We start from the raw sequence: 144179 nt of genomic DNA, 5'->3' as shown, positions 1-144179 counted from the left end.
TCGCCCCCCTCCTTCCCAGCGAGCGGAGAGGAACGATCGAGACCACACAATGCCATTGAGCCCAGGAGCAGATCAGGCGAGGAAGGCACGGCACGGGGAGAACAAAAAAAAATTAAATAAAAAAAACACACATTGCTTCACATAACATTTTTCATTTTTTCCAAACCAAACTAAAGACCACGCAAGTGCTAAACCCTCCGGTAGCACTGGTGAGAAACCTATCAAAAATATATGCAACATTAGAATTCAAGCTGAGTAGCATGTGAAGAGACCCAATGTCTCTCTCGAATGGAACTTAAACCGACTCTGACACAAAGTATTTAACAACATAATATTTAGTCTTGTGGTGGATTCACCGGGTTCAACATGTGTGTAACATGGGAGTGTGCAGTGGCGGGATCAACAAAATTCAATGTGCGACCATTGTCATGGATGCGTAATTTAGCGGGATACATCAGTGCGAATCTGGTATTACTCTCATGTAGTATTTTACAAACATCCGAGAACTCCCTTCTCTTCTGTGCAACAGAGGCCGAGAAATCTTGAAAAATTAAAATACGTTTTCCCTGCACTACCATTTGCGGGAGTTTGCGATAAGAGCGCAGCACATGTTCCTTCATACAAAAGTCCATGAATTTTGCAATGACGGGCCTAGGCTTGTGTTCAACATCTGGTCGGACAGGACCAATTCTATGCACCCTTTCTATGTGCAATAGAAATGGGGCATCTGTGATTCCCAAGGTCTGAAATATATCAGTCGTTACAAAATCTGACAATTGCCTGTCCTTAACTGATTCGGGGATGCCCACAAATCAAATCGTAGATTCGATCTTCTGTCCCTGTTCTCAAGCTCATCTATTTTTGCCTGTAAAGTTTTAAGAGAGGAATCCTGAGTGTCAGTGGAGCGCTGGAGTGTATGTATCTGATCCTCCCCATCGCTAACCCGCTGTTCTAGTGAGGTGATCCGTGAGGTGTTATGGTCAATTTTTGCCAGTGTCGAATCAAGTAGTGTCTGTATCTGTTCAAGCCTTTTGTCAATTAAAGGGATATTCTCAAGTTTCTTGTCAATTTAAGGCATAAGGAGCCGAGAGAGCTCCTGGGCCATATGCATCAACGAGGGTTGATCAGGAAGCGTCTCCACTTCCAGAGTTTGGTCACGGGAGTTCCCCGTCTCTAGGGGCGAGGGGGGGTTAGGCTTCACCGCCGTGTTTTTGGACTTACTCATTCTTGTAGTAACTGAGGACTGGGAAGATCTAACCGCTGGAGTTTTATGGACGAATTTGTCCATCCCCCGGTCCGTAGACCGTTAACTGTAATAAGCTAGGGACTCCTATACCAACACACTACAGTATATGATAATAAGACACCTCACGTAAAGGTTCGAGTCAGATGCTATGTCAGAGCTACTCAGCAAAAAAAATAACAGCAAAATTTAAGTAAACATTACTTTACACATAGTACAGATGTAGGTAATAGACATCAACTCGATATGCTATACAAGTAAAAGTCTTACCGAGGCGGTGCACCCTGAAACCTCCAGATTAAAGCAGATGACAGGGCAAAACAATAATAAAACAAATATTATGAGAAATATTTAAAATTTCCCCAAGTAAGGGGCTTTGTAAAAGGTAACAGTAGATTAATATAACCAGTTAGGCGCCCTAACATTAGGTAGCAACCAGGTGGCGATATAACCTCAAAAGTTCCTGCACAGGGATAGCAGAGGCTTCAATAATCTGATTTACCAGTGTCGCTTAAGGCAGTTACATACCTTCCTAGTACGTACAGTGATGATGGGGGTAATTCTGAGTTGATCGCAGCAGGAAATTTTTTAGCAGTTGGGCAAAACCATGTGCACTGCATGGGAGGCAGATATAACATGTGCAGAGAGAGTTAGATTTGGGTGTGGTGTGTTCAATCTGCAATCTAAATTGCAGTGTAAAAATAAAGCAGCCAGCATTTACCCTGCACAGAAAAAAAATAGCCCACCCAAATCTAACTCTCTCTGCAAATGTTATATCTGCCCCCCCTGCAGTGCACATGGTTTTTCCCAACTGCTAAAAAATTTCCTGCTGCGATCAACTTGGAATTACCCCCGATGGTAGGTAGATTGGGAAAGAAAAAAGGAGAGAAATAAAGGGGAGAATTCAGCAAGAAACAGAAGAAAGAATAAAAGAGAGGCCTGGATTCCCGCACCCCCAGACAGACGAGCCTAAGCGGGAGGGAGAGACTGTGCAATCTGTTGGAGATAGGTATAGGGAAGTACAGGAGAGGTTAGGAAGAGGTGTATATTGGGCTGATATCACCCTTTGTAAAGGGGGGCTGTATAAGCCTCTCCTGTAAAAATGCAGTCAGGTAGTACGACCCCGCAGCCAGTGTTCAGCGACCAGCAAGACCCCAAGCAGCCACTCTCAGGATAGCGTTCCCCACTTCAGTGTGTGTCCAAGGGCAGTTCCCAACCTCTTGTTCCAGCCACTATCGAAGGGCCAGTCGAACAGGCACAGGGCCTATCTCAGCACTCACCACCGTCGCACTGCACCCCGATTCAGAAGTCCGGATGGCTAACCAGGACCAGAGGGCAGGATAGGGAACTCAACACCCCGGGCTTCAAGGATAACAGCGGTCACCCCTCAGATATTCGGCCACCGTGCAGCAGGCCCTCTCTCTGCCCTCTCAGATAGATGCCTCCTGGGATCCTTCGGCAGCGCCCGACATCGACTTCGCTCTCTGCCGCGTCGCCCAGCTCCGTCCTCGGACACCTCAGCGTAGACCTCAAAGCAGGGGGGGAGCCAGGTCAGTGTCCTCCACTTCAGGGGCCGCCCTCGGTTCAGCGCCTCATCGCCGCCAGTCGAGTCTTGACCCGCCGCTCGTTCCGGTCTCCCTACACCGCCGCACAGCCTCGGAAGCAGAAGCGGGGGGGGGGGAGCCGGGTCAGTGTCCTCTGCTCCAGGGGCCTCTTCCAGGTCAGCGCTTCACCGCCGCCAGCCGAAGCCTGTCTTGTCGTTCAGTCCCGTCTCCAATCACCGCCGCACAGCCTCGGGAGCAGAAGCGGGGGGGAGTTGGGTCAGGTCCACCGCATCAGAGACTACCGCCGGGGCAGCGTCACACAACGGCTTGCAGTGGGGGCCTCTACTCGCGTCTAGGGGCAGCAGGGGCCAGCGAGCATCAGGGAGCAGAGGCCACAGCCCCGCCAGCAGAACACAGAGCCTCCGCACTGTCTCCCAACGGATGGGACATCCCCAGAGGGCTGTAGGCAAGGTGTAAACCCCGCGTGAGCGGGTGGGGATGAGTGTTACCAGGCCTCCAGTTTTCGCGCCAGGCGTCACACCGGCGGTCATATAGGCTGTCTCTTTGAAGGCCAAACTTCGGGGGCACGCAATCACGCTCTTACCCCTGCAGGGTCTTTCCAGGCTCCCTCTGTTGTAGGGGTTCTTGTAGAGGGTTTATCAGGAGAATAGGTGCCGGATAGCAGGGGATGTTGGTGGATTTTCCACCTGCAGGCTGGAGCTCAGCTAAAAAGCAGCCATGCTGGATGGCCCGCCCACCGGAAGTCCTCTTTTACCTGCTTCTGCATTGTACCAGTTAACAAAACTAAGCTCACAGTGCCTGTAGGCAGGATTATAGAGGAGGCCCTGCAATGCATTCTGGGACAGTCTAAAGCTTTAGCTTGTTCGTGCCTCTGGATCATGATCCATCTCTACACCCCGATGTATTACATGTGGAACCCAGTGTACCTCGCAGAAAGATATTTAACCATGGTAAGTCTACCATAAATCTCCTTTTTCTGTTTTAATTTTTTTTTTTAAATGCCTAGTATTATCACGGAAGCTTTCAATTAAGGCTATAAGAGGCCTACTTGGTTGGTGCTCAAGCAAGCCCCTATATAGATGTTTCCCTCTGTATATGGGAGGTGAGGCATATATGGTAGTGCAGGGACTTGCAGAAAATTGGGGTCCCTTGATAATAAACTGCAAGCTTAAATGTTTTGCTCAAAATATGGCAAAATCCCCTCTGTTTTATTTGCTACATGCACAAATGTTTGCACTATATTATTGTTAGTGCCAATTGCAAAAGTCTTTGTTTTGTACACATATATGGCATTAATACTGCCACGCAGCTGGTATCCTGTATAACATGGGTAAAACCAAGTGCATGCATATTTATTTTCTGTATTATATCAAAATATTATGTAGATTTTTAATAAACTGTGTTATCATCTTTAACCACTTGCCTGGCATGGTCGCATCAGTTGCGACCATGCCTGCAAGTGCTCTATCTGACCTGGTCGCACAGGATGTGACCAGTCAGATAGAGAGTGTTAGCAGCGGCAGGGAAGGGAAACATCCCTCTGCTGCTGCTGTCAGAGGGACCGGAAGGTCCCTCTGCCTCCCTGCACTCTCCCCCTGTGTCTGCCGTGCTGCCGATCACTGCTGATCGGTCAGCACGGCAGGATCCCCCACTCCAGCGGCTGCAGACAATGGCAGCCGCTGTGGAGTATAAATAAACCCTTCCTAGCTGCCCCCTAGCTGCATACCTCAAGGCTGTCCTGGCTTTCAAAATAAAAGCTGCGACAGCCGGGATGTTCCAACGGTCGTGATGTTCCCGATCAATGTTTGGGGGGGAATATTTTTTTTAAAAAAAATTCAAAAAACATTTTTTTTTTTTTAACTAAAATTATTTGGGATAGGGTTAAATTCATGTTCTTCACCTAATTCACTCATAAAAAAAAACGACAATTTCGGAGCGGTTTTTGGCGAAATAAATCATCAGTTAAGTGGTTAAGAATAGTTTGGTCACCGTGACACCAGTATAATCTGCTCACCACCATTGCTACCAGTGTGAAGTTGATTGATATTGTTACTGCACTTGATCTGGCTCAGTCTTAATAGCCAATGTTGTAAAAGACTGCACAATTTTTTTTATTAAATATTTAAATTGAAATAAAAGACAGCGTACAGTGCCTTGCTAAAGTGTTCACCCCTCTTTGCATTTTTCATGTTTTGTTACCTCACAACCTGGAATTAAAATGGATTGTTTGAAGGTTTACATCAGTTCATTCACAGAACATGCCTACAACTTTGAAGATTTTTTTATTGTGAAAAAAACAACAAATAGGACAAAATAACAGAAAACTTCAGCATGCATAACTATTCACCGCCCTAAACTCAGTACTTTGTAGAGCCACTTTTTGCGGCAATTACAGCTGCAAGTCGCTTTGGATAAGTCTGAGCTTGCCACATCTTGCCACTGGGATTTTTGCCCATTCCTCAAAGTAAAACTGCTCCAGCTCCTTCATGTTGGATGGTCTAATCCAGAGGTTCTCAAACTCGGTCCTCGGGGGCATACGCAGTGCATGTTTTGCAGGTAACCCAGCAGGTGCACAGGCGTATTAATTACTCACTGACATATTTTAAAAGGTCCACAGGTGGAGCTAATTATTTCACTTGCGATTCTGTGAGGAGACCTGCAAAATATGCACTGTGTGTGCCCCCGAGGACCGAGTTTGAGAACCTCTGGTCTAATCTATTAAAGTCAAATCTATTAAAGATCATGTGGTAAGAAGTAGTCTGCATGAAAATAATGGTAGAAAATCATGTAATAAAGGGTTCCATAGATGCAGCTTGTATCTAATGTGTCGTACAACTACTAAAAAATACATACAAGTAAAACCACAGAGTTCGAAGCCAATGGGAAAAAATATAAAATTAATGATTTTGTCACATGCCACTCTAGAAATATCATCTACTTATTAGAATGCAGATGTGGCAAGGTCTATGTGAGAAAGACATCTAGACCCCGAAAAACCAGAGCGTCTGATCATATCTACAACATACACAAGGGTTTAGAAACGCACCCCTTGTCAGACCATTTTAAGGCGAAACACAATAAGTGTGAAGGACAAATTGTTCGCTTTTCAGGTCTACAACAGATTAAGCCACACTGGAAAAATAAGGATATAGAGACACGTCTGGCACAATGTGAGATGCGATGGATTTTTAATTTGAATTCTCTGAAACCTAATGGTCATAACGTAGACTTTGAGTTGAAATGGTTTTTAAAGTAATTTATTTGTTTTTGTCCTGTATTAATTCTCCTTCTTATGCGTTTATCTTTCATGTTTTTTACCAAATGTATTTATACAATTGTGATCAAGAATAATGGCAACCTTCCCTGGTAATAGGGATTGACTGGCTGGGAATACATAGTACCACTAAGTTTGGTATTGAGTGGGTTGCCATATTTTGCATGAAATGGTAAAGAAATCCCAGTTCCCATAAGCAAGATGGTGACGGCAGCTTCAACAATCCTACCACTGTCAAAGAGGAAAAGCTTGATAACTTTCTTGCTGTATGTAAGGAAGATTGGAATATTGATTGATACACCCCGCCCGTGATGTGTAACTAGTGGGATGTAGTTATGTGATTCATGTCCGTAAATGCCAGGACGGATCTGTGGAACGCAAGAGGAAGCCGCCCGAGTACAGGAAGTTAAGGATGGAACGCAAACACGTGACTTCCGGTAAATGAATCCAGAAGTCACGGCGCTATCAATTCCCTGGATTAATTGAATTAATTACAGTATTAAGAATAGGGTATATAAGGACAAGTCATTTGGGACACTTTATTCAGCTTGAAAAAGGTCATTTTGTGGCCGAAATGCGTTGCTGCTACAAGGAGGAAGACGGAGGTGTATGCCAGGAGTTTACAGACTGCATGCTGAATTCACCCAGTGCGTGGTGCCGGGCTATTCAGCCTAGGACCATTTCTGCTGCTTTTTGTTAAAAAGCTAGCCCACCGCACCCACTAACTTTGGTGAGATATTTTATACATCACAGAGAAGTCACCAGTGGTCAGCTGCTGTTGATCATTTACTCCTGAGCACATCATTGCACCTTATATTGTTTTATTTTGTCTGTGTATTCACAGTTATGCATACATTTGGATGTTTTGTGTGTTTTTAGTGGATGCCAATAAAGACATCTTATATGTTTAAAACCCTTTTGTAAGCAAATGTTTGCTGCATTTACCCAAATATGGGAAATATACATCTGTAAGGAGAGAGCGCAAGGAATCATTTATTATTTCTTGTTTTCGTTATTGGGAATTGGTGTTTATTCCCTCCCCTTCGATATTGGATTCAGGCTGCACTGTTTTTTAACTGCGCTTTGTTGTCAACAGCACTGTTTTTATTTAGCTTCTTCAGGGTTACTTTTGGTCTCTGTACTGCCTCTCTGATTAATGCCCTCCTTGCCCAGTCTGTGAGTTTTGGTGGCTGTCCCTCTCTTGGCAGGTTTGTGGTGGTACCATGTTCTTTCCATTTGAAGATGATGGATTTGATGGTGCTCCGGGGGATCATCAAAGATTTGGATATTTTTTTTATAACCCAACCCTGACTTGTACTTCTCAACAACTTCGTCCCTGACTTGTTTGGAGAGCTTCTTGGTCTTCATGGTGTAATGCCTCTTGCTTAGTGGTGTTGCAGCCTCTGGGGCCTTTCAGAAAAGGTGTGTTAATACTGACAGATCATATGACACTTAGATTGCATACAGGTGGACTTCATTTCACTATTATGTGACTTCTGAAGGTAATTGGTTGCACCAGAACTTTTGAGGGGCTTCATAGCAAAGGGGGTGAACACATATGAACATGCCAATTTTCAAATTTTTATTTATAAAAAAATCTTTTTTATAGAAATTTTTCTCATTTCACTTCACCAACTTAGACTATTTTGTGCAGATCCATCACATAAAATTCAGGTAAAAAAAAAATTACAGGTTGTAATGTAACAGAATATGTAAAAAGCCAAGGGGGTGAATACTTTAGCAAGGCACTGTATGAGATACAAAGAACATGTACATACGAAAAGTCTTGAACATCAATGCCAAACTGAGTCAAACAAGTACAAGTGGTAGATGTTGATGCAATCCCAAAAATAAATTAGAAGACTATTAATCAACAATCAAACAAGTCAACCCACTCCAGAGAAACAACAAAATTACAGTATTTATGGCAAAGTTAATGGGGATAATGTAATAGGATGTGAGAATCAAGAAGTGAGAGATTTTGTGAGAGTTTTCCCTTTTCGTTTAAAGTGGCAATCATTTACAAGGCAAAATCAATCTGTTTTTGCAATGAAAATGATTGCCACTTTAAAAAAACAGGAAAAAAGAAATTGGATGGAGGGATTTTAAATCAGTATTACACTGGTCACTCGAGATGGGGAGCCTACCAGTCCGTCTGCCTCTCTGCACCCTCACCAAGTGTCTTCCACACTGACAACTAGTGTCGGACTGGGGTGTGAAGGGCCCACCAAGGGCATGCAGTGGTAGGGGCTCATGTTTAGGGGTGTTGCGGATCTCCAGAAGGGGTGTGGCCATCCACCACATTGGTTTGCCTAACTATTAGAGCGTGCATGTTCTGGGCCCCTTGATAAATATATATAGTAAATACTAATCTGGTACAGTATCATGCATGCACTAGCAGTAACAGCAATGTACTGTAGAAAATACACCATAGTCCTGTGCAGTATAATGTAAAACATGTATATGTATACAAGTGCACAGTCCAGAACCTGATCTCTAGAGGAAGAGGTGGGGGGGCAGGCAGTGGGGCCCACCGGTGGTTTCCCCTGTACCCCTGTGGGCCAGTCCAACCCTGCTGATAACCACTGCTGAATGGTCAGCATGGCAGGATTCCCCACCCGGCAGCTGCAGACAACAGCAGCCACTGGGGAAGTGTAAACTAACCCCACCAGTGTGTACCGGCTGGATGCGTGGCTGTGAAAGTCAAGATGTTCTGATGATCCCGGTCAATGTTTTTTATAAATAAAAAATCATGTTGGATAAGTTTAAATACATGTCTGGAATACTGTGTCCAGTTCTGGAGACCATATCTCCAGAAAGATATAAATACATTAGAGAGTGTACAAAGAAGGGCAACTAAAATGGTGCATGGCCTACATCACAAAACTTACCCGGAAAGGCTAAAAGATCTTAACATGTTTAGTTTGGTAAAGAGAAGGGAAAGGGGGGACATGATAGAAACTTTCAAATATATCAAGGGTCTTAACAAAGTTCAGGAGGGAAACATTCTTCAAAGGAAGAGAAGTATTAGAACTCGAGGACATACACTGAGACTGGAGGGGGGGAGGTTCAGGGGAAATTTAAGGAAAAATTACTTCACAGAAAGGGTAGTGGATAAGTGGAATAGCCTCCCATCAGAAGTGGTAGAGGCTAAGACTGTAGACCAATTTAAACATGCTTGGGATAGGCATATGAATATCCTTACAAATAATTAAGGTTCAAAAAGGGTTGCGATTACCTAAAGGATAAAAAAAAAAGGGGCAGACTAGATGGGCCAAGTGGTTCTTATCTGCCGTCAAATTCTGTGTTTCTATGTTCTTCACCTTATACACTAATAAGAAAAACCCTGACAATTTCTGAGTGGTTTTTGGAAAAACAATTTGTCACTTACAGTGGTACTTGAAAGTTTGTGAACCCTTCAGAATTTTCTATATTTCTGCTGAAATTTGGCCTAAAACTACCTCAGATTTTTACACAAGTCCTAAAAGTAGATGAAGAGAACCAGATCAAACAAATGAGGCAAAAAAAAGTAGAGGTGCTAAAAAAAAATTTTATCGAGGAAAATTATACAATATCACATATCTGTGAGTGGCAAAAGTATGTGAACCTTTGCTTTAAGTATCTGGTATGACACCTTTGTGCAGCAATAACTGCATTTAAACATTTCTGGTAATTGTTGATTAGTCCTGAACATCGGCTTGGAGGAATTTTAACCCATTGTTCTGTACAAAACAGCTTCAACTCTGTTATGTTGGTGGGTTTCCTCCCATAGACTGCTCGCTTCAGGTTCTTCCACATCATTTTCATTGGATTAAGGTCAGGACTTTGACTTGGCCATTCCAAAATGTTAAATTTTTTCTTCTTTAACCATTCTTTGGTCGAATGACTTATGTGCTTCGGGTCTTTGTCTTGCTGCATGACCCAAGTTATTTTGAAATGCAGCTCATGGACAAATATCCTGACATTTTCCTTTAGAATATGCTGCTATAATTCAGTATTCATTGTCCCATCAATGATGGCAAGTCTTCCTGGGCCAGATGCAGCAAACAAGACCAAATCATGATACCCCCACCACTGTGTTTCACAGATGGTATGAGGTTTTTATGCTGGAATGCAGTGTTCTCCTTTCTCCAAACATAACGCTTCTCATTTAAACCAAAAACCTCTTATGTTGGACTCATGTGTCCACAAAACATTGTTCCAGTAGCCTTGTCCAGGTGATCTTTAGCAAACTGCAGACGGGCAGCAATGTTCTTTTTGGAGAGCAACAGCTTTCTCCTTGCAATCCAGACATGTACACCATTGTTGTTCAGTGTCCTCCTGATGGTGGACTCATGAACATTAACATTAGCTAATATGAGAAAGGCCTTCAGTTGCTTAGAGGTTACCTTGGGTTACTTTGTGAACTTACAACTATTAGATTCCTTGCTCCTGGCGTGATGTTTGTTGGTCAACCACTCGTACCACAAGTACAATGGGGGTGGAAAGGGGGGAGGGGAAAAATAGTCAGCAATGGTAAATCAAGAGAAAGCAATTAACTAAAAAAAAACAATATCAACAAAAAAACATACAGACCAGGGAATTACTAAACTAAAGTGTATGCTTGCAAATACAAGATGCCTAACAAGCAAAATGAGGTAATTAGAAACGATTGCACTAAGTGAGCAATATGATATCATAGGCATTACGAAGACATGGCGGGACGATTCCCATGACTGGGCAGCAAATTTGGAGGTATATATACTCTCTTCAGGAGAGATAAGACTAATAAAAAGGGAGGGGGTATATGTCTTTATGTTAAACCTTTCTTAAAACCGCATTTAAAGGAAGTTATTTATGAGGGGACTGGAGATTACGTGGAGTCATTATGGGTTGAGATTTTGAGTGTGTGGAAAGATACAAAAAAGCTGTTAATGGGGACATGCTACAAACCACCAGATATTAGTGTGATGGAAGAATTACAACTCTTGCAGCAAATTGGAAAAGCTGCAGGACTTTGGGAGGTCAAAATCATTGGGGATTTTAATTATCCGGACATAAATTGGAACACCAAATCAGATAATACAGCTAGGGGAAACAGATTCTTAAATGTGCTAAAAGATTGCTACCTGTCTCAAATAATCAAGGAACCAACAAGATTTAGGACTATTCTGGATCTAGTACTAACCTCTAATGGGGAGATTATAACAAATACAAAAGCAGGAGAGACCTTGGGAAATAGCGATCATAATATGGTCACATTCGACATTAGTTTACAAAAACAACACTATAAGGGTCCAACTAAGACTTTTAACTTTAGAAATGGTAATTTCAACATACTGAAACAAGCAATTAGGGACATTGATTGGGTTCTTCACATTAAGGGCAGTATGGATTTTGAATTTTCTGCCAGAAAAGGTAGTAATGGTGGACTCAGTTAATAAGTTTAAAAATGGATTAGATAAATTCCTAACTGAAAGAAATATCCAAGGGTACAGCATTTAATGAAAGTATATATTAGAAAAAGCATGAACTATAGTTGTTATTAGACTAAATAAACATAACTTCATCTGGGTCATTATAGTAAACTATAGTTACATTCAGATTAGTGTAAGGATTACAATACAGGATGAACTTGATAGACATTTTGTCTTTTTTCAACCTCATCAACTATGTCACTCCTGGGGATGGTAATAATGGTCTGGCCATTTGTACACAATTTGTCTGACTGTTGATTGGTGGAGTCCAAAATCTTAAGAGATGGTTTTGTAACCTTTTCCAGACTGGTGAGGTCCTCAGAAATCTACTTTATCCATGGCATGATACACTTCCACAAACATGTGAATATCAGACTTTGATAGCTCCCTGTTCTTTGAAAAAGACAGGTTGTCCACTCACACCTGATTGTCATCCCATAAAATAAATTGAAAATACCCGACTCTAATTTCACCTTCAAAATATCTGCTTAGCCTAAAGGTTCACATACTTTTGACACTCAAAGATATGTGAAATTATATAATTTTCCTCAATAAAAAATCAGCATGTCTAAAAAAAAATTGTCTCATTTGTTTGATTTGGTTCTATTTTATCTACTTTTTTTAATCTGCAGTAGTTTTAGGCCAGTTTTTAGCAAAAATATAGAAAATTCTGAAGGGTTCACAAACTTATGTTTCTATGTTTCAAATTCTAAACCAAGATAAGGAGTTTTAATTTGAGGATGTTTAAATAAAAACTTTGGAATTGGTGATCCAATCTCTCAAGTGCTGTAATTGCACAATTTTATTCTAAAAAATTACTTTCTAAACATTGATCAATCGCAAGGTTGATTTAATATAATAAGGCTAAACCATGGTTGTTTCTTCAAATAAATTAGCAACATATACCTGTAGAATATATTGTTGCAGAATCCTTATGGATAATTGAAAGAGGGGAGGTCTGGAGGGGGTAAAGTAACTTCAGAAATGTTACTATTTTGAGCAAATTGTTTCTGGTCCTATAGGACTTCCCAATCCTACACCTCCATTTTAGCCTTGCTTTAGTGGAGTAGCATTAGATGGATTGAAGGGGTTTGTTTCCATAAACTGCATGCCTCTGCTATGATGCTGGTCGTTGGAAAAATGACCCTCAGAATAGTGAGGAGGATACACTGGATAAGGGTGTGAAGGGTGCGGATTGTGTAATCTAGACACCAGACCATTAAGAAAGTACATCTGTACTTCTCTGTTTTCCCTAGAAATGTGCTCATGCATACCCACAAGTTGCGTGAGAAATTAATTTTGTAACTCTTTCTCATTGTCAAAAAAGCGTTGGAGTCGGGCATCCTCCTGTGCCTGCATTTCAGCATCGGAATGTCGCAGCTAATTGACCAGTATTCTTGTCATTATGCGTGTAGCTCGCTCCATCTTTGAAGTGTTTTTCTTCCGTTCAGGTACATCAAAGACTAGAAATGGGTGAAAAGAAAACAAGTTAAAAATCAAATAGCAGTGATGTCAGCATATATGTGCTTGAGGCCTCCTACCTCCTGCACACTAGCTACACACTGCAACATATACATTCTGAGTATCGGTCAAGACAGTTTATTTTATTTATTACCAGTTATTTATATAGCACACATATTCCGCTGCACTTTACAGACAATGATATCATGTGTGACTTTTGGAAGTGCGCAATTGTACAAACACTTCATGCTATGCACGATTTATCCTTTCTAAAGGATAATTTTTGCTATTCATGCAGGTGTGTATAGGCCTGTGACAGGCATGTCCAAACTGCGGCCCTCCAGCTGTTGAGAAACTACACATCCCAGCATTCTCTGTCAGCAAAACTGTGTCAGGGCATGCTGGGATATGTAGTTTCACGACAGCTGGAGGGCCGCAGTTTGGACATGCCTGGCCTATGATGTTGTTAGCAGTTGTTATTACTCATAAATGGTGCAACAGCTAATGTGGAGTTCTGATATTGTTGAAATACATGACAGTCAGGAACTGAATGTGTAACGCAGCATTTAAAAATAATAAAAAAAATGCAAACATCATTGTGGAATATGGCCCATACTATATACTGGATTTTAAATAAAACAAAAATCTTAAGTGTGTGTAAAGTAAAACAAAAATAACTTACTGTTCCTATGCAACTTTGGGGTCTCAGTCTGCCATAAGTCGGTGTCCCAGTCGGAGTCCCTGTGCTGCTTTCACTGGCATCAACCTCAATAGTATTGGTGACTGGGTCCCCCACAGCAGCCATCGGACCGGAGTCACTGATCTTAGTGATGTCATCACAGAACCTTGGTGGCGTCAGTGGAATGGATTGGCTGTTCTCCGGGTAGCGCTTTGTGAGGACGCACAACTGGGCAATGAAATGGCAATGGTATTAACCAGTGCAGAATTACCAAAAACCTCTTTACACTGATCGTAGTAAACCCACTCCATTCCAGCAGCACCACTTTTCCTCCTGTTGTGGTCATAAACTTTGTTGTAAAATTTTCTGAGAGCTTTCAATTTATTCACTACCTACTGCTGTGTCCACTCAATGCCCCCTGAGGTAAATATCTTAGCAATGTTGGTGTACACTGTGGCATCCTTCACTGTCCCAGTAATCTGCTTCCGGATCTCCTCCACCCCTCTCTTCCTCCTTCCAGTGCGCCATGCTATCTATCTCTGTCTCCCCTGCAGTACAATTGTGACCTCAGACGCCAGTGCCAATCCCGCTCAGCCAAGCAGAGAGACCCTACTGCTCAGCCAATCGCCAGTGCCCTGCCAGCTCATCCATTAAGCGCTGTTAACCATGACCCATTTCTAAAATACAGAGTCGGACCCTTTCAGACAGCCGGCAATTCATGTAAGATCCAGTAAAAACCCAGGTAGAAACCTGGGTCGAAGTCCCGGGGATGACCCTTTCAGACAAAAAAATCCCGGGTCAAGCCTTGCTGTGCTTGTAAATTACCAGGTTATTTTTTCTCTGTCTGAAAAGGGTATTACAATTAAGTTATATTAAAGGTTTATATTTTTGGTAACAGCATTCCCTAGTAGGGTTTAGCTTTCAAAGACTAATTTTCAAACATTTCTTACCCAACGTGAACATTTCCTCAAGGCTGACAATTTGTCAAAATTAACTGCAAACCCTGACACAACTCGAAATACCAAGCTAAATAATTACAGAAGAGACTCTGCATGATTAAACATGTAAATATCATTAGTAAAGGCAGATAGCGTCACCTCTTTGCCACACTCATAAATCCCCTTCAAAACCTGCCAATGCTATATAAGGTATATTGGACAACCCATACCCTCTATACATCTCCCCCTTTAAGTAGATAGATACTGTAAGTAAATACTGTAGATACAGTATTATGACTTTACATTGGAAACATGCATCTCAAAAATGCATACCTTTTGATGTTTGTTGGATAACACTGGGGAACACAACTTTTAGTTATGAAGATGTGAGATTCTTTATGGGGTTGTAGATTTTGAAAATAACATTAGTTTTTGTCCGTCAGGTCTGCTTATCAAGATATGACATACTGTATACAGTGTTCCTTCTAGGCTGTTTCAGCAGGGTGCCACACCCTGCCCATTTTTGAAATGTGAAAAAGCACCCTGCCCTTTTTCAGTGCACCCTGAAGGATCATAAAATCCCCCACAGAATGCAACAGTCAGAGTGCATGTTACAATGTAGTAGTCTACTCATTGCCCACCTCTGAAATTGGAACAATATCTATCCTCAGCGAAGGAGGGACTGTAAATGGCATCACTGCTGTGGCTGCCTGCATAACACAGCACTCTGCTAAAGCATGCCTTAATAGCAAAACTGTCGCAGGGCATGCTGGGACGTGTAGTTGAAGACCCATGGCTTACAGTATTTGCCTAGTAGAACAGACTTAATTTTTACCTATATATTTGAACCCTCTGCTTAACTTTTCTATTTTATACCACAAGGATTATAACTACTTCAGCACTGGAGGAGACCGTTATTATTATCTACTTATTATGAATATGCTACAGCCGTTCTTTCAAGAAGACTGGGCATATAAAGTATTTTTCTCAGTACAGATGTTGGGTGTTACATGGGTGTCCTATATGTATGTAGGGGTATATGATACATTAAGGGAAAAATATATGTATAAAAACTAAACACATATAGTGCATATAGTGCTAAATGCATCACAACAAAAATGTGCCCTCCTCACTGATCAGCACCCTGCCCTAAAATAATCCTAGAGTGAACACTAGTATATCCATACAAATGTATTTTATATGTAATGAATGCCCATCAAATGAAGGTACGAAGATCAATTCCAAGAAGCCTAGAATATGAACAACAAAAATAGGATTCTAATTACCTAACGGTAAATCCTTTTTTCGTGGTCCATAGCGGATGCTGGGGTCCACATTAGTACCATGGGGTATACATGGGTCCATTTTAAGAGTTTAATAGTGTGGGCTGGCTACTCCCTCTATGCCCCTCCTACCAGACTCAGTATAGAAACTGCACGAGGAGACGGACAACTTTGAGAGAAGGATTTTACAAAGATGGTGGCGAGATTCACACCAGCTCACACATACAAGGCAAACAAAGCTAACCAGCTTGCAAACTCAGCAACAGCTGAACAATATTACTTAACCAAGTGACAAACAGTACTTTAACCAAGAACCAAGCAGTACTGAACTAAGTAACCCCTGCAGGAGCACAAAGTGCTGGGCGGGTGCCCAGCATCCTCTATGGACTACGAGAAAAGGATTTACCGGTAGGTAATCAGAATCCTTTTTTTTCTCTTACGTCCTAGAGGATGCTGGGGTCCACATTAGTACCCTGGGGATGTACCAAAGCTCCCAAAACGGGAGGGATAGCGTGGAGGTTCCTGCAGAACTGATTGACCAAACTTTAGGTCCTCAGAGGCCAAAGTATTGAACCTGTAAAACTTAGCAAATGTGTTCGACCCAGACCAAGTAGCCACCCGGCAAAGCTGTAAAGCCGAGACACCCGTCCAGCCGCCCATGAAGAATCTACCTTGCGAGTAGAGTGGGCGTTAACAGATTTTGAACACGGCAGTCCTGCCGTGGAATACCATGATGGATAGTGAACCTGATCCAGCGAGAAATCGTCTGCTTAGAAGCAGAACACCCATGTTTCTTGGGATCATACAGGACAAACAGAGAGTCCGATTTCCTGTGACGAGCAGTCCTCTTCACATAGATTTTCAGAGCCCTTACAACATCCAAGGACTTTCACGGAATTGAGGAGTCAGGAGCAACTGGCACCACAATAGGTTGGTTGATATGAAAAGCCGACACAACCTTTGGAAGGAACTGCCGAAGTGTCTGGAGCTCAGCTCTATCTTCATGGAAGATCAAGTAGGGACTTTTGCAAGACAGAGCCCCCAACTCTGCCACACGTCTAGAAGAATCTACGGCCAACAAAGTGACAGCCTTCTACATGAGAAACTTGACCTCAACCTCCTGTAGAGGCTCAAACCAATCCGAATGGAGGAACTGTAACACCATGTTAAGATCCCAGGGCACCATAGGCAGCACAAAGGGAGGCTGGATGTGCAGAACCCATTTCAAAAAAGCCTGAACCTCAGGGAGGGAAGACAGCTGTTTCTGGAAGAAAATGGATAATGCCGAAATCTGGACCTTTACGGATCCCAACCTCAGGCCCATATCTAAACCTGCTTGCAGGAAGAGGAGAAACCATCCCAGTTGAAACTCCACCGTAGGAAACTTCTTGGATTCACACCAAGGTACATGCTTTTTCCAAAGCGATGGCAATGTTTAGACGTTACTCCCTTTCTAGCCTGTATCAGGGTAGGAATTACTTTGTTCGGAATGCCCTTCTGAGCTAATATCTGGCATTCAACCTTCATGCTGTCAAACGTAGCTGCGGTAAGTCTTGATAAGTGAACGGACCCTGTTGTAACAGGTCCTCCCGAAAAGGAAGAGGCCTCAGATCTTCCAGCAGTAGATCCAGAAGATCCACATACCAAGCCCTTATTGACCAGTCTTGAGAAAGGAGGATTGGATTGCCTGAACTCTTGTTCTTCTTATGAGCTTTAGAATCCTTGGGATGAGTGGAAGTGGAGGAAACATGTACAGCGACTGGAACACCCACGGAGTCACCAGGGCATCCACCGCCACTGCTTGTGGGTCTCGTGACCTGGAACAACACCTCCGAAGCTTCTTGTTGAGGCGGGAGGCCATCATGTCTATTTGAGGAACCCCCCCAAAGATTTGTCACCTCTGTGAACACCTCTGGATGGAGGCCCCACTACCCTGGATGGAGATCGTGTCTGCTGAGGAAGTCCACTTCCTAGTTGTCCCCTCCCGGAAGGAAGATTGCTGACAGTGCCAACGCGTGTTTTTCTGCCCAGAGGATGATTCTTGTTACCTCGGACATTGCAGTTCTGCTCTTCATTCCGCCCTGTCGGTTTATGTAGGCAACCGTCGTTACACTGTCCAACTGCACTTGAATGGCTTGATCTCGCAGAAGATGTGCCACTTGGAGAAGACCATTGTACACGGCTCTCAGTTCCAGAATGTTTATTGTAAGACCGGATTCCAGACTGGACCACCTTCCTAGGAAGGTTTCCCCATTAGTGACTGCACCCCATCCCCGGAGGCTTGCATCCATGGTTAGAAGGATCCAGTCCTGAATCACGAATCTGTGGCCCTCCAGAAAGTGAGACATTTGCAACCACCAGAGGAGTGAAATCCTTGCTTTCGGCGACAGATGATTCCTCAGGTGCAAATGTAGGTGAGACCCCAACCACTTGTCCAGGAGATCCAGTTGGAAGGAACGAGCATGAAATCTTCCATACTGTAGAGCCTCGTAGGAGGCAACCATTTTCCCCAGAAGGCGAATGCACTGATGAACCGATACCCGGGCTTGCTTCAGGACATCCCGGACCATTGTTTGAATCACCAACGCTTCACCTCTGGTAGAAACACCCTCTGTACTTCCGTGTTGAGGATCATCCCCAGGAAAGACAATCTCCTTGTCGGCGCCAAATGTGACCGCAACAACTTTTCCATAGTCGATGCCTTTATCAGCAGATTGTCCAGATATGGGATTATGTTCACTCCCTGTTTGCGGAGGAGAACCATCATCTCTGCCATCACCTTGGTGAACACCCTCGGTGCCGTGGGGAGGCCGAATGGCAATGCCTGGAACTGATAGTGACAGTCCAACAGTGCAAATCTGAGATAAGCCTGGTGCGGCTGCCAAATCGGAATGTGGACATACGCATCCTTGATATCCAGGGATACCAGAAACTCTCCCTCCTCCAGACCTGAGATCACCGCTCTCAGAGACTCCATTTTGAATTTGAACTCCGTCAGATAAGGGTTCAACGATTTCAAGTTCGGTACCACGAAAAGGTTTGAATAATAACCCCTGTCTTGCATATGAGCCGGATCTGGGACAATGACCAGTGACTTTTCCAATTTTTGGATGGCTTCCTGTAAAATAGCCCTGTCTGCCAGCTAAGCTGGCAAGCCTGATTTGAAGAATCGGTGAGGTGGGAGTTCTTGAAACTCCAGTCTGTATCCCTGGGACACAATGGGGAAAATTACGAGTTGATCGCAGCAGCAAATTTGTTAGCAGTTGGACAAAACCATTTGCACTGCAGGTGTGGCAGATATAACATTTGCAGAGAGAGATAGATTTTGGTGGGTGTGTTCAAACTGAAATCTAAATTGCAGTGTAAAAATAAAGCAGCCAGTATTAACCCTGCACAGAAACAAAATAACCCACCCAAATCTAACTCTCTGCAAATGTTACATCTGCCCCCCCTTGTAGTGCACATGGTTTTGCCCAACTGCTAGCAAATTTGATGCTGCGATCAACTTGGAATTACCCCCCATATACTGTACCCAGGGATCCAGGCCGGATGACACCCAGACGTGGCTGAAACGTCTGAGCCTTGCACCCACCAGCCCGTCCTCCAGGCTTTGCGGTCCACCGTCATGCTGAGGATTTTGTGGAATCAGAAGCAGTTTTCTGTTCCTGGGAGCCTGCAGGTGCAGGCTTTTTGGATTTTGCACGACTACCTCTATAGAAGGTGGTAAGAGGCTCGGACTTTTTTGTCTTAGCGGTCCGAAAGGACTGCGATGCAGAGGAAGAAAAGGGTTTCTTCGTAAAAGGCGTAGCTGATGGAAGAAAAGGTGACTTACCCGCGGTTGCCGTAGAAATCCACGCATCCAATGCTTCCCCAAATAGAGCCTGACCTGTGTAGGGTTAGTTCTCCACACTTTTTCTGGATTCCGTGTCTGCAGACCATTGGCATAGCCAGAGACCCCTGCTGAGACAGACATGGAAGATATCCATCCAGTCAGTGTACCCAGGTCCTTCATGGATTCCACCATGAACCCCACAGAATCCTGTATGTTACGTAAAAATAATTCAATGTCACTTCTATCCATAGTATCCAAATCCTCTAGTAACGTGCCTGACCACTTTACTATAGCTTTAGAAATCCATGCACAGGCAATAGTGGGCCTCAACGCCACTCCTGAAGCAGTGTATATGGATTTGAGGGTAGTGTCAATCTTACGATCAGCTGGTTCTTTTAACGCGGTAGATCCAGGGACAGGTAACACCACCTTTTTTTACAGTCTGGACACAGATGCGTCAACTATAGGTGGATTTCACCATTTTTTTAAATCTTCCTCAGGGAAAAGAAAAGCAACAAGAACCCTTTTTGGGATCTGGAATATTTTCTCTGGGTGTTCCCAGGATGTTTAAATAGACCATTTAATTCATTAGACGCAGGGAAGGTTAGAGAGGCTTTCTTATTGTCTGTAAAGTAAGCCTCCTCAACCTGCTCAGGTGGTGTGTCAGTAATGGTTAACACATCTCTAATGGCCTCAATCATGAGCTGCACCCACTTTGCAAGAGATTCTGCCCCCCTCAGCACATCCCCATAACTGTCTGCTGTGTCAGAGTCAGTATCCATGTCGGCTTGCATAATCTGGGCAAGCACACGTTTCTGTGGGTATATGCTAGGGGATTTTGAAGGAATAGGAACAGAACCTTACCAAACTGCCATAGATGTCTTTAAAACCTGAGTTTCAGTCTCAGTATGAGCTACCCTAGTAGAGATTTGAGAGATCATTCCTTTAATAGAGGTCAACCACTCAGGCTCAATAGGGATCTGAGACAAGACATTACATTCCTGTGTACATGGAATGAATTCCTCTAGAGCTTCCCTGCTTCATGGGACTTAGGCGGGGAAGTAGGTACCAACTTCTCCATTAGTCAATGGCTCTGCTTCCGCTGACAGGACACCATTAGCTGACAGGACACCATTGGCTGCTGCTCACTCCCACAGCACTGCCGCCACCCCCTAACAGCCATAAGTCAGAAGGCTGGCGAGTATTTACCGGAGACCTGCAGAGAGGGGTTCTCCGGCCATCATGGTGGCATATAAGTACCAGTGCAGCGCAGGATGCTGTGCACAGACATGTCTCTCAGCACAAGGTGCAGAGCATGCGGGGGGGGGGGGGGACTCTGAGGGACATATAAAAATCCTTACTCTCACTGGCAAAATGTACATACATGTGAGCTGCTGATGTACACTACCCCCGCCAGTATAAATATTGTGTTTGCTGAGGCAGAACCATGCCATTACAGGGGGCGGGGCTTCTCAGACTTGTTGGTTTCACTCACTTGGCGCCATTTTCTCCTCACAGAAACGCTGGAGCGCTGATCCTGAATGCTTCTCCTCACATTGCTGATACAAGTACCAGGGTGTTATAGAGGGAGGGGAGCACATAATTTATTGAGGTCTGCGGACTTCATATTGGATAAAAGCACTGTGTTGTATATATTATATTATATATCTTTATTGTATGCAATACATAAGGGCGCGTGGTGTGGATTGGAAATTCCCTCTGGGTCCCTCTGACAGACATTAGGGTAGATCTGTCCCCAATAGTTCCCTGTGTGTGAGTGGTGTGACTGTACACGCGTGTACCATGTCTAGAGAAAGTTCTTCCCCAGAGGAACCCATTTTGGAGGCACAAGAGTGTTCTGAGCCTGTGTGGGTGAGAAAGTTGCAGAGTAATATGTCTAAGCTGGCAAAGAAATTCTCTGAGTCTGAACAACAGACAAAGTACTGGAGACAGTCTGTGGAAAATGCACTGTTTGCTGATCCCTCCACGTCATCCACTTGGGACCCCTCCAGTTCCCAGAAAAGGTCTCTGGCTCAAATTATGCTAAGAGACACTGACACAGATTCCGACACTGAGGTCGACACTGGGGATTTGAGGGGGGTAGACCCCAAACTGGCTAAGAGCATTCGTGGTATGATAGGCGCTATAAAAGAGGTGTTAGAATTTACTGACACAACACCTCCACCTGAGGAAAAAGATTATTTTAAATTAAATAAAAAACAGGTGGTGACCTTTCCTCCATCTAAGGACTTAAATGCATTCTTTGAGGAATCCTGGGCTAACCCAGGAAAAGAAGTTTGCTATTCCTAGAAGGTTGAGGGTAGCGAACCCTTTCCCTGAAGAGGACAGGCATAAGTGGGAGTCGCCCCCAATGGTAGACACCTCAGTCTCTAGGTTGTCGAAGAAAATTATTTTACCTGCCTGAGGGTCAGCTTCATTAAAAGAACCTGCTGACTGCAAATTAGAGACAACTTTAAAGTCCATCTATATTGCTATGGGTACATTACTCAGGCCCACAATTGCTTCTGCATGGGTAGGTAACGCAGTGGAAAAGTGGGCAGACAACTTGATTGTTTATATTGACATGGTCGATAAAGATGATATGCTTCTAATTCTAGGTCATAACAAAGATTCTGCAGGTTACTTGGTAGAGGCTATGAAGGACATTGGCTTACTGGGCTCAAGGGCCTCTGCTATGGCGATCTCAGCCCGCAGGGCACTCTGGATCCGCCAATGGAATGCTGACGCAGAATCCAAAAGAAATATTAAGGCGCTCCCTTACAATGGGGAGGCCCTCTTTGGGGAAAAGCTAGATGCCATGATATTAACAACTACATCGGGCAGGTCAGCTTTTCTGCCGTCGGCAGCTGCGCTGCCTAAAAAGATATATCATTCTCATACTATGCAGTCCTTTCGGCCCAACAAGTCCAAAAAGGCAAAGGGTACCCCCTTCTTCGCAGGAAGAGGGAGAGGAACAGGTAGGAAACCTACAACACCATCTGGCTCCCAGGAACAGAAGTCCGCAACTACTTCTGCAAAAGCCACAGCATGACGCTGCGGCTCGCCTGCGAGAGTGCGATTGGGTGGGGGCATGTCTACTATTTTTCAGCCAGGTCTGGGTCTTACTCAGATCTGGATCGGTGGATATTACAGATAGTATCCCAAGGTTACAGGTTGGAATTTCAAGACCTTCCCCATGCCGATTTTTCAAAATCAGCCTTACCAGTTTCTGCGCAGGACAACCCAAATGTCCTGAACGCAATACACAAATTATGCCAAGACAAGGTAATTTGTTTGGTTCCGGCCGAACAAAAGAACCAAGGTTTTTATTCAAGCCTGTTTGTGGTGCCAAAGCCGGATGGCTCGGTCAGACCAATTTTAAACCTAAAATCTCGGAATCTTTATTTGAAAAGGTTCAAGTTCAAGATGGAGTCCCTGAGAGCGGTGATCTCCAGCTTGGAAGAAAAGGAATTTCTGGTGTCAGATGTCATCAAGGATGCTTACTTTCATGTATCCATTTACCCGCCACATCAAGCATACCTGAGGTTTGCGGTTCAGGATTGCCATTACCAATTCCAAACATTACCGTTCGGGCTCTCCACGGCTCCGAGAATATTCACCAAGGTGATGGCGGAGATGATGGTTCTCCTTCGCAAGCAAGGAGTCAACATAATTCCATACTTGGACGATCTCCTAATAAAAGCGAGATCCAGGGACAAGTTACTCAGGAACATAACATAATCCCTGACGGTGCTTCAACAGCACGGTTGGATCATCAACTTTCCAAAATCACAATTGGAACCGACAATGAGGTTATCGTTTCTGGGAATGATACTGGACACCGAGGTACAGAGAGTATTTCTACCGGTGGAAAAGGCTCAGGAAATCCAGAGCATGGTCAAACAAATTTTGGGACCACGAAAAGTATCGATTCATCAGTGCATTCGCCTGCTGGGGAAAATGGTAGCAGCTTACAAAGCGCTACAATATGGCCGATTCCATGCCAGGGTTTTCCAGTGGGACCTACTGCACAAGTGGTCAGGGTCACATCTCCACATGCATCAAAGGATAATTTTGTCGGCGAAAGCCAGAGTTTCGCTCCTGTGGTGGATACAAATTTTCACCTCCTGGAGGGACGCAGGTTCGGATCTGGATCCTGGTGACCATGGATGCAAGTCTCTGAGGTTGGGGAGCAGTCACGCAAGGGGAAAGCTTCCAAGGAAGATGGTCAAGTCAGGAAACTCTTCTTCACATAAACATTCTGGAATTGAGAGCTGTGTACAACAGCCTTTTATCAAGCGGCACACCTTCTGCAAGGTCGTCCCATTCAGATCCAGTCAGATAATATAACAGCTGTAGCTTACATAAATCGTCAAGGCGGAACAAAAAGCAGAGCGGCAACGGCAGAGGTGACAAAAATTCTCCTCTGGGCAGAAAGACATGCAAAAGCTCTGTCGGCAATTTTCATTCCAGGAGTGGACAACTGGGAAGCAGACTTCCTCAGCAGACACGATCTCCATCCAGGAGAATGGGGCCTCCACCCAGAAGTCTTTGCAGCAGTAGCAAGTCGTTGAGGCATTCCTCAAGTAGATATGATGGCTTCACGTCTCAAGAAGAAGCTTCAGAAATATTGTTCCAGGTCAAGAGACCCACAATCAATAGCAGTGGACGCACTGGTGACCCAGTGGGTTTTTCAGTCAGTGTATCTGTTCTCTCCAATTCCACTAATTCAAAAAGTTCTCAAGATTGTCAGAAGAAAGGTTCGAGCAATCCTCATTGCCCCAGACTGGCCAAGGAGGGCTTGGTATCCAGATCTTCGGGCATTACTACTGGAAGATCCTCGGCCACTTCCTCTTCGCGAGGACCTGCTTCAGCAGGAGCCGTTAGTTTATCAAGACTTACCGCGGCTGCGTTTGACATCATGGCTGTTGAGTGCCAGATCCTAGCCCGTAAGGGTATTCCCAATGAGGTCATTCCCACACTTATTCTGGCCAGAAAGGGGGTAATGTCCAAACATTACCATCGTATTTGGAGGAAATATGTATCTTGGTGTGAATCCAAGAAGATGGAAGAAAAGGTGACTTACCTGCGGTTGCCGTGGAAATCCACGCATCCAATGCTTCCCCAAATAGAGCCTGACCTGTGTAGGGTTAGTTCTCCACACTTTTTCTGGATTCCGTGTCTGCAGACCATTGGCATAGCCAGAGACCCCTGCTGAGACAGACATGGAAGATATCCATCCAGTCAGTGTACCCAGGTCCTTCATGGATTCCACCATGAACCCCACAGAATCCTGTATGTTACGTAAAAATAATTCAATGTCACTTCTATCCATAGTATCCAAATCCTCTAGTAACGTGCCTGACCACTTTACTATAGCTTTAGAAATCCATGCACAGGCAATAGTGGGCCTCAACGCCACTCCTGAAGCAGTGTATATGGATTTGAGGGTAGTGTCAATCTTACGATCAGCTGGTTCTTTTAACGCGGTAGATCCAGGGACAGGTAACACCACCTTTTTTTACAGTCTGGACACAGATGCGTCAACTATAGGTGGATTTCCCCATTTTTTAAATCTTCCTCAGGGAAAAGAAAAGCAACAAGAACCCTTTTTGGGATCTGGAATATTTTCTCTGGGTGTTCCCAGGATGTTTAAATAGACCATTTAATTCATTAGACGCAGGGAAGGTTAGAGAGGCTTTCTTATTGTCTGTAAAGTAAGCCTCCTCAACCTGCTCAGGTGGTGTGTCAGTAATGGTTAACACATCTCTAATGGCCTCAATCATGAGCTGCACCCACTTTGCAAGAGATTCTGCCCCCCTCAGCACATCCCCATAACCGTCTGCTGTGTCAGAGTCAGTATCCATGTCGGCTTGCATAATCTGGGCAAGCACACGTTTCTGTGGGTATATGCTAGGGGATTTTGAAGGAATAGGAACAGAACCTTACCAAACTGCCATAGATGTCTTTAAAACCTGAGTTTCAGTCTCAATATGAGCTACCCTAGTAGAGATTTGAGAGATCATTCCTTTAATAGAGGTCAACCACTCAGGCTCAATAGGGATCTGGGACAAGACATTACATTCCTGTGTACATGGAATGAATTCCTCTAGAGCTTCCCTGCTTCATGGGACTTAGGCGGGGAAGTAGGTACCAACTTCTCCATTAGTCAATGGCTCTGCTTCCGCTGACAGGACACCATTAGCTGACAGGACACCATTGGCTGCTGCTCACTCCCACAGCACTGCCGCCACCCCCTAACAGCCATAAGTCAGAAGGCTGGCGAGTATTTACCGGAGACCTGCAGAGAGGGGTTCTCCGGCCATCATGGTGGCATATAAGTACCAGTGCAGCGCAGGATGCTGTGCACAGACATGTCTCTCAGCACAAGGTGCAGAGCATGCGGGGGGGGGGGGGGGGGGGGGGACTCTGAGGGACATATAAAAATCCTTACTCTCACTGGCAAAATGTACATACATGTGAGCTGCTGATGTACACTACCCCCGCCAGTATAAATATTGTGTTTGCTGAGGCAGAACCGTGCCATTACAGGGGGCGGGGCTTCTCAGACTTGTTGGTTTCACTCACTTGGCGCCATTTTCTCCTCACAGAAACGCTGGAGCGCTGATCCTGAATGCTTCTCCTCACATTGCTGATACAAGTACCAGGGTGTTATAGAGGGAGGGGAGCACATAATTTATTGAGGTCTGCGGACTTCATATTGGATAAAAGCACTGTGTTGTATATATTATATTATATATCTTTATTGTATGCAATACATAAGGACGCGTGGTGTGGATTGGAAATTCCCTCTGGGTCCCTCTGACAGACATTAGGGTAGATCTGTCCCCAATAGTTCCCTGTGTGTGAGTGGTGTGACTGTACACGCGTGTACCATGTCTAGAGAAAGTTCTTCCCCAGAGGAACCCATTTTGGAGGCACAAGAGTGTTCTGAGCCTGTGTGGGTGAGAAAGTTGCAGAGTAATATGTCTAAGCTGGCAAAGAAATTCTCTGAGTCTGAACAACAGACAAAGTACTGGAGACAGTCTGTGGAAAATGCACTGTTTGCTGATCCCTCCACGTCATCCACTTGGGACTCCTCCAGTTCCCAGAAAAGGTCTCTGGCTCAAATTATGCTAAGAGACACTGACACAGATTCCGACACTGAGGTCGACACTGGGGATTTGAGGGGGGTAGACCCCAAACTGGCTAAGAGCATTCGTGGTATGATAGGCGCTATAAAAGAGGTGTTAGAATTTACTGACACAACACCTCCACCTGAGGAAAAAGATTATTTTAAATTAAATAAAAAACAGGTGGTGATCTTTCCTCCATCTAAGGACTTAAATGCATTCTTTGAGGAATCCTGGGCTAACCCAGAAAAGAAGTTTGCTATTCCTAGAAGGTTGAGGGTAGCGAACCCTTTCCCTGAAGAGGACAGGCATAAGTGGGAGTCGCCCCCAATGGTAGACACCTCAGTCTCTAGGTTGTCGAAGAAAATTATTTTACCTGCCTGAGGGTCAGCTTCATTAAAAGAACCTGCTGACTGCAAATTAGAGACGACTTTAAAGTCCATCTATATTGCTATGGGTACATTACTCAGGCCCACAATTGCTTCTGCATGGGTAGGTAACGCAGTGGAAAAGTGGGCAGACAACTTGATTGTTTATATTGACATGGTCGATAAAGATGATATGCTTCTAATTCTAGGTCATAACAAAGATTCTGCAGGTTACTTGGTAGAGGCTATGAAGGACATTGGCTTACTGGGCTCAAGGGCCTCTGCTATGGCGATCTCAGCCCGCAGGGCACTCTGGATCCGCCAATGGAATGCTGACGCAGAATCCAAAAGAAATATTAAGGCGCTCCCTTACAATGGGGAGGCCCTCTTTGGGGAAAAGCTAGATGCCATGATATTAACAACTACATCGGGCAGGTCAGCTTTTCTGCCGTCGGCAGCTGCGCTGCCTAAAAAGATATATCATTCTCATACTATGCAGTCCTTTCGGCCCAACAAGTCCAAAAAGGCAAAGGGTACCCCCTTCTTCGCAGGAAGAGGGAGAGGAACAGGTAGGAAACCTACAAAACCATCTGGCTCCCAGGAACAGAAGTCCGCAACTACTTCTGCAAAAGCCACAGCATGACGCTGCGGCTCGCCTGCGAGAGTGCGATTGGGTGGGGGCATGTCTACTATTTTTCAGCCAGGTCTGGGTCTTACTCAGATCTGGATCGGTGGATATTACAGATAGTATCCCAAGGTTACAGGTTGGAATTTCAAGACCTTCCCCATGCCGATTTTTCAAAATCAGCCTTACCAGTTTCTGCGCAGGACAACCCAAATGTCCTGAACGCAATACACAAATTATGCGAAGACAAGGTAATTTGTTTGGTTCCGGCCGAACAAAAGAACCAAGGTTTTTATTCAAGCCTGTTTGTGGTGCCAAAGCCGGATGGCTCGGTCAGACCAATTTTAAACCTAAAATCTCGGAATCTTTATTTGAAAAGGTTCAAGTTCAAGATGGAGTCCCTGAGAGCGGTGATCTCCAGCTTGGAAGAAAAGGAATTTCTGGTGTCAGATGTCATCAAGGATGCTTACTTTCATGTATCCATTTACCCGCCACATCAAGCATACCTGAGGTTTGCGGTTCAGGATTGCCATTACCAATTCCAAACATTACCGTTCGGGCTCTCCACGGCTCCGAGAATATTCACCAAGGTGATGGCGGAGATGATGGTTCTCCTTCGCAAGCAAGGAGTCAACATAATTCCATACTTGGACGATCTCCTAATAAAAGCGAGATCCAGGGACAAGTTACTCAGGAACATAACATAATCCCTGACGGTGCTTCAACAGCACGGTTGGATCATCAACTTTCCAAAATCACAATTGGAACCGACAATGAGGTTATTGTTTCTGGGAATGATACTGGACACCGAGGTACAGAGAGTATTTCTACTGGTGGAAAAGGCTCAGGAAATCCAGAGCATGGTCAAACAAATTTTGGGACCACGAAAAGTATCGATTCATCAGTGCATTCGCCTGCTGGGGAAAATGGTAGCAGCTTACAAAGCGCTACAATATGGCCGATTCCATGCCAGGGTTTTCCAGTGGGACCTACTGCACAAGTGGTCAGGGTCACATCTCCACATGCATCAAAGGATAATTTTGTCGGCGAAAGCCAGAGTTTCGCTCCTGTGGTGGATACAAATTTTCACCTCCTGGAGGGACGCAGGTTCGGATCTGGATCCTGGTGACCATGGATGCAAGTCTCTGAGGTTGGGGAGCAGTCACGCAAGGGGAAAGCTTCCAAGGAAGATGGTCAAGTCAGGAAACTCTTCTTCACATAAACATTCTGGAATTGAGAGCTGTGTACAACAGCCTTTTATCAAGCGGCACACCTTCTGCAAGGTCGTCCCATTCAGATCCAGTCAGATAATATAACAGCTGTAGCTTACATAAATCGTCAAGGCGGAACAAAAAGCAGAGCGGCAACGGCAGAGGTGACAAAAATTCTCCTCTGGGCAGAAAGACATGCAAAAGCTCTGTTGGCAATTTTCATTCCAGGAGTGGACAACTGGGAAGCAGACTTCCTCAGCAGACACGATCTCCATCCAGGAGAATGGGGCCTCCACCCAGAAGTCTTTGCAGCAGTAGCAAGTCGTTGAGGCATTCCTCAAGTAGATATGATGGCTTCACGTCTCAAGAAGAAGCTTCAGAAATATTGTTCCAGGTCAAGAGACCCACAATCAATAGCAGTGGACGCACTGGTGACCCAGTGGGTTTTTCAGTCAGTGTATCTGTTCTCTCCAATTCCACTAATTCAAAAAGTTCTCAAGATTGTCAGAAGAAAGGTTCGAGCAATCCTCATTGCCCCAGACTGGCCAAGGAGGGCTTGGTATCCAGATCTTCGGGCATTACTACTGGAAGATCCTCGGCCACTTCCTCTTCGCGAGGACCTGCTTCAGCAGGAGCCGTTAGTTTATCAAGACTTACCGCGGCTGCGTTTGACATCATGGCTGTTGAGTGCCAGATCCTAGCCCGTAAGGGTATTCCCAATGAGGTCATTCCCACACTTATTCTGGCCAGAAAGGGGGTAATGTCCAAACATTACCATCGTATTTGGAGGAAATATGTATCTTGGTGTGAATCCAAGAAGTCTCCTGTGGTGAAGTTTCAATTGGGATGGCTTCTACTTTTTCAGGTGTAGATGCTGGATTGAGATTAGGATCTATCAAGGTCCAACTTTCGGCCTTGTCCATTTTCTTTCAGAAACAACTGGCTTCCCTTCCTGAGGTCCAGACCTTTGTGAAGGGGGTTCTGCGCATCCAACCTCCCTTTGTGCCTCCTGCGGCGCCATGGGATCTCAATGTAGTTCCTTAAATCAGACTGGTTTGAGCCTCTACATGAGGTGGAATTGAAGTTTTTAACTTGGAAAGTGGTCATGTTGTTGGCCTTGGCTTCAGGCAGGCGTGTGTCTTAGTTAGGGGCTCTGTCTCACAAGAGTCCTTATTTGATATTTCATGAAGATAGGGCTGAACTGAGAATGTGTCAGCACTTTCTTCGTAAGGTTGTGTCTTCTTTCCATATCAACCAACCAGTGGTGGTGCCAGTGGCTTCTGACACCTCAGCCGTTTCCAAGTCCCTGGATGTCGTCAGGGAGTTGAGGACTTATGTTACAAGAACGGCTCGAATACGGAAAACAGAATCTTTGTCCTCTATGACCCCAACAAAATTGGGTGTCCTGCTTCTAAGCAGACTATTGCGTGCTGGATCAGAGGTACTATTCAGCACGCTTATTCCATGGCAGGATTGCCGTTACCAACTTCGGTAAAAGCACACTTTACTAGGAAAGTGGGTTCGTCCTGGGCGGCTGCCCGGAGTGTCTCAGCATTGCAAATCTGCCGAGCTGCTACTTGGTCAGGGGCAAACGCGTTTGCTAAATTCTACAAGTTTGATACCTTGGCTGCTGACGACTTTAAGTTTGGTCAGTCAGCATTGCAGGAACAGTAGCACTTTCCCGCCCGTACTGGGAACTTTGGTACATCCCCATGGTACTAAAATGGACCCCAGCATCCTCTAGGACGTAAGGGAAAATAGGATTTTAATTACCTGCAGGTAAATCCTTTTCTCGTAGTCCGTAGAGGATGCTGGGCGCCCGCCCAGTGCTCCTTTTTTCCTGCAGTTTTACATTTTATCTTTTTACACAGGTTCTCATGTATTAATATGTTTTACAGCGATTGCTGTTACGTTAGGCATGCACGTTAGCATGGGTTATGTTTAAGGCCATGTTTGGCAGCATGTTTGTTGTATGGTGTGAGCTGGTGTGAATCTCACCGCTACTTTAATATGAATTCTTCTTTCAAAGTTGTCCGTCTCCTCGGGCACAGTTCCTATACTGAGGTCTGGAGGAGGAGAATAGAGGGAGGAGCCAGTTCACACTGTTGAAAAGTCTGAAAGTGCCAGAGGCTCCTGCGGAACCATCTATACCCCATGGTACTAAAATGGATCCCAGCATCCTACGGACTACGAGAAAAGGATTTACCGCCAGCTAATTAAAATCCCATTTTTACACATTACGGCAGACAGCGTGCCCTTTTTTAAACATTACAGCAGATAGCGTCCCCCTTTTTACACATTACGGCAGACAGCATCCCCTTTTTACACATTACAGCAGACAGCATCCCCTTTTTACACATTACGGTAGATAGTCCCCCTTTTTACACATTACGGCAGATAGCGTTTCCCTTTTTACACATTACGGCAGCCAGTCCCCCTTTTCACACATTGTGGCAGACAGAAGAGATAGAGAGAGAGAGATACTTACCATCTCTCCCCGCTGGCAGTCAGGCTCCTCGTGCAGGCAGATCCATTCCCGGGCAGCGGAGAAGGAGGAGGAGGGAGGGGGACTGGAGCTGCAGTGGCGCTATGTCATTGGTGGAGGCGCTGCTGCAGCAGCCCCCTCTCCTTCCGCATTGGCTGCCCGCCGCTGTGAATGCTGGGATGAGGGAACCACATCCCAGCATTCAAAGCAGTGCAGGGCAGCCAATATGGAAGGAGAGGGGGCTGCTGCAGCGGTGCTACTACCAATGACTTAGAGCTGCTGCGGCTCCAGTACCCCTCCCTCCTCCTTCCCTGCCTCCGGTGCTGCAGCTCTCCTCCAGCGCGGCACACGGCACAGAACAGGCGGCTTGTAATGAGTCAATTTTACTCATTACAAGCCACTGGCTGTGCGCCCTTAGGGCAACTGCGCTGTGTGCCAGGCACACCTGGCACACAGGTAGTTACGGCGCTGCATGAAACCATGGGGGTAATTCAGAATTGATCGCAGCAGCAAATTTGTTAGCAGTTGGGCAAAACCATGTGCACTGCAGGTGTGGCAGATTAGATTTGGGTGGGATATACTGTTTCTGTGCAGGGTAAATACTGGCTGCTTTATTTTTGCACTGCAATTTAGATTTCAGTCTGAACACACTCCACCCAAATCTAACTCTCTCTGCACATGTTATATCTGCCCTCCTGCAGTGCACATGGTTTTGCCCAACTGCCAACAAATTTGCTGCAGCGATCAACTCTGAATTAGGGCCCTCTTCCGAGTTGATCGCTCGCTAGCTGCTTTTAGCAGCAGTGCAAACACTAAGTCGCCGCCCCCTGGGAGTTTATGTTAGCTTAGCAGAAGTGTGAACAAAAGATTAGCAGAACTGCTTGAAAAAATTTTTACGCCGTTTCTGAGTAGCTCCAAACCTACTCCTACCATGCGATCACTGCAGACAGTTTAGTTTCTGTTTTGACGTCACATACACGCCCTGCGTTCGGCCAGCCACTCCTCCGTTTCCTCAGGCACGCCTGCGTTATCTTCTGACACGCCTGCGTTTATTAGCACATTCCCGGAAAACGGTCAGTTACCTCCCAGAAACGCCCCTTTCCTGTGAATCACTGCGACTGAAATTAGTTGCTCGGCCTTGTGTAAAACTGCATAGTTTTGTGGGAAAGTACGTCGTGCGTGTGCACGGCGGCCCATACCCATGCGCAGAAAAGCTGATTTTTTTCCTGATCGTTGTTCTGCGAAGAATGGCAGCTAGCGATCAACTCGGAATGACCCCCTAGGCCCCATGGCAGGTGCATTTACCACAGCTTCTGAGTCTGTGAGAAGAAATCCTTGTTACAGATTGGGAAGCAGGACTTAATTGAATAGGTCCAAGCTGACAATTAGCACATTGGCTAATTTTAGGTTTGTGTATCATGCCTTGCATTTATATAGCAGAGCATGTACTGTTTTTGTGTATTATGTTGATATATCATAATTTTTTAATAAGCACAATGTTCTAACATAGCAGCTATGTAATGGATAAGTTCCTTGTGAGTTCATGTTTCTGAATCAAAGAGAGTGTATTTGCATATCGATTACATTGCATTATGTATTTCTAAAAAGGTGTAACTTTACAGTGATAAAGTTACATGTGCAAATAGATTAAGATTAAGACAAGCACTACGGTGGTGTGCCTAGTGATGTGATATGTGTGGTGTGATCTAAATAGTCGGTGTGTCCTTTGCCTTGAGTGTGGCTCCATGAGGATCATAGCTAGTGTCTACCTTCAACCACTTAATTATTATTATTATTATTATTATCCTGTATTTATATGGTGCCACAAAGGATTCGCAGCACCCAATTACAGAGTACATAAACATATTTTTTTTTTAAACAGTGACTTACAGTTGAAGACAATATAGGACAAGTACAGGGTATATAGACATAGCTGCATCACCAGACGGCACTGACATAAGTATCAGGGTGTCAGAAAACCGCAGGATTTGGTGCTGTCGAAGATGGTTTAAGTAAGGAAGGAAAAGCACGAGGGAAGAGGGCCTCGCTCGTGAGAGCTTACATTCTAAAGCTACTCACATATTATAGAACTAATTACATTATGTAGACAAATTATTTATACTGTATACTTAATAGTTAACTATAACAAGAAAAAGTTTGTGACATAATACATAATACAGGGAGCATCGCTGTGACTGCCATATAATGCAGAGAGCTGTATCAACATGCAAAGAAGGTAGCAATGGGAGAACTGATGGGACAAAACAGAGCAGATGTGGAAAGATTAGAAAAGATGGGGGCAATACAGAGCAGACAGGGAACTGAGGGCTCCTGGGACACACTGACAAAGACACCACTTACTGACAGACACACTTACTGACACACTTATTGACAGGCACCACTTACCGACGCATACACCCCCTACTGATACAGATTCCACTTACTGACACATACACACTGATACAGACACACACACCACTGACAGACCTACTGACATACTGACACACGTTACTGACAATCACTTACTGATACACACATTTATTGACACAGACACCACTTTCTGACAGATACTCATTACGGACACAGATATTATTTATTGGCCCATACATACTCAATAACACACACCCCTTACTGACACAGATACAACTTAATGACACAAACACACAGACATGAACACATCTTACTGACAGATACCATTTACTGACAGAGACACCACTTACTAAAACAGATTCCACTTGCTGACACAAATGCACAGACACACTTACTGGCACATACACACTGACACCCCTTACTGACAAATACACTTACTGACACAAACAGCCCTTACTGACAGATACCACTTACTGACAGACACTCCTTACTGACAGACACCCCTACTGGCACAAACACCCCTTACAGATACCACTTACTAACACAGACAACCCTTTACTGACTCCACTTACTGTCAAACTTACTGACACACTGACACACACACTTATTAACACAGACACCCCCTACTGGCACACACGAAGGATACCACTTCCTGACACAGATACTATATACTGAGACAGACACCACTTAATGATCGATATACCTTACTGACACACACACACTTACTGACTTAGACACCACTTAATGATCGATACCCCTTGCTGACACACACACTTACTGACTCAGACACCACGCAGATACATTAACTGACACAAACACCATTTATTGACAGACACACAAAACACAGATAAACTTACTGACACAGACACTACTTAAATATGGGAGGAGACCCCGAGGCCTGGCATGTGCTGCTGTTTTGCACACAAGCTCTGCTCTGACATCCATGGATGCAGGGACGATTTAACGCGCAGTGGTCGGGAAACTGTGCATGTGCAGAACAGGTCTCGCGATCACATCGCAGGGATGCGAATGCCTCTGCCTGATTGACAGGCAGAGGCATTCGATGGGAGGGATGGCTGGCGTTCATGGAAACCGGAGTGGCAAGGCAAAGGACTGCATTTGAGATGCAGCTTCCTTGGCCCCTGAAGCCACTCTGTGACTACTAGCCTGAGTAAGCTCAGCCTGCAGTCACAGATGATCAAATGCAATCTTTAATGAATTAGGCCCTATGTTCTCTTCCACATGTATATGCACAAATGCATACTAGAGTTAATTTATGTCGGGAGCCAATAAACCTGTGGGAGGAAACTGGAGCACCTGAAGCAAACCCACATAAGTACGAGGAAAATATATAAACTCCACACAGAGCCATGGTGGAAATTAAACCCACAACCTCAGTGCTGTGATTGGTCATTTATGTGTCATAAATAACTCTATGTCACATAAATAACCTTTAAAAGGAGAGAACTTCACCCCTCTATAATACACTTTCAGATTATTGACACGAGTTTCATTTGGGTTGGATAGAATATGCCAGCGGTTGGGATTCCAGCAGTCCGAATACGGTCCGTGGCATCCTGAGAGTCAGAATCCCGACAGGGGAAGGTAAGTATACTTACCTTTCCCCAATGGCCTCCTAACTCTCCCACCTCACAGCCTAAACCTAACCATCCCTCCCCTGCAGCCTATCCCTTGCTGATTGCACCTGAACCTAACCCCCTTCCCACAGCTTAAACAACTCTCCCTCCCCTGCAGCCTAACCCCCGCCCACAGCCTAAACCTAACCACCCAGGGCTGCAGCCTAACCCTAATCCTTCCCCTGCAGCCCAAACACACAACTCCCCCCATGGCTTACCTCTCCATGAGGCCTGTGCATGATCTGTCGGGATTCTGGTGCCTGCCTTGCAGCCCTATTCAGGATGCCAGTGTGGCAGTTCCGAGTAGTGTCGGGATCCCAGCGTCAATTTGACTGACAAGATCCGATCATCGGGATCTTGACCGGATCCTGTTCCATTCTATGACATGAGAGCAATACCAAGTACATTGTACATTAACAGCAATGACATCTTATTCACAGCACATCGTACATCAATCACATGAACAGGGGATGTGGTGAATATGCCGGCTGTTGGGATACCAGCAGTCGAAATACCGACGCCGGAATCCCAACTGATTCCATCAACAGCAACAACAATTTTAAAGAAAATCACCATAAAACTTGTGGAAAAAACACATAATGTGAGACTATGCAGTTAATCCCAAAGACTGCCAGAGCATACCAAAACTGTGCCAATACCTAGGGTTAAACAACATGAACCAATTTCCTTTTTGTGTAATTTTACTATAAAGAAATATTTTATACAGTATTTCATTCTTATATGCCACCGGCCTGTACTTTATTTATGTTACATGCCCTCCCCTTACATATTTATATATATTTAAGTTGTATCCCCGATCTACTCTAATATATTTAACTTGTGTCCCCTGACCAACCTTATATATTTATTTTGTGCTCCCAGTACTCCATTATATAGGTAACTTATGCCCCTCTCCCAGCCTTGGATAATATTGTTCTGCCACCTGCACCACCCTGATAAAGCTAAATATTTATCTTATATAAAACCCTTTATGAGGTCTAAGAACACTGTACGTTATTCACGTATGGAGTACCGTAAGGGTACGCTCGTTGCGTAGCAATCGCTTAGCCGTAGTCGAGACGCTCAAGCGTCACGTTCGCTCACGGCCAAGAGATCACAGGCAGGCACGCTATTGGCTGCCGTCTAACGTAATGATTCGCTATAGCGTAGCGGACGCTCGGGACCACGAGGAGATCACCAGCGGCGCTGACGCTCACAATGTTAAACATTTATATCTAAACCATAAACAATGTAATATGCTGTAAAGCCTTAGTGTAGAGATAGGGTGTAGATGCAACTTAGTGTAACCTTATTAACTCAAAAGCTGTTTGAGCGTCACCGACGCTCTGTGAATACTTAACACTACAAGAAATACACAGATACCTGGGCTTAGGGTCCAACGCCTAATATATATATATATTATGAATGATATACTTGCAAAAGAATTAAACACAATACAAGTCATACACTACAATATAACATAGACTACCTAACCAGATAACTACACAGGAAATACAATACAATACAATTACGTTTTAAGGGAAAATAAGAGAGAAAGAGGAGAAAAGAGAGAGAGAGAGAAATGGCTCACAATAACAGTAAGAACAATATGATTGCGGAGAAACACTTACGCACAAGGGGAAACGATCGCATGCGCCTCTGGACATCCAGCTCCCGATTTTCAGCAATGATAACCGTTGAAGAGTGAGCTGGATGTGATCGGCTTGTCTATTTATGCCCCACACACAATACAATTCAATGGTCCCTACAATCTCATTGTTCATTGGACACAGGAATTCGGCTTCGCACTATAACAAAAGGTCATAGGTTGATTCATACAGGTGGGCTGTGACGATTTCCAACAGCTCAGGTGGGAGGGAAACTGGGTTTCCCGCCGCATGGCTAAGTAAGAGTAAATAATAGTAAATGGACATAAACTTCTTATGTCCATAACTATTCGCACGAGCGATTAATCCGCTCCAAACCAACACCGGAATATTGCTCTTTAAATGTTCTTCCGATGGATACTAAACACCACTTTATGACTCCTGTTAGACCCTTCGTACAATACAAAGAGGGATCCCTCTGTCCAGGAACATGCTATATTAACTAAACTTTCAGAATCTATCAAAGGGACCATGCTCTACAAAATACATTATATAGTGAAAATATGTAACGATTGAGTCGCACGCTACGATCACATAAACTCTACCGTAAATACGCATACCGCGCGCCTGCGGGTGCCCGCGACTGTGAGTATGCGCACGCACGGGAGAGCGTACGCATGCGCAGCGCGGACGTGTATGAGGTGCAAATATGGCAGTGTGTATAGAGATATTTTTCTGACTTTGACAGTCCACCCTTTGGCAGTCAACAATAACTGCCACTTCCTAAAACATTTCAAAAAGAGAAAAATATATGTCAGGGGTTAATACATTTCCATGGTTGGGTAAGGGAGGAGAGAGGAGAAGGTGTGAAGAGGGTATGACCTAGTGAGATAGCAGAAGCATGTGTGTATGAATCCATGTTTGGGGGTCATGTATCATCGTGCCGTACATGTTTTAAATCAAGCTTCGAGGTATTGCGAAGTATACATTTGAATTCCTTCTTATCCCGTGGTACGGGTCTGTGGATGGGCTGTCAAACTTTACCGAGCTCTTTTCGGATTTTGGTTGTAACAAAATGGGGAGCACATTTTAGTTGATGATACATGAATGGGGGAGATATGTGATTGCTGATATCTGTGCCTGTATTCCCTATCGACTATGTGTGTCATTACCTGAGGGTTGTAGAAATTAAGATAAAGAACACTTATGGTAAATGCAGTGGTATTCTAGGTCAGGTAAATGAACATTTGTCGGTTGAAGTCTTGTTCGGTGTCTGTTGAATGCAGTCTTCTTTGTGCTTTTGCCCATAAGGTGCGAGCAAAAGCTTTGTCAATGTCCATAGATTTACAAAAGTGTTGGGCTAGCGTAATTTTAAAATTTCTAGGGAAACTGGGGATCTATGGCAAAGTTCATCAAAAATCTGTGTATCGGGTTGTCAAAACTTCTTCTTTAATCCATCTGTTGTCTGTATATCGGCTCATCAAATTCCTCGTCCAAGTGGGTCTTTTTACCTTGGAGGAAACGGAAAAACAGGTGAAAGAAACGGACCGTATAATCGCATTTTCATTACATCATTGTTTCTACAGTTGGGTCATAAATCAAATCCATTGGAATTACAGTTTCCTCACTCCTTAAACTCATCACCCTGGCACGACGATTGCACTTCATTAAAGCCTGACCGCATCTAAATATCAAACCAATTGATATGACAACACCTAAGATACATAGGAGAAACTTCCCAACATCCATTATGACTCCTTGAGCCCACTCTCCTAAACCAGAGAACCAATTTCGCAGGTTCAACCATGACACCCAACCAGTCAGCTCATTACCTACAGCAGCAAGAGTGAGATTGTGTCTCCTGCGAAATTCCCACTTCAGTTGGAGAATATCGTCCATCTTTTGGTCTATGACCTCGACCGGGTCCTCGGTGCTATTCATAATATATGTGCAACATTTCACGCCGTATTGTGTTGCCAGTGTGACACAATATCCGCCTGTCACTGCTGTGAGGTAATTAAGAACCATTCTATGCTGTACCAGTTCTGTTTTATAAGCTTGAAGTTCTCTTCCAGTATACCTAAACGTGTCATCATACATTTCAGTGATATTATCTAACAAATTTGCAAGCGCAGATATGTATTTATAATTCAACACTCCTCTGGTGGTGCGAGTGATGTCTAACGCGATTAGAAACTGAATCCCGGTGGATTCATGGATCATGTCAGAGGCCGGATGCTCTGTTCTTTCTATCAGGTGCCGTTTAACTACGTGCTCGTAATGGGTGTGAGTATAAGGAGTTTGGGCAACACGGTGTATGTCTTTCATTTTGTCATGTGATACAGTCATTACTTCAGGCAGTACTTTTCCAATATAACACAATCCTTCAGAGTTTGGGGCAAGCCACTTATACGCCTTTCTCCCGCATATGAAATATGCATCATTGGGGAGAACATATGGGACGGAGTAGGACATAACCATATTACACACCTTCCATGTGAAATCTCCTAACCCTAATTCTTCCATCTGCTTAGTACACGTATCAGGTTGTACGATATGTGCACAGTATCCTGGTGATACCTCTCCAACTCTCGTAATCCTATTTCCTAAGGTATACCTATATCGGAAAGATTTTCCTCTACTGGCTATGTGGCGTATGAGCTCTGTATCTGTAGGCATTCTATCTGCTCTATGCGAAAAGGTCATGGTTTGGTTACTCCATGACACTTCCCAATTTCCCGGCTTTCGGGGATTGGAGATGTTAAAACATAATAGGGACCTATCCACATGGTATTGGTGGAGCTTCAAACTAGGAGGGCTGGAGATATTAAACCTCCTGTCCACCGGTCTCCCACCACTTAACTCAAGTACCTCCCCTAACGTTAAAGGAAATGGTACTAGCCCTGATTTGCTATGACCTTGAGGTACTTGAGAGCATACCCAACAATCTGTTTTATTTAACACACTACCCACTAAGGAGTGATAGTCACTCAATGGATGCCGGTCCATGTGGATATTAAAACAGGATTGGCATTTCTTAATGCACCCATCCTCCACTACGTTGTTACAGAGCCTACAGATACAGTTTTCTTCAGCTAACAATCCTTCACAATTCCTTCTATTGTCAATGCTATCGGATCGTTTTCTGATACTCGCCTTTACTTGTTGGTTAAGTTGTTCTTGGAAAACTACGCCTCCATCTTTATCATCAGAACCCATTCCAGAACCTCTCTCGACCTCCATGGTACTCTCGCCGGAACAGACTGCTCTGGTCAACATCATGGTCAACAGGAAAATCCGGATCACAGTCTCTTGGGGCAAGTCCATCTTGTAGGAGGAAACGGAGAAGAATGAGAAGGGGAAAAAAAAATAATTTGAGGGAGAGGGGATGGGAAGTTGGAGAAAAACAATAAAAGGGAACAGGGGATCGACAACTGCTTTTGGTCTTGTGATTTTCAATGCTCAGGTGCCGCCTCAATCCTCCTGGAACAGACACTCCAGTGATACAACCTCTACCGTCTGTTCCTTATCACGGGACCTCTCTGGATCAGCAACCTTCCTACAGTGGGACGAATGAACCCAAGTCTCTCTCTCAGCAACCTTCAATGCTGTAGTGCTAGTCAATAAGACCTGGTATGGTCCTTCCCATCTGTCAATAAGGCAACCTGAGCGTAGAAAATTCCGTATCATTACATAATCCCCAGGTTCAATGTCATGACAATTACTATCTGGTAAATCAGGAATCACCAACTTCAGATTATCATTTTGATTCCTTAACTGTTTACTCATGTTAATCAAGTATTTTACAGTCACTTCATTGTTACACTTCAAATCATCCTGAGGGTTAATCATAACATGCGGTTGTCGACCAAACAAGATTTCAAAGGGAGACAGATTAAGAGGGGACCTGGGAGTGGTTCTGATGCTGTACAGTACAATGGGTAAAGCTTCTGGCCATGTCAATCCTGTCTCTGCCATCACTTTACTCAGTTTATTTTTAATAGTGCTGTTCACTCTTTCCACTTTCGCACTCGCCTGTGGACGGTATGGAGTGTGCAGCTTGCTATCAATTCCCATCAATTTACACATTCCTTGAAAGACATCACCTGTAAAATGGGTACCCCTATCACTTTCGATAATTCTAGGGATACCATATCTACATACAAATTCCTGCACAATTTTCTTAGCAGTAAACATAGCGGTATTTGTGGCCGCCGGAAATGCTTCGACCCAATTTGAGAAAACATCTTTACAAACAAGTACATATTTCAAATTTCGACAAGGGGGTAATTGTATAAAGTCAATCTGTATTACCTGGAAAGGGCCGCCGGCAGGTGGGATATGAGATGGTTCTGTAGGTATTGCCTTTCCGATGTTCTTTCTCAAACAGGTAAGGCATGACATTGCTCTTTTACTCGCATGAGATGAAAATCCTGGGGCACACCAATATGCTCTTACCAACTTGCACATCCCTTCCTTGCCCAGATGAGTCAGCCCGTGAGCTGCCTCAGCTAAACATGGAAGGTATGCTCTGGGGGCCACTGGTTTACCGTGTCCATCCGTCCAGAGTCCTGAGGACTCCTGGTCATATCCTTTTGCCTTCCAGACTGCCTTTTCCTGTGTGGAACACAAATTTTGCATCTCACACAACTTCTGTGTGTTGATGGTAAATACCATCAGTTGTGTGGTGTCTGTCTGTCTGGGGGTACCAGCTGCTAACTTAGCAGCTTCGTCTGCTCGGCTGTTACCAAGTGATACTGGGTCTTGGCTATATGTGTGTGCTTTACATTTGATAACAGCCACTCTGTCGGGTTCCTGTATCGCTGTTAGAAGCCTTTTTATGTGAGCTGCATGCGCTACCGGTGTACCAGCTGCTGTCATGAAGTTTCTGAGGCGCCATAGGGCTCCGAAATCATGGACTACCCCGAATGCGTATCTAGAATCGGTGTAGATATTGGCTGCTTTGCCCTTAGCCAATTCACATGCTCTGGTTAGGGCGACCAGTTCAGCAACCTGGGCTGAGTGAGGTGGGCCTAGCGGTTCCGCTTCTATGGTGCCTTGGTCATCTACGACTGCGTATCCAGTACACAAGTCTCCCGAGTCTGACTGTCTATGACAACTACCGTCCGTGTAGAAAGTTAGATCTACATCTTCCAGTGGGTTGTCACTGATGTCAGGCCTTGCGGTAAAATTTTGGGTCAAATATTCCATACAATCATGTGTGTCCTCCTTTGTGTTAAATTCTCCTTCCCCACCACTCTCATCCTCCACCCTTTGTGCCTGTCCAGGCACACCTGGGAGATACGTTGCAGGATTTAATGCACTGCATCTCTTTATGGTGATGTTTACGGGGGCCATTAGTGCCAATTCCCATCTTGTAAACCGCGCTGATGAGACGTGCCTGGTTTGGGCAGAATTTAGCAAGGCTGACACTGCATGTGGTGTATGAATTGTGAGGTTGTGACCTAGCACTACATCTTCGCTTTTCGTTACTAGCAATGCTATCGCAGCAACGCTTCGCAAGCATGTGGGGAGGGATCGCGCTACCGTGTCTAGCTGAGCGCTGTAGTATGCTACTGGCCTGCTGGCATCACCGTGCTTTTGGGTTAAGACGCCTGCCGCGCAACCAGCACTTTCTGTTCCGTACAGCTCAAAGGGTTTCCCATAGTCTGGCATACCTAATGCTGGTGCCTGCGTTAGGCACTGTTTAAGTCTCTCAAATGCCGTCTCAGACTCGTCTGTATGCGAAATCCGATCAGGTTTGTTTGAGGAGACCATCTCCTGCAAGGGTAACGCTAGAATGGAAAACCCTGGGATCCAATTACGGCAATACCCACACATTCCTAAAAATGTTCTGATCTGTTGCTGGGTTTGTGGCAGAGTCATGTCTCTAATTGCTTGAATTCTATCAGCGGTCAGGTGTCTCAGTCCTTGTGTTAGACAGTGTCCCAAATATTTTACCTTAGTTTGGCATAACTGCAACTTGTCTTTGGAAACCTTGTGTCCTGTGTCTGAAAGATGAAACAGGAGCTGTTTCGTATCCTTCAGGGATGCTTCCAATGAATCAGAACACAGTAGTAGATCATCCACGTACTGTATTAATACTGATCCACTCTCTGGTTGGAAAGACTGTAAACAATCATGCAAAGCCTGAGAAAATATACTTGGACTATCTATGAATCCTTGTGGTAATCGAGTCCATGTGTATTGGACTCCTCTGTATGTAAATGCGAACAAATATTGGCTGTCAGGGTGCAGAGGTACCGAAAAGAAAGCGGAGCAGAGGTCAATAACAGTGAAAAATTTCGCAGTGGGAGGGATTTGCATTAGGATGACAGCTGGATTTGGCACTGCGGGGAACTGACTCAACTATTTTGTTAATCCCCCTCAGATCCTGCACTAGCCGGTAACCCCTCCCCCCACTCTTTTTCACAGGGAAGATGGGACTATTGGCAGTGCTGGACGTTCTTACCAGAATGCCCTGTTGTAGCAAGCGCTCTATTACTGGGTACACTCCTAACTCCACCTCTGGCTTCAGAGGGTACTGTGGGATTTTTGGAGCTATCCTACCATCTTTTACTTGTACAACTACCGGAGCTACGTTTGCCATTAATCCAGTGTCCTGTCCATCTTTAGTCCAAAGTGACTCTGGTATCTGAGATGTCATTTCTTCTACTTGGGAGGGAGTCCTATTTGTCATAATGGTATGTGACATTAATTTTGATGGGGAGTCTAACATGTCTCGCACTTCCTGAGCGTGATTATCAGGTATGTCCAAGAATACACCTTCAGGAGTACAATAAATGACGCACCCCATTTTACACAGTAAGTCTCTTCCCAGGAGATTGGTCGGTGCCGATGCAGCCAGCAAAAAGGAATGCTTGGTATGTAAAGGCCCTATTGTAATCTCGGCTGGCTTGCTAACAGGGTAATGCTGGACTACTCCTGTTACTCCCATGGCTGGAATTGTCCTACCAGTGGTTCTCATGCCCACTGTCGAATTTATCACTGATTTGGCCGCCCCCGTATCTACAAGAAAGTTTAATGATTTACCAGCTACATTAATTGCAACTTCAGGTTCACTTCCAAGGCTTGCAATCAATTTTACTGGCTTCAGATTACAGGTATGGCCACACCCCTATTGGGTATGGTGACCTCCCTGAATCCCGCTGGCAGCAACTACTTGTGAGGGAGTTAGCTGGGAACTACCAGAGGCGTGCCAGTCTCTGTTCGGGGGGTATCTTTTTGTTTCCCCTGTATGTGGCTCATAACTCCGTCTCTGTGGACCCTGATCCCAATGTCGTGTGTCGTGTCGTTGTCTAGGGGGTTGATAAGATTTTGGTACATTTCTCGATCTACAGTCTCGTGCAAAGTGTCCCTGTTTGTGACAAAAATAACATGTTACCACATTTGACTTACCCACAGGGTTTGGTGATATTAACACAGGCTGTTTTGTGGTCAGGGCCTGTATACTTACTGACATTAACTTATCACCTTGTGACTCCCTGTGTCTGGTGATATTCCGGTCGTGATCAATAGCAGCCTCTCTCAAAGTAGCCACAGACAGACCTCGCCAACATGGTTGTGTGGTCTGTACCCTAGTCTTTAATGACTCTTTTAAACCATCCATCAGTACCGATACTGCTACTTCTCGATGGTTTATGTTTGTTTTAATGTCCTCTATGCCTGTGTATTTTGCCATCTCTGATAATGCTCTGTGAAAATACTCTGCAGCTGTTTCTGACTCCTTTTGTTTAATGGAGAATATCTTGTTCCATTTAACTACCGCTGGGAAATACTCCTTTAACTGTAAACGTATTCTTTTTACATTATCTTTGTTGTACACATCTGTAAGAGGTACATCCTGATCTAATCCACAGTCAACTAAAAATTGAGCTGCGTCGACATTGGAGGGTAAACAAGCTCTTAGCAGTACTTGCCAATCTTTATTATTGGGCTCTAAAGTGTTTCCTAGGTCTCTGATGTATTTTTGGCTAGCAACTAAATCTTTTCTAGGGTCAGGGAATTCAGACACTATGGTCCTTAATTCCATTCGGGTAAACGGGCTATACATGGCGATGTTCCTAACAGGAGTGACTCCTGAAGTGTCCGTTTTCCCATTTGGCACTACTATTACCTTAACAGGATTAATTCTAACAACATCATTCTGTGTAGATTCTACAGCCTGTGGTGAAATAGTTTCAGCATAGTGTATGGTGCCGTACTTACCCGTTGATACGACCTCACCTGTCCCTCCGCTAGGGGGCTTTGTTACTAATCTTATAGGTTGGGCCGTGCCTACTGTTGTCTCAGATATGGTGGCTGCTAGAGAGAGCGCTGATATTGTTGCCGATTCGTCCTCTTGATCACACTCCTGGGGAAAGTTCAAAACAGGGTACAACTTGCACGGGTTAATACTTGCATTGGTTAATTGGTTAACATTATCTTTACCATTTACACAGTTGCTAAGTGTTTGTTTGTTACACCTTAGTGCGTCATTCTCAGCAACCAATTTCTCTCCTGATATGTATGGTGGCGGTGGGGCCGTGGCTATCAGTTTCCTGATCGAGCCAGATCCCGCCGCCTGAGCCAATCCTCTCTGTATGTCACCCTCCTGTTGCCACAACTGCAAATAATCATAATGCTTGATTCGTCTCTTTGCTGATTTAATGAGACATATCCTTCTCCTTAAATTCGTTAACACTTCTGTGCTGAAGCTACCTACTCTTGGGAATTTCTCCCCGTCATGTACTGTCATTCTCTCCCATTCATCACATAAAGCTTCTGTGTGACTTCCGCATTTTTCACACATTACGTACCTTGCCGACCCGACTGGTCGGTTTATAGAATCAACCCGAACCGAGGACAACTTCCTGAACAACTGGCCCCCATAATTTGTAGGTGTTACGGAACCTTACAAAAAACCAAGATATTCATGATAGGTTGACGGTGAAGTTTACCGAGCACCTCACTCACTCGCCCACGCCGACCAATACGACCTGATCACACTGATATAGTGCTGGCGTACTCGACCCAGGGCCCCTATTAACCTTTGTTTACTGGAACATGTGAGTGTGATCCGCAGAGCATTTAACCCTTTCCAGTAAAGGTGTGGTTGTCAGATAGTTCCTGAGTGACCAGCGAACTTCCCTTTTTGAAAAAATAAAAAATTACACAAATCACGTTAGAATGTACAAATAGCGTTTATGACCTTCGTACACAAATAGTACCGGTCAGGTTTACTAATGCACACAATTACGTGCGGTACAATCGTTCAGCACATAAGCAACTAATCTTATGTACGGAGCGACCAGCGGAATCGAAAATTGCGGCTGCGAATCCCTTCAGCAAGAGCTTGTATGGCCTATATGGGTGTTGCACCAACCCTTTTTTTTGGTGTTGTGCCTGTGGACTCTATTGCGGACTTCCTTGTCTGCTGTACCTAGACCTCCTGGTCTGTTATGACCTCCTGGTCTGCTACAGTATGACCTCCTGGTCTGCTATACTCTAATGCTCAAATTTTATGTTTAACCAAGGATGCCTCCCTAGCCACCATGCATGTCACTTACACGTATGTACCTCACGAGAACTCGATGATTTCTTTTGGTTCAATCCTCAAAATTGTAAAAACACACTCACTCACCACATATACACTTTTGTTTCTATTTCTATTTCTGCGCAGAAATTTCTCTTTAGACCAGATGTGTTACAAATTAGGAGAAGGATCTATTAATTTAAATTTCGAATTTAAAATAGATTTGCGCTACTTATCGCCTGTTGCGCTATTTATCGCTTGTTGTGCTATTTAAAAATCAACACTATCGTGTGACTTGAGTTACGTGGGCGTACCCAGACGCTCCGTTGCGTAATTTACGCTGCGTGCGTCGGCCTTTTGCGTACGCGAGTCTCTCCCTTTGTTAGAGACACGTGTACACCAGTCTTTGTCCACCGTAACACAACTAACACGTTTATCAATGTAGATGATCCTCGATCATCTACCGCACACCACACCAATCTCTCCTTTTACCTTTAGGTAGAGCTGTGTGTATTTCTATACCTTAACTGTATTACCTTTACTCTTTAACTATGAAATAGCGGCAAATCTCTCTTAGTACGTTTATCAATTATACAATGGCAAACAGGAGAGTGATATATGAAAACACACGAATGAAAAGAAATGCAGATATGCGTGCGTGTGTACGCAAGACAGAAATAAACAGTTTTAAAAAGACACTATCGTTTTGTTCTTACCTCCGGTCCCGGATTCCTTCAGCACCCTTTACTAAGTGAAGCAGACGCTTATCCAAACAGCACTACGAGGAATATGACCTCCCGCCCTTTGCTGCTGGATAATGTCTGCTGAAATTACCTAGTGCAGATATGTGAAGGACAGGGCGAGCCGCCAATTGATAAAGCTAAATATTTATCTTATATAAAACCCTTTATGAGGTCTAAGAACACTGTACGTTATTCACGTATGGAGTACCGTAAGGGTACGCTCGTTGCGTAGCAATCGCTTAGCCGTAGTCGAGACGCTCAAGCGTCACGTTCGCTCACGGCCAAGAGATCACAGGCAGGCACGCTATTGGCTGCCGTCTAACGTAATGATTCGCTATAGCGTAGCGGACGCTCGGGACCACGAGGAGATCACCAGCGGCGCTGACGCTCACAATGTTAAACCTTTATATCTAAACCATAAACAATGTAATATGCTGTAAAGCCTTAGTGTAGAGATAGGGTGTAGATGCAACTTAGTGTAACCTTATTAACTTAAAAGCTGTTTGAGCGTCACCGACGCTCTGTGAATACTTAACACTACAAGAAATACACAGATACCTGGGCTTAGGGTCCAACGCCTAATATATATATATATTATGAATGATATACTTGCAAACACAATACAAGTCATACACTACAATATAACATAGACTACCTAACCAGATAACTACACAGGAAATACAATACAATACAATTACGTTTTAAGGGAAAATAAGAGAGAAAGAGGAGAAAAGAGAGAGAGAGAGAAATGGCTCACAATAACAGTAAGAACAATATGATTGCGGAGAAACACTTACGCACAAGGGGAAACGATCGCATGCGCCTCTGGACATCCAGCTCCCGATTTTCAGCAATGATAACCGTTGAAGAGTGAGCTGGATGTGATCGGCTTGTCTATTTATGCCCCACACACAATACAATTCAATGGTCCCTACAATCTCATTGTTCATTGGATACAGGAATTCGGCTTCGCACTATAACAAAAGGTCATAGGTTGATTCATACAGGTGGGCTGTGACGATTTCCAACAGCTCAGGTGGGAGGGAAACTGGGTTTCCCGCCGCATGGCTAAGTAAGAGTAAATAATAGTAAATGGACATAAACTTCTTATGTCCATAACTATTCGCACGAGCGATTAATCCGCTCCAAACCAACACCGGAATATTGCTCTTTAAATGTTCTTCCGATGGATACTAAACACCACTGTATGACTCCTGTTAGACCCTTCGTACAATACAAAGAGGGATTCCTCTGTCCAGGAACATGCTATATTAACTAAACTTTCAGAATCTATCAAAGGGACCATGCTCTACAAAATACATTATATAGTGAAAATATGTAACGATTGAGTCGCACGCTACGATCACATAAACTCTACTGTAAATACGCATACCGCGCGCCTGCGGGTGCCCGCGACTGTGAGTATGCGCACGCACGGGAGAGCGTACGCATGCGCAGCGCGGACGTGTATGAGGTGCAAATATGGCAGTGTGTATAGAGATATTTTTCTGACTTTGACAACCCCCACCCCCATTTATATTAAAGTTGTGCATCCTGACCCCCCTTATATATTACTTTAACATGTGCCCATCCCCATTATATATTTAACTTATGCTGCTATTTCATCTTAAATAATATATTAATGCTTTTATTAATGTATGCCACATGCCCCCTTACGTATTTAAAAGTAGTGTCACTTGCCCCCGTTATGTATATACTGTATATATTTATTTACTTTGTACTCTCATCCCCCATTATATAGGTTGTGCCTCCTGTCCCCCTTTATATTAAACTTGTGGCCCCGTTCCTCCGAATATGTTTATTTAACTTATGCCCACTATCCCCACTTTACATATTCATATAACTTGAGCTTCCTGTCCCACCTTTTATAATATAATTATTTAACTTATGACTTATATATTAATATATGTATTAAAGTTATGACCCCACCACCTACCTTGCTCTTCTGTTTAGGGTAAAAGGTGAAGAGGCTTATCACTGCAAGCCCAGTCAATGCCACATCAGATTCAGGGGTGGAGCTTCGTGCAGCGCCTCGGCCGGGTCTGGGAGTGGAGCTTTGGTCGGGTCCAGGGGCGGAGCCTTGGGCAGATTCAGGCAGGGGCAGCTAGTTTTGGACAGGCACTGGGCTGGTCTGGACTTCAGCTGGCAAGTTCAAAATGGAGTTTACTGGGCAGCCGGGAGGTGAGTGAGCTGCTGGTTGATGACAGGATTTTTTTTCCTGTCAACACTGGTTGCACTGGGGGAATCCTGTGGGCCTATTTTCAATGGGAGGCCTGGAGCTTCAGCTCCATCCACCCCATTGTTAATCTGGCCCTGAACCTACCCAAATCTAAATGTCTCTGTACATGTAACATCTGCCCCACCTGCAGTGCAACATATTTTTGTCCATTAGTGTGCTTTTTTTGGTTTTCTAACAAACCTGAAAACCGCCCATAGATAGATAGATATGGAAATAAAGGGATCAGAAAAGCAATCCTTTTGAAATATTCTTTGTCAGCATTATGGAATATGTATGCACTATATGAATAATATAATAAATAAAATATTCTTTGGGTGTAGTAGACACCAAGAAACTTTATAGCGGATACTAGAAAAGTTGTGTTCTTTTACATTACACTCATTTGCATGGTGCTGTTCACCTGAGGCAAAAAGAAGACAAAAAAAGTTAATCTTAATTGTATTCAGGATGTTCTGCTAGCATGATGAAATGTAGCATCTAGTCATAGGTGTTGTAAGGGGGGGGGGGTGTAAGGGGTGCTTGAACAACCATAACTCCCATCAGATGCAAATGAAATGGGTTTGTATTGCATAGCAGTGTTTTGTTTTTATTATGACAGGTAAATTGAAAAAGTTTTTTTAGTCTTTGTTAGGCTTCAGTTGTCTACTATGTTGGTATGTAATGCTTGTTTGTGTAGGATACTTTATTGCCTGGGTTTTTAAATGGTAATGTATTTGGGACATGAAAGTGTTCATATAATATTAGCATTATACTAGCATTAAACTAAAGGGAAACGTAATATAAACCAAAACTACTACAAATGGACTGCATTAATGCCACAAAAGTATTTAATTAATTTCCTATGTTGCAAAAATCTACTCTGTATCTCATACATACAGTATCATCTGTGTTTTTAAATTATGAAAAGTCATCTCCATTCAGCTCACTGCGTTTCTCTCTGGTGCAAACTCATGTATGTGTTTGTTTTTGATGTAGTGGCTTGTTCGTAGTTGGTGTTGCCTGTTTGGGGAAGTTGTTCAGTGAATCATAGTTTATTGTTGTGGTCAGGTGTAGACTATCTTAAGGCATGTACACACCAGGCAATATCACATACGATCTGGACAATATCGAGCAGTTTAGAACGATACCTTCTAGTGTGTACAGACTATAATATATAATGCAATGTGCACTCTCACAGGTTGTCTTCGACCTCGCCTGTCGGACCTGCATCGTAGTCGAGGGCCATGCTGTTGAATGCGGCATGGCCAGCCCTATCGCACCTTCTTTTCCGACATTGGCAAATGTGTATGCACATGCCGGGGTCCCTTCACAAGCAATGTGGCATCGTGAGGACATTGTTCTAATGTGTACATTAACAAAAACAGACTTACTATGTCTTTATATTTAGTGAAGTGCAGCTGTGTTGTAAAGGACAAAGGGAGATTGTAAACTTGCGAGCAGGGCCCTCCTACCTCTATGTCTGTTTTTACCCAGTTTTGTTCTATTACTGTTGTTCTAATTGTAAAGCGCAACGAAATATGCTGCGCTATATAAGAAACTGTTAATAAATACATAATTCAGCATGGGATTTAGATATGTGAAAAATCGCACATATACATCTCATAACACTGACATGCTGGGGGACGCTCAGCACAGGGAAGGTCCGCCCTGCCCCCCCTCACAGATTTGCGAGCGCATCTCAACACAGTAATGCACTCGCATGTTTATGGTTGCCTCCTGCCTATGCAGCCTAGATGCGAGGGCATACAACTACCTGCCATCTTTTGGATTGCAGTGGCTGCATGTGATGTCACACAGCCACCATAGCCTGCCCTGCAAATGGTCCAGAAAGGCCTGCATTGTCCAGACCACTCCCCCCGAGTGCTGCCAAAAACACGCCGACGTGACGCCTTCCTCCTGCCCCATGCGATCACCTCTACCTGTCAATCACGCTACGGCGTGTGCGCACACTGCACGGGGCTTTAGCATGCAAATGTGTTCCATTCTGAATCGGGCCCAAAGTGTGATTTCTGAACATTAAAAAATAATTTTTTACCAAACATTGGACAACATAACCAAACAGGTAATTTCGACTTTAGACTTAACTTTTTTTAATGTACTGTCTGAACATAGCTAAAAAATAACATGCACAAACAAAATTCATAAAGCTATGTGTACAAATGCTAGGAGCTTAGGAAAATAAAATCCAGAACTAATTGCGATACTGACAAGGAATTATTTGGTATTGTGGCTATATTGAGTCATGATGAAATGAGAATCATGACTGGGACATAGCTATTCCAGGATATAATTTATTTAGGAAGTACAGAATGGGAAAAATTGAAGGAGGGGTAGCAAAGTTTGTGAAAAAAAAGTATAAATGCTACTTTAATACAAAATATTGCAGAAAAAAATGATGCCCTTGGGTGACCATAGAATTGGGGCTGAAGGACACTATTCACACTGGGGTGATCTATATACCACCAGCCCTTGGCAGTTTTTGGACAGTAAACTATTGCTGGTTATCACTAATGGCATTAAAGGGAGAGGTCATAATCATGGGAGACTTTAATGTACCTGATGTAAATTGGAAGGGGTATTTTGCAAGTTCAACTTTTAGTGGCAAATTTCTAAATTCCTTACAGGGAGCATCCCTCAAGCAATTGGTGAGTGTTACGACAGGGACTGGTTCTTCTTAAGGAAGCTGAAGCTGTGGTTATCTTCTGGCCAGATACCCTTGTACACCCAAAGCCTAAGACTCATAGAAATCATAGCTATACTGTAATAGCCACTTTTCCCTTAAGGCTAGACGTGCCTACTGGTACTGGGATGCCACTAGAAATTACACTACTAAAGGTAGTACAAGCTTAAACCAGAGTGACCCGCATCAATGCCAGTAAAGAGTAAACTAAAGAAAAGCCAGGTGCACCTACATTTTGCAAGATGTATGCACACCTGGAGCAACCGTCCCAGTGTGAGTACATCTGCATGCGGTGTTTGCGAACGGTTGCCCTGGAAGCACACGTAACTGATCTAAAGCAAACCGTTACGCGACTGAGGGAGATTCACAATCTCAAGTGAAGTTTAGAACAGTGGAGGAATTGAGGGAGGGGTCACTGATAGATGAGGATGACCAGGGAGTTAGCTGGGTCACAGTTTAAAGGAAGAAAAAGAGCGGGAGGCTCGACATCTCTGAACTATCAAACCTGAATAAATTCACACAAATGGACGAGGAATCGGTGAATGATAGTGAGGAAATGATGGTGCCGGAGGAGACTGTTCCATCTAGCAACCAGAGGATCGGTTCCTCTGGCGCAGTTGGGATAAAAGTTAGTAAGGTACCTAGTCAGATTGTGGTGGTAGGGATTCCATTATTAGGAAGACAGATAGGGCAATCTGCTACCGGGACCGTGATCACTGTACGGTCTGTTGTCTCCCGGGTGCTCGGGTGCGGCACATCGCGTACCGGGTAGATAGATTGTTGGGAGGGGCTGGGAAGGATCCAGCGGTCTTGGTGTACTCTGGCACCAGCAAGTTAGTGAAAGATGGGATGTCCTTAAGAAAGACTATAGGGAATTAGGCAAGAAACTTAAGGCAAGGACATCTAAGGTAATATTCTCTAAATTATTACCCGTGCCATGTGCTAGCCCAGGAAGACAGAGTAAGATTAGGGAGGTTAATGTGTGGCTTAGGGATTGGTGAAGGAAAGAAGGGTTTGTGTTCCTAGAACACTGGGCGGACTTCTCAGTCAGGCATCATCTTTTTTTGTTGTGATGGATTGCACCTGAATGAGGAGGGGGCAGCAGTGCTGGGGAAAAGGATGGTTATAAGTTTGGAGGAGATTTTAAACTAGGTGCCTGGTGGGAGGGTTTAGCAAGAAATCACAGGTCATTCAGTAAGAATAGCAGGGGTGGTGTTAGTGAACAAAATGGGGGAGGAGTAGGAGGGAGGAATAGAGCAGACGGCAAGGGTAGTAACATGGGAACTAAAAAGGGTTTTAGAATAACAGTATCCAGTGATGATTACTGGTCATCTTTGCTGCATAAGAATTATGATGTCCCTACCATAAGGGGAAATACATGTCAATTGTATGTATGTAAATGCTAGAAGCCTTACAGGTAAAAAAGGGGAACTAGAAATCCTCGCAGCAAGCAAGGAGTATGATATTATAGGCATTACTGAAATGTGGTGGGACGAATCTCACGATTGGACAGTCAATCTAGAGGGTTACACGCTGTACAGGAGAGACAGACTAAATAAACAAGCTGTTATACGGGAAGATATTCAAGAAGGGACTGTAAATACTATTGAGACGTTATGGGTAGAAATTTCATGCAGGGGTAAAGGAATAAAGAAGTTATTATTGGGGATATGCTACAGGCCACCTGGTATTAATGTGTCTGCCGAGAAATTGTTACTGAATAAAATAGAAAGAGCAGCAGGAGTAGGAGACATAGTAGTGATAGGAGACTTTAACTATCCCGAGATAAACTGGAAAATTAATTCATGTGACAATGCTAGGGGCAATATGTTTTTAGACATGCTAAATGATAATTACTTAGTTCAATTAATCGAGGAACCAACTAGGTACAATGCATTCTTATACCTGGTATTAACTAATAATGGGAAATTGGTATCAAATATTGAAGTAGGAGAGCCCATAGGTTAACAGCGACCACAATATGGTCCCATTCAATATCAGTTTTCATAAGCAGTCCTATACTGGCACAACTAGGACTCTAAACTTTAGCAAAGCCAACTTTGACATGATGAGGAAGCGTTAAGGGACATTGAATGGGAAATTCTGTTTCAAGGAAAAAATACTACAGAGAAATGGGATGTATTAAAATCACTGCTAATTAATAACACTCATAAATTTATTCCCACCAGCAGCAAAAAAAGGCATAAAAATCCCAAACCAATGTGGTTTAACAAAAATATAAAGGAATTAATGGACAAAAAAATGAACATTTAAAAAATACAAATCTGAGGGGGATGCGGAGTTATTCCAGCACTATAAGGACTGTAACGAAATATGCAAAAAAGGAATGAGTGGCTAAAGTAGAAACTGAAAAACTAGTAGCAAAGGAAAGCAAAGCGAATCCCAACTTTTTTTAAAGTACATCTAGAGCAAGAGACTAAAGAAGGAGAGCCCTTTAAAGGACAAGAAGGGAGTCTTAATCAAAAATTATAAGGATATAGCAAACAAACTAAACAAGTTTTTTTCAACGGTATTTACCAGAGAAGACCAAATGCTGGGTCTAACACAAAATCTCAACAAAGATAATGTCCCACTGCTAAATGCTTATTTTTGTGAGGAGGTGGTCTGTTACTGATTAAAAAAGTTAAAGATTAATAAGTCCCCTGGTCCAGATGGAATTCACCCGAGAGTTCTTATGGAATTACACGCTGAACTAGCAAGATCTCTATTTTTGATCTTCATGGATTCGGTTAAATCGGGTATGGTTCCCAAAGACTGGCGTATAGCGGAAGTAGTGCCGATATTCAAAAACGGGAGCAAAGCTGAACCAGGGAATTATAGACCAGTTAGTCTTACATCTATAGTGGGGAAAGTATTGGAAGGTATTCTAAGGGACAGTATTCAAAAGTTCCTTGAAGCAAATAAGGTCATTAAAAGGAACCAACATGGATTTGTGAAGGACAGATCATGTCAAACCAACTTACTTGGCTTTTATGAAACAGTAAGTGCGAACCTTGATCAGGGTAAGGAGGTGGATGTAATCTTATAGACTTTGCCAAAGCTTTCAACACTGTACTACACATGCGTCTAATCTATAAGCTACAAGAAATAGGGCTACGGAGCACAATATGCACTTGGGTCAGTAATTGGTTAGATAATAGGGAGCAGCGCGTTGTGGTCAATGGATCATTTTCAAATTGGACTAAAGTACTAAGTGGTGTGCCACAAGGGTCTGTACTTGGACCACTTTTGTTCAACATTTTCATCAACGACCTAACAGTAAGTCTAGAGAGCATGGTGTCAATTTTTGCAGACAATACCAAATTGTGTAAGGTTATAAATACGGAGGGGGATGCTGAGTCTCTTCAGAACAACTTAACTAAACTGGAAGCATGGGCAGCAAAATGGACAATGAGATTTAACACAGACAAGTGTAAGGTAATGCACTGTGGAGGCAAGACCAAAAATTACACCTACATAATAAATGGGGTAATACTAGGGGATTCTGTACTGGAAAAAGACTTAGGGGTTCACATAGATAACAAATTAAGCAGCAGTACCCAAAGTAGGAGTACAGCAAAGAAGGCTAATAAGATATTAGCATGCATAAAATGGGGAATTGATTCAAGGGACGAGAGTATTATACTCCCATTATATAAATCACTAGTGAGGCCACATCTTGAATACTATGTGCAATTTTGGGCACCAAATTACAAAAATGATATCCTGGAGCTAGAAAAGGTTCAGAGGCGGGCGACCAAACTAATCAAGGGCATGGAGACGCTGGAATACGAGGAAAGGCTAGCAAACCTAGGCATGTTTACATTGGAAAAGAGGAGACTAAGGGGGTAATTCTAAGTTGATCCAGCAGCAAGTTTGTTAGCAATTGGGCAAAACCAAGTGCACTGCAGGGGGTGCAGATATAACTTTTGCAGAGAGAGTTAGATTTGGGTGGGTTATTTTGTTTCTGTGCAGGGTAAATACTGGCTGCTTAATTTGTACACTGCAATTTAAATTTCAGTTTGAACACACCCCACTCAAATCTAACTCTCTCTGCACATGTTAAATCTGCCCCTCCTGTAGTGCACATGGTTTTGCCCAACTGCTAACAAATTTGCTGCTGCGATCAATTCAGAATTAGATCCTAAGAAGGGACATGATCAACATCTGCAGATATATAAGGGGTCAATACACAAAGCTCATGAGTGACCTGTTTTCTATAAGATCAGCACAGAGGACACGTGGTCACTCGCTTAGGTTAGAGGAGAAGAGTTTCCGCACATTGAGGCAAAAAGGTTTTTTCACAGTAAGGACATTACGTGTTTGGAATTCCCTGCCTGAGAGAGTAGTAACAGCAGAATCAGTCAACACCTTTAAGAATGGATTAGATAAATTCCTATTGGATAAAGATATTTAGGGTTATGGTGCGTAGGCATGCATTATAGTTAATATAACTAGTCCTAACATAAAAATAACTAGTCCTATAATAAGACTGCATAGGAGACCACAAATTGGTTGAACTCGATGGACAATTGTCTTTTTTCAACCTTAGTTACTATGTAAACTAGATGAAATAGGATGAAGAGAAGAGACAAAGATTATGAGGTTGAGAATATAAACTGAGCAACAGTTACATGTGTGTCAAGAATATGAACCAGGCAGGTAATATGGGTAGAAGGACAGAAAGAACCACACACTCAAACAAGCAGGAAAAGTACAAGTATTGAGCTACCACATGACTGGGATACCAAGCTAATGCTAGTATGGATATGAAGAATAACCAGGGGTATCAGCACACAGATGGGGTAAAAAATATGTAGCAAACAGATAGAGAATTACATAGTTAAAAAGACAAGTAGTTCTGGAAAAGGGAATAAATATAAACTGCACAGAAAATACTGCGAGGCTGGACCGAACAAGAACCAAATTAGATGCTATAACCAGGAACTCTTGTGCTGAGAGACTAGGGCTCCCGCTATGACCAGCAAGGAATGAGAGGCAGACACCGGATATAAAGGGAGCATGAATCAATCACAGGCAGCCTAGGCAAGCATCCCTTAAATAAACTGTGCAGCTGTCCGGATGCACGTACCACTGGTCCCGTTTCCTTTTCAACCATGACAGTGCACCGAGGATCTGGGTACCTGTAGATGAAAAGCCACCGGGTTCACACATTCAATTATTCAAAACAGCCCAATGAACTTTGATCCAAACTTCTGTAATGGTTGACCTAATCTGATATTTAGAGTAGACATCCAGACCATATCTTCAACCTTAATTGAACATGGTCTGTATCTATAAAAAGACAATTTAGACCACCAAGAAGCCCTCTTTAATGCCTGATGTGCCTTTCTTCAGATACTTCTCACCCTGATCACCAAACCAGGAGAGGAAGAGCTGTCTTGGACAGGGTCAAAAGCATTCTCCTTGGGATGATGACCAAAGACACAGAAGAAAGGTGAAATCTTGGATGCGGCAGTACCACTGGACTGGACTTAAACGGCAGTACCACTGAACTTATACGGCAATACCACTGGACTTATACGGCAGTACCACTGAACTTATACGGCAATACCACTGGACTTATATGACAGTACCACTAGATTGGACTTATACAGCAGTACCCCTGTACTTATTCTGCAGTACCACTGGACTGGACATATATGGCAGTACTACTGGACTTATACGACATGACTAGTGGACCGGACTTATACGGCAGTACCACTGGACTGGACTTATACAGCAGTACCAATGGACTTATATGACAGTACCACTGGACTGAACTTATATGGCAGTACGCCTGGATTTATACGGCAGTATCACTGGACTGGTACTGCAGTACCTCCGGACTTACACGCAGTACCACTGGACTTGACTTATACAGAAGTACCACTGATCTTGACTTATACGGTAGTACCTCTGGACTTATATGGCAGTACCACTGGACTTATACGGCAGTACCACTGCACTTGACTTTTACGGCAGTACCGCTGGACTGGATTCATACAACAGTATCACTGGACTTATATGGCAGTACCACTGGACATATACAGGAGTATCACTGGACTTATACGACAGTATCACTGGACGTATACAGCAGTACCACTGGACTGGACTTAAGGGCAGTACCACTGTACTTATTTGGCAGTACCACTGGACTTAAATGGCAATACCACTGGACTTATACGGCAGTACCTCTTGATTTATATGGCAGTACCAGTGGACTGGACTTATACGCAGTACCGCTGAACTTATACGGCAGTACCACTGGACTTATACGGCAGTACCTCTGGACTTATATGGCAGTACCTGTGGACTTATACGGCAGTACCACTGGACTTATATGGCAGTACCTGTGGACTTATACGGCAGTACCACTGGACTTATATGGCAGTATCACTGGATTGGACTTATACGGCAGTACCGCTGGACTTATACGGCAGTACCACTGGACTTATATGGCAGTACCTGTGGACTTATACGGCAGTACCACTGGACTTATATGGCAGTATCACTGGATTGGACTTATACGGCAGTACCGCTGGACCTCTGGACTTATACAGCAGTACCTCTGGACTTATACGGCAGTACCACTGGATTTATACAGCAGTACCAGTAGACTGGACTTATACGGCAGTACCACTGGACTTATATGGCAGTACCTCTGGACTTATACGGCAGTACCACTGGACTGGACTTATATGACAGTACCACTGGACTTATTCGTCAGTACCACTGGACTTATACGGCAATACCCCTGGACTTATATGGCAGTACACCTGGACTTATATGGCAGTACCACTGGACTGGACTTATACAGCAGTACCACTGGACTGGACTTATACGGCAGTACCACTTGGCTTATACAGCAGTACCAATGGACTGGACTTATGAAAACACACGAATGAAAAGAAATGCAGATATGCGTGCGTGTGTACGCAAGACAGAAATAAACAGTTTTAAAAAGACACTATCGTTTTGTTCTTACCTCCGGTCCCGGATTCCTTCAGCACCCTTTACTAAGTGAAGCAGACGCTTATCCAAACAGCACTACGAGGAATATGACCTCCCGCCCTTTGCTGCTGGATAATGTCTGCTGAAATTACCTAGTGCAGATATGTGAAGGACAGGGCGAGCCGCCAATTGATAAAGCTAAATATTTATCTTATATAAAACCCTTTATGAGGTCTAAGAACACTGTACGTTATTCACGTATGGAGTACCGTAAGGGTACGCTCGTTGCGTAGCAATCGCTTAGCCATAGTCGAGACGCTCAAGCGTCACGTTCGCTCACGGCCAAGAGATCACAGGCAGGCACGCTATTGGCTGCCGTCTAACGTAATGATTCGCTATAGCGTAGCGGACGCTCGGGACCACGAGGAGATCACCAGCGGCGCTGACGCTCACAATGTTAAACCTTTATATCTAAACCATAAACAATGTAATATGCTGTAAAGCCTTAGTGTAGAGATAGGGTGTAGATGCAACTTAGTGTAACCTTATTAACTTAAAAGCTGTTTGAGCGTCACCGACGCTCTGTGAATACTTAACACTACAAGAAATACACAGATACCTGGGCTTAGGGTCCAACGCCTAATATATATATATATTATGAATGATATACTTGCAAACACAATACAAGTCATACACTACAATATAACATAGACTACCTAACCAGATAACTACACAGGAAATACAATACAATTACGTTTTAAGGGAAAATAAGAGAGAAAGAGGAGAAAAGAGAGAGAGAGAGAAATGGCTCACAATAACAGTAAGAACAATATGATTGCGGAGAAACACTTACGCACAAGGGGAAACGATCGCATGCGCCTCTGGACATCCAGCTCCCGATTTTCAGCAATGATAACCGTTGAAGAGTGAGCTGGATGTGATCGGCTTGTCTATTTATGCCCCACACACAATACAATTCAATGGTCCCTACAATCTCATTGTTCATTGGATACAGGAATTCGGCTTCGCACTATAACAAAAGGTCATAGGTTGATTCATACAGGTGGGCTGTGACGATTTCCAACAGCTCAGGTGGGAGGGAAACTGGGTTTCCCGCCGCATGGCTAAGTAAGAGTAAATAATAGTAAATGGACATAAACTTCTTATGTCCATAACTATTCGCACGAGCGATTAATCCGCTCCAAACCAACACCGGAATATTGCTCTTTAAATGTTCTTCCGATGGATACTAAACACCACTGTATGACTCCTGTTAGACCCTTCGTACAATACAAAGAGGGATTCCTCTGTCCAGGAACATGCTATATTAACTAAACTTTCAGAATCTATCAAAGGGACCATGCTCTACAAAATACATTATATAGTGAAAATATGTAACGATTGAGTCGCACGCTACGATCACATAAACTCTACTGTAAATACGCATACCGCGCGCCTGCGGGTGCCCGCGACTGTGAGTATGCGCACGCACGGGAGAGCGTACGCATGCGCAGCGCGGACGTGTATGAGGTGCAAATATGGCAGTGTGTATAGAGATATTTTTCTGACTTTGACAACCCCCACCCCCATTTATATTAAAGTTGTGCATCCTGACCCCCCTTATATATTACTTTAACATGTGCCCATCCCCATTATATATTTAACTTATGCTGCTATTTCATCTTAAATAATATATTAATGCTTTTATTAATGTATGCCACATGCCCCCTTACGTATTTAAAAGTAGTGTCACTTGCCCCCGTTATGTATATACTGTATATATTTATTTACTTTGTACTCTCATCCCCCATTATATAGGTTGTGCCTCCTGTCCCCCTTTATATTAAACTTGTGGCCCCGTTCCTCCGAATATGTTTATTTAACTTATGCCCACTATCCCCACTTTACATATTCATATAACTTGAGCTTCCTGTCCCACCTTTTATAATATAATTATTTAACTTATGACTTATATATTAATATATGTATTAAAGTTATGACCCCACCACCTACCTTGCTCTTCTGTTTAGGGTAAAAGGTGAAGAGGCTTATCACTGCAAGCCCAGTCAATGCCACATCAGATTCAGGGGTGGAGCTTCGTGCAGCGCCTCGGCCGGGTCTGGGAGTGGAGCTTTGGTCGGGTCCAGGGGCGGAGCCTTGGGCAGATTCAGGCAGGGGCAGCTAGTTTTGGACAGGCACTGGGCTGGTCTGGACTTCAGCTGGCAAGTTCAAAATGGAGTTTACTGGGCAGCCGGGAGGTGAGTGAGCTGCTGGTTGATGACAGGATTTTTTTTCCTGTCAACACTGGTTGCACTGGGGGAATCCTGTGGGCCTATTTTCAATGGGAGGCCTGGAGCTTCAGCTCCATCCACCCCATTGTTAATCTGGCCCTGAACCTACCCAAATCTAAATGTCTCTGTACATGTAACATCTGCCCCACCTGCAGTGCAACATATTTTTGTCCATTAGTGTGCTTTTTTTGGTTTTCTAACAAACCTGAAAACCGCCCATAGATAGATAGATATGGAAATAAAGGGATCAGAAAAGCAATCCTTTTGAAATATTCTTTGTCAGCATTATGGAATATGTATGCACTATATGAATAATATAATAAATAAAATATTCTTTGGGTGTAGTAGACACCAAGAAACTTTATAGCGGATACTAGAAAAGTTGTGTTCTTTTACATTACACTCATTTGCATGGTGCTGTTCACCTGAGGCAAAAAGAAGACAAAAAAAGTTAATCTTAATTGTATTCAGGATGTTCTGCTAGCATGATGAAATGTAGCATCTAGTCATAGGTGTTGTAAGGGGGGGGGGGTGTAAGGGGTGCTTGAACAACCATAACTCCCATCAGATGCAAATGAAATGGGTTTGTATTGCATAGCAGTGTTTTGTTTTTATTATGACAGGTAAATTGAAAAAGTTTTTTTAGTCTTTGTTAGGCTTCAGTTGTCTACTATGTTGGTATGTAATGCTTGTTTGTGTAGGATACTTTATTGCCTGGGTTTTTAAATGGTAATGTATTTGGGACATGAAAGTGTTCATATAATATTAGCATTATACTAGCATTAAACTAAAGGGAAACGTAATATAAACCAAAACTACTACAAATGGACTGCATTAATGCCACAAAAGTATTTAATTAATTTCCTATGTTGCAAAAATCTACTCTGTATCTCATACATACAGTATCATCTGTGTTTTTAAATTATGAAAAGTCATCTCCATTCAGCTCACTGCGTTTCTCTCTGGTGCAAACTCATGTATGTGTTTGTTTTTGATGTAGTGGCTTGTTCGTAGTTGGTGTTGCCTGTTTGGGGAAGTTGTTCAGTGAATCATAGTTTATTGTTGTGGTCAGGTGTAGACTATCTTAAGGCATGTACACACCAGGCAATATCACATACGATCTGGACAATATCGAGCAGTTTAGAACGATACCTTCTAGTGTGTACAGACTATAATATATAATGCAATGTGCACTCTCACAGGTTGTCTTCGACCTCGCCTGTCGGACCTGCATCGTAGTCGAGGGCCATGCTGTTGAATGCGGCATGGCCAGCCCTATCGCACCTTCTTTTCCGACATTGGCAAATGTGTATGCACATGCCGGGGTCCCTTCACAAGCAATGTGGCATCGTGAGGACATTGTTCTAATGTGTACATTAACAAAAACAGACTTACTATGTCTTTATATTTAGTGAAGTGCAGCTGTGTTGTAAAGGACAAAGGGAGATTGTAAACTTGCGAGCAGGGCCCTCCTACCTCTATGTCTGTTTTTACCCAGTTTTGTTCTATTACTGTTGTTCTAATTGTAAAGCGCAACGAAATATGCTGCGCTATATAAGAAACTGTTAATAAATACATAATTCAGCATGGGATTTAGATATGTGAAAAATCGCACATATACATCTCATAACACTGACATGCTGGGGGACGCTCAGCACAGGGAAGGTCCGCCCTGCCCCCCCTCACAGATTTGCGAGCGCATCTCAACACAGTAATGCACTCGCATGTTTATGGTTGCCTCCTGCCTATGCAGCCTAGATGCGAGGGCATACAACTACCTGCCATCTTTTGGATTGCAGTGGCTGCATGTGATGTCACACAGCCACCATAGCCTGCCCTGCAAATGGTCCAGAAAGGCCTGCATTGTCCAGACCACTCCCCCCGAGTGCTGCCAAAAACACGCCGACGTGACGCCTTCCTCCTGCCCCATGCGATCACCTCTACCTGTCAATCACGCTACGGCGTGTGCGCACACTGCACGGGGCTTTAGCATGCAAATGTGTTCCATTCTGAATCGGGCCCAAAGTGTGATTTCTGAACATTAAAAAATAATTTTTTACCAAACATTGGACAACATAACCAAACAGGTAATTTCGACTTTAGACTTAACTTTTTTTAATGTACTGTCTGAACATAGCTAAAAAATAACATGCACAAACAAAATTCATAAAGCTATGTGTACAAATGCTAGGAGCTTAGGAAAATAAAATCCAGAACTAATTGCGATACTGACAAGGAATTATTTGGTATTGTGGCTATATTGAGTCATGATGAAATGAGAATCATGACTGGGACATAGCTATTCCAGGATATAATTTATTTAGGAAGTACAGAATGGGAAAAATTGAAGGAGGGGTAGCAAAGTTTGTGAAAAAAAAGTATAAATGCTACTTTAATACAAAATATTGAAGAAAAAAATGATGCCCTTGGGTGACCATAGAATTGGGGCTGAAGGACACTATTCACACTGGGGTGATCTATATACCACCAGCCCTTGGCAGTTTTTGGACAGTAAACTATTGCTGGTTATCACTAATGGCATTAAAGGGAGAGGTCATAATCATGGGAGACTTTAATGTACCTGATGTAAATTGGAAGGGGTATTTTGCAAGTTCAACTTTTAGTGGCAAATTTCTAAATTCCTTACAGGGAGCATCCCTCAAGCAATTGGTGAGTGTTACGACAGGGACTGGTTCTTCTTAAGGAAGCTGAAGCTGTGGTTATCTTCTGGCCAGATACCCTTGTACACCCAAAGCCTAAGACTCATAGAAATCATAGCTATACTGTAATAGCCACTTTTCCCTTAAGGCTAGACGTGCCTACTGGTACTGGGATGCCACTAGAAATTACACTACTAAAGGTAGTACAAGCTTAAACCAGAGTGACCCGCATCAATGCCAGTAAAGAGTAAACTAAAGAAAAGCCAGGTGCACCTACATTTTGCAAGATGTATGCACACCTGGAGCAACCGTCCCAGTGTGAGTACATCTGCATGCGGTGTTTGCGAACGGTTGCCCTGGAAGCACACGTAACTGATCTAAAGCAAACCGTTACGCGACTGAGGGAGATTCACAATCTCAAGTGAAGTTTAGAACAGTGGAGGAATTGAGGGAGGGGTCACTGATAGATGAGGATGACCAGGGAGTTAGCTGGGTCACAGTTTAAAGGAAGAAAAAGAGCGGGAGGCTCGACATCTCTGAACTATCAAACCTGAATAAATTCACACAAATGGACGAGGAATCGGTGAATGATAGTGAGGAAATGATGGTGCCGGAGGAGACTGTTCCATCTAGCAACCAGAGGATCGGTTCCTCTGGCGCAGTTGGGATAAAAGTTAGTAAGGTACCTAGTCAGATTGTGGTGGTAGGGATTCCATTATTAGGAAGACAGATAGGGCAATCTGCTACCGGGACCGTGATCACTGTACGGTCTGTTGTCTCCCGGGTGCTCGGGTGCGGCACATCGCGTACCGGGTAGATAGATTGTTGGGAGGGGCTGGGAAGGATCCAGCGGTCTTGGTGTACTCTGGCACCAGCAAGTTAGTGAAAGATGGGATGTCCTTAAGAAAGACTATAGGGAATTAGGCAAGAAACTTAAGGCAAGGACATCTAAGGTAATATTCTCTAAATTATTACCCGTGCCATGTGCTAGCCCAGGAAGACAGAGTAAGATTAGGGAGGTTAATGTGTGGCTTAGGGATTGGTGAAGGAAAGAAGGGTTTGTGTTCCTAGAACACTGGGCGGACTTCTCAGTCAGGCATCATCTTTTTTTGTTGTGATGGATTGCACCTGAATGAGGAGGGGGCAGCAGTGCTGGGGAAAAGGATGGTTATAAGTTTGGAGGAGATTTTAAACTAGGTGCCTGGTGGGAGGGTTTAGCAAGAAATCACAGGTCATTCAGTAAGAATAGCAGGGGTGGTGTTAGTGAACAAAATGGGGGAGGAGTAGGAGGGAGGAATAGAGCAGACGGCAAGGGTAGTAACATGGGAACTAAAAAGGGTTTTAGAATAACAGTATCCAGTGATGATTACTGGTCATCTTTGCTGCATAAGAATTATGATGTCCCTACCATAAGGGGAAATACATGTCAATTGTATGTATGTAAATGCTAGAAGCCTTACAGGTAAAAAAGGGGAACTAGAAATCCTCGCAGCAAGCAAGGAGTATGATATTATAGGCATTACTGAAATGTGGTGGGACGAATCTCACGATTGGACAGTCAATCTAGAGGGTTACACGCTGTACAGGAGAGACAGACTAAATAAACAAGCTGTTATACGGGAAGATATTCAAGAAGGGACTGTAAATACTATTGAGACGTTATGGGTAGAAATTTCATGCAGGGGTAAAGGAATAAAGAAGTTATTATTGGGGATATGCTACAGGCCACCTGGTATTAATGTGTCTGCCGAGAAATTGTTACTGAATAAAATAGAAAGAGCAGCAGGAGTAGGAGACATAGTAGTGATAGGAGACTTTAACTATCCCGAGATAAACTGGAAAATTAATTCATGTGACAATGCTAGGGGCAATATGTTTTTAGACATGCTAAATGATAATTACTTAGTTCAATTAATCGAGGAACCAACTAGGTACAATGCATTCTTATACCTGGTATTAACTAATAATGGGAAATTGGTATCAAATATTGAAGTAGGAGAGCCCATAGGTTAACAGCGACCACAATATGGTCCCATTCAATATCAGTTTTCATAAGCAGTCCTATACTGGCACAACTAGGACTCTAAACTTTAGCAAAGCCAACTTTGACATGATGAGGAAGCGTTAAGGGACATTGAATGGGAAATTCTGTTTCAAGGAAAAAATACTACAGAGAAATGGGATGTATTAAAATCACTGCTAATTAATAACACTCATAAATTTATTCCCACCAGCAGCAAAAAAAGGCATAAAAATCCCAAACCAATGTGGTTTAACAAAAATATAAAGGAATTAATGGACAAAAAAATGAACATTTAAAAAATACAAATCTGAGGGGGATGCGGAGTTATTCCAGCACTATAAGGACTGTAACGAAATATGCAAAAAAGGAATGAGTGGCTAAAGTAGAAACTGAAAAACTAGTAGCAAAGGAAAGCAAAGCGAATCCCAACTTTTTTTAAAGTACATCTAGAGCAAGAGACTAAAGAAGGAGAGCCCTTTAAAGGACAAGAAGGGAGTCTTAATCAAAAATTATAAGGATATAGCAAACAAACTAAACAAGTTTTTTTCAACGGTATTTACCAGAGAAGACCAAATGCTGGGTCTAACACAAAATCTCAACAAAGATAATGTCCCACTGCTAAATGCTTATTTTTGTGAGGAGGTGGTCTGTTACTGATTAAAAAAGTTAAAGATTAATAAGTCCCCTGGTCCAGATGGAATTCACCCGAGAGTTCTTATGGAATTACACGCTGAACTAGCAAGATCTCTATTTTTGATCTTCATGGATTCGGTTAAATCGGGTATGGTTCCCAAAGACTGGCGTATAGCGGAAGTAGTGCCGATATTCAAAAACGGGAGCAAAGCTGAACCAGGGAATTATAGACCAGTTAGTCTTACATCTATAGTGGGGAAAGTATTGGAAGGTATTCTAAGGGACAGTATTCAAAAGTTCCTTGAAGCAAATAAGGTCATTAAAAGGAACCAACATGGATTTGTGAAGGACAGATCATGTCAAACCAACTTACTTGGCTTTTATGAAACAGTAAGTGCGAACCTTGATCAGGGTAAGGAGGTGGATGTAATCTTATAGACTTTGCCAAAGCTTTCAACACTGTACTACACATGCGTCTAATCTATAAGCTACAAGAAATAGGGCTACGGAGCACAATATGCACTTGGGTCAGTAATTGGTTAGATAATAGGGAGCAGCGCGTTGTGGTCAATGGATCATTTTCAAATTGGACTAAAGTACTAAGTGGTGTGCCACAAGGGTCTGTACTTGGACCACTTTTGTTCAACATTTTCATCAACGACCTAACAGTAAGTCTAGAGAGCATGGTGTCAATTTTTGCAGACAATACCAAATTGTGTAAGGTTATAAATACGGAGGGGGATGCTGAGTCTCTTCAGAACAACTTAACTAAACTGGAAGCATGGGCAGCAAAATGGACAATGAGATTTAACACAGACAAGTGTAAGGTAATGCACTGTGGAGGCAAGACCAAAAATTACACCTACATAATAAATGGGGTAATACTAGGGGATTCTGTACTGGAAAAAGACTTAGGGGTTCACATAGATAACAAATTAAGCAGCAGTACCCAAAGTAGGAGTACAGCAAAGAAGGCTAATAAGATATTAGCATGCATAAAATGGGGAATTGATTCAAGGGACGAGAGTATTATACTCCCATTATATAAATCACTAGTGAGGCCACATCTTGAATACTATGTGCAATTTTGGGCACCAAATTACAAAAATGATATCCTGGAGCTAGAAAAGGTTCAGAGGCGGGCGACCAAACTAATCAAGGGCATGGAGACGCTGGAATACGAGGAAAGGCTAGCAAACCTAGGCATGTTTACATTGGAAAAGAGGAGACTAAGGGGGTAATTCTAAGTTGATCCAGCAGCAAGTTTGTTAGCAATTGGGCAAAACCAAGTGCACTGCAGGGGGTGCAGATATAACTTTTGCAGAGAGAGTTAGATTTGGGTGGGTTATTTTGTTTCTGTGCAGGGTAAATACTGGCTGCTTAATTTGTACACTGCAATTTAAATTTCAGTTTGAACACACCCCACTCAAATCTAACTCTCTCTGCACATGTTAAATCTGCCCCTCCTGTAGTGCACATGGTTTTGCCCAACTGCTAACAAATTTGCTGCTGCGATCAATTCAGAATTAGATCCTAAGAAGGGACATGATCAACATCTGCAGATATATAAGGGGTCAATACACAAAGCTCATGAGTGACCTGTTTTCTATAAGATCAGCACAGAGGACACGTGGTCACTCGCTTAGGTTAGAGGAGAAGAGTTTCCGCACATTGAGGCAAAAAGGTTTTTTCACAGTAAGGACATTACGTGTTTGGAATTCCCTGCCTGAGAGAGTAGTAACAGCAGAATCAGTCAACACCTTTAAGAATGGATTAGATAAATTCCTATTGGATAAAGATATTTAGGGTTATGGTGCGTAGGCATGCATTATAGTTAATATAACTAGTCCTAACATAAAAATAACTAGTCCTATAATAAGACTGCATAGGAGACCACAAATTGGTTGAACTCGATGGACAATTGTCTTTTTTCAACCTTAGTTACTATGTAAACTAGATGAAATAGGATGAAGAGAAGAGACAAAGATTATGAGGTTGAGAATATAAACTGAGCAACAGTTACATGTGTGTCAAGAATATGAACCAGGCAGGTAATATGGGTAGAAGGACAGAAAGAACCACACACTCAAACAAGCAGGAAAAGTACAAGTATTGAGCTACCACATGACTGGGATACCAAGCTAATGCTAGTATGGATATGAAGAATAACCAGGGGTATCAGCACACAGATGGGGTAAAAAATATGTAGCAAACAGATAGAGAATTACATAGTTAAAAAGACAAGTAGTTCTGGAAAAGGGAATAAATATAAACTGCACAGAAAATACTGCGAGGCTGGACCGAACAAGAACCAAATTAGATGCTATAACCAGGAACTCTTGTGCTGAGAGACTAGGGCTCCCGCTATGACCAGCAAGGAATGAGAGGCAGACACCGGATATAAAGGGAGAATGAATCAATCACAGGCAGCCTAGGCAAGCATCCCTTAAATAAACTGTGCAGCTGTCCGGATGCACGTACCACTGGTCCCGTTTCCTTTTCAACCATGACAGTGCACCGAGGATCTGGGTACCTGTAGATGAAAAGCCACCGGGTTCACACATTCAATTATTCAAAACAGCCCAATGAACTTTGATCCAAACTTCTGTAATGGTTGACCTAATCTGATATTTAGAGTAGACATCCAGACCATATCTTCAACCTTAATTGAACATGGTCTGTATCTATAAAAAGACAATTTAGACCACCAAGAAGCCCTCTTTAATGCCTGATGTGCCTTTCTTCAGATACTTCTCACCCTGATCACCAAACCAGGAGAGGAAGAGCTGTCTTGGACAGGGTCAAAAGCATTCTCCTTGGGATGATGACCAAAGACACAGAAGAAAGGTGAAATCTTGGATGCGGCAGTACCACTGGACTGGACTTAAACGGCAGTACCACTGAACTTATACGGCAATACCACTGGACTTATACGGCAGTACCACTGAACTTATACGGCAATACCACTGGACTTATATGACAGTACCACTAGATTGGACTTATACAGCAGTACCCCTGTACTTATTCTGCAGTACCACTGGACTGGACATATATGGCAGTACTACTGGACTTATACGACATGACTAGTGGACCGGACTTATACGGCAGTACCACTGGACTGGACTTATACAGCAGTACCAATGGACTTATATGACAGTACCACTGGACTGAACTTATATGGCAGTACGCCTGGATTTATACGGCAGTATCACTGGACTGGTACTGCAGTACCTCCGGACTTACACGCAGTACCACTGGACTTGACTTATACAGAAGTACCACTGATCTTGACTTATACGGTAGTACCTCTGGACTTATATGGCAGTACCACTGGACTTATACGGCAGTACCACTGCACTTGACTTTTACGGCAGTACCGCTGGACTGGATTCATACGACAGTATCACTGGACTTATATGGCAGTACCACTGGACATATACAGGAGTATCACTGGACTTATACGACAGTATCACTGGACGTATACAGCAGTACCACTGGACTGGACTTAAGGGCAGTACCACTGTACTTATTTGGCAGTACCACTGGACTTAAATGGCAATACCACTGGACTTATACGGCAGTACCTCTTGATTTATATGGCAGTACCAGTGGACTGGACTTATACGCAGTACCGCTGAACTTATACGGCAGTACCACTGGACTTATACGGCAGTACCTCTGGACTTATATGGCAGTACCTGTGGACTTATACGGCAGTACCACTGGACTTATATGGCAGTACCTGTGGACTTATACGGCAGTACCACTGGACTTATATGGCAGTATCACTGGATTGGACTTATACGGCAGTACCGCTGGACTTATACGGCAGTACCACTGGACTTATATGGCAGTACCTGTGGACTTATACGGCAGTACCACTGGACTTATATGGCAGTATCACTGGATTGGACTTATACGGCAGTACCGCTGGACCTCTGGACTTATACAGCAGTACCTCTGGACTTATACGGCAGTACCACTGGATTTATACAGCAGTACCAGTAGACTGGACTTATACGGCAGTACCACTGGACTTATATGGCAGTACCTCTGGACTTATACGGCAGTACCACTGGACTGGACTTATATGACAGTACCACTGGACTTATTCGTCAGTACCACTGGACTTATACGGCAATACCCCTGGACTTATATGGCAGTACACCTGGACTTATATGGCAGTACCACTGGACTGGACTTATACAGCAGTACCACTGGACTGGACTTATACGGCAGTACCACTTGGCTTATACAGCAGTACCAATGGACTGGACTTATACGGCAGTTCCACTGGACTTATAAGGTAGTACCACTGGACTTATACTGTAGTACCTCTGGACTTATACGGAAATACCACTGGACTTATACTACAGTACCACTGGACTGGACTTATATGGCAGTAACACTGGACTGGACTTATACAGCAGTACCACTGGCCTTATATGGCAGTACCACTGGACTTATACAGCAGTACCACTGGACTTCTATGGCAGTACCTCTGGACTGGACTTGTATGGTAGTACTACTGGACTTATACGGCAGTACCACTGGACTGGACTTATATGGCAGTACCACTGGACTTATACTGCAGTATTACTGGAATTGACTTATATGGCAGTACCACTGGGCTTATATGACAGTACCACTGGACTGGACTTATATGGCAGTACCACTGGACTTATACGGCAGTACCACTGGACTTATACTGCAGTATTACTGGACTGGACTTATATGGCAGTACCACTGGGCTTATATGGCAGTACCCGTGGACTTATACAGCAGTACCCCTGGACTTTTACGACAGCAGCACTGGACTTATGGCAGCACAGAACACCACCAGTGGACTGATGCAGCATAACACAGCACCACTGCACTGGACTTATACAGCAGCAGCACTGGACTTATGGCAGCACAGGACACCACCTCTGGACTTATGGCAGCACAGGACACCATTACTGGACTGATGCAGCACAGCACCACTGTACTGCACTGGATTTATACAGCAGCAGCACTGGACTTATGGCAGCACAGGTCAACACCACTGTGACTGGACTGATGCAGCACAATACACCACCACTGGACACAAGACAGCACTGGAATGACACATATGAGCAGGTCAATGAGGAGAGACGTCCTCTCGCTACACTCTCTGGGACTGGAGTGAAAATGGTGGCGACACGTGGCTCCTTATATGGAATCCAAAACCCGGGATAATCCGACAGTGTGATGATGGTGTTTTGCCTCATTCTGGTTTCCGAGTCTGGCGGGACGTGATGTTCAGTAGGGTTTGGTTCTCAGAGAACCGAACCTGCTCATCTCTAGAGAAAAGTGTTCCTTAACAATGTTGACTCAAAAGAGTATAAAATTAAAGATTTTATGAACTGTAATTTATACTATGGTTATTTATTTACTGGAATGCACTTGTCACTTTAAATATGTAGGAAAAACAAAAAAAGTCCTTAAACTCCGTATCCAGGAGCATGTTCGTAATATAAGAAATAATGTTACTAACGATGCCTTTTATAGACATTTCCAAAAGAAGCAAGCTTCTAACCCTAAAGATCTATCATTTAAGGCCATTGAGTTGGTCAAACTTGGAGAAAGGGGAGGTGTTATTCTGAATAAACTTTCCAAGTGAGAAAGGTTCTGGATTTTTTTATTTCAAACCTTAGCTCCTCTTGGTTTTAATGACCGTTTTGAGATTACTCCTTTTTTATGAAAAAGTAATTTTTAAGGCTCTGTGACCACATACTTATGTTTAAATAAAATTGTTATTGTTGATTGCATTTTTACCTGTTTTTTTTTACACTGGCCCTATGTGTTTATTTGACTTTTTAAGTGAGACATATTTATGTAGCTGGCCCCATCCCCTTATTGTATACTTTTTATAATAATGATGGTGAAATAAATGATCTCAATATGTTTGACCTGTATTTCACTAATGACTGTTGTTTCTTGCAGCCAATCCCCAGCAGATTAATGATGATCGCAAATCGGATGAATTTTAAAGATTGAATGACTGTCATTTCAAAGGAACACGGTATCATTTCAAAATGACCAACACTTGGACACATGACTATTTATATTTACAAACAATGGACAGATCAACTGAATAAAAAATAAACTACAAACAGAGTAACAACATCTGGAAACAGAAATCTGTAAACAGAAACCACAAAAATATGTTGAGAATTGCTCAATGAAAGACCCTTGGAACATCCCAGATGGACTTCCTAAAGTCCACCACTTAAGACGAAATGCATTGGTACCTGTGCCTTTGGACCCCATAATGTACTGATAAGCTTATTTGTGTCTTATCCTGTACGTCTAGCAGTTGTCAATTCGATTTGTATAAATTAACCAGTGTTTTTAAAGAAAACGTTTTTAAAATCTGAAATTTATATTATTCCGGTGAATTCTCAGTACTTCCTAAATTTCTAAGGGGGTAATTCAGACTGGATCGTTGCAGCGACAGCGATCGCAGTCTGAATTACTTTGTGGAGTGTGCATGTGCAGCGGCCGCACTACGCGTGCGCACCCCGGGAGCCCAGTGAGATGCTATCAGCATCACACTGGTGCGATCGCCACTGCCTGTTTGACAGGAGCTGCGCTGGTAGGGAGCTACTTCTCAGGTACAAAAGCATCGCTGCCATGCGATGATTTTGTACCTGTACGGGGGGGGGGGGGCAGTGCCAGCCATGTGGGGCGGACTAGCACTGTGCTGAAAGTCCCCTCACATGATTGTGAAACTGATCGAAGATGTGCAAAATTTAGCACATCTACGATCAGGTCTGAATTACCCCCTAAGACACAGCATTTGTTGACATTGTGAACGTACACAGTACACATTATGTCTATATTCTTCTTTTTCTACATGCATTCTGAACATTGCAAAGGTCTGTAGGCTAAAGACTCCCATATCCCATAAAATCACTTTTCATATCACACTGGTAGGCGCTTTTTCAATTCACTTGATGATAATAATATATGTATATATACACTGCTCAAAAAAATAAAGGGAACACTAAAATAACACATCCTAGATCTGAATGAATGAAATATTTTTATTAAATACGTTGTTCTTTACATAGTTGAATGTGCTGACAACAAAATCACACAAAAATTATCAACGGAAATCAAATTTATTAACCCATGGAGGTCTGGATTTGGAGTCACCCTCAAAATTAAAGTGGAAAAACACACTACAGGCTGATCCAACTTTGATGTAATGTCCTTAAAACAAGTCAAAATGAGGCTCAGTAGTGTCTGTGGCCTCCACGTGCCTGTATGACCTCCCTACAACCCACACAAGTGGCTCAGGTAGTGCAGCTTATCCAGGATGGCACATCAATGCGAGCTGTGGCAAGAAGGTTTGCTGTGTCTGTCAGCGTAGTGTCCCGAGCATGGAGGCGCTACCAGGAGACAGGCCACTACATCAGGAGATGTGGAGGAGGCCGTAGGAGGGCAACAACCCAGCAGCAGGACCGCTACCTCTGCCTTTGTGCAAGGAGGAACAGGAGGAGCACTGCCAGAGCCCTGCAAAATGACCTCCAGCAAGCCACAAATGAGCATGTGTCTACTCAAACAATCAGAAACAGACTCCATGAGGGTGGTATGAGGGCCCGGGTTGTGCTTACAGCCCAACACCGTGCAGGACGTTTGGCATTTGCCAGAGAACACCAAGATTGGCAAATTCGCCACTGGCGCCCTGTGCTCTTCACAGATGAAAGCAAGTTCTCACTGAGCACATGTGACAGACGTGACAGAGTCTGGAGATGCCAAGGAGAATGTTCTGCTGCCTGCAACATCCTCCAGCATGACCAGTTTGGCAGTGGGTCAGTAATGGTGTACGGTGGCATTTCTTTGGGGGGCCGCACAGCCGTCCATGTGCTTGTCAGAGGTAGCCTGACTGCCATTAGGTACCGAGATAAGATCCTCAGACCCCTTGTGAGACCATAAGCTGGTGCGGTTGGCCCTGGGTTCCTCCTAATGCAAGACAATGCTAGACCTCATGAGGCTGGAGTGTGTCAGCAGTTCCTGCAAGATGAAGGCATTGATGCTATGGACTGGCCCGCCCGTTCCCCAGACCTGAATCCAATTGAGCACATCTGGGACATCATGTCTCGCTCCATCCACCAATGCCACGTTGCACCACAGACTGTCCAGGAGTTGGCGGATGCTTTAGTCCAGGTCTGGGAGGAGATCCCTCAGGAGACCATCCACCACCTCATCAGGAGCATGCCCAGGCATTGTAGGGAGGTCATACAGGCACGAGGAGACCACAGACACTACTGAGTCTCATTTTGACTTGTTTTAAGGACATTACATCAAAGTTGGATCAGCCTGTAGTGTGTTTTTCCACTTTAGTTTTGAGGGTGACTCCATATCCAGACCTCCATGGGTTAATAAATTTGATTTCCGTTGATAATTTTTGTGTGATTTTGTTGTCAGCACATTCAACTATGTAAAGAACAAAGTATTTAATAAGAATATTTCATTCATTCAGATCTAGGAATTGTTATTTTAATGTTCCCTTTATTTTTTTGAGCAGTGTATATATATATATATATATATATATATATAGCAATCCAGCTGTAGGCGGTACTCAGAAGGCTTATTAATATATTAACAAAGAAAATTCAATCTTTTATTCAATTCTGACACTTAAGGGCTTCGAATCATCATAATACAGTGTGCAAAAAAGTACAATTATTGGACTCCCTGTCCTGGTGCACTCCCCGCAGCAGCTGTTGGCGTCCCCCAGGTGAGTAGCATTGTGTGCTAATTGGAGTAAAACTTATGGGTATAAATATGTGTGCTATTTTGCACACTGTATGTATGCTCCCAGAGCCGGAATAAGGCTCCAGGGGCCCCAGGATACTTAAGACAGGGGGGCCCCTAAGGACTAATATATGTTTAATTACAGTACCAGTCAAAAGTTTGAACACACATTTTCATTCAATGGTTTTAATTTATTTTAATTATTTTTCTACATTGTAGCCATACCCCTATCCCGTAGCCCTACCCACACACCCTACCCACACCTGTACCTCTTAAACAAACAGCCGCAACAGAAAGGTCACGAGAACCTGCTATTGACTAACCTCTTCTAGAGTTATGTGATGCTGTTCTCTGCATAGGATAGATACCACAGAAGATTACCATCAAGTCCGGTCAGGACAAGGACACACACATCAATTTGTTAGCATTATAGACTCAAAAAAGAACTATTTAATACTCACAGTTTCTGTACGCAATCTCATTTACTTCATTGGACTTAACATTAAGCCACATTGATTCATGGACAGAGCATCTTAAGTTTGGAATTGCAAGTTTCCCTTTTTTATTTAATTTAACATTTATTTATATATCTCAAAAATAAAACAAATTCACTTGAGACATATCACTCTGTGTAATTTAAAGGCATCCCTTTAATACACCATCTAACTCGCCACTTATTAGCTGACACTACTGTAGAGGATGAGCGCAGTTAGGTTAACCACCTGTTTGTTACATATGGAATTATGTTGTAAACAAAAAAGTGTTAAACAAATCAAAATAAATCAAAGTAGCCCCCTTTTGCTTTGATGACAGCTTTGCACACTCTTGGCATTCTCTCAATCAGCTTCATGAGGTAGTCTCCTGGAATGATTTGAATTAACAGGTGTGCCTTGTCAAGAGTCAATCTGAGGAATTACTTGCCTTCTTAATGTGTTTGAGACCATCAGTTGTGTTATGCAGAGGTAGGGTTAGTACACAGTGGACTATTTGACTACTGTTGTAATCCATATTATGGCATGACAGAGAAACGACAGTCCATCATTACTTTAAGACATGAAGGTCAGTCGATGCAGAAAATTTTAAGAACTTTGACTGTATCCTCAAATGCAGTTGCAAAAACCATCAAACGCTATAATGAAACTGGTTCTCATGAGGACCGCCCCAGGAAAGGAAGACCAAGAGTAACCTCTGCTGCAGAGGATAAGTTTGGAAATGGTAGGTCAGCGCGCTCTAAGGGGTCGGGTGGGGCTGGGGTGATGATAAGGATAAGATGGGGGATCTGTATGTGCTACAGGGATGAGCGTACTGTATCTATTGAGTGTTGCTGATCTGTATATCTATGAACTATAGACCATGAATTGGTTTTATGATTTTATTAAATGTAAAATTGCAATATGTTGGACCCTCTTCAGGTATGTCTTGCAGACTACCCTTTCTGTGTGTACCTTCCTTAGTGGTACACTTGTGTTAGGGCCCTTTCTGTATTGTGTCCATATGCTACTTTCAGGTGTGTCTTGCAGACTACCCTTTGTTGGTATACCTTCCTAGTGGTATACCTTCCCAGAGGGCCCCTGCCGGGGTTGAATGTCAGGTATACCTTAGTAGGTTACCTTTACCATAGGTGTAGCAAGCCTATGTGATTCTGGTTGATTTGTTCATGTGTATCTCTAGTGTGACAGTTTGCGGCGTCCCGCCTGTCACACTATGCCGTATGTTCTTTGTCTGTGGATAGCGGATGTGGGGCTGTGAGCTCTCACTTACCGCCGGGGGCGAGACTGTCCGTCTGCCGCCGGTGTCTGCAGTCCGTGTCCGCTTTCCTTGTTCCTCGATGTGTCCAAGCAGGGGCGCCGGTCTCCGTCTCTGCAGTCGGCGCCGCTTCTCTCTGCTCCTTCCGTATTCTCGTCTGTTTCTCCCAGGTGACGGCGTCACGTGTGTTGTCACGTGAGCGGGCGATGGGACTCCGGGTTTGTGTCTCTCACTTTCTCCAGCCGGAGAAAGGAGTGTATCAGCGTGCTGTGGTAGTTGTGGTGTGCAGGTCTCCAACGCGTTTCAGCTTAACAGCCTTTTTCTAGGATTACCTTCCTGCTGTTGTGGATGTCATTTAAAGTGCTGTTTGGATCATGATTGGTTCAGTTAGTTACCGCCCACTTATTCGATTGGTTCCTTCTCATTCTGGCATTGTCAATCATTGTTCTCTTACATGTGTCTTGATTGATCTGTGTGGTTTATTTGTTAATGAGGATTCAGAATGTGTGTACAAAATAACGAATACATATTGGTGTGAATATCGTTGATGATTATAAATTGCATATCACATTGAAGTATTGTTTTCTGTCATTTGTTAGATTATGAGCCATGTATAAATGCTCAGTGACGGTTTCTGGGTTTGTATCTATCTTCCTGATGAGTATGATGATATATATGTCTATATCTGTGTCTATGTGTCCCTGTCATATTTATATTATACAGGTGTGTAATTGAAGCCTTCCATTTTCATAAATCTGTATGTGTGTCTATGAGGAATTAATTATTCCTTTGCCCGCAATATTCTGCGTGGGTGTTTGTTAATTGATTGGTTGTGTTAATGTTGGTGGATATATCATTCTTTATTGTATCGGTGCGTCTATTCTGGTGTTGTTCCTTTCTCCTTCATGGATCTTATTTGAGGATAAGTTCATTAGAGTTACCAGCCTCAGAACCCGCTACTTAACAGTACCTATGATTAGAGCCCACATAAATTATACACAAAGTTCAAGTAGCAGACAAATCTCAACATCAACTTTTCAGAGGAGACTACGTGAATCAGGCCTTCGTGGTCGAATTGCTGCGAAGAAGCCACTACTGAGGATGAACAACAAAAAGAGGAGAATTGTTTGGGCCAACAAACACAAGTAAGGACATTAGACCAGTGGAAATCTGTACTTTGGTCTGATGAGTCCAAATTTTAGATTTTTGGTTCCAACCGCCGTGCCTTTGTGAGACAAAGAGAAGGTGAGTGGATGGTTTCTGCATGTGTGGTTCCCATTGTGAAGCATGGAGGAGGAGGTGTGATGGTGTGGGAATACTATTAAATAAAGGAAGGCCCACACAGACAGGACATACCTACAAACACACAAACACCATATCTACAAACAAGTAGCATGCATATACACCCAGCATACACACACACACACACACACACACACACACACACACACACACACACACACACACACACACAGCAGGCATACATATATACACATGGCATACATACACATAACACACACAGCATACATACACACACCACATACATAGCAAACATACATATAACACACATACAGTATACAACAGTAACCAATTGAGGAGAAGAAGAGGAAATTCAATCAATGTCGTAGTCCATTTGAGCGGCGCTCAGTAGCTCCCTCTGCTGTGTAATGCATCCAGTCCCAAGAGCACTACTGAAAAGAGCTCTCTGTGAGAGCTTTATGCGTGGCAGCTCGATTGAGCCCATGGGTGGCTCCAGCCAGAGCAGAGATGGAGACAAAGCTGTCTTAGTCTCTGTAAAACAACTTTGATCCACCACGGGGGTTTGTGTGCTGCTGCCTCCGACAGCTGAAACTCATAAAAAAAATGTAAGTGTCTGGTGCTCGACAGCCCTGAGAATAGGGGGGCTCAGGGTAATGTATCCTTTGCCCCATCCCCCTTAATCCAGCTCTGTATGTTCCTGATGATGGGTTAAGGGCCATATTCAGTTTGGATTGCAAAATTTGGAAATCACAATCTGTCCGATTATAGAACGACTGCGCATGCGCAGTGTTCGCTTTGCACATGCGTGAGGAGAAATAGCAACAGAAAATGCGAACAGATCCTAATCACAATGCATCTGCTGTTTGATTGACAGGAAGCCAGTGTTTCTGGGCAAAAACCTGCCATTTTCTAGGTGTGTCTGAAAAAACACAGGTGTGCCCAGGCATTTTTATGGAGGGCATATGACGTCAGCAATGACCTTTTCCACCCTCTTGCATCGCAAAAGTTGTGGACGACCTTGCCTGGCACAGATGTTAAAAATATTCGATGTTCTGGTAATTGCTTATGGTTTTGCGATTGGCCCACGCATTGCGATACCTTCACAAATTCTGCAATGCCATTTTTTCTCTATTTCTGGGCGGCAAATGTTTGATCGCAGCAAATGCTTTTTAGCAGAAACTGCAATCTTTACTGAATGATGTCCTTAGTTCAGAAACTACGTAATAGAACAAAGGATTGACTTTTATTTATTTATTAAACTCCTAGTGCCACCTCTACCTGGATTACCAAATGTGGGGTATATACTAGGAAGGCACCAAAGCCACTGACTTCTTTAAAATAAAGAGTGCCAAGTAAATAGGTTACACACACACACACACACACACACACACACACACACACACACACACACACACACACACACACACACACACACACACACTAGAGGTGTACACCAGGCCATTTTTTGGGTTTTGGTTCTGGATCTGGATCTCCTTCATGTTTTGGATCTGGATTGGTTTTGCCAAAACTACCCGTGCGTGTTTTAGTTTAGGATCTGTATTTTTTTTTCAAAATCATCAAAACAGCTAAAATAACAGAATTTAGGGGTGTTTTTGTTCCTACAGTAATTATTAACCTCAATAACATTCATTTCCACTCATTTCCAGTCTATTCCGAACACATCACAGTTCACATTGTTTTTAGTCCAAAAGGTTGCAACGACAGTAGTGGGTGGCACAAGCAAGTGGCACATCTAGGAGTAACACTGCATTGCCCAAAAATGCTCCAAAGAGCACATAGTGCAAAGAAAACAAAGAAAGGAGGTGCAAAATGGAATTGTTCTTGGGCCCTCCCACCCACCCTTATGTTGTATAAACAGAACATGCACACTTTAACAAACCAATAATTTCATCGACAGGGACTGCCACACCTGTGGCTGAAATGATTAGTTTGTTTGCCCCCACAAAAAAAGAAGCAATTGATCTCTCCCTGCACAAACTTACTCTACAGAAGCAAGATGTTGTCACCATCCTCAGATTCCTCACCCCAATCAGTGTGTACATCCTCATCTTCATAGACTACTAATTTGTCCCGCTAGAATCCACCATCACAGGTCACTCTGTACTTTGTGTAGGTAATTACTGGTAAAGGTCTTCCTCGTGGAATTTGTCATTAATTTTCATGAACATCATCTTTTCCACATTTTGGGGAAGTAACCTACTCTCTCTGAGTACACACTGGAGGGTGGGTAACTTAAGTAAAACAAATCCAGTTTGTGCAAGGACCTCCAAATTGCCTTTTTTTCCCTAGCAGTATTGAAATGGACTGTTTGACATGCCTATTTGGATGCTATCACTGAAATAGTCATCAAGCATTCATTCAGTGGTGGCAGCATCATATGCAGTGACAGTAGACATGTCAGTCATTGTAGGCAGATACTTCAGTCCAGCATAAAATGTCAAAACTTATTTCTGAGTGATCTGCGGGTCTCTTAGGAAAATTTAATTTTTTCCCCGCAGCCGGAGACACAGTACATCCATACCGGTACAGGGGACACAGTACGTCCATCATCTGTCTAAATCCCACTGCACTAATGGATGATACTGGATGCACGTCTAACACCAGCATAGTTGTTATGGTCTCAGTAATCCACTTTGCAACTGGGTGACTGCTGTCATACTTCATCTTCCTTTCGAAGAACTGTTGAACAGTCAATTGCTTTGTTACAGTAGTACAAGTGATCATCCTGCTCCCCTTCTGGGATGAAGATTGACTCCCAGCAGCAACGACAGCAGCAGCTGCATCAGTAGGCGTAGCAGTCAAGGATCCTCCGGAGAAATCCCGGATAAGAGGGAAGTCAGTCATGTCTATGACATGGCATACAGAACTACCTCCGATCCTGATTCAGGAGGATATTGACGATGAGGGTGTTTTCGTGTGTATTGCAGGTGCTTGGATACAACAGAAAAAAGGTAGCTAGGTGTAACTGGACTGGTCACACTCATAGCCAAAGAAACTGAACTTAATAACGTTTAATGAATGGGCTGTTATGTATAAGGGAGGAAGTTCCTAGGTGGTTAGCGTCCTTACCCCTACTTATTATGGATTTACAAAGGCTACATATTGCTTCACACTTGTTGTCCGGATTTGTGTAGAAACAATTCCACTCTGAAGCGGTGGGTTTTTTGGTATTTTGCCCAGACATGACAATAGGCTTTATCGTTCTCATGGCCGACAACTGTATCCACTGGTGTCTTATTCAAACAAACCATATCACCATCAGAATCCTCATCATCAACTTCCTCCTCAGCACCAGCTACACCCATATCCTCCTCATCTTGGTGTATTTCTATAGTGACATCCTCAATCTCAATGTCAGCATGTTGACTAGTGCTACTCTTCCCAGCGGGGCCACCTCTTCCTGTACAGTGCGGTTAGACATGGCAACCACGGACCCACTTGGACTCTCCTTGGGAATTTATGACATTTTTGAAGGCACACTTGGTACCTGTGCCTTTACAAGTTTCCTTTTTTTTTACATATACAGTGAGGAGGGCTTACATTATCATTATGAGCTGCAGAACCACCAGTCATAAACAAAGGCCTTAGCCTTTCCTTGCCACTTTGTGTACTGAATGGCATATTGCCAATTTTAAGTTTCTCTTCAGCTAACGTTAATTTTTTTATCACCTTCAAATATTTCTTCATTGACTTTACATTCCCTGCCTTAGCCGATGACGTTGACTGAATTGCATTGTTTTCATGACTAGTGGCAGCAGCATCAGCACTAGTAGTAGTAAGTGGTTCCTGATCTTTCACTTGTTTTACCTCCATTTCTCACGCACTGAGAGGAAATATAGCAGTAGTGTACGGCAGTACTAGTAATCACTGAGTGATACATTAATAGAAATATATTTTTTGCTTTGGATCACACACAGAGGATACATAACAGTAGTGTACAGCAGTACTAGTAGTCGCTGAGTGACGCACCAATAGAAATATATTGTTTGCTCTGGATCACACACATATGTATAGTAGTAGTGTACGGCAGTACTAGTAGTCACTGAAAAATGCACCAAAAGAAATATATGTTTTGCTTTGGAACACACTCAGAGGATATATAACAGTAGTGTATGGCAGCCGCAGTACTAGTAGTCACTGAGTGACGCACCAATAGAAATATATTTTATACTTTGGATCACACACAGAGGATATATAGCAGTAGTGTACGGCAGCTGCAGTACTAGTAGTCACTGAGTGATGCACCAATAGAAAATGAAATATATTTTTAGCTCTGAGTCTGGGTCACACACAGAGTATATATAGCAGTAGTGTATGGCAGCTGCAGTACTAGCAGTCACTGAGTGACAAACCAATAGAAATATATTTTTGCTCTGGATCACACAGAGGATATATTATAGTAGTGTATGGCAGCCACAGTACTAGTATTCACTGAGTGACGCACCACTAGAAATATATTTTTTGCTCTGAATCACCCACAGAGGATATATAGCAGTAGTGTACAGCAGCGGCAGTACTAGTAGTCACTGAGTGATGCACCAATAGCAATATATTTTTTGCTTTGGCTCACACACAGATATATAGCAGTAGTGTACAGCAGTACTAGTAGTTACTGAGTGACACACCATTAGAAATATATATTTTGCTTTGGATAACGCACAGAGGATATATAGCAGCAGTGTACTGCAGACACAATACTAGTAGTAACAGAGTGACGCACCAATAGAAATATATTTTTTGCTTTGGATCACACACACAGAGGATATATAGAAGTAGTGTACGGCAGCCACAGTACTAGCAGTCACTGGGTGATGCAACAACAGAAAATTTTATATATTTTTTGCTCTGAGTCTGATTCACACACAGAGAATATATAGCAGCAGTGTACGGCAGCCGCAGTACTAGTAGTCACTGAGTGACACACCAATAGAAATATATTTTTTGCTCTGGATCCCAAACAGAGGATATATAGCAGTAGTGTATGGCAGTACTAGTAGTCACTGAGTGATGCACCAATAGAAGTATATTTTTTGCTCTGGATCACACACACAGAGGATATATGGCAGTAGTTTATGGCAGCCGCAGTACTAGCAGTTACTGGGTGATGCACCAATAGAAAATGAAATATATTTTTTGCTCAAAGTATGGATCACACACAGAGAATACAGTTGTGCTCATAAGTTTACATACCCAAGCAGAATTTGTGATTTTCTGGCCATTTGTCAGAGAATATGAATGATAACTCACAAACTTCTATCTCTCATGATTAGTGGTTGGGTGAAGCCATTTATTGTCAAACAACTGTGTTTACTCTTTTTAAATCATAATGACAACAGAAACTACCCAAATGACCCTGATCAAACGTTAACATACCCCAGTTCTTAATACCGTGTATTGCCCCCTTTAACATCAATGACAGCTTGAAGTCTTTTGTAGTAGTTGTGGATGAGGCGCTTTATTTTCTCAGATGGTAAAGCTGCCCATTCTTCTTGGCAAAAAGCCTCCAGTTCCTGTAAATTCTTGGGCTGTCTTGCATGAACTGCACGTTTGAGATCTCCCCAGAGTGGCTCAATGATATTGAGGTCAAGAGACTGAGATGGCCACTCCAGAACCTTCACTTTATTCTGCTGTAGCCAAGGACCAGTCAACTTGGCCTTGTGTTTTGGATCATTGTCATGTTGGAACGTCCAAGTACATCCCATGCGCAGCTTCCAGGCTGATGAGTGCAAATTTTCCTCCAGTATTTTCTGATAACATGCTGCATTCATCTTGCCATCAATTTTGACCAAGTTTCCAGTGCCTTTGTAGCTCACACATCCCCAAAACATCAGTGATCCACCTCCGTGTTTCACAGTAGGAATGGTGTACCTTTCACCATAGGCCTTGTTGACTCCTCCAAATGTAACGTTTATGGTTGTGGCCAAAAAGTTCAATTTTGGTCTCATCACTCCTATTGACTTTGTACCAGAAGTTTTGAGGCTTGTCTCTGTGCTGTTTGGAGTATTGTATGCGGGATGCTTTGTGGCATTTGCGTAGTAATGGCTTTCATCTGGCGACTCGACCATGCAGCCCATTTTTCTTCAAATGCCTCCTTATTGTGCATCTTGAAACAACCACTCCACTTTTTTTCAGAGTCCTGTATTTCAGCTGAATTTATTTGTGGATTTTTCTTTGCATCCCGAACAATTTTCCTGGCAGTTGGGGCTGAAATTTTTGTTGGTCTACCTGACCGTGATTTGGTTTCCACAGAATCTCTCATTTTCCACTTCTTAATTAGAGATTGAACACTGCTTATTGGCATTCTCAATTGCTTGAATATCTTTTTATATCCCTTTCTTGTTTTATACAGTTCAATTACCTTTTCCCGCAGATCCTTTGACAATTCTTTTGCTTTCCCCATGACTCAGAATCCAGACACGTCAGTGCAGCACTGGATGAAAGATGCAAGGGTCTTTCAGGAGTCCAGAAACTCACTGACCTTTTATACACACACACTGATTACAAGCAAACAGATCATACGTGAGGATGGTTACCTTTAGTAGCCATTCAAACGCGTTTGTGTCAACTTGTGTGCATGTTATCAGGCCAAAATCTCCAGGGTATGTAAACTTTTGATCAGGGTCATTTGGGTAGTTTCTGTTGTCATTATTATTTAAAAATAGTAAACACAGTTATTTGACAATTAATGGCATCACCCAACCAATAACCATGAGCAAAAGAAAAGTTTGTGAGTTATAATTCATATTCTCTGACAAATGGCCAGAAAATCATAAATTCTGCTAGGGTATGTAAACTTATGAACACAACTGTATATAGCAGCAGTGTATGGCAGCTGAAGTACTAGTAGTCACTGAGTGACACACTATTAGAAATATATTTTTTGCTCTGGATCACAAACAGAGGATATATAGTAGTAGTGTATGGCAGCCAGAGTACTAGTATTTACTGATTGATGCACCATTAGAAATACATTTTTGCTCTGGATCACACAAAGAGGATATATAGCAGTAGTGTATGGCAGCCGCAGTACTAATAGTCACTGAGTGATGCAACAATAGAAATATATTTTTTGCTCTGGATCACAAACAGAGGATATATAGCAGTAGTGTACAGCAGTACTAGTAGTCACTGAGCGATTCACCAATATAATATTTTTTGCTTTGGATCACACACAGAGGATATATAGCAGTAGTGTTCAGCAACTACAGTACTAGCAGTCCCTGAGTGATGCACCAATAGAAAATGACAGATATTTTTTGCTCTCAGTCTGGATCACACACAGAGGATATATAGTTGTAGTGTACTGCAGCCGCAGTACTAGTTGTCACTGAGTGATGCAGCAATAGAAATATATTTTTTTTGCTCTGGCTCACACACAGATATATAGCAGTAGTGTACAGTAGTACTAGTAGGTACTGAGTGATGCACCATTAGAAATATATTTTTTGCTCTGGATCACTCACAGATGATATTTAGCAGTAGTGCACGGCAGCTGCAGTACTATTAGTTACTGGGTGATGCACCAATAGAAATATATTTTTTGCTCTGGATCACAAACAGAGGAAATATAGCAGTAGTGTACGGTAGTACTAGTAGTCACTGAGTGACGAACCAATAGAAATATATTTTTTGCTTTGGATCACACACAGAGGATATATGGCAGTAGTGCACTGCAGCCACAGTACTAGTAGTCACTGAGGGACACACCAATAGAAATATATTTTTTGCTTTGGATCACACAGAGAGGATATATAGCAGTAGTGTATGGCAGCCGCAGAACTAGTAGTCACTGAGTGATGCACCACTAGAAAATAAAATATATTTTTTGCTCTGAGTCTGGATCACACACAGAGATTATATAGCAGTAGGGTACAGCAGCTGCAGTTGTAAATGTCAATGAGTGATGCACCAATAGAAATATATTTTTTACTCTGGATCACAAACAGAGGATATATAGTTGTAGTGTATGACAGCCACAGTACTAGTATTCACTGAGTGACGCTCCAATAGAAATATATTTTTTGCTCTGGATCACACACAGGATATATAGCAGTAGTATATGGCAATACTAGTAGTCACTGAGTGGTGCACCAATAGAAATATATATTTTTTGCTTTGGATTACACACAGAGGATATTTAGCAATAGTGTTCAGCAGCCGCAATACTAGTAGTCACTGAGTGATGCACCAATAGAAAATGAAAGATTTTTTTTGCTCTGGGTCTGGATCACACACAGATGATATACAGGTGAAACTCAGAAAATTAGAATATCGTGCAAAAGTTCATTTATTTCAGTAATTCAACTTAAAATGTGAAATTAATATAGTACATAGACTCATCACATGCAAAGTGAGATATTTCAAGCCTTTATTATAATTTTGATGATTGTGGTTTACAGCTTAAGAAAACCCCAAATCCAAAGTATCAGAAAATTAGAATATTACAAAAAATCAACAAAAAAGGATTTTAAATAAAGAAATGTCGGCTCTCTGAAAAGTATAATCATGCACATGTACTCAGTACTTGGTATTGGCCCCTCTTGCATAAATTACTGCCTCAATGCAGCATGGCAATATTAGCCTGTGGCATTGCTGAGGTGTTATGGAGACCAGGGTGCTTCAATAGTGGCCTTCAGCTCTTCTGCATTGTTCGGTCTCATGTATCTCATCCTTCTCTTGGCAATGCCCCATAGATTCTCTATGGGGTTCAGGTCAGGCGACTGTGGGGGAGCCACACAAGGAGGGGACTGAGGCTGGAGTAAGTGCATCAAGAGCCACCACAAACAGACATGAGGCATTTGATATGCCAGCTTTCAGGATCCCAGCGCTCAGCATACCAGCGCCAAAATCCCGACAGCCGGCATACCGACAACCATTTTCCCTCTTGCGGTGTCCACAACACCCCTGGAGGGAGAATAAATAGCGTGGTGCATGTAGCGCGACGAGTGCATAGAGCCCGTAAGGGGCTCATTTGTGCCTGCATGCTGGGTGCCGGGATCCCGAGTGCCGGCATACCGTAGTAGACCCTACACAGATGGATCCTGGACATGGGCTTCAAATGTCATATTCCTCTTGTCAAGCCACTCATAAACAACAAACCATGGCCCTCATTCCAAGTTGATCGCTCGCTAGCTGCTTTTAGCAGCAGTGCAAACGCTAAGCCACCGCCCTCTGGGAGTGTATCTTAGCTTAGCAGAAGTGCAAACGAAGGATTAGCAGAACTGTGCAGAAAAAATGTCATGCCGTTTCTGAGCAGCTCCAGACCTACTCCTAGCTTGCGATCACTTCAGTCGGTTTAGTTCTTGCTTGATGTCACAAACACGCCCTGCATTCGGCCAACCACTCCCCCGTTTCCCCAGCCACTACTGCATTTTTATCAGGCATGCCTGTATTTTTCAGCACCCTCCCTGAAAACGCTGAGTTGCCGCCCAGAAACAGCCACTTCCTGTCAATCATACTACGAACACTGAAGCAACTGAAAAACGTCGCTCGAGCTTCTGTAAAACTACAAAGTTTTGTGTGAAAATACTTAGCGCATGCACGCTGCGTACCATGCGCATGCGCATAAATGCCATTTTTTTACCTGATCGCTGCGCTACGAAAAACGGCAGCGAGCGATCAACTCGGAATGAAGGCCAATGTCAGACCTGGGCTACAGAAAAAAAAGTACTGGTATGTTGGTCAGTGGTCCAAAGTCCTCTTTTCTGATGACAGCAAATTTTGCTTCTCATTTGGAAACCAAGGTTCCAGTGTTACGTTCTCTGTACTTTGAACCCAAGAGACAGGGAGGTAATAGATGAGCTCCGAGTACAGGAACGTGATGCTGCAGTTTGAGCTGAGTTCAGCAGCAATCCCTATGGAAACCCTGACTCCGTTGTCTCCCCCAAGTGGTCGGTCAACGCCTGCGAGACTATGGTTTCTTGGGCCCACGGCAGCCGCATTTGACGGGCGGATTAGGACTGCCCAACTCCAATGCCCGCTGGTCTTAGTAGGTGACAAGGGGTTTACCGAGACAGAGAGAGAACAAGGGGAATCCCTAACTAAAACAGAAACTACTGAAAACTACAAACAAATGCATGTGCGGCGCAGCCGTCAAGGAAAACTGTAACAAAAGCAATGCTGCCCAAACGCCAAACACGACACCGTCGTAACTCAGTGAGGACAGCAATGGCGGAAACCTCCGCAGAAAACACAAGAGCAAGAAAGTAAGAAATAATACGGCCAAGGACGTAATATGCGCCGAAGCCACTACTCACGACACCGGTAAAGGTGCACGCAGATGGAACAGGAACCCCAAGGCTGCAGATACAGGATCGCAAGACTGGAAGACTGGATCAGATTCCAAATGACTAGGCTCCGGACCCCAGGACTCAGGACACAGGGTCACAAGACTGAAAGTCTGTACAGGAACACTCCAGGGGCAGGAAGCAGCTCCACAGGAAGCTATCACCGGCATCTGAGTCAAGCACTGGAGGAGAATATAACAGAGATCTCACGCAATCCCCGAAGAGAACCTGATTATTAATGTTGTGCAGCTGCCCTGCTGCACGACCCAGACCTGTCAGGCAGATACTAATTGCACAGCAACGGCGAATGCTGTCTGCCTCTGGCATCCCCGTTGCCAAGGACCTGGAGGCTCCCAGCGCGCAGCATCAGCCCGTTGCCAGGCACTGGATGGGGACCAGCAGGAGGCGCAACAGACGTGATGCGCTGGCCCCGTTGCCTAGCAATGGCCGGACGTGACCCGCCGCGCCTAACACCCAGAGTATGGAGGAAGAATGGAGAGGCACACAATCCAAGATGCTTGAAGTCCAGTGTGAAGTTTCCACAATCTGTGTTAAAGGGCTGGACCACTCAAAGACATTCACAGAGTTGTCCTGAAGTCACTCCTTTGATATCTTGGCTGTGTGCTTAGGGTCGTTGTCCTGCTGAAAGATGAACCGTCGCCCCAGTCTGAAGTCAAGAGCACTCTGGAGCAGGTTTTCATCCAGGATGTCTCTGTACATTGCTGCATTCATCTTTCCCTCTATCCTGACTAATCTCTCAGTTCCTGCCACTGAAAAACATCCCCACAGCATGAAGCTGCCACCACCATGCTTCACTGTAAGGTGTCACGATCCGGGTATCTGGACGCCATTACTTACCCTTCAGATGTCTCCTAAGGCTGGCTCAGCGTTCCAGGACCGGATCCCGCTGTTCCTGAGTTTCCACATGCAGAATGTCAGAGTGGTGATTTCATCAGCCGCGGCCTCCGCTGTGCCCGCGTGGTTAAATGTGCGCTTGTCAGTCTGGCGTCTCCTGTCTCCTGTGGCCGGCGTCGCCATTACTGTTTCAATTCTCACATGGATTACAAACCAAACTTCCCTCCAAGTGTCTGCATGGGCGCAGCCATCTTGGATTTTGTCATCTGATTATTTCCACCAATCTGCTGTCTGTATTGTTGATTTGCATAATTGCCTAGCCAACCCCTTCCTTGCTGCAGGTATAAGTATGCTGTGCCTGAGCAAGGAAGGCGTCAGTGCTTTGGTTGTCTAACCTAGTTCCAGTTTGTCTCTCTCCTGTGGTTGTCTTCCAGGTTCCAGCTCCTGTCTCCAGACTTCTGCTATAGAGACCCGCACCAGCATTCCATCTGCGGTGTAGCCTGGCTCTCCGATCCATTCTGGACTCACCTGTTTCCAGCTACAACAATCACCTGCTTCCAGCCCAGCTTCCAGCAGTGTACAGCTTCTCTTAAAGGGCCGGTGTCCTTTCTGCAGTTTACCACTCTCCACCGGTATTATTATTTCACCGCTCTCAAACAATCACCTGCTTCCAGCCCAGCTTCCAGCAGTGTATAGCTTCTCTTAAAGGGCCGGTGTCCTTTCTGCAGTTTACCACTCTCCACCGGTATTATTATTTCACCGCTCTCAAACAATCACCTGCTTCCAGCCCAGCTTCCAGCAGTGTATAGCTTCTCTTAAAGGGCCGGTGTCCTTTTCTGCAGTTTACCACTCTCCACCGGTATTATTATTTCACCGCTCTCAAACTCCAAACTTCATTATTATTTCATCGCTCTCAAGTTCGTTTATTATTTAACTGGTTCCAGCCAGTATCCACTCCGTACCAACAACAGTCTGGTTCCAGCCAGTATCCACAGCAGCCGTTTTACCTTCAGCAGCCCAGCCTTTCCTGGAACATCAGCTGGTACGATCCTGGGTTCTCTCCATTGCTACAGTCAGGCCTGGTAAGGACTTTCCAACTAGAAGATTATAAGAACTGTCTCACACTACCAGTGCCTGTGGCCCTTGCCACCCTGTAGTACCCAGGAATTGTATTTATCCTCTGTTGACTTTTATGTTTCCTTTTACTGCTGCTGTGTTACGGAGTTTGTCATAATAAACATCATTGACTTTTATCCTGGTTGTCGTGGTCACGCCTTCGGGCAGTTATTCTACATGTTACTTACATGTCTAGGGGTCTGATACAACCTCCCAGGTTCCGTTACATCTCAGCCCCTACAACTGAGGCTGCCTCCTGTCAGCTCAGGCCCTCAGTTGTGACATAAGGATGGTAATGGCCTGGTGATGAGCGGTGCCTGGTTTCCTCCAAACAGGACACCTGGCATTCACGTGAAAGAGTTCAATCTTTGTCTCATCAGAACAGAGAATTTTGTTTCTCATGGTCTGAGAGCCCTTCAGGTGCATTTGGGCAAACGCCAGGTGGGCTGCCATGTGCTTTTAACTAAGGAGTGGCTTTCATCTGGCCACTCTACCATACAGGCCTGATTGGTGGATTGCTGCAGAGATGGTTGTCCTTCTGGAAGGTTTTCTCTCCACAGAAATAGGCTGTAGCTCTGGCAGAGTGTCCGTTGGGTTCTTGGTCACCTCCCTGACTAGGGTGGTCATTCCGAGTTGTTCGCTCATTGCCGATTTTCGCTATGCTGTGATTTGTTGCTAAATGCGCATGCGCATGGTACGCAGAGCGCATGTGCTAAGTTATTTAACACACAACTGAGTAGATTTGCTGGTGTTCGTGTGGCGCTTTTCAGTCGCACTGCTGATCGGTGAATGATTGACAGGAAAGGGGCATTTATGGGTGGTAACTGAGCGTTTTCCGGGAGTGTGCTAAAAAACGCAGGCGTGTCAGGGAAAAACGTGGGAGTGGCTGGCCGAACACAGGGCATTTTTGTGACGTCAAACCAGGAACTAAATGGACTGAGATGATCGCAATCTAGGAGTAGGTCTGGAGCTACTCAGAAACTGCAAGAAAATATTTAGTAGCAGTTCTGCTAATCTTTCGTTTGCTATTTTGCTAAGGTAAGATACACTCCCAGAGGGCGGCGGCCTAGCATTTGCAATGCTGCTAAAAGCAGCTAGCGAGCGAACAACTCGGAATGACCACCTAGGGCCCTTCTCCCCTGATTGCTCAGTTTAGATGGTTGGCCAGCTCTAGGAAGAGTCCTTGTGGTTCCAAACTTCTTCCATTTATGGATGATGGAGGCCACTGTGCTCATTGGGACCTTCAAAGCAGCAGATATTTTTCTGTAATTCCTTTGACTTCATGCTTGGTTTGTGCTCAATCATGCACTGTCAAGTGTGGGACCTTATATAGACAGGTGTGTGCCTTTCCAAATCATGTCCAATCAACTGAATTTACCACAGGTGGACTCTAATTAAGCTGTAGGAACATCTCAAGGATGATCAGTGAAAACAGGATGCACCTGAGCTCAATTTTGAGTTTCATGGCAAAGGCTGTGAATACTTATGTACATGTGATTTCTTAGTTTTACATCTTTCATAAATTTGCAAAACATCCTTTAAAAAATTTTTTTCACGCTGTCATTATGGGGTATTGTGTGTAGCATTTTGAGGGAAAAAATGAATTTATTCCATTTTGGAATAAGGTTGTAAAATAACAAAATGTGGAAAAAGTGAAGCATTGTGAATAATTTCCAGATACACTGTACATATTGTTACAATCTGGAATAAAATACTGTGGGGGTAAGACACTCCTAGCACCCCTTGGGTGGGAAGGGGGTGACATGTTAAAATCCATAGTTTTAAGGGTCGCAGAGATGAATACTGACACTCCCGATGCCGTTAACTTCCAAGTTCAGCCCCCATCAGCATGGGGGGTGAGAAGGGGTGAAAAATAAAATGTCCAACATGACCGACATTATTGTTAAATACATAGTTTGCGGGGGTCACTAAGCTGATTGCATTGTGAAAATTTATATTTTCCTGAGACTGTCCATTAACAAATAGGCTATGTATCTTCACGCTAAGGGCGGGATGTACCAAGATGTTCCACTGCGCTATTAGCCCTCTTACCGCTCGGTTCTCATCTCCATTGTTACATTCCTCCTCACCTCCCGGCGCTGCCATTCTGTCCCATTGTTTTCCACGTCAGTCGCCAGTATAAACTAACTGATGCCGCGCTGCTCCTCCATTGCGGTCACTGAGGGATTGCCGTTGTAGATGGGAGCTGTTAGGAGCTGGGCAAAAGTGCAGTTACTGAACGAGGAGAGGTTACAGGTCCAGTACATTATTGCATACGGGGCCTAAAAAGGACCAATGGGCAGACTATTGGGGCAGGTAACGTAACAAAAATATCATGTGATGTTGAAAACAATGGGACTGAATTAGAGCGCCAGCAGGTGAGGAGGAATTTAACAGTGGAGATGAGAACAGAGCAGTAAGAGGGCTAATAGCACAGCGGAACAGTTTAGTACATGCTTTTAGGGGTTGGGTAGTGAACTGAAACTGTGTAAAGGGTACCAACAGCTCTCCTAGTAACCTTAAGCGTTGTACAAAAATCTTTACCTTTTTTATTTCAAAGGAGGATCCCTAAGGAGAGCAAGAAGCTAAGCAAGGAGACCTAGGGCCCTTTGACATAGAGTCAGCCTGCAAACCTTACATATTTAACATACAGCGAGCGGACCTTGGCCTGTCGTCCCAGCATGTACAGCACTGAGCATGGTAGCATCAGAGGAAGGATTGGGCAGAGAACAGCGGTGCAAGTGGGCGGGTATGGGTGGGTACGCGTACCCTTAAGTATTTAGCTGTGGGTACGCCATACCCACCGCCGACAGGCCGCCGCTCCTCGCTGCTCCCTCCACTGCTCACTGCCGCTACTGTGAGGGGAGGAGAGCGCAGCATTCGCCTCTCCTCCCCTCAGTGTCTTCCTTCAATTCAGCACCGGCCCATTTGTGTATCTGGCACTGTAAGGCAATGTATATCTGGCACTCTGGGGGCATTTGTGTATCTAGCACTGTGAGGCAATGTATATATGGCACTCTGGTGGCATTTGTTTATCTGGCACAGTGAGGCAATGTGTATCTGGCACTGTGGGGCAATGTATATCTGGCACTGTGGGGCAACGTGTATCTGGCACTATTGGGGTCATATGTGTTTCTGCCCCTCCCCATATGTGTATCACGCCCCCATCCTCATTGGCCATGCCCCACATCACATTTGACCACACCCTTTTTTTGGGGCGAGCGCGCGCACACAGTACCTATAAGACATTTTTTCTACTTGCATCACTGGCAGAGAAGGAGGTGGATTATTCTCCTCAGCACCAGCATTTTGACAGCATCAATGCGGGGAATCCCAGAGGTGTAGCCTGACAAAGATTGGCATTATTCTTTAAATTCTGTAGCGAAGCACAGTATTCAGCTAATATATACTGTATATATCATACAAATTCAGCACTCACCTAATAACACTTCAAACTGTAATTCATCGGAATTCAGGGAATGTTAGTTCCAAAATATTGCAATAGTTTGTTAAGCTGACTAGCCCCTTCACGCCCATTCCATTTTGGTCAGTCCCTATGCTGACTTTCAAAAATATTAGCATTGTTCTCAGACATACTCTGGATTTTAAATACACAGTATGCTCCTATTATGAGTTTAGAGCAGAGTTTCCCAAACGCGGTCCTCAAGGCACCCCAACAGTCCAGGATTTAGGTATATCCATGGTTCAGCACAGAAGGTTAATTCAAATTGATTGAGGTGCTAATTAAGTCACCTGTGGCCAAGCATGGATACATTTCAAACCTGTACTATTGGGGTGCCCTGATGACCACGTTTAGGAACCTCTGGTTTAGAGCCTTTCCAACTCTTTTAAAAAGACAGAACCACATCCAAGCATATCAGTTAATAAACACCTGGGTATTTTCTTAACATTTGATTTACATATGAAAATCTTTCCTTGCACCCCTATTTTCCATATGTAAATCCAATGTTAAGAAATTCCCCAGGTGTTCATTTACTCATATTCTTGGGTGCAGTTCTGTCTCTTTAAGAAAATGGGACAGGCCTTAAACCCATGATAGAAGCAAACTATGTATTTAAAATCCAGAGGATGCCTGAGAGCAATGCTCAGTCAGTGTAGGGCAGTGTTTCCCAACCACAGCCCTGAAGGAACACTAACAGTCCTGGTTTTAAGGATAACCTTACAAGAGTACAGATTATTTAATTTGAACCTTAGTTATTTTTATTGAACCATTTGTGGTCAAATATGGATATCACTAAAACCTGGACTTTTAGTGTGCCTTGAGAACCGTGGTTGGGAAACACTGGTGTAAGGACAGACCAAAAGAGAATGGCCGTGAAGGGGCTAGTCAGCTTAACAATCTATTGCAATATTTTGGAACTAACATTCCACGAATTCAGATGAATTATATATGATTTTTTTTATTTAAATGGTGTGGTCACAATACCACTGGCACTGAGGATGTGTGAGTGCTGTGGATTAAAGCCTATTGTTTATATAAATATACATATAAACATACAACACATGGGATGAGAGGAGGAGAATGTTGTCCTAGTCGCTGTAGAATGTTAGCATACATCGTAGAGGGAGCTGCTGTCGCTGTTCATGTACAACAGCTCCTATTCTCCTCCACATATTCTGTGCAGAGAGCTCTGGTGAGTAACCACCAAAGCTCCCGGTTTATATTGAGACTGGGACACAGCTATCTCCATCTCTGAAAACAACAATTAAGCCAATCGGGGGGGGATGTTCTGGATACTCATACACCCCACCCCCCAGCGTGTGCCACTGGGCAGAATGCATCAAGCATCACATTTTGCATGCAAGCATAAAGCATTTATTAACACTGTATGCTTCAAAGAAATTCTCAAAGGACAGGTCTCCTGGTAAGAGCCGTCCTTTGCAATAGAAAGACTTCCAGGTTTAGGACTTGGTAGACCATCTGCAGTCGTACCTGCTGCAGGGGGTGCTGGGGGGATCCGATTGGATACTTCTCAGGGGCTAACATGGAAAGAAGCCCATAGGCTTCTATATGGTAAGACCATCTAAACTCTGGAATGCATCATATTCTGAATCTTGGTGCATATGCGGTAAGTGGATAAACCTATGACAATGGTTTTCAGAGATTTGTTCGCAAAATATGTTTTGATGAATCTGTACCTTCATCTTTTTCCATTTTATCTCTCTGCAAGGCTTAGGAGAGAGATAAAATACTGCATACTGTATGCTAGAGATGAGCGCCGGAAATTTTTCGGGTTTTGTGTTTTGGTTTTGGGTTCGGTTCCGCGGCCGTGTTTTGGGTTCGACCGCGTTTTGGCAAAACCTCACCGAATTTTTTTTGTCGGATTCGGGTGTGTTTTGGATTCGGGTGTTTTTTTAAAAAAACCCTAAAAAACAGCTTAAATCATAGAATTTGGGGGTAATTTTGATCCCAAAGTATTATTAACCTCAAAAAACATAATTTACACTCATTTTCAGCCTATTCTGAACACATCACACCTCACAATATTATTTTTAGTCCTAAAATTTGCACCGAGGTCGCTGTGTGAGTAAGATAAGCGACCCTAGTGGCCGACACAAACACCGGGCCCATCTAGGAGTGTCACTGCAGTGTCACGCAGGATGGCCCTTCCAAAAAACCCTCCCCAAACAGCACATGACGCAAAGAAAAAAAGAGGCGCAATGAGGTAGCTGACTGTGTGAGTAAGATTAGCGACCCTAGTGGCCGACACAAACACCGGGCACATCTAGGGAGTGGCACTGCAGTGTCACGCAGGATGTCCCTTCCAAAAAACCCTCCCCAAACAGCACATGACGCAAAGAAAAAAAGAGGCGCAATGAGGTAGCTGTGTGAGTAAGATTAGCGACCCTAGTGGCCGACACAAACACCGGGCCCATCTAGGAGTGGCACTGCAGTGTCACGCAGGATGTCCCTTCCAAAAAACCCTCCCCAATCAGCACATGATGCAAAGAAAAAGAAAAGAAAAAAGAGGTGCAAGATGGAATTATCCTTGGGCCCTCCCACCCACCCTTATGTTGTATAAACAAAACAGGACATGCACACTTTAACCAACCCATCATTTCAGTGACAGGGTCTGCCACACGACTGTGACTGATATGACGGGTTGGTTTGGACCCCCCCCAAAAAAGAAGCAATTAATCTCTCCTTGCACAAACTGGCTCTACAGAGGCAAGATGTCCACCTCATCTTCACCCTCCGATATATCACCGTGTACATCCCCCTCCTCACAGATTATCAATTCGTCCCCACTGGAATCCACCATCTCAGCTCCCTGTGTACTTTGTGGAGGCAATTGCTGCTGGTCAATGTCTCCGCGGAGGAATTGATTATAATTCATTTTAATGAACATCATCTTCTCCACATTTTCTGGATGTAACCTCGTACGCCGATTGCTGACAAGGTGAGCGGCGGCACTAAACACTCTTTCGGAGTACACACTTGTGGGAGGGCAACTTAGGTAGAATAAAGCCAGTTTGTGCAAGGGCCTCCAAATTGCCTCTTTTTCCTGCCAGTATAAGTACGGACTGTGTGACGTGCCTACTTGGATGCGGTCACTCATATAATCCTCCACCATTCTATCAATGTTGAGAGAATCATATGCAGTGACAGTAGACGACATGTCCGTAATCGTTGTCAGGTCCTTCAGTCCGGACCAGATGTCAGCATCAGCAGTCGCTCCAGACTGCCCTGCATCACCGCCAGCGGGTGGGCTCGGAATTCTGAGCCTTTTCCTCGCACCCCCAGTTGCGGGAGAATGTGAAGGAGGTCGCGTTCCGCTTGACTTGACAATTTTGTCACCAGCAGGTCTTTCAACCCCAGCAGACCTGTGTCTGCCGGAAAGAGAGATCCAAGGTAGGCTTTAAATCTAGGATCGAGCACGGTGGCCAAAATGTAGTGCTCTGATTTCAACAGATTGACCACCCGTGAATCCTTGTTAAGCGAATTAAGGGCTGCATCCACAAGTCCCACATGCCTAGCGGAATCGCTCCGTGTTAGCTCCTTCTTCAATGCCTCCAGCTTCTTCTGCAAAAGCCTGATGAGGGGAATGACCTGACTCAGGCTGGCAGTGTCTGAACTGACTTCACGTGTGGCAAGTTCAAAGGGCATCAGAACCTTGCACAACGTTGAAATCATTCTCCACTGCACTTGAGACAGGTGCATTCCACCTACTATATCGTGCTCAATTGTATAGGCTTGAATGGCCTTTTGCTGCTCCTCCAACCTCTGAAGCATATAGAGGGTTGAATTCCACCTCGTTACCACTTCTTGCTTCAGATGATGGCAGGGCAGGTTCAGTAGTTTTTGGTGGTGCTCCAGTTTTCTGTACGTGGTGCCTGTACGCCGAAAGTGTCCCGCAATTCTTCTGGCCACCGACAGCATCTCTTGCACGCCCCTGTCGTTTTTTAAAAAATTCTGCACCACCAAATTCAAGGTATGTGCAAAACATGGGACGTGCTGGAATTGGCCCAGATTTAATGCACACACAATATTGCTGGCGTTGTCCGATGCCACAAATCCACAGGAGAGTCCAATTGGGGTAAGCCATTCCGCGATGATCTTCCTCAGTTGCCGTAAGAGGTTTTCAGCTGTGTGCGTATTCTGGAAAGCGGTGATACAAAGCGTAGCCTGCCTAGGAAAGAGTTGGCGTTTGCGAGATGCTGCTACTGGTGCCGCCGCTGCTGTTCTTGCGGCGGGAGTCCATACATCTACCCAGTGGGCTGTCACAGTCATATAGTCCTGACCCTGCCCTGCTCCACTTGTCCACATGTCCGTGGTTAAGTGGACATTGGGTACAGCTGCATTTTTTAGGACACTGGTGACTCTTTTTCTGAGGTCTGTGTACATTTTCGGTATCGCCTGCCTAGAGAAATGGAACCTAGATGGTATTTGGTACCGGGGACACAGTACCTCCAACAAGTCTCTAGTTGGCTCTGCAGTAATGATGGATACCGGAACCACGTTTCTCACCACCCAGGATGCCAAGGCCTCAGTTATCCGCTTTGCAGTAGGATGACTGCTGTGATATTTCATCTTCCTCGCAAAGGACTGTTGAACAGTCAATTGCTTACTGGAAGTAGTACAAGTGGGCTTACGACTTCCCCTCTGGGATGACCATCGACTCCCAGCGGCAACAACAGCAGCGCCAGCAGCAGTAGGCGTTACACGCAAGGATGCATCGGAGGAATCCCAGGCAGGAGAGGACTCGTCAGACTTGCCAGTGACATGGCCTGCAGGACTATTGGCATTCCTGGGGAAGGAGGAAATTGACACTGAGGGAGTTGGTGGGGTGGTTTGCGTGAGCTTGGTTACAAGAGGAAGGGATTTACTGGTCAGTGGACTGCTTCCGCTGTCACCCAAAGTTTTTGAACTTGTCACTGACTTATTATGAATGCGCTGCAGGTGACGTATAAGGGAGGATGTTCCGAGGTGGTTAACGTCCTTACCCCTACTTATTACAGCTTGACAAAGGGAACACACGGCTTGACACCTGTTGTCCGCATTTCTGGTGAAATACCTCCACACCGAAGAGCTGATTTTTTTGGTATTTTCACCTGGCATGTCAACGGCCATATTCCTCCCACGGACAACAGGTGTCTCCCCGGGTGCCTGACTTAAACAAACCACCTCACCATCAGAATCCTCCTGGTCAATTTCCTCCCCAGCGCCAGCAACACCCATATCCTCCTCATCCTGGTGTACTTCAACACTGACATCTTCAATCTGACTATCAGGAACTGGACTGCGGGTGCTCCTTCCAGCACTTGCAGGGGGCAAGCAAATAGTGGAAGGCGCATGCTCTTCACGTCCAGTGTTGGGAAGGTCAGGCATCGCAAACGACACAATTGGACTCTCCTTGTGGATTTGGGATTTCAAAGAACGCACAGTTCTTTGCGGTGCTTTTGCCAGCTTGAGTCTTTTCAGTTTTCTAGCGAGAGGCTGAGTGCTTCCATCCTCATGTGAAGCTGAACCACTAGCCATGAACATAGGCCAGGGCCTCAGCCGTTCCTTGCCACTCCGTGTGGTAAATGGCATATTGGCAAGTTTACGCTTCTCCTCCGACAATTTTATTTTAGGTTTTGGAGTCCTTTTTTTTCTGATATTTGGTGTTTTGGATTTGACATGCTCTGTACTATGACATTGGGCATCGGCCTTGGCAGACGACGTTGCTGGCATTTCATCGTCTCGGCCATGACTAGTGGCAGCAGCTTCAGCACGAGGTGGAAGTGGATCTTGATCTTTCCCTAATTTTGGAACCTCAACTTTTTTGTTCTCCATATTTTATAGGCAGAACTAAAAGGCACCTCAGGTAAACAATGGAGATGGATGGATTGGATACTAGTATACAATTATGGACGGACTGCCACGGTTAGGTGGTATAAAAAAACCACGGTTAGGTGGTATATATTATAATAATAATACAATTATGGATGGACGGACTGCCTGCCGACTGCCGACACAGAGGTAGCCACAGCCGTGAACTACCGCACTGTACACTGGTTGATAAAGAGATAGTAGTATACTCGTAACAACTAGTATGACACTATGACGACGGTATAAAGAATGAAAAAAAAACCACGGTTAGGTGGTATATATTATAATAATAATACAATTATGGATGGACGGACTGCCTGCCGACTGCCGACACAGAGGTAGCCACAGCCGTGAACTACCGCACTGTACACTGGTTGATAAAGAGATAGTAGTATACTCGTAACAACTAGTATGACACTATGACGACGGTATAAAGAATGAAAAAAAAACCACGGTTAGGTGGTATATATTATAATAATAATACAATTATGGATGGACGGACTGCCTGCCGACTGCCGACACAGAGGTAGCCACAGCCGTGAACTACCGCACTGTACACTGGTTGATAAAGAGATAGTAGTATACTCGTAACAACTAGTATGACACTATGACGACGGTATAAAGAATGAAAAAAAAACCACGGTTAGGTGGTAGGTATATAATAATAAATAATACAATTCTGGTCGGACGGACTGCCTGCCGTGTGCCGACACAGAGGTAGCCACAGCCGTGAACTACCGCACTGTACACTGGTTGATAAAGAGATAGTAGTATACTCGTAACAATTAGGATGACACTATGACGGTATAAAGAATGAAAAAAAAACCACGGTTAGGTGGTAGGTATATAATAATAAATAATACAATTCTGGTCGGACGGACTGCCTGCCGTGTGCCGACACAGAGGTAGCCACAGCCGTGAACTACCGCACTGTACACTGGTTGATAAAGAGATAGTAGTATACTCGTAACAATTAGGATGACACTATGACGGTATAAAGAATGAAAAAAAAACCACGGTTAGGTGGTAGGTATATAATAATAAATAATACAATTCTGGTCGGACGGACTGCCTGCCGTGTGCCGACACAGAGGTAGCCACAGCCGTGAACTACCGCACTGTACACTGGTTGATAAAGAGATAGTAGTATACTCGTAACAATTAGGATGACACTATGACGGTATAAAGAATGAAAAAAAAACCACGGTTAGGTGGTAGGTATATAATAATAAATAATACAATTCTGGTCGGACGGACTGCCTGCCGTGTGCCGACACAGAGGTAGCCACAGCCGTGAACTACCGCACTGTACACTGGTTGATAAAGAGATAGTAGTATACTCGTAACAATTAGGATGACACTATGACGGTATAAAGAATGAAAAAAAAACCACGGTTAGGTGGTAGGTATATAATAATAAATAATACAATTCTGGTCGGACGGACTGCCTGCCGTGTGCCGACACAGAGGTAGCCACAGCCGTGAACTACCGCACTGTACACTGGTTGATAAAGAGATAGTAGTATACTCGTAACAATTAGGATGACACTATGACGGTATAAAGAATGAAAAAAAAACCACGGTTAGGTGGTAGGTATATAATAATAAATAATACAATTCTGGTCGGACGGACTGCCTGCCGTGTGCCGACACAGAGGTAGCCACAGCCGTGAACTACCGCACTGTACACTGGTTGATAAAGAGATAGTAGTATACTCGTAACAATTAGGATGACACTATGACGGTATAAAGAATGAAAAAAAAACCACGGTTAGGTGGTAGGTATATAATAATAAATAATACAATTCTGGTCGGACGGACTGCCTGCCGTGTGCCGACACAGAGGTAGCCACAGCCGTGAACTACCGCACTGTACACTGGTTGATAAAGAGATAGTAGTATACTCGTAACAATTAGGATGACACTATGACGGTATAAAGAATGAAAAAAAAACCACGGTTAGGTGGTAGGTATATAATAATAAATAATACAATTCTGGTCGGACGGACTGCCTGCCGTGTGCCGACACAGAGGTAGCCACAGCCGTGAACTACCGCACTGTACACTGGTTGATAAAGAGATAGTAGTATACTCGTAACAATTAGGATGACACTATGACGGTATAAAGAATGAAAAAAAAACCACGGTTAGGTGGTAGGTATATAATAATAAATAATACAATTCTGGTCGGACGGACTGCCTGCCGTGTGCCGACACAGAGGTAGCCACAGCCGTGAACTACCGCACTGTACACTGGTTGATAAAGAGATAGTAGTATACTCGTAACAATTAGGATGACACTATGACGGTATAAAGAATGAAAAAAAAACCACGGTTAGGTGGTAGGTATATAATAATAAATAATACAATTCTGGTCGGACGGACTGCCTGCCGTGTGCCGACACAGAGGTAGCCACAGCCGTGAACTACCGCACTGTACACTGGTTGATAAAGAGATAGTAGTATACTCGTAACAATTAGGATGACACTATGACGGTATAAAGAATGAAAAAAAAACCACGGTTAGGTGGTAGGTATATAATAATAAATAATACAATTCTGGTCGGACGGACTGCCTGCCGTGTGCCGACACAGAGGTAGCCACAGCCGTGAACTACCGCACTGTACTGTGTCTGCTGCTAATATAGACTGGTTGATATTTAAAGAGATATTAGTAGTATACAACAATACTATACTGGTGGTCAGGCACTGGTCACCACTCCTGCAGCAAAAGTGTGCACTGTTAATTAATATAATTGTACTCCTGGCTCCTGCTAACAACCTGCAGTGCTCCCCAGTCTCCCCCACAATTAATTATAAGCTTTTAATTTATACATTGATGACTGTGCAGCACACTGGGCTGAGCTGAGTGCACACAGACTGAGTCACACTGTGTGACTGACTGTGCTGTGTATCGTTTTTTTTTTCAGGCAGAGAACGGATATAGCAGAGAGAAGTGAACGGATATATTATATTAAATAAAAGTTAACTAGCTGCTGCACTGGTCACTGACTGTGGTAAACTAACTCTGTCTGCGACTCTGCACAATCTCTCTCTATCTAATCTATCTATCTCTATTCTAATGGAGAGGACGCCAGACACGTCCTCTCCCTATCAATCTCAATGCACGAGTGAAAATGGCGGCGACGCGCGGCTCCTTATATAGAATCCGAGTCTCGCGATAGAATCCGAGCCTCGCGAGAATCCGACAGCGTCATGATGACGTTCGGGCGCGCTCGGGTTAACCGAGCAAGGCGGGAAGATCCGAGTCGCTCGGACCCGTGGAAAAAAAAGTGAAGTTCGTGCGGGTTCGGATTCAAAGAAACCGAACCCGCTCATCTCTACTGTATGCCCAATAGTGTATAATGGTAACATGCAAAGTATCAGGTTCTGAACCTTCTGATATAGCACTCAAAATACTGTAAGGAAAATATCAACTTTTTTTTAAAACACACTCAGTAAAGCATTCATATTTTAATGATACACCTTTCCTTTCTTTTGATGAATTGATATAGAATTCCAAGAAGAAACAGATAATATTAAATTCCAATAATATACATCAAGATCAAGTCCAGGAGACACTGTAGACAGAATTAACATTGAACATTATGGTCAGGGTTGATAGAAAACAAATAGAGGTCATAAGAATAGCCAAAGTATACAGGAAAATGATATGTGGAACTGGATCTGCAAAAATAATTAGTAGATCTGGGAAGCCAAAAAGCGAAATTGAGGCTGCGCTATATTTGATCAATATGACAGCTCTGGTGATATATCTAATAATAACACAATTTATTTCTGAAACATTAATATGTACTTCGATTTAAAAATGAATACACCATAAAAAATGCATGCATATCAATAGTAAAAGGTTAAAAATGTGTAATTCATACAAGAAATGGTTTGGGTTACCCAATTTGCCAGGAATTTGAAGAGGATTTGATATTAGGGGGTCCGTTCCGAATTTAATCCCCTGTAATTATGAAGTCCAGCATAAACAAAGTCTCAGAGATAAGCAATGTCCAATAGGGTGTCAGATTACCGTTAGAGGATGATGTGCTCCAAGATCTTTGGTGGTGAGCTCCTCATGCAATATGGTGAGTTCACTTCCTTAGTGCAGCTTTGCTATTTGTATTCTCAGAGTATAAGTTGGTGGTCTGGACAAGGTTAGGGGATGGTCCGGTCCTCCACTAGAAGATTCCTGGCATGGGTACCTTGTACAACTGACGCATTTCGCTGCAATCAGCTAGCAGCTTTTTCAAAGATATCCATGGTTTAGGTGTGTGGGGTTTATAAACCCCTTTCAATATGGTGGCTGATTAGCACCTGGTGGCATTGTTACATAATTACTAAACAATATGCATAGAAATATATCAAACATACATAAAAGACAGACCTACTTCTCACAGGATGAACTAGATGTGATAATAATTCAGTTTCTTTTGAGTTTTATCAATTTTAATATTGTACTTAACTCAGCAGCATAAGTGGCTGCTAAGTATATTCATACTTCCTGCTTAATCAATGGATTTGTTGTGGCTGGCGCTGTTATGGAGACACAGCTCCATTCGTTCATTATTGGTTGGGGACATATTTAGAGGTGACGCTGTAATTTGCCCATATATCGCGTCATTGGAGTCCCGATCACGTGACCTATGCATCACGTGACCAGAGCTCCGGCAGCGCCCGCCTATATTGAGGGGAGTAACCACTGGGCAGCCGTCGAGGGGATACTTTCACCCCTCGGCGGTGTCCGCCCATGTGTAGGGAGTCAACGGTGGGCACCCCTAGTAATGGCGCTTCCGACCTCACCAGCATGTCGCGGGTCACGTGGCCGCATCCGACCACGTGATCCGCACCCGGCCCCGAAGATGGCACTTCCACCCTCCATCAGGTCCCGGGGGCGGCACTTCCGCCCTCCAACAGGTCACGGGTCACATGGTCGCATCCGACCACGGGATAATATGTTATGCTTTTTCTGCATATAGACCAGGGTCACATGACCACAAGGCAGTTTAGTAGCTTGAATAAAATAATTAAACTGAAGTAACATAACTGTATTGTGTGAAGCATTTGTAGTGAAATAATATAGAGAGAACCCATATGATAAACAAAGTTTATGAGATTCTATAGGGTCAGGAACAGAGGATGAAAGCAATACAACTCAAACTGAAAATGTTCGGTTAATTTAATAACAGTTATGGTGCCTAAGAATACCTTTTAAAAGGACATATAATATGTCTATTAATCGTCCCATTAGTTTCTTTCATTTATGGAGCTGAGTAAGGGAACATGACTGTATATGGATTTAAGTATGGATATATCTATATATTGGTAAGATTTATGTCAAGATTTATAAGATGAAAAGAAATATATGGAAAAAAAACTATTTTATATAATAAAAAATAAACAGTTCATAAACAGAACCGTATATCAGTAAAGTTATAACAAATTAATTTTATCAATAATTCATAATTACATTTCCTCCACTGGTAGAGGAAGGGGGAGGGACTGGCTACATCTAGTTATTGTACATTATATTATGGTGTTCAATTTGACAGCCTCATTCAAGCCCCCTGGGTAAATTGAACCCATTCTAAACATCCAATAGGCTTCCTGTTGGCATAATCTTTTGTATCGATCGCCTCCTCTGTTAGTCAGTGGGATGTGTTCTGCCCCAACAAGTTTGAGGCATTTTGGATTACCATTATGGAACTAGTGAAAGTGTTGGGAAACGCTGTGAGACACCAATCTCTTAATAATGTTTCTGCGGTGTTCGAGGAACCTTACTTTCAGTTTCCTAGTTGTACGTCCCACATATTTAAGACAACATTCACATGAAAGAATATATATAACGTAGGAAGAATTACAGTTAATAAAATGTTTGATTTCATATAATTCATCACTACTCTCTATTTTGATGTGTTTAATCTTGTTCTCTATGTAGTTACAGGTAATACATCTGCTTGATTCACATTTAAAGAACCCCTTGGTTTCTGATGAAAGCCAGGAGTCAGGTTGGGAAGTTTGTTTCAGATCTGATTTCAGGAAACTAGGTGCAAGTGTGTTTCTAAGGGATTTGTTCTTTTCGAAAAATAAAAACTGGATCAGCTGGTAATAGTGGTGCTAGTAGGTAATCTTGTTTAAGAATATTATGATTTTTCTTTAGAATCTGTTTCATTTGAGAACAATGATTGTTGTATGTAGTGATAAAGGCTAGTTGTCTTTCTTCCCCTGATTCATTAATTCTCTCCTTCTTTTGCGATAGTAATGTATTTCTATCCATTTTTTTAGTATCCTCAAATGCCCTTTTTAGAAGGTAATCGGGATATCCCCTCTGTTCAAAAGATTTTAGCATCTCTATTGCTTGAATTTCAAAAGATTCTATATCAGAGCAATTATGTTTAAGATGTATAAGTTGTCCCCGGGGGATACTCCTCTTCCAGGGGGGCTAGTGGGCACTAGAGTAGTGTAGATATGCGTTAGTGTCCACTTCTTTGGCATAATTCGTAGTACATATTTTTCCATCTATAACTTCCAGAGTCACATCCAGAAAGTTAATACAATGTGAGTGATATTGGTGAGTGAAAACTAAATCATACGTATTCAAATTAAGAGAGTCAACAAATAATTGTGCCGAATGTGTATCCCCATCCCAAATAATAAATAAGTCATCGATATATCTGCCATACAGGACCAGGCTCGCGCCCCAGGCCCCTCCCCAGATTAGATGTTCTCCAACTCCACCATGTAGAGATTGGTGTAACTGGGCGTGAACCTGGTCCCCATGGCACTACCCATGATTTGTAAGTAATGTGAATCTAAAAATAAAAAATAATTGTGTCGTAAAATATAAGAAATGGAATCTATAATAAATTTCCTAAGTACCACACTCAGGTCCCCATCCTGATTGAGTCGGTTAGATATTGTTTGTATGCCCTTCTCATGGGGTATATTTGAATATAAACTTTGTACATCCAAAGTGAGGAATGCATATGTGTCTTTCCATTCCACATCTTTAATAAGGGATAAAAAATGAGTGGTATCTTTGATGTGGGACCTGAGTGTGGGCACACGGGGTTGTAAAAATGAATCTACATAAAAAGATAGGTTGGAGGTGAGGGAGTGAATACCTGAAATAATAGCGTCCGGGAGGTGCAGTGAGGGATTTATGTATCTTAGGTAAGTGATAATAAACAGGTATAACTGGGTGTGCTGAGTATAAGAAGTGATACTCCTCTCTGGATATGACTTCGGCATCTACTGCCCCCCCCCCCAGAAGAGTTGCAAGCTTAATCAATAATCATTAAGGAAGCTGATAAGGGGGGTGGGCTCGTCATACAGAATAAAACTGATTATATATCAGAAGCAATGAGACAACTAGAAGATCCCAAGTTCTACACTAAATTGACTAGTGACCCCACACAAGGTTTTCTGCGGGAGCTTGCAGCTCTTCTGGGGGGGGGGGCAGTAGATGCCAAAGTCATATCCAGAGAGGAGTATCACTTCTTATACTCAGCACACCCAGTTATACCTGTTTATTATCACTTACCTAAGATACATAAATCCCTCACTGCACCTCCCGGACACCCTATTATTTCAGGTATTCACTCCCTCACCTCCAACCTATCTTTTTATGTAGATTAATTTTTACAACCCCGTGTGCCCACACTCAGGTCCCACATCAAAGATACCACTCATTTTTTTATCCCTTATTAAAGATGTGGAATGGAAAGACACATATGCATTCCTCACTTTGTATGTACAAAGTTTATATTCAAATATACCCCATGAGAAGGGCATACAAACAATATCTAACCGACTCAATCAGGATGGGGACCTGAGTGTGGTACTTAGGAAATTTATTATAGATTCCATTTCTTATATTTTACGACACAATTATTTTTTATTTTTAGATTCACATTACTTACAAATCATGGGTAGTGCCATGGGGACCAGGTTCGCGCCCAGTTATGCCAATCTCTACATGGGGGAGTGGAGGAACATCTAATCTGGGGAGGGGCCTGGGGCCCGAGCCTGGTCCTGTATGGCAGATATATTGATGACTTATTTATTATTTGGGATGGGGATACACATTCGGCACAATTATTTGTTGACACTCTTAATTTGAATACGTATGATTTAGTTTTCACTCACCAATATCACTCACATTGTATTAACTTTCTGGATGTGACTCTGGAAGTTATAGATGGAAAAATACGTACTACGAATTATGCCATAGAAGTGGGCACTAAGGCATATCTACACTACTCTAGTGCCCACTACCCCCCTTGGAAGAGGAGTATCCCCCAGGGACAACTTATATGTCTTAGACGTAATTGCTCTGATATAGAATCTTTTGAAATTCAAGCAAAAGAGATGCTAAAATCTTTTGAACAGAGGGGATATCCCGATGCCCTTCTAAAAAGGGCATTTGAGGATACTAGAAAAATGGATAGAAATACATTACTATCTCAAAAGAAGGAGAGAATTAATGAATCAGGGGAAGAAAGACAACTAGCCTTTATCACTACATACAACAATCATTGTTCTCAAATGAAACAGATTCTAAAGAAAAATCATAATATTCTTAAACAAGATTACCTACTAGCACCACTATTACCAGCTGATCCAGTTTTTATTTTTCGAAAAGAACAAATCCCTTAGAAACACACTTGCACCTAGTTTCCTGAAATCAGATCTGAAACAAACTTCCCAACCTGACTCCTGGCTTCCATCAGAAACCAAGGGGTTCTTTAAATGTGGAGCAAGCAGATGTATTACCTGTAACTACATAGAGAACAATATTAAACACATCAAAATAGAGAGTAGTGATAAATTATATGAAATCAAACATTTTATTAACTGTAATTCTTTCTACGTTATATATATTCTTTCATGTGAATGTGGTCTTAAATATGTGGGACGTACAACTAGGAAACCGAAAGTAAAGTTCCTCGAACACCGCAGAAACATTATTAAGAGATTGGTGTCTCACAGCGTTTCCCAACACTTTCACGAGCTCCATAATGGTAATCCAAAATGCCTCAAACTTGTTGGGGCGGAACACATCCCACTGACTAACAGAGGAGGCGATCGATACAAAAGATTATGCCAACAGAAAGCCTATTGGATGTTTAGAATGGGTTCAATTTACCCAGGGGGCTTGAATGAGGCTGTCGAATTGAACACCATAATATAATGTACAATAACTAGATGTAGCCAGTCCCTCCCCCTTCCTCTACCAGTGGAGGAAATGTAATTATGAATTATTGATAAAATTAATTTGTTATAACTTTATTGATATACGGTTCTGTTTATGTATTGTTTATTTTTTATTATATAAAATAGTTTTTTCCCCCATATATTTCTTTTCAGCTTATAAATCTTGACATAAATCTTACCAATATATAGATATATCCATACTTAAATCCATATACAGTCATGTTCCCTTACTCAGCTCCATAAATGAAAGAAACTAATGGGACGATTAATAGACATATTCATATGTCCTTTTAAAAGGTATTCTTAGGCACCATAACTGTTATTAAGATAACCGAACATTTTCAGTTTGAGTTGTATTGCTTTCTTCCTCTGTTCCTGAGCCTATAGAATCTCATAAACTTTGTTTATCATATGGGTCCTCTCTATATTATTTCACTACAAATGCTTCACACAATACAGTTATGTTACTTCAGTTTAATTATTTAATTCAAGCTACTAAACTGCCTTGTGGTCATGTGACCCTGGTCTATATGCAGAAAAAGCATAACATATTATCCCGTGGTCGGATGCGACCATGTGACCCGTGACCTGTTGGAAGGCGGAAGCGCCGCCCCCGGGACCTGATGGAGGGTGGAAGTGCCGTCTTCGGGGCCGGGTGCGGATCACGTGGTCGGATGCGGCCCTGTGACCCGCGACATGCTGGTGAGGGTGGAAGCGCCATTACTAGGGGTGCCCACAGTTGACTCCCTACACATGGGCGGACACCGCCGAGGTGTGAAAGTATCCCCTCGACGGCCACCCAGTGGTTACTCCCCTCAATATAGGTGGGCGCCACCGGAGCTCTGGTCACGTGACGCATAGGTCACGTGATCGGGACTCCGATGACGCGATATATGGGCAACTTACAGCGCCACCTCTAAATATGTCCCCAACCAATAATGAACGAATGGAGCTGTGTCTCCATAACAGCGCCAGCCACAACAAATCCATTGATTGGCTGCTAAGTATATTCATACTTCCTGTTTACTTATGCTGCTGAGTTAAGTACTATATTAAAATTGATAAAACGCAAAAGAAACTGAATTATTATCACATCTAGTTCATCCTGTGAGAAGTAGGTCTGTCTTTTATGTATGTTTGATATATTTCTATGCATATTGTTTAGTAATTATGTAACAAACAGGTGCTAATCAGCCACCTATTGAAAGGGGTATATAAACCCCACACACCTAAACCATGGATACCTTTGAAAAAGCTGCTAGCTGATTGCAGTGAAATGCGTCAGCTGTACAAGGGACCCATGCCAGGAATCTTCTAGTGGAGGACCGGACCATCCCCTACCCTTGTCCAGACCACCAACTTATACTCTGAGAATACAAATAGCAAAGCTGCACTAAGGAAGTGTACTCACCGTATTGCATGAGGAGCTCACCACCAAAGATCTTGGAGCACATTATCCTCTAATGGTAATCTCCGAGACTTTGTTTATGCTGGACTTCATAATTACAGGGGAATAATTTCAGAACGGACTCCCTAATATCAAATCCTCTTCAAATTCCTGGCAAATTGGGTAACCCAAACCATTTCTTGTATGAATTACACATTTTTAACCTTTTACTATTGATATGCATGCATTTTATATGGTGTATTCATTTTTAAATCGAAGTACATATTAATGTTTCAGAAATAAATTGTGTTATTATTAGATATATCACCAGAGTTGTCATATTGATCAAATATAGCGCAGCCTCAATTTCGCTTTTTGGTAATATAATCGGGAGTGACTTCCCTTCTTTTAGAGGCCGCTGCTTGGTGGAATATCCCATACTTAAAGCGCCCGAGCACCTTTGGGTAACCAATTTTTTTGCACGTACACATAGATCTGGGAAGAAGCTAGCTTCCCAACAGATGGGATCCCAGCGGTCGATATACAGATGCCTGGATCCCATGGGAGAATGAAATCCTTGTGTCTACATACTGACGCCGCACGAGATACCGGCATCACATTACCAAAAGCCGGCATCCCGATCGTCCTAACAGCGGGACGTGCTGGTGTCCTGCTGCAGGGAGGTTAGGTTTAGGCAGAAGAAGGAGGGTTAAGGTGCAGGGCCGGGAAGGTTAGGGTGCAGAGCCGGGAAGGTTAGGGTTAGGGACCGAGGGGGGAGAGTTTATTATTTATTTATTTATTAACAGTTTCTTATATAGCGCAGAAAATTCAGTTGCACTTTACAAATGGAAATAACAATGATATAACAAAACAATGATATAACAAAACTGGGTAGTAACAGTCATAGAGGTAGGAAGGTCCTGCTCGCAAGCTTACAATCTAAGAGTTAGGTTTAGGCACATAGAAGGGGAGGTCAGACTTAGGCATCAAGCAGGGAGGGTTAGGTTTAGACAGTGGGGAAGGGAGGGTTAGGGTAAGTCCCTACACAGGAGGGTTATGTTTAGGCACTGACAAAGGAGGGTTTGGGTAGGGGGTAGAGGAGAGTTCGGGTACTTTAGAAGGGGCTGTCGGGATTCTGATGGACAGGATGCCGCTGTTAGTATTCTGACCGCTGGCACCCTGTCCATCGGGAAATCATACTATGCCCATAGCTCTCAGCACAGGTCACCACACTGAAGCAGGGACTATCACTGATGAGGGTAAACCATTAGCACAGGTATTTAAATTTGACTGAACTAATAGGATAACAGTAGTGTACAGCAGTATTAGTAGTCACTGAGTGATGCACCAATAAAAATATATTTTTTGCTTTGGATCACACAGAGGATATATAGCAGTAGTGTACGGCAGTACTAGTAGTCACTGAGTGACGCACCAATAGAAATATATTTTTTGCTCTGGATCACACACAGAGGATATATAGCAGTAGTGTACAGCAGTACTAATAGTCACTGAGTGATACAGTAATAGAAATATATTTTTGCTCTGGTTCACACACAGAGGATATGTAGAAGTAGTGTATGGCAGTACTAGTAGTCACTGAGTGACGCACCAATAGACATATATTTTTTTGTTCTGGATCGCAAACATAGGATATATAGCAGTACTGTACGGCAGTACTAGTAGTCACTGAGTGATGCACCAATAGTAATATATTTTTTGCTCTGGATCACTGTGGCAGAATGGCTCTCTCCCACATTCTGAGGAAGGGGTTAATCACCTGCAGCTCAGGGAGGGACCACACCCTTTCCTTAATTAGGACCAGCTAAGGTATAAAAACTAACCCAGATGAGTTAATAGTGGGGAATGTGTGGGAGAGGCTGCACCTTTAGCAACTCTCTCTGTCCTGGAGAAATCTGCACCTTAAAACTGCTGTGAATACTCTGCCTGTTTACCCTGCTGTTTTCAAGTAAACTGAGTTGTTATTTTGAAATGCTGTTGGTATCCTTTGTAAGAAGCTATTACAGTGGCTATTCCTGTCATCCGGAAATAAAAGCTTATTTGTTTGCAATACCTCTGACTCCCATTGGTCGTCTGGTGTTAGAAGTGGGATATGTGGTTGTGATTGTGGTGTTAGAAGTGGGATAAGTGCGTCCTGTGCAAAGGATCCTGAAGAGGCAATCATGGAAGCCGTTATGCAACAGATGTTGGACTTCTTTAAACAGCAGCAAGTAGTAGTGAATTCTCCAGTACTCCCCAAAATGCAGGCCTCAGATGATGTGGAGGCCTTTCTTACAACCTTTAAAAGGATTGTGTTGGAGTGTTTTTGTGAATCTGTTAACCATGGACCAACCAAAGGTGTAGGTGCTAGGGTATGATGAAAGCAGAAAGGATGAATAAAGTTCTGGTTCATATATTTATTAAAGGCAACAATTCCAGTAAGGAGTTAAATGACAAATATTAGTCACCATATATATACTGACGTATTGCAATGAATAGTATAATGATAAGCAGGAACAGTCTTAAAAATGCATTGAAGAAATGTTCATATAACTAAGTTTAAAGAGGCTTGTGAATGAATGACGAATTGTCCAAATGAAGCAATGATTGGTGCCAAACTGTAAGGAGTGTTAACTGGATATTGTAGACATAAATGAATAACTGAAGACTTGTTACCAATGCTTTAGAGGCTGAACTGAATGTGTAGAGCTGTCTTTGAATAATGCAAAACTGAAAGGAATGCTTGCAAGGTGTGAAGAGCTGCAGCAGATGACAATGGTGATGAATGGGTTAAGCTGAGAGCTGATTAAACAAGCACCTGAGTTTAGTAGAATCTTCCAAAGGCTGTGCGATTGAAGCAGGCAGACAGGGTAACCTTTCACAATACTCTGGAAATCCACTTGTTGCCACTGGGAGAGCGATTGGCTGACAGCACAGCAGGCAGCTGGTGGATCTTTTGCAGTGAAGGCTGCAGGCAGACTTCTGGGAATGGAGGCGATATCTGGACCACTGGAATCAGATGGAAATCCACGGAGAGAGCACAGAGCTAGGGTACAGAGTAGCTACAACAAAGCACTGGCTCAGAGTAACATAATCATAGCCTACTTAAAGGCAGCACAAGCATGGGATTGGCTAACACTTACCCACAGGTGTTTCACAAGTGCACTCAGGTGCTCATTTGGTCTCCAACGTGGCTGCCTCCTAAACTGCAGACAAACAGCGGTGCCTTCGGCCATTCGGTCCCCGCACTCCCGGCTTCTAGAACCTGCACCACCTCTGCCACTGACCATGCCAAGTCCCCACATGGCCGCACAGCACCGCGAACAACCGCACCGACAATGGATGGACCCCAGAACCCACAGTGGTGAGTGATCGGTACGTGACAGTATCCCCCCTTTAAGGGTGGACTCCGGACACCTTTGAGCTTTGTCAGGATTCTTGGAGTAAAATTTTTGTACCAGTCTTGGAGCATGAACATCTTCAACAAAAACCCAGGACCTCTCCTCCGGACCATAACCCTTCCAATCAACAAGAAACTGCAGACGTCCATATCAACGACGTGAGTCCACAATCTCCTTAACCTCAAATTACTCATCCTGCAAAGAGTGAACTTTAGGAGGTTTGGACAGGGCAGTACGAAACTTATTGAGAATCAAAGGTTTCAACAACGATATATGAAAGGCGTTAGGAATTTTCAAAGAAGGTGGCAACTTGACTTTGTATGACACAGGATTGAGTACCTTTTCAATGGAAAATGGATCAATTACTTGGGAGCAAACTTCTTAGAAGGAACTTTGAATTTAAGATCGCTAGTAGAAATCCAAACATGGTCTCCTACCTTGTAGTTTGGTACAGCCTTACATTTTGTATCTGCAAAAGATTTATAACGAGCAGAGGATTTAATCAACAACTTGCGCACACAACTCCATATTTTAGACAAACGTTGAAGCACTTGATCTGCTGCTGTAACCTCTTGAGCTGGCAACAGATGGAACTCTGGCACACGTGGATGATAACCAAATTTAGTATAAAATGGCATAGATTCTAAAGATGAATGAAAGAGATTATTATGAGCGAATTCTGCCAATGGAAGGTAGTCAATCCAATCATCCTGTGAGAAAGATATGTATAACCGGAGAAAGGTTTCAAGATCTTGATTTACTCTTTAAGTTTGTCCATCTGTCTAGGGATGATATGCTGAAGAAAAATTCAACTTAATGTTTAAAGATGAACAAAGTGACCTCCAAAACTTGGCTACAAACTGTGTTCCCCGATCAGAGATGATCTCTTGAGGAAGGCCATGCAACTTAAAGATCTCAGAAATGAATAATCTGGCTAGTAAAGGAGCTGATGGTAATCCAGTTAACAGAATGAAATGCACCATTTTTTAAAATGGATCCACTATCACACAAATGGTATTCCGCCCTTCTGATGGAGGTAAATCGGTCACGAAATCCATTGAGATATGAGTCCATTGTTGTTTGGGTATAGATAACGGATGTAACAAACCTGGAGGAGAACCCCTTGGATTGTTATGTTGGGCACATTTAGGACATGCTGCAATAAACGCTTGAACATCGGCTTTAAGACGTGGCCACCAGTAAGACTGTTGAATAAATTTGAGAGTCTTTAGGACCCCAGGATGACCCATGAAGGATGAAGAGTGAGCCCAAGTAAGTAGTCATTTTCTAAGATTTGTGGCAACAAAGGTTTTGCCAGGTGGAGGAACTGGGACCGGAGAAGTTTGAGTCATTAGAAAGGACATAGGACTCACAATGGCTTGATTCGTGGTAGCATCATTTGATTCAAAAGAATTGAAAGACCGAGAAAAGGCATCTGCTTTTTTGTTTTGATACCCTGGATGATAGGTTAGCTTAAAATTAAATCAGGTGAAGAAAAGAGCTCATCAAGCTTGTCGTGGGTTCAAACACTGAGCCGACTACAGATAAAGAAGATTCTTATGATCAGTATATACTGTGATGGGGTGTTGTGCTCCCTCTAGAAGGTACCTCCACTCGTCAAATGCCAACTTGATGGCAAGTAATTCCTGTTCCCCAATTGCATAATTACGTTCTGCCGGTAGGAACTTCCGGGAGAAATATCCTCAGGGATGGACTTTTTTTTATCTTCAAAGACTTGTGACAACACAGCTCCCACTGCATCCGTAGATGCGTCTACCTCCACTAGAAAGGGATGGTTCAAATTTGGCTGTCGAACAATGGGGGCTGACACAAAGGCTTGCTTTAAATTGGAGAAGGCTTTGAATGCTTCAGAAGACCAGTTTGTAGGATTTTCTCCCTTGCGAGTCAGGGTTGTGATGGGAGCGGCCAATGTAGAGTAATTCTTAATTAATTTCCTATAAAAATTAGCGAAGCCAAGGAATCGCAGAATCCCCTTGAGAGTCGTAGGAGTGGACCAGTCTCGGATAGCATGTACCTTTACAGGATCCATACATAGCTCTGATCCAGAAATAATGTAACCAAGGAATGGTATAGAAGATACTTCAAATGTACACTTCTCCAACTTGCAATATAGTATTTTTCCTCAGGCGGGTCAGTACCTCTTTAACTTGGTGACGGTGAGACTTCAGATCCTGGGAGAATATTAAGATATTATCCAAGTACACTACTAAACACTTGTAGAGAAGATCTCAAATAAGTTCGTTCACATAGCTTTGGAAAACTGCAGGAGCATTACAAAGACCAAAAGGCATTACAAGGTATTCGTAATGCCCATCCCGGGTATTAAAGGCAGTCTTCCATTCGTCCCCTGCACGGTTGCGAATTAAATTGTAGGCTCCACGAAGATCTAATTTTGTAAACATAGTTGCTCCCTTTACCCAGTCAAATAATTCTGGAATTAACGGCAATGGGTACTTGTTCTTCCCAGTGATCTCATTAAGGCCGCGATAATCTATGCATGGTCGTAAACCACCATCTTTCTTCTTAACAAAGAAGAATCCGGCTCCTGCAGGTGAAGAAGATGGTCTAATAAATCCTTTGGATAAATTCTCTTGTATATACTCGGACATAGTTTGAGTCTCCGGGATGGACATCGGATAAATTTGCCCCTAGTAGGTATTTTGCCCGGCACCAAATCAATTGGGCAGTCCCATTCACAATGAGGGGGTAAGGAGTCAACCGCTTGTTTACTGAAGACATCCACAAAAGATTGATAGACTGAAGGTAACTCGGGAAGACCGACAGACCGGAGGGGTTTAATTGAAGCTAAACAGTCCTTGGTACAAGATTCTCCCCACAAAAGAATCTCTATGGTTTGCCAGTTGAATTGTGGATTATGTTTCTGCAGCCAAGGTAATTCGAGTATCACATCATGAGAGGCTTTGTGAATCACGAGGAAGGAAATATATTCAGAATGGAGCACACCAACTTTCATCTTGAGACATACGGTTCGATGAGTAATTATGTCTTCTGGAATTCGACTTCCATCCACTGCTGTAACAGCAACTGCTACTTCCGGAGCCACGGTTTGAACTTTAGATTGTATGACAAAGGTTGAAGTGATGAAGTTCTCGGCTGCACCGGCATCTAAGAGAGGAGAAATTTTACCTGTAGAACCCAGAACTTAAAAACGAATAGGCAAATTTGGCTCCTCTTTGGAACATGATTCCTGTCAAGCCGCGGCACTTACCGTTGCGGAGGCAGCTCCTGAGGTCCGTCCGGCTCTGGTAGGCTGGCTGCGGCGCTGGGCTGCTGGGAGTGCGGCGCGGTTAGCGGCGGGAGTGACCGATTCCGGGAGGCAGGAGGAAGGACCTAGTGGCCAAGGTTCCCTGTGTGTCTGCAGTATGGGGTCGGCCATGTTGGAGACCAAAGTGCAGCATCAATGAGCATGATGGGTGAGTGACAGCCAATCCTTATCCCCTGCTGCCTATAAGTAGGCTGGGATTTTTGCATTCTGTACCAGTGCTTTGTTGTTGTTACTCTGTGCCTTAGCTCTGTGCTCCCGCAGCTTGTTCTGTGCTTCTCCTGTTAATTGGTACCATCAAGCTCTCCGAGCTCTCTGCCGACTCTTACTGTACAATGCCCGCCAGCACTCCCGAGTTCAGTCACAGTCGCCTGCTTGCCCACTGTTACCTTCGGATTCCACAGGAACCCTGTAGTGGTTCGCCATCTCCAGTTTTCACAGTTCTTCATCCACGTCTTCGTATAATCCAGCATTCAGTTTTCAGAGTTCTTCATCCACGTCTTCATATCATCCAGAAAACAGTTTTCACAGTTCTTCATCCACATCTTCACGTCATCCAGCATTCAGTTTTCACAGTTCTTCATCCACGTCTTCATATGATCCACCAACCAGACTTCAATGACTTCGACCTTGCCGCTGCATCACTCTACAACTTGACCTCACAGTTCTTCAATCTCGTCCTTCTATCAACTTGCATCCATTCTTCACAGTTGTACAATCTCTGCCTCATATCATTCAGTGACTTGATTCCCAGCAGTTTCTCTATCCTGAACCAGTTAGCCCCAGCTCCCTACGGATTCATTCCTATCTGTTGTCTTCAATAAATATCCTCCTTGTTTCCAGCATTCAGGGGTATCTGCTCCTTCGGTTGGACTGAGTCCAATGGATCCACAAACACCACCTGCCCTGACAGTAAGCACTGGCCCCATGGATCCGACAGGCGACCAGGCCTCCGGAGGCGATGCTACAGCCCACATTCTCTCACACTTGGAGATTCAGGAATCCACTCAGTCGCAAATTGTGCAATTCATGCAAACCATGTCAGATCGGATAGAGGCTCCTTCGGTTAGACTGAGTCCAACGGATTCACAAACACTACCTGCCCTGACAATTCCAAAGTTACTCCTAGCTTAACCTCTCTTGAATAAGCTAGGAGCAAGAGTTTCCCGGATGGAGTTTGCAAGAATTAATGAAATGTTTGGAGGACCCTGTCGACGACAAATTCGTTCCTCCTCCGTAAAGCGAGAGTGCCCGATCTGCATAGGCTCTTCTGTCATAACAGGAGACTGAGATGAAAAAGAATCTTGTTGAGGTCTGGGACGATAGCGCGGACTAGATCGCTCAGCCTTGGATTTCTCTAAACATCGCTCTCTGTAGCGCAGATCAAGTTTATTGCAGATGGAAATTAATTCATCCAGCTTAGTTAGCACATCATGAATGGTTAAATCATCCTTGATTCTTTCTGAGAGTCCATGCCAAAATGCGGCGACCAGGGCCTCCTCATTCCAGTTTAACTCTGAAGACAACGTGTGAAACTGAATAATATATTGATTAACAGGACGTAAACCTTGACGTAGATGGAGAATCTCCAAAGATATATAGGTGGTACTACCTGGTTCATCAAAGATTTTCCGTAAGGATGATACGAACTCTTTATAATTAGAGAGAATAGGATCTCCCCTCTCCCACAGTCGCGACGCCCACTCCAAGGCCTGACAGGACAGGAGGGCAATAATATATGCGATCTTAGAATGGGCTGATGGAAAACTAGCAGACAACAGTTCGAACTGGATCTTGCATTGGTTCAGTAATCCTCTGCAAAGCTTTGGGGTTCAGTCAAACCTACTTGGCGAAGGCAACTGCAGACAACACATAGGCACCATCACTGGAGAAACCATTGCGGAAGCCGAGACAACCGGAGCTGGAACTTGAAATTGTGGTGTCTTTATAGCCATATGAAGAGCCTCCAAATGATCTGCCATAGTTTGCATAAACTGAACTATTTATGTTTGTATGGACTCCTGATTCTCCAGTCGGGAAAGGATGTTTTCCGTAGCACCGCCTCCTGCAAATTGGTCACCCAACGGATCCATGTGGCTAGGCAACGGGGCTGGCATGTCACTTCTGCCTCTGGTTCCCCGGCTGGTTGCATGGCAACCAGGGATGCCGGGCGGCCGCCCTGCACACTGGTCCCGGCAGTTGCTATGTGGCCGGGATGCTGTGCGCCGCACGCCCAGAAGCAGCTGGCGCAATCAAGACCCGGGGGCTTGGCTGCCTGATTGGTCTGTAAGGCTTTTTAATGGAGTCAGACCAAGGCAGCCCCGCCGGTGATAGCTTCTTGTGGAGCTGCTTCCTGCCCTGGAGTGTCCCTATCCTGTGATCCTGTTATCCTGTGATCCTGTAGTTCTGAGTCCTGGTGTCCGGAGCCTGTTTATTGGAATCTGTCCTGCTTTCCAGTCCTGTGTGCCAGTATCTGCGGCCTTGTGGTTCCTGTTCATCTGCGTGCACCTTTACCGATGTTGTGAGTAGCGGCTTTGCCGCACCTTACGGCCTTGGCCGTATTACTCTCTCTATTTTGCTTTGGCATTTTCTGCGAAGGTTTCCGCCATCGCTGTCCTCGTCGAAATACGACTGTGTCGTGTTTGGTGTCTGGACAGCGTCGCTTTTGTTACAGTTTGTCTTGGCGGCCGCGCCGCACATACATTTGTTGTAGTGTTCAGTAGTTTTCACTATCTCTGTGTTTCTGATTTAGTTAGAGGTCCCCCTTGTTCTCTCTCTGTCTTGGTTTACGCCTTGTCTCCAACTAAGACCGGGGGCATCGGTGTCGGGCAGACCTAATCCGCCCTTTAAACGCAGCTGCCGTGGGCTCAAGAAAACATAGTTTTCGCAGGCGTAGACCGACCATTTGGGGGAGACAATGGAGTCAGGGTTTCCATAGGGGTTGCTGCTAGACTCAGTTCAAACTGCAGCATCACGTTCCTGTACTCGGAGCTTATCCACCCTGTCTCTTGAGTACCAAGTACAGTGAACGTAACACTACCTTGTAGTTTGGTACAGCCTTACATTTTCTATCTGCGAAAGATTTATAACTAGCAGAGGATTTAATCAACAACTTGCGCACACAACTCCAGATTTTAGACAAACGTTGAAGCACTTGATCTGCTGCTGGAACCTCTTGAGATGGCAAAGGATGGAACTCTGGCACACAAGGATGATAACCAAAGTCAGTATAAAATGGCGTTAATTTCTGAAGATAAAGGAAAGAGATTATTATGAGCGAATTCTGCCAATGGAAGGTAGTCAATCCAATCATCCTGTGAGGAAGATATGTATAATCGGAGAAAGGTTTCAAGATCTTGATTTACTCTTTCACTTTGTCAATCTGTCTAGGGATGATATGCTGAAGAAAAAATCAACTTAATGTTTAAAGATGAACAAAGCAACCTCCAAAACTTGGCTACAAATTGTGTTCCCCGATCAGAGATGATCTCTTGAGGAAGGCCATGAAGCTTAAAGATCTCAGAAATGAATAATCTGGCTAGTGAAGGCTGCAGGCAGACTTTTGGGAATGGAGGCGATATCTGGACCACTGAAATCACATGGAAATCGACGGAGAGAGCACAGAGCTAGGGCACAGAGTAGCTACAACAAAGCACTGGCTCAGAGTAACATAATCCCAGTCTACTTAAAGGCAGCACAAGCACAGGATTGTCTAACACTTACCCACAGGTGTTTTACAAGTGCACTCATGTGCTTATTTGGTCTCCAATATGGCCGCCTCCTAAACTGCAGACACACAGCGGTGCCTTCGGCCATTCGGTCCCCACACTCCCGGCTCCTAGAACCTGCACCACCTCTGCCGCTGACCACGCCGCGTCCCCACACGGCAACACAGCACCGCGAGCAATCGCGCCGGCAACAGATAGACTCCAGAACCCGCAGTGGTGAGTGATCAGTTCGTGACAGGTTGTAACCTTGCATTCATGGCCCAAAGAATCCTGGGCCCTACGGATTGCCCTTCTGCTGGAAGATGCAAAAGTTTATGACCACGTGAAGTCTGCTGTAGCCATCTGATTTGGCCTTTTTCCAGAAGTGTACCAGGTCTGTTTCCTATGACCATGATGTGAGGCCGCATGTTGTGGCTCAGAGTTTAGCAGGCCTTGCTGTTATGTGGTTCCAGCTGACCGAAATAACTCTGCCCAGCTGGTGGTGTTGCTCACCTTGGAATAATTTACTGCTCTTCCCCCTGCCAAGATTGCTTACTGGGTCCTGCTGCATCAGGTTGACACTTTATACTACGCAGTCCAGCTAGTGGAAAATGCATTGCTGGTGCAGGAAGGTATGGAGAACCTTTCTACTTTTATTATGCCGGAATCTCCACATCTGTCCCCGCAGCAACTGTTGTTTTCGGGTAAGAGTTCTCCATGTCAGGATCCAGATAGATGCCAGTCTCCCTCCCAGACGCTGACCTCAGAGAAATTGAGGCCCACAGCTTCTCCCTTCACTGTGCATAAATAGGGTTTTTGGCTGAGAGGTCGTTTTACAGGGAAGGCATTGGCTGCTCATTTTCCGAAAGTTGGAGGTCCAGAGCTGGTGACCTCCCCAAATACTCCAGCACAGGTTTGTTCCTCGTGTGGCTAAGATGGCCACCAAGAGTGGGTATGTCCGCAGATGGATTGTTCTTTCTCCGGTATCTTTACAGCTTTAGAGACCTATCCTCTCCCACCTAGGATACAGGTATGTGTACAAGTTGGAAATTGACTGGTTGAGGGTTTGGTAGACTCTGGCACTGCTACTTCCCTGATACATAGGGATCTGTTGTCCACAGAGTTGTTGTTGCCCAATTAACTAGTTCGCTTTTGTTGTGCACATGGAGATGTTCGGGCTTTTCCTACCACTATGGTCCCTTTGATGATCAGAAGAAAGACTGCCAAATTACATGTGGGTGTTTGTCCGTGGTTACCAGCACCAGTGTTAGCAGGGCATGACTGGCTTCACTTCCGAGCCCTTGTTTTGCCAGAGGAACAGGTGCCTGCAGTGACCCTTGGAGAGACATTTCATTTTCCCCCAGATTTGTTTTCCAAGTAAAGGCTTCTAAATCTAAGAAACAAAGGATAGGGGATCACAGAGACTTGCTTACTTGTCATGTTTTGGTTGGACAAAAGATCCCTTTCCCTAACAATACTTATCGTAATATGCCTGTAATTGTTGATGTGCCTGGTTGTGCTAATGTGCCTATTAATCCTGATGAACCTGTCAATGCTAATGTGCCTATTAATCCTTATGAACTTGTCAATGCTATTGTGCCTAGACATGCTGAGATCCAGTTAAGTAGTATTAATGAAGCGCTCTTGTCACTTCCCCTAATTCCTCAGTCTGATTTAAGAAAGGCTCAACGAGAAGATCCTGCCTTAAAAAGGGCCTTTGAAAATGTTCTCTCAGTGGATGGTGTCATGTTGTCACATGTAATAAAGTTAAAATATCCCCATTTTGCGTTGCTTGGAGAGATTTTATATCGTCTGGACAAGCACAAATAAAAGTTGGTCCCAGGCCCTTTCAAAAAACAGGTATTGGTTTTGGCCCATGCAGTTCCCTGTGGGGGTGGTCTTCAGTATGCCGGCTGTCGGGATCCCGGTGCACAGTATACTGGCACCGGGATCCCGACAGCCGGCATACCGACACTTATTCTCCCTCGTGGGGGTCCACGACCCCCCTGGAGGGAGAATAAAATAGTGTGGTGCGCGTAGCGTGCCACCGTGCCCGCAAGGGGCTCATTTGCGCTCGCCACACTGTCGGTAAGCCGGCGGTTGGGCTCCCGGCACCGGTATGCTGGTAGCCGGGAGCCCGACCGCCGGCAAACCGTACTACACCCCCCTGTGGTGGTCATGTTGGACGTGATAAGATGGGTGAGAGAATAACCTCCTGGTTCTATTGGCCGGGTGTTTATGCTGAAGTCTCTCGGTTTTTTGCTGCTCAGAGTGTCAAAAAACAGTGGTAAACCAACCATCTCCTGCTCCACTGGTACCTCTTCCAATTGTAAGGGTCCCTTTGAAAAAAATATGGGTTGATTTAGTGGGTCCGATTGAACCACCTTCTAAAGGTTACAAATTCATCTTAGTTGTAGTGGATTACGCCACATGTTATCCGGAGTCATTTCCCTTAAGGGTTGCCACAGCCAAACAGGTCATGACTAAATTGTTGGAGCTGTTTTCCAGGGTTGGGTTACCTAAAGAAGTCCTTACTGTCCAAGGAACAAACTTTATGTCCAAATTAATGCAGGGTGTGTTAATTTTGTTAAAAATTAAATCTGTCCGAACCTCAGTATATCATCCCCAAACTGATGGCTTAGTGGAAAGGTTCAATCATACATTAAAATGTATTTTAAAGAAGTTTATGGAGAAAGAAAAAAGATGGGATGAGCTTCTACCCTATTTGTTTACAATCAGGGAATTCCCCCAGGCTTCTACTGGCTTTGCCCCTTTTGAGCTTCTGTATGGGAGGAAACCACGTGGTGTTCTTGACCTTTTGCATGAGACATGGGAAGAACAGCCAATAGAGGGGGAAAGTGTCCTTCAATATGTGGTTCAGATGCGTAATCGCATGGACCTACTAAGTCAATTTGCCCGGGAGAATTTGGCAAATGCTCAGGAGGCTCAAAAACTTCTCTATAACCGCAATGCCTGAACTAGATTTTTTTCACCAGGTGATAAAGTCCTTTTGTTGCTGCTTACTCAGGGTAGTAAACAACTAGCAAAGTGGCAGGGGCCATTTGAAGTGATTATAAAGGTTGGGGATGTAAATTATGAGGTCTCTCAACCTGACTCCCATAGAGGTAGGCAGATCTATCATGTTAATTTGTTGAAAGCATGGAAAGACCAAGAGTTTTTTTGAGACCCTGCTAGTGGTCATACTGACCTTGGTCCACATGTTCCCCAGTTGTAAGGGGAAGGGGTCCCTTCTCCCCTTCTCCCCTTGACACTCTAGATTCAGATAGTCTGAAACCTCCCTTGGGTAACCTTCTTAAAGAGTTCTCAGATGTTTTTTCAGCTAAATCAGGAAAAATCAATTTGGTCTTAGATTACATCATAACCCCACCAGGAGTAGTTGTTAGACAAAGCCCTTATAGACTTCCAAAGTGGAAACAAGCACAAGTAGTCAAGGAAGTACAAGCAATGTTGAAATTAGGTGTAATAGAGGAGTCATTTAGTGACTAGTGTAGCTTTATTGTGTTTGTCCCGAAGCCAGATGGTTCTACAAGTTTTTTGCATACACTTCCGAAAAGTTAATGCCATCACAAAATTTGATGCCTACCCAATGCCAAGGGTGTATGAAAGATTAAGTCCGGCCAGATATATTTCCACCCTTGACCTTACAAAGGGGTACTGGCAGATTGAGTTGTCGGAGGAAGCTAAGAAAAAGTCTGCTTTCTCCGCTCTGCTAGGTCTTTTCCAATTCAAAACAATGCCCTTCGGCCTGCATGGTGCCCCAGCCTCTTTTCAGAGGTTAATGGACCGGGTGCTACGTCCTCATCAAAATTATACTGCAGCCTATTTGGACGATATTGTTATATATAGTTGGCATTGGAGTGCCCATGTTAACAGGCTTAGGGCTGTTCTTCAGTCTTTGTGTAAAGTAGGTGTAACTGTTAATTTAAAGAGATGTGTTCTAGGTAAAAATGAAACTAAATACTTAGGCTATGTAGTGGCCAATTGGTGTCTGAAGCCTCTTGTGAGTAAGGTGCAGGCCCTAGGTGATGCCCTAGTTCCAACTACCAAAAAAGAGTTGAGATCCTTCTTGGGTTTGGTAGGATATTATAGAAGAGTTTTGCCTGACTTTTCTACCTTAGCAGCTCCGTTAACAGATCGTTTGAAAAATTCTGCCCCAAATAATCTTGAGTGGTCTAAGGCGTGTCAGTCTGCATTCACCAGAATGAAAGTGCTTTTGTTTTAAAGCCTGGTTTTAAAATCTCCAGATTTTGCAAAGCCATTTGTGGTACAAACAGATGCCTCAGATGTCGGTTTGGGGGCAGTTTGGGCTCAGGAGTTTGATCGTATTGAACATCCCATTCTGTATTTGAGTAGAAAGTTATTTCCAAGAGAGACTAAGTATTCTGTAGTAGAAAAAGAATGCCTTGCTATAAAATGGGATCTTGAGGCTTGGAGATATTACCTTTGTGGGGTCAAGTTTACCGTTGTAACAGATCATGCACTGTTAAAATTGTTGCATTCTATGAAAGATTCTAATGCAAGACTAACATGGTGGTACCTGGCTCTATAACCTTTTTATTTTAAAGTCTGGCATTGACTGTGATGTCTACATATGAATGCAGATTTTTTTGTCCCGAACAGGGCTGGAAAGCCGGGCTTCTGCCACGGACGATCTAGGTTCGCCCTTTAACGGGGAGGTATGTGGCAGAGTGGCTTTCTACTACATTCTGAGGAAGGGCTTAATCACCTGCAGCTCAGGGAGGAACCACACCCTTTCCTTAATTAGGACCAGCTAAGGCAGGCATGTCCAAACTGCTGTTGAGAAACTACACATCCCAGCATACCCTGACACAGCTTTAGCATTCTCTGACAGCAAAACTGTGTCAGGGCATGCTGGGATATGTAGTTTCACAACAGCTGGAGGCCCACAGTTTAGACATACCTGAGCTAAGGTATAAAAACCAGCCCAGATGAGTTAGTAGTGGGAAATGTGTGGGAGAGGTTGCACCTTTAGCAACTCTCTGTGCTGGAGAAATCTGCACTCTAAAACTGCTGTGAATACTCTGTATGTTTACCCTGCTGTCTTCAAGTAAGCATTGTAAGAATTGTTATTTTGAAATGTTGTTGGTATCCTTTGTAAAAAGCTATTATAGTGGTTATGCCTGTCAGCCGGAAATAAAAGCTTACCTGTTTGCAATATCTCTGCCTCACATTGGTCGTCGGAACTTACCTGCTACAATCACACACAGATATATAGCAGTAGTGTACAGCAGTACTATTAGTCACTGAGTGACGCACCAATAGAAATATATTTTTTGCTTTGGATCACACACAGAGGCTATATAGCAATAGTGTACGGAAGCTGCAGTACTAGTTGTCACTGAGTGACGCACCAATAGAAATATATTTTTTGCTCTGAATCACACACAGAGGATATATAACAGTAGTGTATGGCAGTACTAGAAGTCACCGAGTGACGTACCAATAGAAATACATTTTTTGCTTTGGACCACACACAGAGATATATAGCAGTATTGTATGGCAGCCACAGTACACTGAGTCACTGAGTGACGCATCAATAGAAAATTAAATATATTTTTTGCTCTGAGTTTGGGTCACACACAGAGGATATATAGCAGTAGTGTACAGCAGCCGCAGTACTAGTAGTCACTGAGTGATGCACCAACAGAAAATGAAATATCTTTTTTGCTCTGAGTTTGGGTCACACACAGAGGATATGTAACAGTAATGTATGGCAGCTGCAGTACTAGCAGTCACTGAGTGATGCACCAACAGAAAATTAAATATATTTTTTGCTCTGAGTTTGGGTCACACAGAGGATATATAACAGTAGTGTATGGCAGCTGCAGTACTAGTAGTCACTGGGTGATGCACCAATAGAAATATATTTTTTGCTCTGGATCACACACAGATATATAGCAGTAGTGTATGGCTGTACTAGTAGTTACTGAGTGATGCACTAATAGAAATATATTTGCTTTGGATAATACAAAGAGGATATATAGCAGTAGTGTACGGCAGCACAGTAGTAGTAGTCACTGAGTAATGCATCAATAGAAAATGAAATATATTCTTTGCTCTGAAGCAGAATCACACACAGAGGATATATAGCAGTAGTGTACGACAGCTGCAGTACTAGTAGTCACTGAGTGATGCACCTATAGAAAATGAAAGATTTTTTTTGCTCTGAGTCTGGATCATGCACAGAGGATATATAGCAGTAGTGTATGTCAGTACTAGTAGTGTAATGCATGACTGTACACACAGTCACACAGCCCCTTATAAACAGAGAACAACAGCTGGTCCTATGCACAGCCACAGTATGCTATATGCAGTGCACTACTCTGCAGAGTCCTAACACAGCACAATTACACAAGCACCCCAGGTTAACTCAACTAAAATTTGCCCCGGATCAGAATGTCAACAAATTGAATCTCTTTATAGATCTTAACAAATATGTAAGAAATCTTGCAGTTCAACAGCACTGTCTCAAAAATCCAAATTTGTCAGATGTTATAAAAACAAAACCAATTGTTTTGCCTCCCTCTAAATTCTACCTGGTAGACTCAAAAGGCAGTCATTTAGGGATGTTTTTTGAAGAAGTCAGAGATGACTTCAAAAAAATAAAATATTTTACAAATAAGTACAATGCCAACTTAAATATTCAAGAAAAGAAAGCTCTCAATGACTTGAAAAACGATGAAAGTTATCAAAAGTGCGGATAAAGGAGTCGTAGTTGTGCAAAATAGGGATGATTATTGGCAGAAGGCCTATAGGATATTAGATGACCCTTGTACTTATGTTAGACTAAATAGTGATCCCACTAAAAGTTTTCAAGATGAGCTAAGGGTTTTATTGTATGATGCTTAAAAGGAAAAATATAATCTGTGATCAGGAATACAGCTATCTATATGTAAAGAATCCAGTGGTCCCCATACTATATCACCTTTATAAGGTCCACAAAATAAAATGCGCTCCCCTGGAAGACCAATTATAGCAGCGATAGATTCATTAACTGCCAATCTATCACACTACATAGATATCAAACTGCAACTCTTTGTGTTAAGACAACCATCACACTTGAAGGATTCATCTAGCCTTTTGGTTGAATTACAAGATTATTTGTGGTCTGCGGATGACAAGTGGTAAACGGTGGATGTGCAAGCATTGTATTCGTCCATCCCACACAAAAATGGAATCAATGCTGTACAAAAAGTTCTCTATTCAGATCCAAATATGTCTACACCTGAAGTCACATTCATCATTAACAGTAGCAATTTATATTACAGCATAATTATTTTCAGTTCAATTATGAATTTTTCCTCCAGAAGCAGGGCAATGCGATGGGGACTAAGTTTGCCCCATCATATGCAAACCTGCTGATGGGGAATGGGGAGATATTTTTGTTTTTGGTATCCCACAAGAATCGGTATCCCACAAGAATGCAACCATATCCAGTTCTACCATTGTCATATTGACAATTTGATTTCTATTTGGAGGGCTGATGACTCAAGTATAACCCAGTTTATTGATCATATTCATGAAAACGTTTACATACAAGACACATTCTGTAACCACAGAATATTTGGACTTACAACTTATTAGTCAAGCCCAAGAAAAAATAAGAACCAAGACCTTCTTTAAGGAGGTCGATGCCTATAGTTATGTACTGTCCACCAGCTGTCATTATCCAGTATGGATCAATAATGTACCATACTCCCAATTCCTAAGAATACACAAAAACTGTAGCACTAGGAAAGACTTTCTCAGTCACGAGTACTAACTGAAGTACTCAAAGATCAGTTTTTAGAAAGAGGCTACCAGTTATGAAAAATAGAGGAAGCATTTGAAAAAGCTTCTAATTGGAATAGAGATTAACTTTTGAATAAACCCCACAATATCTAAAATGTAAAAAAAAAAATGTCTTCAAGGAGGTTTATCACACAATGCAATCAGGAAAACCTTGCAGTGCAAATTTTTTTAGAAAGACATTGGAACATACTGTTAAAGGATCCGGTGTTGGCACCAAGTTTACCTACAAAACCAATGATAGTGTTTAAAAAAGCAAAAAACCTAAAAAGTATCCTGGCTCTAAGTCAACCAAGGCCTGTTAATACAAAACAAGCAAATGATAATTACAGAATTATCAGTAAGAAAGGCTGTTTTCCATGCAACAAATGCAATTGTTGTAGACATATGGATATGCAACTGTTTAAATTCACCCAAAGAAAACGGGTTTGTCTATACTGTTAAAGGGTTAGTTACTTGTAATTCTAACTATGAGGGGTCATTCCGAGTTGATCGCTCGCTAGCAGTTTTTAGCAGCCGTGCAAACGCTATGCCGCTGCCCACTGGGGAGTGTATTTTAGCTTAGCAGAAGTGTGAAAGCTTGTGCAGCAAAACACCTGCAAAATTTTTATGTGCAAAACAAGACCAGCCCTGTAGTTACTGCATTGGTTCTAACGTTGGAGGGTTGGCCTTTGATGTCACACACCCGCCCTGCATTCGCCCAGCCACGCCTGCATTTTCCCTGGTACACCTGCGTTTTTCCAAACACTCCCTGAAAACGGTCAGTTGACACCCAGAAACGCCCACTTCATGTGAGTCATTCTACGGACGTCAGTGCGACGTAAGTCTTCGCTAAAGCCTGTGCAAAATCACATTGTTCGTTGTACCTGTACGTCGCGCGTGCGTATTGCGGGGCATACGCATAAATGCCATTTTTTCCCCTGATCTCTGCACTGCAAAAATTGGCAGCGAGCGATCAACTCGGAATGACCCCCTATGTCAAAATAAATATAAAATAAAAATATAAAATTAATGATCTACATTTGTTCAAAATATATGGTATAGGGGAAGAAAATGGATTTTACTAACTGATTACAAGTGGAATGCAACCGCAATAGAGGAAATAGTATGCGTTCCACCTTTGAGTGATATGGGAAGATCCCGGTTGCAGGGGATCTTGGGTAATTTGCACAATTATTATATAAAACACTTAAAAAAATGTAGTTGTCAGCATGTGTTTTATTTAAATTTATAGCTTTATATCAGGAGAACATCTGCTGGAAAAGCATTAGATATCATGTTAAATCCCTGACCTAGAATTCACTAATTGGGATTTGGATGTAAGAAGGAAATTATATCACACCCAGGAAGTATAAATAGCTGGCTGGGCTCCACGCCATTATGTAGCCTGGTGATCCTTGCACATGTAGCTCATACTTGCCTACTTTTGAAAAAGCATTTCAGGGAGATTGTGAAAGTAACACCTATCAGAGCAGACGTGTACTGTACATCTGAGAGGTGTGTCAAGAAAATGACTTACATCCAAATGTAAATGAGCCCCAAAGTTAGTAAGATCTACTTGTTGAAGAAAAGACTTATATTTTGCAGGATTTTTTTGTGTATTGTATTTTACAAGAGGTTCCATATACTGTAAGTGGCCACAAGAAACCTTTAAAATGCATGTAGCCATAGGGATAATTGTGTCTTATAACCAATATAGGGAAATGGCACTGATGATACCACTTAAATGTATGTATATATGATTTCTTTTTTTTTCCAGGGAGATTGAGGGACCATTCAGGGAGTGAGGGAGATTGCTACTATTTCAGGGAGTCTCCTGCAGAATGAGGGAGGGTAGGCAACTATGATGTAGCTATTTGGAGTTTGTAAGTATTACTGGTTATTTTTGACCATCTTGTTTATGGCTAATAGATTTATTTTGTACTGTATGTTGATAATAATGTGAGGTAACACTATGTATGGAATAATTGATATAAATATTTGCATTTTATCCGATTGTTAATGGTTCTCTAATATAAAAGTAATAACTGACTGAAATAAGATACACTGGTCTCTTTCTATGAAGCAGCTTGTTAAATATTGGGCTGAAGAAATGTCTCTCTTTTGGATGAGTAATTAGAAGGATTATTTTTGTCTATATGTGTGCAGCAAATATGTGAAGAAAACCTCTCTCTTTTTTAAAGGAGCATAAAATATAAGTGGTTCCAGTATAACTCTCAGTGAATGTATTGGTCACCAGTGAGAGCATTTTTTTTTATTGTTATAGGTAGTAATAATAATAATAATAATAATAATAATAACAATAATAATTTTATTTATATAGCGCTCTTTCTCCAATAGGACTCAAGGCGCTTAACAGATACAGAGCATAATATAGTACAGAAAATAATGATGTACATTTTCATAAAATACAGAAGCATGAATATATTAAAAGGGACATTATGGAAATGCTTGAGTAAACAGGAAAGTCTTGAGTCTACTTTTGGGGCCTCTCGCACTGTGCGGGGAAGTGAGTTCCATAGAGTCGGAGCCGCATGACTAAAAGCTCGACCCCCAGATGAATTACGGGAGATTCTAGGTACTGCTAAAAGTCCTTCATCTACAGATCACAGTAATCGAGTGGGGCAGTATGGGGTCAGAAGCTGATTCAGGTACCTTGGGCCCCGGTCATGTAATGCTTTGAAACTCAGTAAGCCAATCTTGAAGATGATTCGCCATCTTACAGGCAGCCAGTGAAGGGAGTAGAGTATGGGTGTTATGCAGCTAGAACGGGGCTGGTCGGTTAACATCCTGGCAGCTGTGTTTTGCACCAGCTGTAACCATTGCAATTCTTTTGCTGGGAGACCAAGGTAGAGGGCATTACAGTAGTCTAATTGAGATGATACAAATGCATGTATGACTTTTGGAAGATCATCTGAGGGAATTAAGTGCTTGATTCTGGCTATGTTCCTCAGGTGAAAGAATGAGGATTTGATTGTGGCTGATATCTGATGTTTAAGTGTCAAGCCACCATCCAGGACAATGCCAAGATTCCACACAAGATCACTGGTCTGTAATTCTGAATCCCTGAGTGTAGGTCCAGTTGGTTGGCTATGCTGCAGTCTTGTCCTTTGATGTTGCGGTTGTATCATAAGGACCTCTGTTTTATCCGAGTTCAGTCACAGGTATGTATCTGTACATGTATATTGTACTGATGAACCTTGCTGAGTCACTTTTTAATTGGCCACCTCTAATACTTTAGATATAAGTGATTAATTATAATATCTTTAATTGTAGGGCATTTGTGGATGACATTTTTAAGTGAATTTAGATGTTCAAGGGAACATATATTCCTGCCACTAAGTGGTATGTACCCTTGCTGCAGATTTTTATAGATTTACTTGCAATGAATTGATAATTAGGATATACTTATTACAGGGAGTACCACTGTACCAGTTTTCAAGTCCTCAGTGGATGGATTGATAGACTCAATCATCTGGTTTTAAGTAAAATAAGTATGTCCACTCATACTTACTACATATATATATATATATGCATATATATATATATATATATATATATATATATATATATATATACAAAAGGGATGTCCGGCACTCCAAAAACTTTCAAGTCAACTCGTCTGGGTGCCCTTCCTAAGGTAATGCAGAGTGAAGAAGAATGGATGGCACTCCAGCAAACGAATAAATACTCAGGAAACCAGGTTATAAGCCAACGTTTCGGAGCTGTGCTCCTTTATCAAGACTTTAAACATAATAAACATACATAACATATATATATACCTTAATGTGTACTCACCACGTGTGCACAGGGGGGATCGCCGCCGCCATCCGTTCCGGGATCCACGTGACGTCATAGGCAGTCGCCGGCGCCCAGGGTCCGTCACGGAGGCTGCAGGCGGGGGGAGTGACCATCACCATGGCAACAGAAAAACACAAACTGCGGAAAGAAACAACGATGATACAGCCGCATGTGCAGCCCAATATTGTATACTAATTGTTTGTATACATGATCATATTCCTTGCTGTCGCACAGCATGTTATTTCATCTGACTGTAGTGCCTTAGTATACAATATTGGGCTGCACATGCGGCTGTATCATCATTGTTTCTTTCCGCAGTTTGTGTAAGGAGCACAGCTCCGAAACGTTGGCTTATAACCTGGTTTCCTGAGTATTTATTCGTTTGCTGGAGTGCCATCCATTCTTCTTCACTCTATATATATATACACAGTATATATATATATATATAGATAGATAGATAGATAGATAGATAGATAGATAGCTAGATAGATAGATAGACAGACAGATAGATAGATAGATAGATAGATTCCTTGTGCGCTATTGCCTGTATAAGAAATTTAGAACATGAATTATTGCTGATATTGTTTGTAATTTATAAAATAATTTGTTTTACTATCAGGCAGCTTCCCTCAAAAAGGCCTCTTGCCACAGCAGGCCTACAGAAATAAATATAAATAGTTGTTGGGTTTTTTTTGAGGTGCGCTCTTCAATAAATAGGTATCTCAAGATGTGAACAGAGGATGTACTTTTTAAAATACTTTTTTATTGTTAAAAAACAATTTAAAACTTAATCAAAAGCTCATTTCATACACATTCTCTTATACATAGAACAAATGTTCAATGTTTTAAATTTCTTGTTCATACAATGATTTTGTGTTTACAGTTGTTAATAAAAAGATTGTTTCACCTAAATTGACATCTAAATTAGAAATTATTGTTATGTCTCTCATTTATTTATTTATTAACAGTTTCTTATATAGCGCTGCAAATTCCGTTGCGCTTTACAATTTGAAATAACAATAACAATAACAAACTGGGTGATAACAGTCATAGAGGTAGGAATGCCCTGCTCGCAAGCTTACAATCTATAGGGAAATAGCACCTTTCCTTGTGTACATATGCCTATCTATTGCATAGAATGAGAAGACGTGTGAATATGTGTGGACTGTACAGAGTGGATGCAATTTGATAGGAAGGTTTATGAAAGTTATCTGGGCGGTTCTGGAATTTGATACGCTTGCCTAAAGAGGTGAGTTTTCAGGGAACGCTTGAAGGTTTGGAGACTAGAGGAGAGTCTTATTGTGCGTGGTAGGGCATTCCACAGAGTGGGTGCAGCCTGATGAAAGTCCTGCAGTCGTGAGTTGGAGCGAGTAATGAGTGTGGATGAGAGACGCAGGTCTTGTGAAGAGCGAAGAGGTCGGGTTGGGAGATATTTTGTGATAAGCGAAGTGATGTACGTTGGTGTAGTTTGATTAATGGCCTTGTGTGTGAGTAAAAGTATTTTATATTGAATGCGGTAGAGTACAGGTAACCAATGGAGGGACTGACAGAGTGGATCTGCAGACAATGAACGTCTAGCGAGGAAGATAAGCCTCCCCGCTGCATTCAGAATGGATTGTAGTGGTGAGAGTCTCGTTTTGGAAAGACCAGTTAGGAGACTATTGCAATAATCAATGCGGGAGATAATGAGAGCGTGGATTAGAGTTTTAGCAGTGTCTTGTGTAAGGTATGGTTGTATTTTGGATATGTTTTTTAGATGCATGTAACATGATCTTGAGACAGATTGAATGTGGGGAACAAAGGACAGATCAGAGTCAAGGACTCAGACTCATCACCCTAAAGTCATAACACCCCTGACGAAGTCATCGTGATGAAACGCATAGGGTTCACCAATCTACAATTCGTGTCTCGTGTATTTGTATAGTCTCATCTAGAGCTCACACCTCTGTTAAGGTGAGGGTGGGTCATATTAACATCTACTGTACATTGACATGTTCACTGTAATATTGGAGTAAGACAAATGTTATGTATGTTTTAAAGAATACATTGTACAAATAAAACAATGTCTGATTATTATTATCTTTTTGGGTGATATTTTTGGTGAGAGGGTCCATTTCAGGTGTCCTGAATCTATTCAGCCATCAAAGTCAAAATCGGTCTACATCTACAGTCCTGTAGTGAATTCAGTATTGTATATACTAGTGCACTTGGATACTATATATATATATATATATATATATATATATATAATACAAATGTAGCACTCACCTAATAACACTTCAAACTGTAATTCATCTGAATTCAGGGAATGTTAGTTCCAAAATATTGCAATAGTTTGTCAAGCTGACCAACCACTTTATGGCCATAGTTTGAAGTGTTATTAGGTGACTCTCTGGTTCTCCGCTCTGCCACGGAATTCTCAGATAATCTTATAACTGTTCTAAAATTGTACCAGTCCATTTTAAATGTTTGTGTTTAGTCGAGTGTAATAAATGTGCAAAAAACAGAATTACACTATCAGAAGCCTTCTTCCCTTTTGGGAGTTTTCTTGGTTTTAAGGTTCTCTGGCTGATGGATGGTCTTGAGTATCCCATTTGGTCATATCACATTCTAAAAATGTGAGTGGTACCTCAAAGCCTTATTAATAAAATTGTGGATTTTTTGTTTCACCTTTTTTGAATGGTAAATAAGCATAATTACCACAAGGTGGCACTTATAAACCTTGTTTTGCACATTAAGCACTATAGACTTTTTTTTACATGTAAGCACAGAGTCACTTTATACTACAAAAATGCACTTTATTGATACATTGTCTTCATCCTCTATCTACGTGAAATACCACATTATGTTCGAACGGCTGTGGGAGGAGGAGAATACTAAGGAAAACTGCTTTTAAAGACACCATTATAAGCCAACAATCTTCTTCTATCTGGTAAGCATATTTGATTGTTACTGCTGGATAGTATAAACAGTCACGTTTTGATTCACAAACACTGAAGGCTGATTTACCATCAAAAAACATTTTAAACTTGTCTTATTGGAAATTGGACTATGTTGAATTCCGGTTGCTGCCACTATTTATTTACTTACCTTGCACATTGAATATAAGGTTGCAGCGCTAATTGCACCTCACATTATATATATATATATATATATATATATATATATATATATACATACACTGCTCAAAAAAATAAAGGGAACACTAAAATAACACATCCTAGATCTGAATGAATGACATTCTTATTAAATACTTTGTTCTTTACATAGTTGAATGTGCTGACAACAAAATCACACAAAAATTATCAATGGAAATCAAATTTATTAACCCATGGAGGTCTGGATTTGGAGTCACACTCAAAATTAAAGTGGAAAAACACACTACAGGCTGATAAAACTTTGATGTAATGTCTTTAAAACAAGTCAATATGAGGCTCAGTAGTGTGTGTGGCCTCCACGTGCCTGTATGACCTCCCTACAACGCCTGGGCATGCTCCTTATGAGGTGGCAGATGGTCTCCAGAGGGCTCTTCTCCCAGACCTGGACTAAAGCATCCGCCAACTCCTGGACAGTCTGTGGTGCAACGTGGTGTTGGTGGATGGAGCGAGACATGATGTCCCAGATGTGCTCAATTGGATTCAGGTCTGGGGAACGGGTGGGCCAGTCCATAGCATCAATGCCTTCATCTTGCAGGAACTGCTGACACACTCCAGCCACATGAGGTCTAGCATTGTCTTGCATTAGGAGGAACCCAGGGCCAACCGCACCAGCATATGGTCTCACAAGGGGTCTGAGGATCTCATCTCAGTACCTAATGACAGTCAGGCTACCTCTGGCGAGCACATGGTGGGGCTGTGCAGCACCCCAAAGAAATGCCACCCCACACCATTACTGACCCACTGCCAAACCGGTCATGCTGGAGGTTGTTGCAGGCAGCAGAACGTTCTCCTTGGTGTCTCCAGACACTGTCACGTCTGTCACATGTGCTCAGTGAGAACCTGCTTTCATCTGTGAAGAGCACAGGGCGCCAGTGGCGAATTTGCCAGTCTTTGTGTTCTTTGGCAAATGTCAAATGTCCTGCACGGTGTTGGGCTGTAAGCACAACCCCCACCTGTGGACGTCGGGCCCTAATACCACCCTCATGGAGTCTGTTTCTGACCGTTTGAGTAGACACATGCACACTTGTGGCTTGCTGGAGGTCATTTTGCAGGGCTCTGGCAGTGCTCCTCCTGTTCCTCCTTGCACAAAGGCAGAGGTAGCAGCCCTGCTGCTTGGTTGTTGCCCTCCTACGGCCTCCTCCACATCTCCTGATGTACTGGCCTGTCTCCTGGTAGCGCCTCCATGCTCTGGACACTACGCTGACAGACACAGCAAACCTTTTTGACACAGCTCGCATTGATGTGCCATCCTGGATGAGCTGCACTACCTGAGCCACTTGTGTGGGTTGTAGGGAGGTCATACAGGCACATGTAGGCCACACACAGTACTGAGCCTCATTTTGACTTGTTTTAAGGTCATTACATCAAAGTTGGATCAGCCTATAGTGTGTTTTTTCCACTTTAATTTTGAGTGTGACTCCAAATCCAGACCTCCATGGGTTAATAAATTTGATTTCCATTGATCATTTTTGTGTGATTTTGTTGTCAGCACATTCAACTATGTAAAGAACAAAGTATTTAATAAGAATATTTCATTCATTCAGATCTAGGATGTGTTATTTTAGTGTTCCCTTTATTTTTTTGAGCAGTGTATATATATATATATATATATATATATATATATATATATATATATATATATATCACATATCTGGATCCCATGCCCCCTAAAAATCCTGTGCTTGCCCCTGATTACTATGTGATGTAAAAGGGGCATTACATTGTTTAGCATAATGTGTACGGGGCATTATTGTAAGGTGCATAATGTGAAAAGGACATTATAGTGTGTGGCATAATGTGTAAGGGGCATTACAGTGTTTTACATAATGTGTAAGGGGCATTATTGTATGGTGCATAATGTGTAAGGGGTATTATGCTGTGTGTCATGTGTAAGTAGTATTATGATGTGTACCATCATGTGTAAGAGGCATTACAGTGTTTGGCATAATGTATAAGGGTATGTGTGGTTGTGTCATAAGTATGGTGCTACCCAGTTGAACCAGTGTGAGGTGATAATATTCACGAAAGATGATTTATGGCAATAGGATATAAAAATAGCATATATAATAATAAAAGTAGATTATCTCAATAGAAATCAATAATACTAATTTTTTTTTTTATAAAATACAATTAATAAAAGAGATGGCACTCTTTAATAACTTGAGGAGTGACACATAAGGTAAAAAGTCATGGTGAGTCATACCGCAACTGGTATTGAGGAGCCGCAGGTGTTGCTGTAGTAAATGCAGAGTAACTGTTATACCCTGCATCTGGCTCCTAGGCTTGTACCAGCGGTGAATGTCCATCCCCAATGTGAAGTATTCTTGGTAACACAGGTGGAGTTACGCTGACACATTTCGAGACACAGCAGGTCTCTTCTTAAAGGCTTGTACTCAGTGGTGTATCTATAATGGGTGCAGACACTGCACCCAATTCTTCTATACTTACATTTCTGGTGTCCACCGGTCTCCATGTGTGGGCCCCTTCTTCTCCCGTAGCTGGCAGTGCTGTTAGTGCTCTGAGCACTAGAGACTCTGGCACAGTGCCAGAGTCTACAGTGCATATGTAGGTCTCCAGAAATGGCTGCCGCAACATTTTCCCAGACACCTGCATAAGCGCTGCTGTCTCTGGCAATGTGCCAGAGTCTCTAGTGCTCAGAACGCTAACAGTGATGCCGGCTACGGGAGAGGAGGAAGCCCACACACAGAGACTGTACATGTGTCCCCTCCTCTATAGATACGCTGCTGGTTTTACTCACCTGTGCATGTGGGCTCCTTTTGAGGCTGGCGGAACCTGGGGATCAGGTGTACTGGGTACCACAAGGTGCTTTGCAAGTAGGACCGTCACTGCTGCTGTCTCATGGATATGTGGGGGAGGAGGCACACTTACAGAGGGCAGAGCCAGGGTGCAGTGCTGCTGACAAAAGAGTAGCCCCCGCTGTCTTAAGTGCCCTGGGCCCCTTGAAGGGTTAATACAGCCCTTACCATGACTACCTACTGATCTAAATACCCAAGAAGAGCTGGGACCTCTAATTCCTCCTCCTCATCTGACTGAACAGTTAAGAACTGAATGGTATTGAAAAACATTTATTAGAGATGAGCGGGTTCGGTTCTCCGAGATCCGAACCCCCCGAACTTCACCTATTTTACATGGTTCCGAGGCAGCCTCGGATCTTCCCGCCTTGCTCGGTTAACCCGAACGCGGCCGAACGTCATCATCCCGCTGTCGGGTTCTCGCAAGATTCGTATTCTATATAAAGAGCCGCGCGTCGCTGCTATTTTCACTTGTGCATTGGAGATTGAACGGAGAGGACGTGGCTGCGTTCTCTCTCTGAAAAGCTCCGTATCTGTGCTCAGTGTGCTGCAAATATCTGTGCTCAGTGTGCTGCAAATATCTGTGCTCAGTATGCTGAAAATATCTACGTTCTCTGCCTGAAAATGCTCCATATCTGTGCTCAGTGTGCTGCAAATATCTGTGCTCAGTGTGCTGCATTGTGAGGACTGGGGACCACCAGTATATAATTATAGTAGTACAGTACAGTAGGCCATTGCTGTATCTTGCAGCTCTGTGTCAAGTATACTATCTCTGTGCTGCATTATTGTGAGCAGTATATAGTAGGACAGTGCAGCATTTTGGTGACCAGCAGTATACATATAGTACAGTACAGTAGGCCACTGCTGTATCTTGCATCTCTGTGTCAAGTATACTATCTCTGTGCTGCATTATTGTGAGCAGTATATAGTAGGACAGTGCAGCATTTTGGTGACCAGCAGTATACATATAGTACAGTACAGTAGGCCATTGCTGTATCCTGAAGCTCTGTGTCAAGTATACTATCTCTGTGCTACATTATTGTGAGCAGTATATAGTAGGACAGTGCAGCATTTTGGTGACCAGCAGTATACATATAGTACAGTACAGTAGGCCATTGCTATTGATATATTACTGGCATATAATTCCACACATTAAAAAATGGAGAACAAAAATGTGGAGGGTAAAATAGGGAAAGATCAAGATCCACTTCCACCTCATGCTGAAGCTGCTGCCACTAGGCATGGCCAAGACGATGAAATGCCATCAACGTCGTCTGCCAAGGCCGATGCCCAATGTCATAGTAGAGAGCATGTAAAATCCAAAAAACTAAAGTTCAGTAAAATGACCCAAAAATCTAAATTAAAAGCGTCTGAGGAGAAGCGTAAACTTGCCAATATGCCATTTATGACACGGAGTGGCAAGGAATGGCTGAGGCCCTGGCCTATATTCTTGGCTAGTGGTTCAGCTTCGCATGAGGATGGAAGCACTCATCCTCCCACTAGAAAACTGAAAAGAGTTAAGATGGCAAAAGCACAGCAAAGAACTGTGCATTCTTCTAAATCACAAATCCCCAAGGAGAGTCCAATTGTGTCGGTTGCGATGCCTGACCTTCCCAACACTGGACGGGAAGAGGTGGCGCCTTCCACCATTTGCACGCCCCCTGCAAGTGCTGGAAGGAGCACCCACAGTACAGTTCCTGATAGTCAAATTAAAGTTGTCACTGTTGAAGTACACCAGGATGAGGAAATGGGTGTTGCTGGCGCTGAGGAGGAAATTGACAAGGAGGATTCTGATGGTGAGGTGGTTTGTTTAAGTAAGGCACCCGGGGAGACACCTGTTGTCCGTGGGATGAATATGGCCATTGACATGCCTGGTCAAATGACAAAAAAAATCATCTCTTCGGTGTGGAATTATTTTAACAGAAATGCGGACAACAGGTGTCAAGCCGTGTGTTGCATTTGTCAAGCTGTAATAAGTAGGGGTAAGGACGTTAACCACCTAGGAACATCCTCCCTTATACGTCACCTGGAGCGCATTCATCAGAAGTCATTGACAAGTTCAAAAACTTTGGGTGACAGCGGAAGCAGTCCACTGACAACTAAATCCCTTCCTCTTGTACCCAAGCTCCTGCAAACCACACCACCAACTTCCTCAGTGTCAATTTCCTCCTTAGACAGGAACGCCAATAGTCCTGCTGGCCATGTCACTGGCAAGTCTGATGAGTCCTCTCCTAACTGGGATTCCTCCGATGGATCCTTGAGTGTAACGCCTACTGCTGCTGGTGCTGCTGTTGTTGCTGCTGGGAGTCGATTGTCATCCCAGAGGGGAAGTCGGAAGACCACTTGTACTACTTCCAGTAAGCGATTGACTGTCAAACAGTCCTTTGGGAGGAAGATGAAATATCACAGCAGTCATCCTGCAGCAAAGTGGATAACTCAGGCCTTGGCAGCTGTGTTGGTGTTAAACATGTGTCCGTTATCCACCATTAATTCACAGGGAATTAGAGAATTGCATGGTAGTGTGTCCCCGGTACCAAATACCATCTAAGTTCCACTTCTCTAGGCAGGCGATACCGAGAATGTACACATACGTCAGAAAAAGAGTCACCGGTGTACTAAAAAATGCAGCTGTACCCAATGTCCACTTAACCACGGACATGTGGACAAGTGGAGCAGGGCAGACTCAGGACTATATGACTATATGACTGTGACAGCCCACTGGGTAGATGTATTGCCTCCCGCAGCAAGAACAGCAGCGGCGGTACCAGTAACAGCAGCTCGCAAACGCCAACTCGTTCCTAGGCAGGCTACGCTTTGTATCACCGCTTTCCATAAGAGGCATACAGCTGACAACCTCTTACGGAAACTGAGGAACATCATCGCAGAATGGCTTACCCCAATTGGACTCTCCTGGGGATTTGTGACATCGGACAACGCCACCAATATTGTGCGTGCATTACATCTGGGCAAATTTCAGCATGTCCCATGTTTTGCACACACATTGAATTTGGTGGTGCAGAATTATTTAAAAAACGACAGGGGCGTGCAAGAGATGCTGTCAGTGGCCCGAAGAATTGCGGGCCACTTTCGGCATTCAGCCACAGCGTGCCGAAGACTGGAGCACCAGCAAACACTCCTGAACCTGCTCCGCCATCATCTGAAGCAAGAGGGGGTAACGAGGTGGAATTCAACCCTCTATATGCTTCAGAGGATAGAGGAGCAGCAAAAGGCCATTCAAGCCTATACATCTGCCTACGATATAGGCAAAGGAGGGGGAATGCACCTGACTCAAGCGCAGTGGAGAATGATTTCAACATTGTGCAAGGTTCTGCAACCCTTTAAACTTGCCACACGTGAAGTCAGTTCAGACACTGCCAGCCTGTCTCAGGTCATTCCCCTCATCAGGCTTTTGCAGAAGCAGCTGGAGAGATTGAAGGAGGAGCTAAAACTGAGCGATTCCGCTAGGCATGTGGGACTTGTGGATGGAGCCCTTAATTCGCTTAACCAGGATTAACGGGTGGTCAATCTGTTGAAATCAGAGCACTACATTTTGGCCACCGTGCTCGATCCTAGGTTTAAAGCCTACGTTGTATCTCTCTTTCGGGCAGACACAAGTCTGCACATGTTCAAAGACCTGTTGGACTTGTCAAGTCAAGCGGAACGTGACCCATCAACAGCTCTTCCTTCACATTCTCCCGCAACTCGGGCTGCGAGGAAAAGGCTAAGAATTCAGAACCCACCCGCTGACGGTGATGCAGGGCAATCTGGAGCGAGTGCTGACATCTGGTCCTGCATGAAGGACCTGCCAACAATTACGGACATGTCATCTACTGTCACTGCATATGATTCTGTCACCATTGAAAGAATGGTGGAGGATTATAGTGGCAGCATCCAAGTAGGCACGTCAGACAGTCCGTACGTATACTGGCAGGAAAAAGAGGCAATTTGGAGGCCCTTGCACAAACTGGCTTTATTTTACCTAAGTTACCCCCCTCCAGTGTGTACTCCGAAAGAATGTTTAGTGCAGCCGGTCACCTTGTCAGCAATCGGCGTACAAGGTTACTTCCAGAAAATGTGGAGAAGATGATGTTCATCAAAATGAATTATAATCAACTCCTCCATGGAGACATTCACCAGCAATTGGCTCCAGAAAATACACAGGGACCTGAGATGGTGGATTCCAGTGAGGACGAATTAATACTCTTCGAGGAGGGGGATGTACACAGTGAAAAGGTTGAGGAATCGGACGATGAGGAGGAGGTATACATCTTGCCTCTGTAGAGCCAGTTTGTGCAAGGAGAGATTGATTGCTTCTTCTCTGGTGGGGGCCCAAACCAGCCAGTCATTTCAGCCACAGTCGTGTGGCAGACCCTGTGGCTGAAATGATGGGTTTGTTAAAGTGTGCATGTCCTGTTTATACAACATAAGGGTTGGTGGGAGGGCCCAAGGACAATTCCATCTTGCACCTCTTTTTTTTATTTATCTCTGCATCATGTGATGTTTGGGTCTAATTTTTTTAAGTGCCATCCTGTCTGACACTGCAGTGCCACTCCTAGATGGGCCAGGTGTTTGTGCCGCCCACTTGGGTCACTTAGCTTAGTCATCCAGCGACCTTGGTGCAAATTTTAGAACTAAAAATAATATTGGGAGGTGTGAGGTGTTCAGAATAGACTGGAAATGAGTGGAAATTATGGTTATTAAGGTTAATAATACTATGGGATCAAAATTACCCCCAATTTCTATGATTTAAGCTGTTTTTGAGGGTTTTTTTTTTAAAAACCCCCGAATCCAAAACACACCCGAATCCGACAAGAATTTTTCAGGGAGGTTTTGCCAAAACGCGTTCGAATCCAAAACACGGCCGCAGAACCGAATCCAAAACCAAAACACAAAACCTGAAAAATTTCCGGTGCACATCTCTAACATTTATACAGTTCTGCAATCAGATGTGTGTGTTTTCCTTGCATGTTTGTTGTCCCTATGCACCCACTGGTGTTGCCCTCTGTGTTTTTTTGTGAAGTGCGACTATGGGGGTCATTCTGACCTGATCGTAGCTGTGCTAAATTTAGCACAGCTATGATCATTTATACTGACATGCGGGGGGGCACCCAGCACAGGGCTAGTCCGCCCCGCATGAAAGGCCACCCTCCCTCCCCCCGCACAAGTACAAAAGCATCACACAGCGGCGATGCTTTTGTACTTATA

This window comes from Pseudophryne corroboree, chromosome 9, assembly GCF_028390025.1.
Source record: "Pseudophryne corroboree isolate aPseCor3 chromosome 9, aPseCor3.hap2, whole genome shotgun sequence".
Classification (NCBI taxonomy): Eukaryota; Metazoa; Chordata; class Amphibia; order Anura; family Myobatrachidae; genus Pseudophryne; species Pseudophryne corroboree.
The sequence above is the reverse complement of the archived record's forward strand: the minus strand, read 5'-3'. Positions refer to the sequence as shown.